Raw genomic sequence first — 144179 nt, forward strand, 5'->3', positions numbered from 1 at the left:
TAAATAATTAGCACTAATTAATTTGGTTCGATAACTACCACAACTCATTTGCACTCAACCTAAGCTTTCGAAAGGTATATGACGATGCATATAGCTCACTAACGCTAACTAATATGGATTGCTAACTAATTCAGAGCATTTGGAGACATCCTAAGCTTTTCAACGGTATATGACTTGATCGTCTAGCTCAAAGTTTGGTTTTATACAAAATTAAATAATTAACGCAGATTAATGAGGATCACTAGCACAGTGCCATTACACTTGGCCTAAGCTTTCCAACGGTATATGACTCGATGCTGCAGCGGAAATTTGGGTTTCAAGTGCGATTTACTAAATATCATTTAATTTCGCCCGTAGTTGGTCAAAATAAGTGTATAATTAACCAATGACCCAAACTCAAGGTTTATCACGTGACATATACTATGCTTAGCCAAGATAGCTTGAAAGTAGCGAAATAAACTAAGCGGCCGCTTTTACTTTCTCTGATCTTAAAGTTCAAAGCACCAGCCTGGGTCGTTCTCTCGTTTTGCGAAGTTTTACCGCGGTGACGGAGTTCACACTAAAAAAAAAAGATAAAAAAACCCAAACACAGCCAGACAGAGGCAGTACTAGACCCTGCAGCGCAGACCTGGCCTAAAAACGCGCGCTTCGATCACTCACTGCTGCCGCCGGACGGCGGGCGCCAGGGAGAAAAAGCGTGTCGTGCGCAGAGCTCGTAGCCGCCGCGCCCCTTAGCCGCGCGAGGAGAATTGAAGAGGAAAGCGCGGCGCGGAGGAGAGTGTCGCTACTTTCAAATTATCAAGGGGTTTTAGCGGATGGATGTTAAGAGCGTCCGCTTTGAAACACAGTGGGGACAGTCGTCACCATGCAGAGTTAGTTGTATTGCAGCGCTACCGTTGATAGATTTGCTATCTGTCTATCTATAAAAACGAGCATCCTGAACAGCGCGCAAACGGGCTCGTTGGAATAGGCGAAAATTTTTCAAAGTAGCCAGAAAGTAGCCAAGTAGCCAACCTAAAATTTTTGTCGCCAGGCGGCTCAGAAAGTAGCCAATTTGGCGTAAAGTAGCCAAATCTGGCAACCCTGATTACGTCTCCCGGAGACGTACAGGGAGCGGCTAAAACTCGCCATGAATAATGCCAGTGTTGCCTGGATTTTTGCTGGACAGCCGCCCTGAATCCCTAGCAATCCCTAGGTCGGATTGTCCCTAGTTGGGGGCACGGCGTGCCGGCGGGCCACCGCTCATCGCCCGCCACCCACCCTGCTTGGGGATGCCGCCGGTGCCGCGGCGGCGGTTTGGTGCCGTGGCTTTTGTTGTAGTAAACGAGACTGTGCCTGTTGCACGGACGGGTGCGATCGAACTGACTGGCGTGCGCGCCATGAACAACCCTGGCACATCTGCTGCGGCTTCGGTACAGAAAGGTTAGTGCCCGGTCTGTGAAAAGATTTTAGTTGTGGACAAAGCATGCCAATGAAGGTGCCGCCATGTTCAAATTTTAGCTGCCCGTTTTGCGTGCAATGTTCGTGGTTATATGCTGTCCGCTTACCGTTCTTATTTGTCACATACTGCAGGGATTTGTGCCAAGGTATGCACTTGCAGCACGCGCCAATTTAGCACTGTTGAAGGCGAGCACTGCACTGTCTTATGATGCTGCTAACTGGCGCTTGATGCTTTGTCTTCTATCAACCAGATACTCACGGCACTCGTCAGTGATTAGCTGCTTAGGGCGACGAAGCTCATTTTATGCTTTTTACGTTCTTGGCCCCGATTCTCCATACGCTGTTCGTTTTGATCACATCCTGGTAAAGTACTTGCCCATGATATCGCTCGAGCATCACTAGCTTGAAACTAGTGATACATATTGAGCACCAAAAGCTCGAAACTAGCACTGAACCTTTCACAGCTAAAAGCGGCAGCTATATGGATGATATTCTGCGTACCCTTGATGAAATTTTGCCTAGTTTGCGTCGGGTACGACAAAAGGATAAGCTCTGTTGAGACAACAGAAATGGTAACGTAAATACCGTTTAGACAACTCCATTGTAGCACGGAGACCACGTAGCGGTGCTTCGAAGTAATGAACTCGCTACTGAGCTCCCCTTTTGTGTGTGTGATTTTTTTTTTCCTGTACCTTTAGTTTCTTACACTCCTCACTAGAGCCCTGCACGGGTTGGATTTTCCAGCCCCTTCCCTGGCCCACGTTTGAAGACCATCCCGGATCCATGGTTCCAAGCCCATCGGCAATGATTACATGGCCCGGACCCGGCCTGCGCTTCCACGACAGGGCCTGTGCCAAACCTGCAAAGTAAGTCTGAACAGACGCCTTAAAAATGTATTGCTTAACTAGCACATAACAGTAAATCAAGATGAGAGACAAACCTTGCAAAATATTCTTGGTAGAGAAGGGCACAGCTAAAGCACCGACAGAAGCAAAGGCATGGTGAAGAATATTTTGACAAGACATTTTATGTAAAGCTATCTAGCACAATGTACATTTAAAAGGTATGGATTACGGGCATTTTAACTATGACTCCTTATAAGCAATTGGCTCTTGGTGCAAGTTCTTTGCTTAATCACCTACAAAAAGACTGCCCCTGGCAACTTTGCCCCAGGAACATGAGTGGGCAAGGGCAGAAAAAACCAAAATTTACATATTCATTGAAGAAATCACAGCCACATTGTCACATCTCTGTGGAGACGAAAAGCGGTAGTGTCTGTTCATCTGTTCATTGTGCATGTATATGTTATTGGATATGTAAAGATTCCTAAAGCAATAAGCTGTTATCCTACAGCATTTATTATAGCGTAGAGACATTCTTTGGGGGGGGGGGGGGGGGGGGGGCAAAGCAGACAGTCAGAATTTTTATGAACAGATGGCTGCCTGCCGAGCAGTCAATTGAAGGTCCTTGTCCAGGGGCTGTTATGAGGCTTCAAATGTCCAGCCGTTAGCGGTAACACAAAGGTTAGAAGCTACCCTCTTGCTCACTGATTGCTGAGAAATCCTAAGCTGATGGTGTTGAGTACTTCAGTAGGCACGTGCTTATGCAAACGGGCTGTGTCATGCATGAAGCGGGAAACGCATGTGAGCGAAAAAGTGAGCGAAGCGACAAGGCGGCGCGGCGTAAGCGATCATGGTTCGCTCCGTCGCCTACTGGGGAAGACACATGCACGCGACAGCGCGAACCGAGCGAAACGGCGACAACGCTCTGTGTAGGTTGTGTGGCTGGCATTTGGCTGGCATAGTGGCTTAGTGCACCATCAAAACTATTGCCAAATCCAACAACGGTCATAACGATTGCAAGAATTAACGTTATTTTGCGACAACATGGCAAAGTAAAATGTATTTACAGCAAACAGTATCGAATGTGTGTAACTTGCACTGCTTGCACTGTAATCGGCACGAATAGTCACGTGACCCCTTGTTTCTATTGTTGTTTCGGTTGCGATTAGACGTTCTTTGAATCCTTGGCTATCCACCATTGTTCGTACAAAGCGAAATGTTTACGCGGTAATGCACAGTCACAATGCAACACAGCAAAATAAAGAAAGCATGCGAAATGAGCGGCAGTGACGTACGCTCACTTCCGGGCGAACGAGCGAAATTTTTATTTCGGCAGATCCGAGCGACGAGCCAAGCGACACATGCATTTCTGTTCGCGCGAAGGCTTCGCGCGACGCGTGCCGCCGTCGCGTTCGCGTGAGTTTTCGCGTGCATGCGATTCAGCCTTGACAGGTTACAGCACTTCATAACACCTCCATTGTAGTACAGTTCGCTATCGAGTTTTGAGCCTTTCCTTTTTAACTTTTTTCACTTGTGTCATTGAATGCAGCCCGGCATGTTCGTACTAAATTACTTGGACAAAACACCGAGTGTCACTGATTAAACTCTGTTTACAAATGAGCTTTCTCTCATTCTCTGTCAACATATGTACTAGTAGTGGTTTATTCATAAACCACCGGAATGATTTTAGTGCTGGAATTCCATCTCCAAAAGAAGCCATACACAGCTTTACCCAGCCTGGCCTCGTTCCGCCACTGCTAGCTGCAAGCCCAGGCCTGCATGTCAAGGCCGAGCCAGGTCCTGACCCATAAAAACGGCAATTTTCCAGCCCGGCCCAAGTTTTTGGGCTGCCCGAATTCATGCTCTGCTCCATACACTGTTGAAATTATTTGCCGAGAATAAGTTCTCAGCAGGCAGTACTTTGGTAATCTTTGTTAGGAAGAAATTACATGCCATAATTTTTTTGCCCTGGAAACTTGCTTACACGACTACCTCAAAAATATCACCCAGACGTGTCCCTTGCCTGCAGTCGCTTGCTGTACAAACAGCATTGCAATTTATTTGCTGACACTATGGCGCATGTAGTACGAAACAAAAGGAGGTCATTATTTGCTAGAAGATGATTGTGAAAGTATGAAAAATTTCAGTCACTGCTATTTTCATGGGAAAATGTCGCATGGCCTTGTATAGCCAATTAGGGCCAATTGATGAGAAATTTTTGCTCAAGATTTCTGCCAGCAGAGTAGGCACTGCTGTCATTTCTAATAGCTATTTCGTTGTTCATTCATTTGCAGCGGCACCAACATGTTCTGTTGTCTGTGTTTTGTGTGCCCATATTCTGTTCGTTGCTTTAAAACATTTCTGGGTAAGTGCAGTCGAGACCGCGAGCATAGTGTTGGGTGAATTCACCAGGCGGCATGACAAAAGGAGGCAGTGTGGTGTAGAGGAATCCACTTGCGCCAAAGACAGAGACTGCAACCATGCCAGACAGGTTGCCAAGACATCGAACGAGAAGCCAGACTAGCCTATTGCCGAGAAGCTTACCAAAAGCGGAATCAAGCCAAGACTGAAGCGGCAGCTACAAATGCGGCACCGGCCGATGGCTAATGCTTTTGACTTGGTTCAAAGAGAGCTGAACCTCTGCAATATTTAATATTTCATAACAAAGGCTTCAAGGATTTGCCTCAAGTGATTCCAGGTAGCCCTGCATGCACAAACCTTTGTCACGGATACACCTGCAAGAAACAAATAGTGGTGCGTAATTGCTCCAAGCGATGTTCTCTTTGTTTTCCTTTTTAACTTGATACCATAAAAAGCACCCTGTGTGGCAGCACCTGCTGACTTGGTCATGTCATGTGGCCTTGTGATGTCACACAACCTGGCGGACAGTCATTGCAGTGCTGCGTCACCTTCCTGCCACTTGCCAGATACATGCCCATAATTTTTCATGGATGCCAGATTTTCTGCAGTATGGGACCCATCACAATATTTTTTGTTGCCAGATTTCAGTAGTGTAGTGTTTCGTGACTTTTTTGTCACTTGTCCGGCAGCAAGACACATTTATTGCCGAGATATTTCGATTTGAAGTTGAAGAGGTCTGTTTTCCTTCCAAGGGATTTAGACTTGGGAAAATGATGCAAACGATGGTGTAAACATAGACTCCGTGATTCTTGATGCATAGCGAGCAGTGCAATCTAGCAGCAGCTGAAATTAAAGCTACAGTTCGCCAAAGCCGTCTATTTGTTTGCACCAGATCCTGAGCTTGACTGCAAAGTTCTCGCAGTGAATCTTGACCTTTGCACCCACAGAGCATGCGGTGCTTTTTAGAGTTGAGGTCACTTGACTAACAGGATAGAATGTACGAATGCCGGCGTGGCGGCAAAGTTTGTAGCTAGCGAAGCTATGGATGCGGCCACTAACATTGCCGAGCTACCATCACGAGTGACGAGTAAAGACTGCTACAGATGGTCTTTTTTGAATAGCAGCAAGGCGTGAACAATGCATTGTGGCAGAAAGTTAAAAGAAAGAAGGGGTACACAGGGCCTGTTTTGCTCAATTTATTTCGTTTCCTTCACTATTGTATTTCTTAATATGAACCAACTTAGCTCCCTTTCGTTCAATGCTTCCTTGGGTGTCTGCACCTTATGTGGTGTACTCTAACGTCGCTGCCCTGCAGATGGCAAACTGATGTGCCAGTAAGGTCTGTGCATGCACGCTGGGACAGCAGAAAATAGAGAAACAGAAATATTACGAGATAGTTTGGCAAACTCCTATGCTTATCATAGATATGAGACATCGGTGACACTATTAACAGCCAGCAAAAGCATTCAGCACACTTGGGATGCAATTGCACTACACAAGTAATGTAATGCGAGAGGTCTCAGCTGTTCGTGTGGCGCAATGGCTAAGACATTCAGTTAAAACTCCAAAGGACTTAGGATTAAATCCTGTTCGAGGCCGTTTTTTTTTTTTTTTTTCGCTTTTTTTTTTTTTTTTTTTTTCCCTTAAGCACCCATGCAATTTAAATCTTACTTTTTCTAGCCTTTCTTTTCTTTCCCAGCTCCACTCGGGTCTGTGCAGGTTTATTCTTCCCAGTAAGTTGTAACTTAATCCTTTGTGCATTTCATACCAGATTTTTCAATAGAGAAGCGCTTACTGAGGCATGAACTTCATCAGAGGAAAACTCTGATGCTCCGCACTTGTAAACCAAAGCATGTATATCAAAAATGAAACCATGTGGTGATGCCAAATGCATAGCTGTGACTTCAAAGAACCAAAACACCAAAACGAAACTGACTGCCTGTGGCACTGCCAAGCGCAAATTTATTTTTGGCTCCCATTATTTAGCCTGTCTTTTTGCCATTTTTGAAACAAAAGTTAACAATTCAAACATGCAACCATAATACATGTTAGGCAGCCTCCGGGATCCCTTACATGTCATTGTGCATGCATTTGTGATTTCTGTATTTCTGCAATGCCTGCATTTCTGTTCTCTTTTTTCTACCTTATAAGAGTTTTGTTTTCAGTGAAAGTGGTGTTTTTGTGATTAGGAGCCAGTATACCATCGCTGCAAGCCTACTTTTTCTTTCAGTGTTCCTTTAGCACTACTTGCAGGTCTACTGCAGGTCTTTCGTATTGCACTCTGAACAATTTTTTACCCATGCTTTTCATTAAGATTTTCGAAGCATGATGGGTTGTAGCGAATGGATTTGATTGCACCTGAAAACTTCAAACACAAATTGAGAGCGTGTAATTTCTCTCTCTTTTTTTTTTTTTTGCTCACTGCGTGTTCTTTGCGAATGATGAATTTGACCACTTGCTTCACGAGGGAGGGCTCGAGGACGTTGAAGCTACTTTGATTGCCCGTCACTAGGCACAGTTATAGCAGTCTCGTAGCTCACTGGGTGCATGAGGTATTTGAGGTTACTACTCCTTATCGCCATAGACACCAGCAGGCTCAGCATATGTATCTAGGCATGCGGCTTCTTGTTGGTTGACCCCTATCATTTATACTGCGCAGTTTGTTGAAAAATGGAAGCGTACAAGTTGACACAGGAAATGAAACGCCATGCAGTCCTCATCGCACTGGCCGTGCACCACAGCGACTTGGAAATTGCCAACTTTCTAAATGTTGCGAAGCCTTTCGTTAACAAAGTGCGGACAGAACTAGTGTGCTGTGACGGTGACGTGGCATCTGTGGCGAAAAGGAAAAAGCACAGTCAGCGGTCAGACGTCGTCAGAACACCTGATTTTCTTCAGAGGCTGCAAGTCATCGTGAGTGACAACCCAGAGAAGTCAATGTGGGACATTGCAAAGGAGCTCGATGTCGTAGAGTCAGCTGCCAGGCTTGCTGTGCACGAGGACGTGAGGTACCATTTCTGTGTCATGAGGAGGCCGCAATTCTTTTCTGGTAAAGCTCGGGAGAATCGTCTGCTCTGGTCCAAGCGCTTGCTAGGCAAGCTGAAGAGCCTGGAATGCTTTTTTTTTTCTTTCAGATGAAAAGAACTTCGATCAAGACCAAAAAGCTAATTGCCATAATGAAAGATGGCTTTACGGAAGCGCTAATGAGGTGCCGACAGCATTGCAGACAAAATTTCTGTCTGTGATGGTGTCAGCAGCCGTCGGCAACAAGGGTGATGTCATGCTGCCACACTGTTTTGCAGAAGGACTCCGCGTTAATGCTGCCGAGTACGCAGAGGTGCTTGCCACCGTTGTGAAGCCCTGGACTGATACTGTTTCGAAAGGAAAACCTTGTGTCTTTCAGCAACATTCGGCTCTCGCCCACACCGTCTGCGTCACCCACGAGTGGCTGGCCAACAACTTCCAATAACCACATCACTCCCAACTTGTGGCCTCCTAGTTGTCCAGATTTGAATACACTCGGCGTCGTTGAGAGAGAAGCCGACAAAAGGCCACATAACACAAAAAACTCTTAAGGTTGCCACTGCGAACTCAATGGGCAGTACCTCTAAGAACCACCTGATCCGTGCATGCAGCCATTTCCGAAGCCGAATTGAATTGGTTATTGCTGCAAGTGGCGAATTCATTGAGTAATGTGAAAATAAACAGTAAGAGAAATATCTCCTAAAGTTTGGTGAAAATATATATTGTAAAGAAGACAAGGAACGGAAAACGCTGCGGCATCGCCATCACCATCGCTTGGCTCCGGCGCCCATCTCTCGTGCTTGAAGCTGTGCCCTGCTGCTGACAATTCGACCCTGCTGTGTCCGAATTACTGGCAGCGCTAGACGTTCAAACGAACTATTAAATCCACATTTCAATATATATTTGCTGGAGATATTCTCTGCCTGAAGCCAACATTGCATCCTCAAATGCCTCGTGCACCCGGTATATTGCAAGATATGTGGCTCGAAAGTTCAGGCACAAATCAAAATGTAGTACTTATTCTGTATCTAATTTTGAGCAAATTATGTGTGCAAAAAAAAAAAAATTCATCTCAAATTTTGACCACCGAGGTCTTCTTTATACGTCTGCAGAGCTTGCAAAGCTCGTAAACACGCTGGAAAATTCGATTTCTTTAAATTATTTATTTCATTTCAATAATTGAGATTAAGACAAGCAGCATTCATAATTTTGCGATGTTTTTGAAAAGCCCAGAGGTTCCCGAGCCTGGACAGAAAAATTGAAAATGACAGAAAAATTACTCTTCGCATAGAGAAGTTCTACGTCCAGATGAGGTTCTGTTTTTATGTGAAGTCACTAAACTAAGAGCAGAGCTCTAAACCAGAGCAGATAATGCACCTGAAGGTGAGGAGATGGAAAAAATTATATTCTAGGGCTCTGTTTAATGACTCTGCCCGCGTCTTGTGTATTATTTTCAAATTTAGCAGCTTAATTCATTCACGTGCTCGTAGTTCAGTGACATTTTCATATAATTCTGTAGTGTTTCTTATGTTGGTACCATATGCTTGAACTATTTATATTCACTTAAAGGGGTCATGACAGCTAAAATTTGAGCATAAACTGATTATTGCATTTCACTCCATTCACGTTAATTATAAATCCTCCAAATTTGAGATTTCAGTGCAGTAGATAGTTTATAATGATTTTTTATTATTAATAGCGAAAGCAGCTTTATGGTTTGGCAACCTTGGGCGCTGACGTCACACGATATCATCCCCATGTTTTCTGCTATTCATGGTGACTGCGGCACTCTTGCATGCATGCCGTGGATTGTGGTCACTGAGAGCCTTTTTCTTTCTTCAGCAAAAATATTTCATTCGCATATTTTTTTTTACTTTGGCAAGCCTTCACTATAGTGCGCAACCTTAGCGATCCTTGGACTTGTTTTGGGCTTCGTCTAGAGATTGTCGAGAAGGCCAAAATAGATGTGCTCATGCTGTATTATTTAAGCATACAATCTGAAGCACATTATTCTTACGTTTTGAGAGTTAGCTTGTTTAGCAACAAGCGCTCCCATATATAAAAAGGTACATGTCCAACGTTTCCTTCCTGGTCTTAAATCTGTAACCAATCAGCAACACAGTTGATATGAATCGAAGTTCGGTTTACATCCGGCTTCTGTTTTGGTGAGCAGTCAAGGTCGACAAGTCTCGTTCTGAATGAGGCCAATTTGGGAAAGCGACCCACGGTTTGCCTTTGCAAGTGTGAACATCGGTCAGTCTGAGCGGTTCCTTAATCGCACACCCTTTGCAATCCTCAATCGTGAATGGGCCTTTAAACTGCACGCTGGTCACATGTTGGTTACAGTCAGTCTGCAGTAAAACATCTTCAGAACACAGCGGGCCTGTTTGTAAGCAGCACAATTTCTGCTGCCAAGAAGGGTAGAAAGGCCTTTATGACTTATTGGAGATTTAATTGACCACATGCTCTGAAGTTTCTTCAAAAAGCCGATATTTCTGCTATAAAACATTAACATTTCTGCCTCCATAGCTGTTTCAGAACGTCTGTCCTGCTTTCTGCTCCATTTAGCTGCTCCAAAAAGCATATTTGCTTGCTCCAAGAGCTGCTCTAAACACCTATTTTGGCCACGCACACATGGTACTGCTTTTCACGAGCCCCTGTCCAAAAGTGCTGGAAGAAGACAATAACGATGCTATTTTGGGGCGTACTTCACGCAACTTCAGCACTCAGACTTCGACTACCTTGAAGGAAAGTCATCCTTGCCACTTAAGAGTGTTCAAACGTGGACTAGCCTCCCTTGCGCTTTATAATGGCGTTCGCACCCTGACCGCCTACTTACTTGTCCCTGTGGGCCTTCTCGATGAAATCCTACAGGCACTTCATGATGAGCCCACAGCTGGGCGTCTAAACTTTATTTTACTCTGAGTCGCATTCAGGTTAAATAATATTGGCCCATATTGGCCTCGTCTATCTGCTAATGTCACGCACTATGTCAGGAGTTACTGCGACTGCTAACGCCACCGAACACTGCTAACAAGACTGCAGGATATACAACCAAACCAATCACTTGTGAGGCCATTTCAACAGATCGGCATGGACTTACTAGGTCATTTCCCGACATTGACATCTAGCAATAAGTGGATAATAGTAGCAACTGACTACCTGACTCGCAACGCCAAAGCAAAGGGCCAAAGGCTTCTTCAGACTAATTATCGTTGTAGAAAGCGAGAAGCACAGCATAATATCTGTCGTGTAAAAAACCCACTTCTCGTTGTCCGTGGCATTGTCCTCCTTGCATGCATTAACAGTCAGTCGGCCTGAAAGTTAAGCCGATGTAACTAGTTTCTCGCTTTAATGTCGGCACAGTAGCCTGCCGCGCTGTTGCTGCCGGCTAGGAGCGGAGAAGCAGGTCAACTCTATTCCACCTTGTGTATGGCAGGGAGCCCGAAAATTCCAAAAGCACTGTGGAATCTACACTGCAGAAGTGCGAAAGGCTGAGCGTTGCTGGTGCACACGGTGCATCCGTTTGCTCTCATTATCATTATCAACTAAATGCACCATTATCATTGCTAATGCCGTCATTGTCATTACCACTAATTGCAGCGTCATTGTCAGCGCTACTATCGTCGCATGTGAGACAACCGCAAGCTTGCCTTGCAGCGCCAGCTGAGCACTTCGCCATAGATGGTCCAGCGAGGTATACAAGTACATCGTACTCAAGTGCTCCAACACCAGATGGATGCTTTGAACGCGAAGGTTGGCATAGGAGTACGGAATTCCACAAGCCGGCCTGTTGGAGATATTCCAGCTTGCGTGGAGAGAGCAGATCCATAACCAGGTTTGAGAAGCAGAAATGAAGAGATGGCACAGCGAAGCACGGGCGAAGTCATCCCTGGCGGTGGACTCCAGCACAAAACACACGATCGCTAATGAGAACATCTATGACAACACACGAGACAGCGGACGGCAACGGGTTACTCTGCGAGGCACGGAGTGGTTTTCTGCGCACAAGTGCTCCGAGTGCGACGCAGCCGATAAAACCATACAGCATGTTGTGATCGAGTGCCCGAAACTGTGGCCCTCCTCCCTACAACTGCGACATCAGCACTGATGGAGACTCTTTCGACAGCACTTGGTCTGCAGTCGATGTCACCACCCAAAGAGCACACCCTGGGTAGGGCAGTAGAGATGACAAAGCACCGCCTTGACTGGTGGCGTAAACGAAAAGTTGAAGGACTCCCCCCTTTTCCTTCCTCATTTCTTTTTTCTGGACTTTTGACCAATGCACAGCAGTTGGTATAGTTTTTGTTCTTTTTCTACTCCTTTATTTATTGGCCCAATGAAGAACTCTGTGATCCCTCGCTACAAAGGGGAGTGGCCGCATTAGCATCACGCAGACAAGGAGAATTATGATGTGTGTTTTAACTCATCCTCATGATAGACAAGGGCCCGCCGGGGTGGTGCAGTGGTTACGGTGCTCGACTACTGTTCCGAAGAATGCGGGATCGAATCCGGGCTTCGGCGGCCGCTTTTCAATGGAGACGAAAGCAAGGCCGCCTGTGTTCTATGCAATGTCAGTGCACGTTAAAGAACCCCAGGTGGTCGAAATTTCCGGAATCCTGCACTACGGCATCTATCATAGCCTGAGTCGTTTGGGATGTTAAACCCCGCAAACCAAACCAAATCACTGTAGACAAGATATATGTGCAGTTCACGATCCCGGGCGTGGCGCAGTTGGTTAAAGCTTAGGCTGGCGATGCGAGGGATGCAGGTTCGATTCCCGGTGGATGCAGGATTTTTACCTTTCCGATGACATTAGTTTCGGTTTCAGGTGATGTAATTTGATTGAAAGCTATATTGTGACCGAACGAACGCCGACAGCATGAGCCATTAAAGCGCAGCTGCATCACTTTTCGAGAATTCTGCGACATTCAAGAATTTGACTCTCCATAAGCTGTCGGTAATGCTTGCAAAGTGTTTGTGTGCTATCTTTAAAACTGATGAAGTAATCAACGATTACAATTCGAGCTTCTCCTCACAGCACTGAAGGACTGCGTAGAAGCTCGATGATGACATCACGGACGGTAATAATTTTTCTTTACGTTACCTTCGCCCACATCATGCGGTGCCTTTTTTGACGCCATCAAACAATGTTTCTGGGCCTTCAATTTTGGTAGCCTTGTTTTTACTTCTCCCAACCAAGCCATTCTATGCGGGAAACATACTGGTGCCGTCAATGACGTCATTATGTGCCCCCCAAGCGTCGCTGTGTGGTGAGGAGAAGCTCGATAGCTGAAGCGGTTTAAATCGCTATTTGCGCCATTGTTTGAAACGCTAGCGCGAAGATATCTTGCATGCTTAACCTGGAACCTGTAATCGTTTGATTCCTTGAAACTCATCAAAATCTACAACTACAAAATCTAGCAGTTTCCCTTTAAAGGCTTTCGCCTTAATACAGTGCTCAATGTCATGCTGATGCCACATGTAACGGAAAAGGAAAGCCTCAGTGTCACTGCCTACCTTCAGCGTGCAGAAGTAGCCCGACGACTCGCCCAGCTGCGCATAAAAAGCCAGCAAGGCACCAATGCCTAACGTAACCTACAATGACAATGAAGATTACAAGCCAGCAGACCGATTTTAGGTTTGGATGCTGAATCACCATCGTGGATTTAATGAAAACCATAAATTTTATGCTGCTGTTTCCGCAAATCAAGTTCACTCATCTAGATGAAATGGGCTATGGAATTGTCCCCAGATGCTGCTGACAGCACCCCAGGGATGATACATGTCCAGAAATTGTATGTTGTGTGCCTAAAGCCCTATTATAACTGATGGGCACTGTGTTTATATTTTGCTTGATGTTTATTTTTGCCTACCTTTCTATTCAATGTAGAGCATTGGGCCGATGCTTCTTTGAAAGGGAAGTCATACCGTAAAGCTTTTCTTTTTTTTTTTCACGCTTTACGCCACCTGGACGCAGCTTTTACTCTTTTTGTTGTACAATGATGATGCACAGATTTACCTCGAATAATTGCCACAACACAACACTGCTTCTACATTGTTCTTGATCATTGTACTTGGCAGGTTTACCTCTGTTTCCTTGCTGCCTTTAAACTGAGCACTGAGCATTCTGTTGTTCAATGACCAGTGCCTTTGTCGTGATTGGCACCTTGTTGCAACGAAATAAACTCTGAAAGTGAATCCAGTGTGCAGATAATGCTGTCAAACAAAGTACTGAGTTCTTTTTGGCTGATAGTAAATGATGGAATAAGAACACAAGGTTGCAAAGAGCATATGTAGGCTCTTGAAGAAGTTACCTGTGCTCCTTCTGCCATTAGCTTGTTAATCGGTGTGATGAACCACTAGTTTAAGAAACACTATCACCAACCAAATTATTCATTAGAACCCAACATTTCGCGACCAACTCGGTCCCTTCCTCAGGGGCGACGAAAGTTCGAGGCCCGCAGTAGCAGGCAGCGGCCTATGCTTGGCCAATCTGAAGAAGAATGTCTATACACGCGCCTTTATTCCAATGTGCTTCCCGCCGTCGAGCTAGCAGGACAAGAGGGTCGGTCAGCACGGAAACGACGAAGCGCCCTCGCATTGTGCTCCCATACGTGGCGGGCATCAGTGATGCGCTTGCACGCATCCTGCGCAAACACGTCTGTGTGTCGCACAAACCTACCTCAACAGTCTGCCGTTTTCTGCCGCTACCACAAGACCGTATTCCCAAAGAAAAATAACCAGGCGTTATTTATAAAATCTCGTGCTCCGAGTGCTCTGCCTCGTATATCGGCGAAACAAAAAATCTGTCGGCGCATATTGCAGCACAAAAATGACGCCCGGCAATTGAACTCGAAAAGCAACCCCCCTCGCCGAGCACTGCGAATGTGCCGACCACAAAATCACCTTTGACGAGGTGAACATACTTGATGTGGAGACCAATCCTTTCAAAAGACGTCGCGTCTTTTTTCGGTTCATCCGGCTGACAGCTGCAGAGTGAACAGGAATCCGGGGACGCTACCCTGGCTCTGCTACACAATTGGACTTCGCCACGTGTGCCTGCTACTGCGGGCCTCAAACTTCAGTCGCCCCTGAGGAAGGGACCAAGTTGGTCCCGAAACGTCGGGTTCTAATAAAAAATTTGGTTGGTGATGGTGTTTCTTAAACTTTTGTTTCAAGTACCCAACCAGGCAGAGTTCCATCGAAGACGTTGTCGTTCAAATCAATGAATCACTAGGAAAAGCTTTAGGCCTTTCCAGTGGCGGCATCGTAAAGAACCGATGAGTGTGGAGGACAAGTCTATTTGCCAAGTCTGAACCTAGTCAGAGCCTCTATAAAGGCACACAAAGGACAACTTCATAAGAAGTTATCTAGCTCATTTTGGATATGTTGACATTCATCCAGCAGTAGTTATGGCTGACTGCATGGCAGTGTAGCCTAGCCTCTGAAATCTGCTTCCAAAAATTGATGTCAACATACGCAGTTTACTTGTGCAATCTGCTGGTGTTGGCAATACCTGTACTTTTTTTTTGTATTTTGTATTTTCCAGTCTACAAGAGTTCTGTTTCTAGCTGTCTTTTTTTGAGACTCACTTTTGACAACTTGGAAAATCTTTCTTTTTGCAGAGTTCAAAACCTGGAAGGACCATATGGAAATCTGTGAAGTGGCTCATTTTGTTAGTGGCAGGAATGGCTCATCTGCATACCATGCAGGTTTTTGCAAATGCACATCTGTTTGTTAGCCGACTCTGAAAAATATGAGGGCTAAGGAACCTGTTCCACGTCATGTTCAAAATAGGCTGTGCTTATATGCCTAAGCTGCTTCTGACATTGCCATGGTGCTTTTGATTTTGTATACAAATGCTATCTGAATAAAAGGTGCCTACGTATTTTGTATGTTTAATGAACTCAAGCATGTGATGGCTCACATGCATGACATTGTTAATGATGGTCCCCAAGATACACAGCATTTAATTGATGCTAATTATATGGAGTTCGCTGCACGTTAACCCTGTAACTGCCAAATTAACTCCCGAAAAACATACTAACATCGCCAGGTTTAGTTGTAATGTTTTTCATACCATTCTAATTCAAAAAAGTTTCCTTCATTAGTAAAGCATGCTGTCACTTCGCCATCTTTTTTTTTTTTTACCAGTGTATGCACATCGCAAACGGGGTCAGAGTAACTGTCAGTTACAATACTAGATTGTCAGCAAAGCTGCTGTCTGAACTACTTTACGAAAGAGCTCTTTTATTTTTTTTGAGGCATCACCGCCACCGGCACTCTTTGTGTGTGGCACTATCATAAAGTGACTTTTGTCATGCCAAAAATGTGTGCTAAAGACTGAAATGTGCATTTTTTTTCCATGGATAACTATGGCTCTGTAGAGTTGAAAATGCAATCAATGTATTTACCAAATCTATTCCTTTTTCATTGGCAGTGCAAGCAATGTAAGAGCAGGTTGGACAAGTGCCACTTGTCACTGGCAATACTGGCACAATTGCCAATGACAAATGAAGCTCCAAGATAAAGGACTAAGCCAGCATATGGTTTTGTGGATGCGGAAAGTTATGTGTAGTTAGTCAAGTTTGTACACAGTCGTCTGAAAGATTCTCAACATTTTTACAATGATTATTGCAGACCTGCAATGAGACACTAGAATATTCACTTTTACATAGAAAAGTGATGCTGCTTCAATAGAGGCAATATGCGAAAATGGCCGTATGATATGCAGCAGTATTAGTAGTGCACAATAAAGGTTCCCAAGAGGCTAAAATTGTGGCCCTCCTACAGCCTGGAAATAAAACCCCATATACTTTGCTGATATGCACAGAAATACTGCCTGTTGATAACTAGACATACGCTGCACCTACCTCCACCATCTGTGCTTGCCTTGGATTGCAATGCCTTATGTAACATGCACAAAGGGATTGTACTTTATTTTGCAATTAATTTTGCATGTACATTTTGGTGAACTGTCTGCAGCCACAGGGCCTGCTTTTGAGCTGCATAGATTGTTTTCTCCTCATGGAAGTTTACAGTTGACAAGTGTTCTGTTCGGTTTATAGGGTTTAATGTCTACAGGCTATGAGGGATGCTGTAGTGGACAGCTCCAGAAAATTCTGACCACCTGGGTTTTTTATGTGCACTGACATCGCAAAGTACAAAGCCGCCTTGCATTTCGCCTCCATCAGCTGCCACTGCAGCTGAGAGTAAACGTGTATCCTTGGGATCAGCAATCAAACTCTCTTATCACTGAGCCACTGCAGCAGGGTACAAGTGAACATGGCTGAAAACAGATCCACGACATGAAAAGTTTTCCCAGCTGGTGTACCTGTAGGCATAAGTTCAGGTGCAGAAACATTTTCTACAAGATTCTGCCTTGCAAACAAGCAACATTTGTGCACAACCTGCAAGGAGGCTGCAGTGACAAAGCTAAGGTAAAGCTTGGCCACAAAGCTGCACATGCAAAAAATGAAATGATGCATTTTGAAAAGCCCAATGCTCAGCTTCATTCAAAGATGTGTACACAGCCAAAATTCCTTTCGCCAAACATGAAATCCATGTTTCCTGCACAGCTGTTGTGCATAAAATGCCCATCTGAAAACCGATAATCAAAAGTTTCGCACCTTGCTTAACTGTGAGGAATCCATTTTTATTGCATGCTTCATGCTTACTCAAGCTGTTGGGCTGTTCCTAATTCGTTAGCATTGTGCAAATTATTGCAGTGCAAGTTTGCCAGCTGGCTAATGTGCATCATTTAAAATGATGCACTCTAGCCCGCAACCAAGCTTGAACAAAACTAGCCAGGGTTCTTCAATAAATTTGCATTTCGGAAACACCCTGGAGCCTGAAAGTTGCAAGGAATGGCGATTGCTAAATGGCTTTTTTCAGCTGCACAGTGCCTTCAATAAGCTCAAGCTTATGACACTATTTGGCAGTAAAGTCTTCTACTGGCCTGATTGGTGCACTATCCACAAAAAAGCATTGGCACACGTGCTGAGCAAGTCTAGATTAGGAAATGTTAAATGGTTCACAGGGCAAAGCACAAGCTGCTTTATTCTAGGTGTAGGAAATTACCAACATTACAAAATAGTTAGAGGGTACGTACACAGGACAGGAAAGGAAATGGCTGACTAAATATTCTCAGCCTGTGGAGTCATCTGCCCGACTGTTGGGTCAAACGCTATGCAACCACTAGATAATTCCATTCTTAAAAGCTTGGGCTCGCCTCATGACAAAGGCATTAATATTTCTCTATTTTGCTGCATTAAATAGCCGTATTGCTGACACAAGTTGCAAGTCTGCGAAGTGTTCACTAGACAAACTGCTTTCAAGCAATGTAAACCGTGAACGCCACTACTTCTACCGTTCCACTAGCACAAGCAGCAAGCATCGGTGCCGGAGAGCTTCTAGCAAAGAACACTCAGAAGCATAAAAGTCGCACAAAAAAGTGCCTCGGTAGTAGTTAAACCGCTTGCGTTTTTCATTCCATAAGGTAAATAAACATGCGGTGCCGTTTCGAATGTCATCAGCAGAGCGAGGGGTGCAGACAAGAGTAGTAGCCAAAGGAGAAATCTTCCCTACCGTGGTGGCATTCTATGCCATCAAGAGCAGCTCCCTCGAATACCGCGCGATGGGCCCTACGTAGCCGCAGTGCTCATCAATGTGCTGGGCGAGGAAAAAAGGTTAATAAATTATATTAAAAGCGATGGAATTCGGGCAAAAACGGCGGTAAGCAGATCGGAATAGAGTTTGGACAGCCAGAGAAAAGCCTACATTTTTTGTCCTGATTCAACCTCCTTAGTCCCGGCGTCAGAAGTGTGCACTTAGGTGCACACTTCTGAACCTAAGCACAAAGATATAACTTTCATAAAGCACAAAACAACCGGCGCAACAAAACGCAACATCTCGTATAGCGGGAACAATCGCGCCGTCGCGAGGACGTGCGGCGGCCCTTTGACGTCTTATGTCCTTACCTGCAAGAAAAAGCAGCACCTTGGATGCGGGACGTGTTATTTATTAGCGAGGACCGTGAAACTTTGTAATGGGTAAACATTCAGGACGAGAAATCTTCAAAAAAGACGGTCACTTATGCGTCTCAGCGCAAAACATGGAGGCAGCCATCTTGAATGTTTTGGTTTTTTTCTCTTTTTGGTGTACATACACAACAGATGGCGCGAGACGCTACAAAAACGATAATGATGATAATGGCCGCGAATTTTGAAAATTTAATTTGCGCAGAAGGATGGCGTTTTTCGCTTAAATTAGGCGCAAATTCGACGAGTTTATAGGCAGACGCCAGGCATGAAAGGGAGATTCAGTTTGGCCACGAAAAAAAATTTACGCCATACATAGCATAAAAACAAATCCCACTAATAGTCATTTTCGACTTGAATTACACTCGGAGACAACTTATGGCAGTGTGGCCAAGGCTAGGCAGAAAATGCAAGATAGGCCAATGTTCCCTAGCCTTGGAAAAGGAGCCAACTCACCCCTAGTGACTTTACACTTTCTCTTCAATTTATCCCTTTCACCCGTCCCCTCGCCTTCCACAAGGCAAGAGGACCATGGCCTGTCCTCTTTCCTTTCCTGTCTGGCCTTGGCCACAGTGAGAGAAAAAAAAAAAAAATGGGGGGGGGGGGTATCCCTTAGTATATACATAAACTATACTGACAATGAAACATGAACTGATCGGGCAGCGCCTAGCTTGTCTGTGCGACCCTCCATAGCAGTTGCAGATCCTGTATGGCCCGAGAACTTGTGTTCCGTCCAAAAAGCAAGGAAAGGCACAAGCTTTCTAAACTGGTTTATTTTATTTCATACATACTGCTAGCCTCCTTTTGGAGGCTGTTGCAGGTTTGGGGCATAATATAGAAACAGCAAATGACAGGAATACTGACAATCCACACTTGTCTAATTTTTATATAGTTCTATATGGCAGTGTGGAACAAGAAATGGAAAAGAAGGATATGATACAATACAATCACGCTGAAGACACATGTTTCACTATATTTGTACAGAGGTCAGGCTACACATATATAGGGTACTCAAGGAACAATTGCCAGCCGTGAACTGAACCCATCTAGTGATGAGCAATTAACCACTTCATCGGCTAAACCATTCCATTCGCGGACCGCCAGGGGAAAGAAGGAGAACATGAACATATCACAGCGTGCTCGATACTCGACTAGATGCTTGGAATGACGCATTCTTTTGTTTCTCTGTGGTGACAGTTTAATAAATTTGGAAGCTGTATGCAATCAAGAACATCCACACCGTGCGTGCTGCATAGCAAACAGCCTTCGGATACTTGCCGTTGAATCAAACTATAATTGGAGTCTCTATAAAAGTCCTGACCATGAACTACAGTACTTTATGTTGCTTTTCACCTCATCTTGGTTTGCAACTTCAGGTTTAGGTTCATTGCACTGGCAAGTTCTGAGTGTAACTATAGGCAGGGGTGTTGGAAGAGGAGGAAAGGCAGGGAGGTTAACCGAAGAAGAAACCGATTTGCTACTCTGCACTGGGGGAAGGGGGTAAGTGGATATAAAAGTGATGTGTAAAAGAAAGTTACAGAAATATGAAGTCAGTACTGTCACATCACAGCCATATCACGTCGCATCGCAGCAAAATCACAGTCTACCGATCAGGCCCGTGGTTTTCATGAAGCAGAGCAGTGCCTGGGAGGTCTTCACCGCAGACGATCGCCGCAGCCAATGGCATATAATCTTGATTTCTGTCAGCGGGTGTCCATATAGACACTCTAGTGCAGGGCAGAGAAATTGTTTTTCCGCATTGTATGTGGTCCACTCGCAAAGAATGTGGCCTATAGTCTTGTCAGACCCACAGGTTGCACATGCAGGGCTATTAGCCATATCTATCACAAACGAATGAGAATTTGTGAACGCTACACCAACCCACAGGCAGCACAGCAAAGTTGCTTCACGTCGGGGTAGGCCGTGTAGAATCCGGAGCTTCAGGTCAGGAGCAGGGGTGCCGAGAGGCCTGTTCTGCTTATGATATAATGACAGCACCACATTTAAGCTGCAGTGAATATGTTTTGTTAAGAATGTTGCAATAAGTGGGTACCGCACGGTTGCTGATTTATCTATACATAGGAGAGTGTCCCCCTTATATGATACAGGGAAAGAAATAACCACATAGCAATCAAAAGGATGGAGGAAGGAGAGACTGATGACAGCATGCTTTCTTGCCACTGAAAAACTGTGGAATAATAGAAATCAGGCTAGTGCCAAGAGACGGTTGGTTGGTATCTGGTTTATGGGGTTTAATGCCCCAAGCATCTCGAGTCGTATGACATCAAGAGAAGTTGTTATGGAAAAACCAAGCACATATAACAGTAGGACAAAAAAAAAAGACATAACAGAACTTGCCCAGACATAACAGATAAACAAATAAACAGACAAGTGTAGCAGTATAACACCAAAGCATTGTGCCTTACAACATATTTACAAATTTGCTTCCATGTGAATGCAGGAACTTGTTATAGCCTTTTCAAGATCATGGAATCAAGCATGTTGCATGCAAGGGCAAAAGTGGCTGTAAGCGTGGGAAGGTAACACAAGCCGCTGACAAGGAGAAAGCTTTGAAACAGTTCACAGGAATAGGGAACGTAAGGCACAATGAGCAGGTACAGGTCTGGACAGTATCAAGGAAGTGACAGTGGCTGCGCACGATTGCATCGCATGAATGTGAAATGTGTAGCCTCTCAAATGACGTCAATGTATCCATATGCATTTGCATTTTAGCGTGCTGTTGCTGTTTGTTTGCTTTTCTTTTTTTAGCGAAGTGGGGGCTTGACTATGGCAGGCCTGAACTGTTTGAGATCAAGTTAAATATTTATCTAAAGCTTTCCCGAGGCCTAAAACTCCATTTGTGTTGTATCTGTGGAAATACGATTTCCCATCATCATTCTGTTGTTCTGTAAACTGATGTCCATTTAAAGCAAGAATAACATCAGGAGAATGTGGCTGCTAATATTTAATTTCGCATCAGATGCTTAAGCTAGGGCAGCGCAAAATGCTGAAGCCAGTCTAGTGCTCAATAATACTGGGTGAGAGAGAGAGAGAGAGATATATTTTAATGGCAACAGGAGATGTCTGCCTGGTGGTAAGCCTAGCATGCTACTCCTGATGAGGGTTGAGGGATGAAGGTGACAGTGTGTGGGAGGGGAAGGGGAAATAAATGAGAAAAAAAGAGAATCGGTGCTGGATGAGGTTAGAGCATTGAAGGATACTGGTTTATATCTACGGCACTCACACGCCATGCACGACTATCCTACGAGGGTGTGAAGGAGCAAGCAGTCGGAGGTTGTAAGCCCAAGCCATGGATGACAATAAGGACAAGTGAGCGGATGTCTATACTATGAGGTAATGCTAATTTAAGCATCTAGATCGTCATCATCATCCTCAGCCTGACTATACCCACTGCAGGGCGAAAACCTCTCCCATATTCCTCCAATTAACCCGGTCCTGTGCGAGCTGCATCCACTTGACCCCTGCAAACTTCTTAATCTCATCCACCCACCTAATTTTCTGCCGCCCCCTGCTACGCTTTCCTCCCCTTGGAATCCAGTTTGTTGCCCTAAGCGACCATCACTTATCCTTTCCTCGCGCTACATGTCCTGCCCATGCCCATTTCTTCTTCTTGATTTCCATTAGAATGTCAGTGACTTGAGTTATTTCTCTGACCCACTCTGCACGCTTCCTATCTCTTAACGTTATCCCTACCATTTTTCTTTCCATAGCCCTCTGCGTTGTCCTCAACTTTAGTAGAACCCTCTTTGTTAGCTTCCATGTTTCAGTCCCATAGGTAAGTACAGGTAAGATGCAACTGTTGTATGCTTTCCTCTTGAGCGATACCGATAAACTGCTAGTCATAATCTGGGAGTACTTGCCAAATGTGCTTCATCCCAGTCTTATTCTCCTTGTTATTTCCCTTTCATGGTCCGGATCTGCTGTTACTACCTGTCCTAAATAGATATATTCGCCTACCACTTCCAGTGCTTCGCTACCTAATGTAAACTGTTTTTCCTTCCCTAGGCTATTAAACATTAGCTTAGTCTTCTGCATATTGATTTTCAAGCCTACTTTTTCACTTTTTCTGTCTAGGTCATCATTCTTTGCAATTCATCCCCTGAGTTACTTAGCAAGGCAATGTCATCAGCAAATCGCAGATTACTGAGGTATTCTCCATCTACTCTTATCTCTAACTGCTCCCATTCTAGATGTCTTCTTTCTTAGATTCTAGCATCTAGATGTCACTGCATAAATTGTTCATGGTTTTTTGTGCACCTATTTCTGCTTACAGCTTTTTCTTTGCTTGCAATGTAAATTATTTGTGTTTATTTGGTGAATCCCCCCTGATGCAATGCCCGCAAAGGCCCTTAGGGTATTTGAAATAAATAAATAAATAAAAAAAATATATGGGTGTGTAGTGCTAACAGTGAGTGCTGGAGTAGCTCGGTGCAGTAAGCAGCCAACAAGTGTGGCAGTTACGAGACGTAGTGTTGGGTTGAGTGCTAGGGTATTATAGCGTGCGTATAAGTGTGTATTGCAACCCAGATTCAATTTCAGTTTGGTGGAATGACTATATTCATTGGGTATAGGGTGTGGCATGTCCAGACGATACCAACGACAATGGCAACAATGTGGCCTCACAGATTGACACTCATATGTTTTAATTGTTGCTATAAATGTTTTTCAGTCACTTAACAAATTGCTATCCATAGCAGAAACGATACTCATGCACTGAAAAATAAAATGAAAATACTGAATATAATGCACATATATATACCTTGGTACATGTACTGTACATGTAGGGAGCCAAGGATGCGAAAGTTGTCCAGAATAAACGAGCGGCTGCGTCTCCAAGACTGCTGAAAGTAAAAACAAAAAATGGCATAGACACATGTAAACACTGAAATGAAGTGAGTGCTCTACCAAGCAGCATTGCATATGAGATATCAGCCCAAGTTTATAGTCTACTAACATGTATACAGCAACAAGGCAGCTGCAAGTGACCTGAAGGAAGTTAAGCAAGCTACCTTCCTGGCCGCATTTTGGCAGCTCGCTGCATTCGTTACTCTGGGCCTCAAGCGAACTACTGTATATTGTGTCATAGTGTATATATATATTTTTTATTTTTACCTACCCTATCCTTTCTCCCTATCGTTCACCTCTTTGATTTCCTCTACCCCTTCCTCGCTATCCACCGCCCCTGTTCAGGTGCTTCAGATATCAGATACCGGGGTTGGCAAACATCTTTTCTTTCCTTTTGTATATGTAATAAAATAACCACTAAAACAACAAATGCTGCTAATACTAATCATCTTAAATTAGAATCAGATAAGCAGCAAGCTGACACAGTATAGTGCCTACGTTGTCGTGTTGCGCTGTCGCAAGCTCCTGATAGAAAAAAAAAAAATGTATTTGCGCAAAGCTTTGTTGGAAACAATTTCATTCCTTCCAAAGTCATTTTTGCTATACTGCTTATATATCGATACATGTTCTGATAAAACACACGAGTTTTGCACCGTCTTCAGATTGCTTTCCGAAGCTAGAAGGTGGCATCCATGCCACAGAGATATAAGTAATTGACAAATTGCACGCTAATTTCGATCTGTCATATCTGCAAGCTCAAAAACAATTAAGTACCGGGTTGCAGTTTACCTTAATTCACTGCTGAATGACACCTCTCGCATTGATTTCGCGGACAAAAATGGACACGACACCCACCTACCGCTGCACTCAGCGCACAATGTCAAAAAACAACAGCAATGACAATGGCTTACGTGAGAAGCGACGGCCGATGTCGTCAATCCAAAAGCTCTGGCGCCGTCGGCGACAACGAGGAAAGGGCCGAAAAGCCCGCCAGCCCGCCAAGAATCTGGGGACAAATTCAGACTCAACTAGGCACATAATAGTCAGCATTTAGGTACTTTGTAAAAACATGGCGTTCAATGCGTTTGGGGAAATCTAGGGACAAAGTTTTAGCCGAAAAAACCCTATTCATGGCGGGTTTTAGTCTCGCCCGACGTACAGACGTAGACGTATCGAACGCCTACTGCGCATGCGTGAAAATTGATGTAGACGTATTCGGCTGACACCGGGCAAAACACGTTTTAGCTGTACGTATCGCCCATACGTAAGACGTATCGCTAGACGTACATGCAGATGATGATGATGGTTATCCAATAAAAAAAAAAGATAGAAGTTATTTGTAATAAATACTTCAAATAATGTCACAAAAATGTCACATGCAGATCCCCCGAAGTCATCATGTTGACGTGTTAGCTGTGTTTTGAATAATTATTAATTTGAGCTCACTTTTAACCACTTTGCCACCTGCAGCAAGCCTGAACAATCCAAGCCTAGTTGCATTAAATCCGTTTGTTTTGGTGCTCACATGGAGGAAGGAAACAACTGCTCGTGTTTGCTGGTGTTCGGTCGTGTGCTAGAATTTGCTCCTGCTATCGGTGCAACCTGCCCACGTTACGTTACATCATGCCGACAGCATCCTTCACCCTTCACGACAGGCAGCTTTTAAGCACCCTATCATGGGATGAAATTGAAGACATGCATAGATTTCAACGGGAGCGCGATATTCCAAAGCCTCGAAGGAACTTACGTGAGCGTGGTACCCTTCAACATCGGCGCCAACAACAACACAGTGTTCAACGGGATTTTTAGATTCTAGAAAGAGAGTCTCTGGCTCCGAGGCACCTTGGCACAGCTCGACTTTTACTTCGGTCATCTACTCTACGGTATGACAAGTGGCTTGATCTGCAAGCTCTTCAGCGATTCTCCGAGGTAAGTAGCGCATGGTGTGGTGGCTGTGGTGGCTTGACGGTTACAAGCCAAATTATTGATAGCAGTGCTTTCTGTGTCAAATAAATATGCCCGCCGAAACATGTAAAGCAAAGCTGACTGGCTGTGGCGTTTCAGTAGTCATCTTTGAATGCGAATTAGCGCTAATCCTGAGGTTCAGAGCTTATCAAAACAGTCTAACACTTGTGCGACCGCTTTCAAGCGGAATTAAAGAGATAAATTCCTTGTGAGAAGCGGGGCGGGATGTCGTATCATCCCGCGTGCACACTGCTACGCACTCTCGCGCTACTCATTGCACATCATCCCCATCAGCTTCCATGTGTGCATGAACGCTACCGAGCCTTCTACTCGATATAACTACGTCAAAACCCTATCATTTTGTAGTCGAAAGGCACCAGCGCTCATGCTCCTAGGGATGATTGCATGGGGCCAATGCTCTCTGGCGCGTAACGGCGTTGTGTCGTTTCTAGCAGGCGAGCAGTTTTGGCTACTGTAAAACATCAGTCACCGAACGTCTGCTGTAATCATTCATTTTTTTTTTTTTTTTTTTTACGTCAATTAACTTGGGCACACTTGTGCAAAGGCATATATATATATATATACCCCTGCTCTCCAACTCGGTTGTAGAGCTTCGGGAAGGTGCTCTCTTGTCGACATCAAATTTAGTGAAACTGTTTAACGTCCCGAATGCAACCAGTGCTATGCTGCTTTTCTATCTTGCCTACTAGCACAGCATAAGGTCATCAACATAAACACTAGCACACTTACAAGTCAATATTTTTTTTTGATTAAATTAGGGAAGTCCACGGAAACAAAAACTGAGAAATACGCAAAAGGTTTTTACCAGCACAAGTTATTTTTTAATTTGCTTCATGTATTAGAAATACTCAACACAGAAATTTCATAAAATTTTATGCAATAATTTAAACAATGTAAGCAATTTTGGATTTGGCCCTTATCGATATGAAAATCTATATTTGACCCTACTTTGAATGAAATTTGTTTCAGAGTCGTTTCTGGTCTCTTTGTGAAAATAATACCTGTAAATGATCATATTGTGAATACAGCTGATGAAGAGTTGTAGTATTCATTGTCACACAATCAGCAGCACTGATTTGCTCTAAAGTGAGCAAATAACTGCTTAGTGGGCTTCTGCTTCAAGCAAAGATGTGAGGCTATTTTCTATTGGTAGAAATTAGTTGGAATGTGTTTAATGAAGAGCTATTTTAATTCGGTGCACCATTGTATTGCCGGGGAATGGTAGATGCACATAGGATGCAAAGCGACAAGACAGCGGCAAATATTGTCGTTTCTTGCCAGTTTCGGCTATTTGCTTATGTTGCTAAATGCAGAAAGCCGCTGCCAACAGGCTAAACTAAATGCAGTCTTTTATAAGTTATTTTGCGAGCTTTATGCACAAACTGCTTCGTCTGCTGCAGGCCTATGTTCCCAGTGTTTTTATCTTCTGGCTTCAGATTTTCCTGTGATCTCTTCATATCCTAGACAGTGATAAGGAAGTAGCTATGGAGAAGCAATAATTGAATTTACACTTGCAGTAGTCCACCCTATCATGCTAAAGCTGAGAAAGAAAGCTGTCAAGAATAAAATAGATTTGGCTCATTTCCATCTGCACATCAGTAGAATCTGGCTCATTTTTGATTTGGCACATGATTTCTGTGAAATTCCTGGTCTTTATTTATATCCTTACTGTGTCAAACCGTTTGCAAAAGTGAGATGTATATATGGTCTTTCAATTACAAAAAAAAAAAAAAAAAAAAAAAAAAGAAGAAGAAGAAGAAAATAACTAGTGTAGGTTTCTGAATTTCGCTTGCTTTGAAAAAAAAAAAAATAATAATAATCAAGTGTCGATGATAGTGTTGAAAAAATCCGGGAGCACTGCGGAATCTACACTGCAGAAATGTGAAAATCTAAGCGTTGCTGGTGCACACAATGCATCACGTTTGCTCTCATCATTATGAATTAAATGCACAGTCATTATCATTGCTAATGTCATCACTGCTAATTCCAACTTCATTGTCATCGCTACTGTAGACAAGGAGAATTTTGATGTGTGTTTCACGATCCCGAGCGTTGCACAGTTGGCTAAAGCGCTCGGATGGGGATGCGAGGGATAGAGGTTCGGCTCCCAGCGGAAACAGGATTTAAATTTTTTCTGATGGCATCATCATGACGTCATTTGATTGACAGCTATAGTGTGACCAAACAAACGAATGCCGACAGTATGAGCCATTAAAGATTTTCACCTTAAAATTGATGGGCCTGTACGAGGTAACGCTAGTGAACTCTTCCAAAAGCAATGCAATAAGTATTATGCTACGGCACAGTAAAGAAGGTGCACACTGAAAGATTATTTTCTCATGACCACTTTATAGGGACTCTATAAGCGATCGTTGCTTGCAGCCGCTTCAATTTTTCCTCCTCAGGCGGTGCATGCAAAGGAAGGCCCCCGTGCTCAACTGCTGGGGCTTCATCATGGCACAGCAAGGCAAATTTGTCGACTGTCTGTGGCTCAGAAGGAGGACTTCTCTGGGCACAAGTGGAGCCTGTGCAGAAATATCAGGCACTAATGTGTACCAATGCCATAGTCTGCCAGTGGGCCATTTAAAGGCAGGCGTCACGATGCAGGTAAGCCTGTTCAGTCATGTCTTCATTGCAGTAACTAGCTGTAATATGTTTTTCATATTCAGGGGAGTCCATTTCCAAATTAAAGCCTAACATCTCTGCTGCGAAAATTCCACAAGTACTTTTATATTTTTTGAGTTGGTTTTTGGGAAAGGGTACTCAATGACCCACCTCATGAAAAACAGCTTTTCATCTGTAAAGAAACGTGGCACTTAAGTATGTGATGCAAGATTGTGTTAGCATGTGGCATTTTATAAATTTGTAGGAAAAAATTGTATCTAAAAACTGGCAACTGTAATTACATCTCATTATACAAAAAGAACAGAGGCACCTGTGTAGACCCGCATTGGTTATATTTTTAATTCTTGCTATCTTTTAGGGATCTTCAAGGAGACGGTGCACTTTGAGAACCTGCAGAAGATCACCATGGGTCATAAATATGTGATCTATAGTGATGCAGCCTACCCCCGATGGCCTCTACTCTACAAGCTGTTTGGAGGTGCCGTACTGCAGCCTCATCATGTTGCCTTCAACAAGGCAATGAGCAGTGTTAGGAAAGCTGTAGAGGAAGGGTTTGGCAGCATAGCACGGGATTTTGCTTTTATTGACTATTTCAAGAACCAAACTTTGAGATGGTAACAGGTAGGGCGCATGTATAAAGTTGCGCAATGAACTGCCGAACATCTTTGTACAGTTGTCATGTGCCTATGTACTTTGTCTTGTGTCTGCCTCAGTTAGTCAGTACCTTGTGCCTTTTCAGACATAAGTGTCGGCCTACGTCCTGCGGTCAAAAAATTTGGAACATTTTTTTTTTTTTTAGGCTTACTTTCTCAGTAAAATATAGACAAGCATGGCAAGCAGTGACCTTCATAGTTGAGGCATTTGTCAACAGTCACAGAATTCATCTCTGTATTCCTTACAGCAATAATTGCAGCATGCAGTGGTGCATATCTTGTAAATAGGGTAAATGCACTAGGAAACTTGGACATCAGAAACAAGTGGACAGGAGGCTTGCAGACTCACAACTGGATTTACTAAGTAAAGATGACACATATAAAGTGCACAAAACCGCATGCTCAACGCTATACTTTTGCTTGCTGTATATATGTCCTCTTTCGGTTAGTAAAATACAGTTGTGAGCCTATGTGCGTCCATGTCCACTTCTGTTTCTGTTGTCCGTGTTTTCTAGAACAGTTACTCCATTTCCGAGATGAGCATCACTGCATGCAACAATGCTACCCAAAGATTTATGCTGTTCATTTGTTGATGCTGTTATGCCGAGATGCAGCTTTATGAATTTTTTTTTTTATGCGAGATGCTGCAATATTTATCTCGATTGATTGCAGCAGTGCATGACTACTTTCTCGTTGTTCTCGTCTCACAGTGTTCAACATGACATGGTGTGTGCGTGGTGGCGTTTAGGGTGGCGTGTGATAGTGTTCGTGTTCAAATGCAGGGGTTTTTGCCTGAGTGTGCAGCGATATGACAGCTTCAGTTTGCCATCTCGCTACTTGGCGAACTGAAAGGACGCGATGACTTTGGTTCGGCGTTGTCTCCCATGCTCCTTTGACTGCGTGACCGTCTACCGGTGAACACCCGACAGCTGCGCTCCGGACCAACGGCTTCACTTGTTCCCAACGCTAACTTCGAATTGTTAGTGGCACGAGATGCTTGTGACTGCAAATATGCACTAGACCACCAGTCTGAACGCTGTACTTGAGTTGTGCTGCGTGGGCCGTCTCTAGTGTTTCACCCAAACGGTTGTGTGTGCATTTGTGTATTGTCTAGATTAAGGAAAGGTGGCATCTGAGTTATAAAAGTGTCTGTATGTGTGAAGTGCCATCTGCTTTGGCGAACCACCACAGCTTGTCTTTGTCAGGCCGTCTGACGGCTTCAGCGAGAACCTGTGCTACCAGATGCAAAAAGTGATGATGCCATTTTATGGTTTTTCACTTCATGCCGCTAATTTACAGCTCATATATTCATTGATCGCATGTGCTGGTAGAGTCATTATTCAGAGTTTTCTGTACACTACTGAGTTAATTGTACTCTCATTGAGCTGTCATGTTGTCGTCATGCCCGAGACGCTTTGCATTGTAGCCCCATCCAGTAGTGTAGCCAGAGCTCGAGTTTTACCAACGTTGGCATCAACGAATGCCGCAGATGCCCTCTCCCTCTGTTTCTGCACTCTTTTTTTTTTTTTCATAAACTAAAGTCACCTTTGGATCTCCTAGATTTTAACCCTGCAAAACTGTGTCTAGTCAGGCCAAAGCTATCACGCATATTCTTCTTTTCTTTTTTTTGCAGCTGTGGGTTTCGTGGACCCTGAAAATCACTTCGTGAGCCCTTATTTGAGAAACACTGACCTATGATATGCTTTTAGCAATTACCACTATGTGACAGGACATTTTGAATTTCTTTTGGTGAAGTGGTGACCACAGGCCACTAACAGTGTTTTCAACGTTGTAGCTGAGGCTCACTTGAGAGAGCACATATATTTTTTTTTTCGAGTCATTGCATATGTTTACAATTCTAACAGTGCAAATATTTCTTAAAATATGCAATTTAAAATTAGTGTAATGCCCTTTGCAGATAATTTTGGACCTGTATTTGCAAAACTGTAGCCTTAGCTACTTATGCACCATAAAATGCAAGAACAGAAACACACCGACAGCATTTGTGTTGCAAAAATGTATTTGGGATTTATTTGGCAAAGTGAACATGGTCGAGAGAGTTTTGGACAAAATAAACTGGTGCTATCTGCAATGTGATATAGTGCCAACATAAATAACTTTCATTCTTTCATCAGCGCAATCAGCATCTTGTCAACTGATTGCCAAGATTTCACCAGCTGATCTTCACATGTCCATCTTCACACGGGGCAGTGTTCTTCACCATGTGCTGCATAAAAAATCTGTGTTGTATTCTTCTGCCTTCCTGGAATGAAAAGGTGCAGTGTTCACAGAAATTACTGTAAAATTAAAGCTGTTATGAGAAAGCTGGAGGTTGTTTAATATTGCTCTCCAGCTGGTATTGCAGTGAATAACTACGCACATGATTATTCATGAAATGTCTGGGCATATGGCATACCCCTATATCATGGCACAGAAGTGCAGCAGTCTCCTCTTGTGAATGCACCTATCGGGGGTGGAATTGCCGCTCCATTTGCTCCATTCTGCTCCCAAACTGCTTTTCCTGCTCTATCCTGCTCCAAAATGCAATATTGCTCCAAAACTGCTCCAAACTGGCTGTTTTAATGTTCTACCATCAAATTTAGTGCAACACGCAAACAATGTCTTTGCACCAGTGGCAAAGATATAACGCATCTAGCACTGGCCTTAATACAAACGAAATTTTTGTAAGGGGAGGAAGCATGTGGCATAATAAATATTTGTTTGCAAGTAAATTTAATATGAGTCACTGGCGATCGGAGATAATTGCAAAAAAAATGCACTGTGCATGTGCCGTAGCACCTCCTCTCAGCTTTTTGAATCGCCGGTGGAGGGAGAAGCAAGAGCAGCAAGCGAAGCAGATAGGCGCAAACTACTGTGAGTTGTTCGGAAGGAAACTTGTCCGACTGGAAAAACCACATGAGTTATTCTAATGGTTGTGGTCTAAGAACAAGCAGGCACTTATCGAGCCTTTTTTTCAGTAACAAGCTTGTCGGGCCTACGGCAGACAAAATCATACTTGAATCGTTATGGGTTGGTACACCAAAGATGTCACTCACTAGGAAGCGTCTCAAGAGTGTTGGAAAGCCATACAGGGCCTATTGCCAAGATTTAAAAAATGAGCCCCAGCATTGCTCAAGCAAATGATAAAACTATTGGAAGGAGGTAGTGAAGTAAAAATGCTAAGGCTACCCTTCAGTGCTATCTACATTTCCTGAAGGCACTACTGACCACTGCTCAGGAATTTATCAGCACAGGCATAGGATCAAAACGGGATATGCACAAGATAGAGAGCAGAAATGTCATGCCCATTAATCTGAGCTCCAAATTAGTGGCATTGCTTGAGTGCATTGAAGTGGTAAACTCGACATTTGAATCTGTCAGGTCAGAATAGGCAACTGCGTTAGGTCACAAGGTCACACTAGGTGTTCAGTTATAAAGCACACCAGCAAGCATTTTGTTTGCTGCTAGTCTGTTCCAAGTTGTTGGCCGTTGTCTTGTCAGAAATGAGTGCGAAGTTGGAGAGGCATTGAACTTGCATAAAAAAGAAGAGCTCATCTTTTTCTGTCAGAAAGAGAAAAACAATTACTACAATCATCAGAGGCATTGGACCTTAGGAACCTGCTTCAAAACATAATTCAAATGCTCCAAAACTCTTGTCTCATTGCTCCAAAGCTGCTCCAAAGCTTTTGTCTCGCTGCTCCTAAAGCTGCTTCAAAATGCTTGAGCCTGCTTCCACCCCTGACCTATGTATCAGACCCATTGATGACTGTCTTTAGTGGTAATGGCACATACCCACGGCGGGTAAAAAGGCCATGGTATATAGCAAGTACAAAAGGTTCATGGACAAGCAATTGAGTATTTTGATAATTACGAATCTTAAACTAGAATTTCATGAAAAAAAAAAAAGAAAGGAAAAGAAAAGGCAGTGAATTCTCATTGTAGCAATCTACCTGGTGTGATTATATAGTTGTGAACAGAATTGCACACAGGTTGTAGGGTATATCCCTTGGCACTTGCCCCGAAGGAGAGGAGAATAAACACAAATAGCATGCCTGAGTAATCACCATTTGAACGATCTAACAGTCACTAACAGTGTTTCACAAGGATGCCTGCTTTGGCCACTGTTGTTGAAAGTGTTCATCAAAGACATTGCCCACATCAACATATCCATTAAATTTGTCGTACATATATAGGGTGGATCTGGTACATATGATATGGGCGTGTTCAGAAATCTAAAATATAAATCGAGAGACAAAAAATAATTTTGGGAAACTACTGTCGAGCTCACGCCCTGAAACTCTGCTAGGTCTAATCCGACTAGCTGACGTCGCCCATGTCCAAGGACTCCAGGCCGACATCTTTGCAGATAAGTTGACACCTATCTTGCGCCTGTTGGATATTTATTAGTTTTGCCACCACCACATGCAGATAACTGTTCTATTATGACCGGCACAGATGCAGACACGTTGACAAAGCAAAGCAAAGCCTTCCTGTTAACATTATTGTTGTGGCTTCAATCAAACAAACTTAATATAAATTGTTCAAAGACAACGCTAGTTATTTTCCCAGAAAGAAATTTTCTTTTTAATCGTGCTGTCAGCAATGAGAGCCGGAACATTACAATTGTAGGCTCGCAGAGAATACTAAGTGTCACATTAAACAGCAATCTGTACTAGGACTTGCCTGTTGCTGGCATATGCAAAAGATTTTCCATGGTATTTGATGTTATTTTATGTCAGTGAACGCTCCTTCTGATGCACATTGAAAACAAATTGAATCATTTTTTCACATCAACCAATGCATTAAGACCACAGTGGAGGGTGGAGTAAACAATATAATTTTGCCATCCTTTTCTTGAGGATAAATAAAATTCACCAAATGGGTAATTGCAGTAGAAATGTCTCTATAAAATATTACTTCTGAGCTTTTGCATTGATTATGCACATTATGCTCTTAGGTCATGGTGCAATGACCTAAGAGCTGGAAATGCATCACACGTCCAGGCAAACATCACACAAAAGTGTGAAGCCGCAAAAAGAAAAAGCATGTGGGAACTTCCCACGCTTTGCCCGATGATGAATACATTCTGGAGAGGGGTGCCTGAGGGCACACCACACAGGAAGATACGGTGGCTGTTTGGGAGAAGGGACATGGCCATAAAACCATTACACTGATCCATTAGTTGAGTTCTACAGATGCTGTTTTGATCCGCTGTATGTGACATCAGACATGCCCTGTGTTTTTCTGGCAGACAGACTCCTTGTTCGACTATTGCAATGCTATCGAAGTGAAAAAGGAAGTTTCTATGTCTCCTCGCCTGTTCCCAAGGTATGACTGCAAGAACATTGCTTACCAATACTGTTTGATTGACTGGCTGATTGACCCAGAGAGATGTGCCGTGTTTTATTGGCCAAAGTTCTGTGAGAGGGCTGGATTGATTGTTTAAAGGCTTCTTGTGGAGTAAAAAAATACTGGCCCTGGGCTAGAGGCTCAATAGTCTATCATTGCTATGAACTTGCTTTTGACCTTTTGCTGTTAAGACCTTTGAAGTATGTACATAAGTCTGGAGAAGTGCAATCAAATTTTATTGTTTTTGTTCTCTCATCTTCGAAATGTCATTCTTCTCTCAAACCGAAGACTCAGTCATGCCACCAAATGGAGTGTAGGTTCAAAACAGTCTGAGACAAGCATAACAATACACAAAGCATTGCGATGGTCTCGTGAGTGTGCACCATGAACATGAAAATTTGTGAATAATTTGTTTTCCTACTAATTTATTTCATTTATCGCTGCTTTCATAGACCATTGCATTTTGTATAATGCACTGTTGCTGCTGCTGGTCCGTGCATAGATTTGGCATGAATGCAAAAGCTAACAACTAGGTTCTAGTGCAGTTGTACTAAGCAGTTTTGAGTTTTAAACTACAGTAAGTTGCTAAGGCATTGAGATAAATAAAACTTTTTACAAATTGGTGCTGCTCAAAATAACGTAAATATGTCCTCACCCCTCAGGGGCACTGACTGCAGGCTTGGTGTTGACAGCAGCGGCTCCACACTGTGCAGACTTGTGGCTGTGCCATGGAAGCAAGCAAACAAATGAAAGAAATAATTATTTCTGCAGCCATGAGATCTTGGGCTGTTTTCCGGTGCATAACAACATGCACGAACTTACTTTAGCACTCTGGCTAGACCTTGTACACAGCAGTAAGAGAATCAAGACTGAGCATTGCAGTGCTTTGTAAATAGCTGTAACATGTTCAACAAGAACATTGAAGAAAGTAATATAAGAAGTGTTGTCGCTGACTATTCTGGGAGTTGTAATGATTGCTTTCATCATCATGAGTCTCTCTGGGCACCATGTCATTCAGGCACTTGCAGGCTCATTTTCATCTGAAAGGGAATAACCATATGAGACACAGATGATTGGTAATTAACTTGCCAACATAATACAGGATGTAATTGTGCAGCTGAAAGTTGCGCCAGGACACTAGAAAAGTGCCACGACGCAGACACTGTTGCCTTCATTCAATGCAATGGTCCTTAACAAGGATCCTTTTTTAAGTTTCAGGTGTTTTTATAACACAATGAGCAAACCAGTTCAGCCTCTGCGACTTGTAAATGCTAATAGGACTTCCAGTGCCTGAATGTTTTGTCCAACAGCATAAAATATTGGCGCACTTCATTTCACGTGCTGACACAGGGACACAAGTTCATAAGCTTGGGGCAAAAAAAAAATAATAATAAAATAAATGACCTCTTGCAGTATTTGGCTTTGGCACTGCATTCAGCATGTGCTGTTAGTTAATGGTGCCAGACAATTGTCTGAGAAGATAAATTAAATCATCTTGCAAACAATTTTCATTTATTGTGGCTCCTGGTGGCTGTGCACATTTACATGCACATGTAAACAAAAGCAGCTACACGACGTGTATTATATTATGCAACTCGAGCCATGCTTAGCAAAAATGCTGAAATATCAGGTATCTAATTCGCACAACGTAAGTGGCTTTTTACTTTGCGCTGCTATTCCCCAGCAATCGACTAGGCGGTGTTCAGACGGGCGGGCCGTATGTATCGTGGGAAAGCATCATCCACCATCACTCCTACTCGGAGCGCACGCGATCGGCAGGCGCCGAGTCACTGCCATTCCGAGCTACTCGAAAGTGCCGTTTTCGTCACATATGATAACTAATTGTTCCGCTCGGACAGTCCGCTGTCCAGTCCGATCGTCTGAACAGAGAAGGTAGTGAGTAGTGACTTACCAGAATCTTTTTTTTTTTTTTTTTTCTGACGCTGGATGGCTTGCAAAGGCCTTTGCGAACGCCCTTATTGCGCAGCGGAGCGAGCGCTCGTTCGCCGTCGGCGGATCCCTAGAAATCGTTGCAACTTCTTTCGACGGCGCCTTCTCCCTGCGCTGTACAGTGTACAGGATGGTGGCGATCTCGAGCTACTTGCTGGTCGTCCGCCGCACTGAAACGCTTGCGCATGATGTTTTCTTGGCACGGCCGGGGCAAGGGTATTACAGCATTTGATGACGCCAATGTGAAAACGGGAGAACTATGTGGCCCGTTGCGCACAGCAGCACTCTACAAGCACTCGTAGCACCACCCCATCGGCGCTTGGCTTGGCTGCTGAAATCTCGTGAGATCTCGCGAGATTACGGCAAGCTGGACGTCACGCGGCATACGTCTCCGGAGTACGTCTCCAGCGCCTGTACGTATCGGTAGTTTTCACGCATGCGCAGTAGGCGTCCGATACGTCTACGTCTGTACGTCTCCGGTAAGCTAAATCTCTCTGATATCTCCTGTTCTATACGGGCAAACGAGTACATTGTTGATAAAGACGCTCGTATACGCAACGCGCACTCCGGTATCGACGAGCAGCATCCGTCAAGTGACACCGCCATAACCTAACCACGGTTAGTGACGTAACCATGATTTGGTCTACCGTGTAATAGGGCTAACTTCGATTAGGCATTGCACACTGCGGACGAGATCAACGCCCGACGGCATTGTCGTCCGCACAGCGCCATAATACGCGATGATCACTCCACTAATCCTCAAATATAAGTTCAACCCAAGATAAATGCGATTGCAACCAACTTACAGACTGTCGAACTCAGCGACGTCTACTCAGCGAGCATAGAAAAGAGTACGAGTGCTCTAGAAAACAACAATCGTGAAATGAAACCCATTGTGAGCAGAGAATAGCATGCTTAAAGTATTATGAGTCGTGGGTCTCCTCCACCTTAACTGCTTATCTAAATTTGCAATAGTGCTACAGAGAGCACAGTAATATTTAAAAGCCCTCTCTGATCTTCCGTTTTTCTCGGGTTGCCGTCACTTCATTTGGCCCGAGCGGGTGCAGACCGTTTCTTCGGTTTTCCGCTGGATGGCATCGACGGTTGAGAGCGCGTTTTTTAAATTCTTGTTTGGCTAATGCTACACGTTTACGCTTGGCTGCAATATTTCTCGGGGAAAGATTCCAATGCCAAATGATTTCTTGGCTCATGGGTAGCGTATACAGAGCCCGTGAAAGAGTGTGGTGTCAGGCCGTAACGTGGAAAGGTTCCGTACGAACTTTGAGGAACGCCGCTGCCTTCTTTCCATATTCGTAGATGGCTTGTTCCGATTTCAGCCTTCCGCCGATTTTTTATCTGCTAGTGCGCTCTGGTGCCCATGCCAACACGATGCCCCGAAGCTCCGTGCGTCGGCTAGCTTTGCCAAGCTGCCTCTATTGCCCCGGCGCAGCTTAATTACTCCGGCGTTTGAGCACCATTTCATCACGGCGGTAAGCTGTTTCTAGACCTGTACGTGCTAGACATAGCGATTTGTTTAGAGCTCGAACCAAGCCTCGAGGCTTGGTTCGCACCGTTACTCGAGAAAAGTGAATTATTCGTCTGCACTGCGCGTGTCGGTGGGGAGGGGGCGAGGATGTGCTGCGAAGACGGTTGCTCGCCTCGGGCTGGGCAAAATGCTCCTTTCGGGGCCCGTGCCCCAAAGTAAGAAGGATAAGAAGCGAACCAAAGTTTGGTTGGATTGCATCGGTAAAAAAGATTTCTTTCCAAAACCCTTTTATTTCAATATTACAATGGGATGATCATATAAACAGTCTAATAAGTAAATTGAGTTGCATAACGGGAATTTTAAATCGCAACCGCTATACTCTACCGAAAAAAGTTAAACTCATGGTGTACAATGGTCTCTCCTACTACCTAAACTACTCTCATTTATTTTGGGGAACTGAACAAAAACAAACCTACTGCAGTTACAAAGGCTACAGAAAAAGATATTACGAATCATTGCAGGTGTGGAATAGACAGCACCAACTTCTCATATCATTTCATCGCTTAATGTGCTAAACATAAACTTACATGAGTATAAGTTATGCCGGCAGTACCGTTTGTGTATCCAGCGAAAGAGTTCGACATTGAAAGAATATCCAGAACTATGCCCTATTACAATTTACAAAACTTGAATTCCTGAACGATATGAAATATTCCAAACTGCCACACAGCCTATGAACAACAAATGCTCCGTAACACACTTCCGCGATTATTGAACGCTGTAGAAAAGGATGGCAGGGATTATATAATAACACTGGTGCATGCAAGATGCAATTGCAATAATGCCACTCCACGACTTTTTCTGCTGACAATAGAAGGGGATTTAAGTTGCAGTAGAGAAAAGCAATTAAGGAGCGGGGTATAAACCCCTCTCTCTGAAGTTCTCTTCGCAATGCATTTTGCTTTTTTTGTTTCATCAAAATTACAAATTCAGTTTTCCTGTGAAAAATTTGTCACCTCTATTATTTGGCACTCATTTGGTGCATGAGAAAATTGCACTCTGAAAAGGACTGCAGTGCAGCAGTTACAAACTCTGGCGGTTCTGTTGACTTGTTTTCGAACTGTGCATTCACCTGTTACTGTCGTGTTAGCCCAGGGGGGGGGGGGGGGGGGGGGGGGCGCCGCTGCACCCGCGCCGGAACGCCGAGAAAGCAGTCCAGACACCGCGCTCCCAAGCGACGAAAATGACCCCCGTTTATTATCGCACTCCGCTTTTATACACTTGCGCCACAGATCCACTATCGCAGTCTCAGCTGCCAGCCAAGCCAAGCCAAGCCAAACCAAAACAGATGATAACAGCACATCCCCCTTTTCAAGCACTGTTAACTTTACATGCATACACTTCAAAATAACATTGGAACACACCCAAGAAAACAAGACAGAACACAGTCACTCCAAGCATCAGTCGTCCACGCCCAGCCTTATGGGTTTGCGAACAACTCTGCCAAATCTGGTCGTAGTTACAACTTGAAAATTGCCACCGTCAGTCTCCGTCTGAGTTAGAGGCACCAAAGCTTCCGGAGCTTCGTCAAATTGGTTGTCTACTCCAGTTACCAATCCGGCCCTGCTGGGCTGTTCCTGACTATCCGGAGACTCGTAGTTCCCGCTATCTACCCGGTCTTTTGGGAGACGGTTAAGCATTCTCCTGTTTCGACGGACTTCAAACCCGTTTTCCATTTGAACACGGTATGAACGCGGCTGTGGTGCTGCTCCGAGCACTGTACCTTTGGTACGGAGATCAGTCACCCACACCACATCACCTGCTTCCAGCTTTGGGAGATTTTTAGACCAGTGACGTTGGTCGAAGTGGCGGCTTTGCTCCTTTCTGACTTCACGGTCCTTGGCTGCCGCTTCTTGCAGCCAGCATTGTCCCGGATTGCGGTGCGAAGGCAGCATTGGGACTCTCGTCCTAAGCCTTCTACCCATCAGTATCTCCGCTGGGCTGACGTTCAAAACACCAGGCGTGGCCCTATAAGCCAGCAAGGCTAAGTAAGGGTCGTCCGATTTTAGAATGAGATTCTTAACAGTCTTTACCATACGTTCGACTTCCCCGTTTCCCTGGGGGTGCCTCGGACTCGAGGCGACATGACGGAAGCCATACAGTTTTGCAAATTTCTCGAACTCGGCACTGACAAATTGGGGACCATTGTCGGTCACCACACACTCGGGAATGCCATGTCTCGCAAAAATGCTTTTCATTCGGCTTATCACGGTAACAGACTTTGTTGACGGAAGAATGGCGATCTCTGGGTATCGCGAAAGATAGTCTACTACGACAAGATATTGCCGTACCTGAATTTGAAACAGATCGATCCCTACTCTCTCCCAAGGAAAAGAGAGCGTTGGCGATGCAATCATCAGTTCGATCTGTTCTGGCGCATGCATCGCGCAAACGCTGCACTGTTTCACGAATGATGCTATCTCAGTGCTAAGTCCCGGCCACCAGACAGAACCTTTAGCCACACTGCGGCATCGCGAGATGCCTTGGTGACCGTCATGCAGTTTGCTTAGCGCTTCCTTGCGAAGGGTCTGAGGAATGATAAGCCTCATACCTTTGAGCAGAAACCCGTTCACCAATGTAATGCATGCACGTTCCTGCCAGTATGGCAGAAGATAACATGGGACATTTTGTTTCCTGGGCCACCCTTTTTTGCACACTGTGCGCAAGCTTCGACACACTTCGTCTTTTGCTTGACCTTCTATTACTCTTTCCAAGAAATCGTCGCCTGTTTCTAAACCCAGTAAACAAGCTTTCGAGTAAGCGGTTACCTCTGAGACAGTTAAACCGCTTTCCACTTTCGTACGAGCTAACGGCGAACGTGAAAGAGTATCAGAAGTGGTTAGCGATTTGTCTGGTACATATAATACAGAAAAACTGTATCGCATCAGGCGCAGACGAAAACGTTGAATTCTTGGCGGCATAGCGTCGATTGCCATGTGACCCAACAGCGACACCAAGGGCTTGTGGTCAGTTTCAAAAACAACTTCCAGACCACGTATATACTCATCAAACCTTTCCGCTGCCCACGTCAACGCCAGCGCTTCCTTTTCGATCTGGGAGTACCGTTGCTCGGTTTTGGTGAGCGAACGAGAAGCGAATGCAACTGGTCTACGTTGCCCGTCCTTTTGCTTTTGAAACAAAACTGCTCCCGGACCGAAAGACGATGCGTCAGCTGAAAGAGTGGTTTGTAGCGAAGCGTCGTACAAAGCGATGCATTGCGCTGAACAAATGAGCTCTTTGAGTTCTTGGAACGCTTTTTCCTGATTGCTGTCCCAGACCCAGTCCCTATCCTTGTGCAAAAGAACACGCATGGGAGCAGTCACTTGGGCTAAATGTGGCAGGAAGCGGCCCAAATGATTCGCCATGCCCAAAATGCTTCTAAGCTCAGTAACGTTTCTCGGTGCTCTCAAATCTTTTATAGCACTGACTTTCGCTGGATCAGGATGAATACCTTCCTCATTCAGAATGTGACCCAAAAAACGCACTTGCCTAACCCCGAATAAGCATTTCTCTTTGTTTAATGTCACATTTGCCCTTGCTAGGCGTGTGATCACGTTACTTAAGCGCTCATCGTGTTGAGCTTTGCTTTCGCCAAACACTAGGACATCGTCCATGAGATTAACGACCCCCGGCAGGCCACCTAGTATCTCAGACATTCTCTTTTGGAAGTACTCCGGAGCGGAGGTAATTCCAAATGGTAGTCGCGTGAAACAGTATCTACCGAAGGGTGTTAAGAACGTGGTTAGCTCTTCCGAGTCTTTACTGAGTCGCACCTGGTGGAAGCCTGAGTTGGCATCGAGCTTTGAAAACCATTTCGCTCCCGACAGTGACCCTAGAGCTTGATCCACAGTTGGTAACGTAAATCGCTCTCGAACTACGCATTTGTTCAATTTAGTGAGGTCTACGCAAACTCTCAGGTCTCCTGAGGGCTTCACTACCGGAACTATTCCGGCGCACCATTCGGTGGATAGCGCCAGCTTGTAGCCTGATGGTGTACTGCCCTGGCATAGTACCTAGACCGCGGAACATTTCTGGAAAACGCGTCTCGTACTGCAGGTTTCCCGACTCGATCGCGTCTGCAAATTTCACGATACCCGAGACCTCAAGTGCAGGTAATCCTAGAAGGACGTCGCGTAACGGACTGACAACGTAGCATGTTTGATACACTGTTTTCTCTTTCCATGCGATCTCTGCTACGAATTTGCCTAGTACGTTAAGCTTACTGCCTCCTGCACCTTGCAAGATTTCATCGGTTTTTACCAGTCGGGACGGTAATCCCGGAAACGTTGATGGTAATACTGACACTTCAGCACCTGAGTCAACCTTTGCAAAAATGGGCACATAATTTATGCGCACCTGAACAAATCGCGCTTTTCTGCATGCATCTATATTGATCCCACGAAAGTCTCTCCAGTTTCCTGGTTGACCGCTGAAACGCGTACCTTTCGTTGAGCGGAAGCCGTTGCTTTCTTCAAGCAGGCCTTTGCGAAATGTCCCTTCTTGCCACAGTGGAGACACTTGGCAGCTCTGGCTGGGCACATTGTCCTGGGGTGGGCGTCGCCACTGCAGAAAGGACACCGCACCTCCGGCGTTCGTTGCCCATGCAGACGTCCCTTGTGCCTCTGTTGAACCACCGCGTCCACATTGGGGTCCTGGTCACGAATTTCCGATGACTGATGGCTGTGTTGTCCTCGTAGAGTACTTTGCTGCTGTTGGACGCTTTCCTTTAAGCGAGCCTTCGACAGCGCCGAAGCCAGCGTGAGCTGAGAATCCATTTGCAAAGCTTCCGAGAGCTTTGCGTCGCGGAGCCCGACAACCAGTCTGTCTCGGATCATCCGTTCTTTTAGTTCACCGTAGTCGCAACGTTCCGCCAAGCCGTGTAGCGCCGTGACGAACTGGTCTACCGACTCTCCTGGCATTTGTACGCGTCTGTGAAAACAGGCGCTTTCGTACACGATGTTCCTCTCTTTTACAAAGTGCCCGTCGAACTTTTTCTTTACGGTTTCATAGTTCTTGGCGTCTTCGTCAGATAGTGAAAACGTCCTGAATATGTCACGAGCTTGCCTCCCCATTGTCTACAACAGCGTTCGTATCTGAGCCTCCCCGGAGCATTCGTTGAGTCCCGTTGCATATCGAAAGTCGTCGAAATGTTCGATCCACGCCGGCCACTCTGACGTGCGGTCAAAGTCCAGCGGTGGCGGTTGCTGCAGTCCATGCAGCCGCATTGAAGGCGTCTTCGACATCGTGGATGGAAGGTGCCTGGCTCAGTGGGAAGATTCTTGACCATCTGACATCATGTCGTCGACGGCCACTTCTGACACCATGTCGTGTTAGCCCAGGCAGGGGGGGGGGGGGGGGGGCGCCGCTGCACCCGCGCCGGAACGCTGCCCGAGAAAGCAGTCCAGACACCGCGCTCCCAAGCAACGAAAATGACCCCCGTTTATTATCGCACTCCGCTTTTATACACTTGCGCCACAGATCCACTATCGCAGTCGCAGCTGCCAGCCAAGCCAAGCCAAATCAAAACAGATAACAGCACAGTTACCTATCTGGGAAAAACCAAGTGTTTGCTTAATTTTCCAGGACCATTTTATAATAATTCAATTTGATCTTCTGATCCTACAGAAGCATGGCATAAAGAAGCTCAAGCCTACTGCTCTGCCTTCCTTCTTTTGCCACCAGCTCCTCAAAACAGGAATAAAGTCACCAGCTTCATGAAATGGTACGACTGGTGCATTATAGTTTGTGTTCTTCCTTCTTATATATAACTTAAGACATGTTGTGAAACCTTAAGTTCAGATGAAAACAAATTACAAATGAGGGATCGAGCTTGCCCTATATTTTAGTAAGCAAAAGTTGTCACTACAGAACGTGCAAATGGCTTTCCAAACAATTTGCTCCTCAGCAACCCTCCCTTTTCATCTCATTCACAAGAGTGGATCCGCTGGCAACCATTTGCTCTTCTGGCTACATCATATGTGCAAAACACTTGAGCATTTGCTAGAAAGGATAAACAAACGAATCCACCTTTTGCTGCCAACATTGAAGTACAAAGTGGTGGCAGCCATAATCGAAAGTAGTAGGGGAAACTTAAGCATGGTTCACTCGTAATGTGTGGTAAGCTATGTGCTCCGTGTCTCATGAAACAGTATAGAACTATATTTGCCCGTTCAGTTAACCTTAGTGTTGTGTGCATATATATTAAATATATTTAGGATCTGTTTTCTTCATATCATTTGATACTACTGAGGTCCACCATGATGCTTAGTGACTATAGGATCTGAGCCACTACAGTGAAGCACTGCTCAGGCAGTGCATTTCGATGGTTTCTAGGTGTATATGGGAGCAAAACGTTGTTTAGTAGGCAGATGATGGTGCAGGAATGATAAATGCATTTACTATTGACTGCAAAGGTTTATGTAACTATGTATTTGGAAAAAAATATAGTTGCAGGTCTCCCTCGTAATCTACTCACATGGTAATGCTGATAGACCATGCACATGCCACAATCATATTCACATATAATTCAGGCGACTGCAATACGCTGCCAAAGCAGATTATTTTCCAAACACTTGCAGCACATAAAGTTTTACTGGAGTGCACAGAATGGCTAAGATTAATACGTATGATATGTACAGAATTGAAGCCAAAGTTTAACTTTTATAACTTTTCATGCGCACCCATGTGAAGATTTTGCTATTTTACGTTTGCCTGTGCGAAAATTTACATTTTCATTTGCTTAAAAAGAGGTCAAGTGTGACACCTCTACTTGAGAAGAAGCAGAAGTGTGAAGAGACAAATGTATATTGTATGCTCACAGTCGCAACAGTGTCATTTAAACTTACAATGTCTAATTTTTACTCAAGAATTTGATGACTGTTATGTGTGCACAGCTTTCAGGGGGCAGATTCCTGAGCAGGGCTGTCGGCCATTGAATGCTGAAGGCAGCGTCAAGACATCTTCGGCATTCGTTCGCATCAAAGACAACCCCCACTGGTAGGCAATTGTTCATAACCGGGCAATGTGTATCTCAGTTTCCACTTCTGCAAAGTAGTATTATGCATTGTAGATGTAACAATCTGACTTTATTTGCATAGAGGAACTGTTCCAAATGCATGCTTGTTAGTAGCAGCTTCAACAAGTCAAAATGTGTGAACTTATATAGTATATCATTTGTCAAAGCCTAAAGCACAGGGGGTTCAATTCTAGGCCAAGTCATCAGGCTGCCTAATAATTTGAGTGGTTGTCATTGCGCGGCACTGGGCGCGCAGTAGCCTCGCTCATGCGCCCCATGGAGACCACGACGCCTCTCCCTACGGATCCACCGAAACGCTGTCGCCAGCGGTCGGGACGAACTCGGCACCTCCGACCCTCCGACACGGTAGTGTGGCATACTACGGAGGCATCTAGTTTGCAGTCGTGAAGTTATACCCTCTTTACAGGGCTGGCTTAACCACGGTTATGCTTAACCGAGGTTACCGAACTTAACCACGGTTAACCCAACCCCGCTTCGCGGGACCTGTTTTTTTTTTACGTAGTTAGTCCAAGGTATATGGTTAGCCAATGGGCGAAGCTTGACGTGAGCTGATATCATAAAACAAAGAATTACAGCAAACATTTCAAGCTTAAGTAATTTTATCTGCGTTTATTTCTTTTTTTTTTGTTTATAGTTTTAGGTTTTTTAATATGCCTCTATTTGTTAAATATCTTTACTATTTGGAATTGAAGGTTGGCTAACGCGTTGGAAGCGTCGGCCGAGCTAGCCGAGCAGAGCGATGTAAATAATCAATGATATGAGTTTTTCATTTTTGATAGCATGCACTAAGGGGGGGGGGGGGGCATTAGCTGCATTTACAGTGTTATAAATATTAAGCTGCAATATTGTAACAAGTTCCCTGTGCTCATCCAGCAGCTGTTGACAGTAGCTTCTGCATGAAAAGGCCCGGGCATACTCACCAATCTGTGGGCTGTGCGTACGATTTCGTAGCTGGTATTTCCTAGAGCCTTGAGACTGTAGGGCATTGCTCTTGAGTCGTGGCAGCCTGAACGGTCTGAATCTGTTGTGATCTCATCTTGCAGGGTAATTAATATATGTTCAACGCGTCAAGAGGGTTGCGATGCATCGATGCATATATAACTGTGAAGGAAACGTGGGTTACGCTTGTAGCAGTAATACACCAAGATATCTCATTCACATTATATATGGGCAAACGGAATATGGGTTAAGGGAAGCGTCAATGCAGTGTGCGAGTCAGAAATGAACAGATAGTGTGCCGTGCATGAATTCCGAAGTTTTGCATATCACACTACAGCGGCAGGTATAGCTTTCGTGAGTGGGCATGTGCGTGGGCGTGTGCCTGCCCTTGGCGATGATCGCTCGGTGTTGATTTGCAGCATCCCTCTGGTGTAATGAGCATTTCATATGCTTGCATATCACGAAGTCTGGGCTCTTTGCATTCGATTAGTTTATCCGGGGAGACTCACCGGACTTAAATCCTCCGCGCACTCGCCTCCGATTGGTTTCGTAGCCATGTGGAGTATGTCGTCCCGTTTATCACAGCCCCTGCTTCCTCTGACAATGTTTAGCACCTGCAGCAAGCTTTGTCCTTAACGAAGCATTTTTGTGGACATGCAGTCTGGAACGTTAACATGGTGACCATTGGGCTAGTTGGTGCGAATCTCATATCATCTTCTTGTGTTTATATCTTCGCTGGTTCAGTGTGTTAGTCTGGAGTGTGTATAGGCTCAAAACGTATTGGCAGGCTAGTCGGCGAAACATCGTGAAAAACAGCAAGTGTATGTCGTTCTTCTTGGTGTCTGTGTTTGCGCTGTATATTTTGACATGAAATAAATGAATTTGCCATTTTCGCCGCCTTTCTCGGCTGCGGAAAAGTTTGAGTACCGAGCCTGACCACGCCTGCGACTCACCCGCTCATCTGTCGTCTCAACACGAGCCAAGGTGGATTCACACGACGGACCGAAGCGATCGGTCACGTGACCTCTGATCCGGTGTCCGTTCGTCCGCGGCGAGCATTAGAGGGCCTGGTGCGACAAGCGTTTAGGGGTAGATCGGCTGGAAACGCTGATTGGTCAAAAAGTGTGACGTCACGCATGACGTCACGTGTAACGTCACAAGTCACGTGACATTTTGTGACGTCATGTCCTGTTGGGGACACACGTGTTTTCCCCAGATTGTCTCTAGAGTCCCTGGATTCCCCGTGCTTTTGAGAGCGCGCGCGGGAGGTTAAAAGAAGCATGCGCTCCTGTCGGAATGGCTGCAGGGATTTCCAACCAGGGTGAAAGCGATCCTCGGCACGCTGACCGTGATTCCAATCACGATGATCGTCAGCTACATGATCGGCACTGTGACATCTGCAACAAAGTCTTCACTGCGCGCAAGAACATGTTACAGCATAAGAGAAATGTTCACAAGTTGGAGGCAAAGGAGCTGTCCTGAAGTGTGATGAGTGCAACTGCGCGGGCTCTCGACGCTGGAAAACTTGACTCGTCACTATAGCGACGTACACCAGTTCCCAGCCGAACATCGGCAACTGTCCTTCGCGAACGACAAAGGTAAGTAATTATATACATACTTCGTTTTTATTTTTTATTTTTTTCTGTCTCGTTCTTCGATCAGCACATGTGTGATTCCATATATATATATATTCGGTTTTGCGATGTGAGCATTCGCGGCTTGAACTTTTGGTACAGGCGAATTCGCATGCGCAATACATGTAAGCATAATTTATTTTTTTCCATGTTCTCGGCGATATGCGCTGTTTATATAATCCGCTGCCTTTCAAAATTTCGCAGGGCATTCTGCGATTCGTTTAGCTTGATGAGGCGTTTTCTGGAAGCTGTATTTAAGATGTACTCGATCATTAGATATATAAATGTTAGACTAATGTCAGACTGGAGCTGTATTGCCGCGTCTCATATTTTTTTTTTTTTTTTTTAGTTCTTGTTCTTTAGGAAGCGTGAATACTTCCATATATTCGCAATAGACCGTTTTTCTGAGAGCTTGATTAATTCTCATGTCTCGTTTTTATTATATAGCTGTGTACATATAGTGTTCATGTCCGCGCTGCACTGTTCTTGCCTGTATTTGTGGTCGGTTTTGTATAGGAAGCATAATTTCGATTATTTGATATTTTTCTTTATTTCTTTATTTTCATTTGTTTTTTGTTCGCTTGTTGCCATGTCAGACGCTTCGAGAAGCTTGGAATTCAACCCCATCATATACGTATATTTATACGAGTTGGGAAAAAAAAATGCGTTATTTCGGCTCAGCCGCTGACCACAGGTACCTTTTGAAAGGCTACGTTTTTACATTACTAATTTCACTTTACTATGCATGCTGCATTTTCTCCGAAATCGAGGAAAACCTATCATTTGCGGCAAAAGCTTAGTGAAGACAATAAACCGAAGCAGAAGAGGGCAAATACGGTCTGGTTGGCACATGCTTAAGAATCGAGTAAAGCGCTAGGAGAGACGAAACACGTGAACGACAGAGCATGCATCTGTCTGTCGTTCACGTGTTTCGTCTCCCCTAGCGCTGTTTTACTCGATTCTTCAACCGAAGCAGCCGATTTTACAGGCTGCGCTACCTGGCGAACTATGACGCAATACAGTTTGGGGGCTGGTCTCGTAGTTCGTCAGGTGGAGCAGCCTGTCGAATCAAGTTCTCCGCTCGCCACGGTGAAAAATTCTGCTGTAGCAGACTGCCAATTTTCGCCGATTCCGGAAAACTAAGGCAAGCACAGATGTTAAATTATATCAAGAAACTTAGAACAATGGTCTACGCTTTTCGATCGGCACTTCAGTGAAATTGCCGGTTTTGTTTAGTGCACCGGTTTTCAGCCATGTGGAAAGGTGGTGCGGAACCTTAATCAATTGCGACCGGTATTGAGACTATAAGGTAGAGGGCAGGGCGAATCTTGTATTCGTGCTGCGATCTTTTGCGTACTAGAAGCACGTTGTGTAATTGGGATTGAATCGATCGGTTAAACAACGCGCATTTGATGCCAGCGCGCGGCTACAATAAGGGATTCGACTCCTCCACATATCATGCCGCTCGCCACGCATTGCAGGCCCGTCTATCAGCTAGTTTCAGTGGTGCCGGTATCAACAATCGCACGATCATCTCTCGATCCCTATCTCCTTCTTTCGCGCGCGCTCTTGCGCTTAGAGAAGTTAACATTGACATTGAACCTACGTGGACCCCGCAAGACCAGAGTAGAGTGAACTAGTTCACTCTAACCAGAGCAAAAGCCGGAGAGCTATCGCGCGACCTTTCATTTCTTTTATCGTGGGCGTGGGTTTCGCACACCCACCTCCATTTGAGAAACGCATTGGTGTAAGGCATATATGTAAGCAACTATTTAGATCAAGCATGTATTTCAACCATATATATATATATATATATATATATATATATGGTTGAAATTCAAAGGAGCGAACAGTCTATGAGTCCAAGGGGAACATTTTCAATACCAACAACAAAACATTAAAAAAATATATGTCCAAATGTTCGCCTTGGGCTCGTAGACTATTCTCTCCTTTCAATTATATATAGCGAGCCCCTCGGTTCTCAGTTCCCCTTCAATTCTTTTCTATATATATATACATAATATAAATACGAATCCCAGGTCAAAAGTCCTCACAAAGGTGAATGTTCTGCGTTTGTGAAAAAAATAAGGGGGCTATATGTATATGCTGTAATAATTAATGGTCCTCAGGTGTGGCAGCACTCGGTACTATAACTGTCACAATGTTCGGTACACAAATTCGCATCTGTCTGGTGCAGTGTTCTCTAGTATTTATGGGTCCAGCCAGCGGCACAACAGTCAAATTTAATTGGTCCTGTGAATCTGCAATTTTACAGATAAAAAGGTTCTTCCACAGTCGACTGCGGTTTCTGCCACTTGAAAAAAATGCGGGCAAATCCCAATGTTAAAATACTGTGGGGAAAAATGTGGACTAGCAAAGCTACCTTTGTGGTTGGCATTTTAGCCGAATTATAGTCTGGTAGTTTGAACAGAATATTTTACAGCCCAAGATTGATAAATATGCAGAATAATTAGTTGCAACAACTAAACCTTCATGGTAGAATTTCCCTGAACATTGCAAGATACTCAGCAATACTGGAAAAAAAAAAACTATTCCACACATGCAGTTTTAGGAATGTGGACTACATTATACTGTAAGTAATAGTATGTGTTGTGCACAACGTTTTTCAAACAGTCATGCTTGATGAGTGTAGAAATTACTTTGTCAGTGATACAGAGCCCTGCTTTTTTTTTTTTTTTTTTTTTTTTTTCAATTTACAGAGTTCCAGGAATGGAAAACGAGAGAGGAGGTGAATGAGGACTGCAAATTCATAGCACCTCAAGGCGAAAAAAGGCTCGCTGGTGGAAGTACAAGGGTGTACTATAAATGCCACAGGTCAGGAGTGGCTAGGCCAAGCCGAGGGAACAAGGTACGGGCAATGAAGAGCCAGGGAAGCTGCAAGAGTGGTAAGACATGCCTTTCTTTTATGATTGTTACTAGAGAAAAGAATGAAGTCAAGGTGATGTACCAAAGGACACATTATGGGCATGATGCAGATATTGCACACCTCACCATGACCACCCAGGAAAGAGCAATCATTGCAAGTGACCTTTCAAAAGGAGTGCCCATGAAGACTATAATGAAGAAAATAAGGGCATCAATAACAGTCAAGCTGACTCCTCTTCATTTGACCGATCGCTTAACCTTACACAACATCAAACGGCAGTATAATCTCAATGTGCCTGAAAGATGTCATGACAGTGATGCTGTCAGTGTTAGCACATGGGTGCAAATCACGAGGAACAAGAACCGACCTGTTGTTCGCTTGTACAAGGAGCAGGGGGCTGTTGACTCAACAAATACGTTCAGCACGAAGGATTTTGCTCTTGCTCTAATGACAGAGCCACAGGAAGACCTTCTGAAGGTTTTGGGCTCAGGAACAGTCTGTGTTGATTCCACACATGGAACAACAGGATACCAGTTTGAATTAGTGACTGTTCTGGTGCTGGATGAATTTGGAGCAGGACTGCCTATGGCATACTTTATCTCCAGCACAGTAAATGAAAAAACTTTAACAGCCTTCTTTGAATCTGTGAAGTCTTCCACAGGAGCATTATCAACTAAGATTTTTATGTCAGATGATGCATCTGAGTTCTTCAAGGCTTGGTCAACTGTCATGGGTCCACCTCAGCACCGACTGCTCTGCTCATGGCATGTGGACAAAAACTGGAGGCGAAGGATTATGGAGAAAGTCAAAGGAAGAGAACTTGGAGCTGAGATTTACCGGACAGTTCGCACACTGCTAGAATCCCTTGACAAGAATGAGTTGACTGAGCTTCTTGAGCCATTTTTGGCCAACAACGACCCCAGGCTGCAGGAGTTCATGCAGTATTTTAAAGCAAACTATGCTTACCGCCCAGAAATGTGGGCCTACAGTTTTCGAACTGGCCTCGGGTTCAATACAAACATGCATCTTGAAAGAATGCACAGGACTTTAAAGCATAATTTTCTGGAAGGCAAGAAGAATCACCGTGTCGACAAGCTCATCTCGGCACTGATGGACATGGCATACCATTTTTTTATGAAGAGGATAGGCCACATCACAAAAGAAAAGAGAACCTGCAAGATGAGTCGAATTGAGAAGAGCCATCGAACTGCCATGGCAAGCCCAGCATCTATAGAGAGGAATGAAGATCGAACATGGACTGTGCAATCCCAGTCCACAAAAGGCCTCGCATACAAAGTCTCAAAGGTGAAAGATGGTGCTTGCTGCCCTCTTGCATGCAGTGTGTGCATGGTGTGTGTGCATAGCTATGCATGCACTTGCTATGATCATCTGATGTCCATAATAGTTTGCAAACACATTCATGGTGTGGTCATAGCTAGCACACCAGAAATAGCAGCTGTGAAAATCCCTGAAACTGCTCTAGGAGTGTTGTCAACTTCGAAGATAAGTGAGGCTTTCCACATCTTGGAAAGTGTTCAGGCAGCAGAAGCCTCAACAAGCGTGGCAAACTCAGAGTTGGTTGTGGCCAAGATGCAAGTAATCAAGGAATATACAGTGAAAGAAGAAATTTCTCAAGAAGTGCACAACAAAGCGTGCAAGCTTTTGGACCCTGTGCTGAAGATCTACGAAGAAACTAACAAGCAACAAAAGTCCCACAACTCAAGGGAGCCAGCCAACAAGAAAGCTGGGCATCAACTGAGGTTTCATACTACTAAGAAACCTAGGTTGTCCAGCTTAGGTTTTTCTAAGCCAACTGAGCTTCAGAAAGAGAGTATCAAAAGGCAAATCCTCGACAGCACCACCGAAGATACTCTTATAATTACATCTTCAGGACATGAATATCTTTGAAAAGTGGAATGGAACCCCTATGCCACTCTTCTGCACAGATCTATGAAGATAATGTGAAGCAGGAAATGCACAAGCAAGCATGAAAATTTAACTTCAAATTACATTTTTTTTTAACCCAGAAAACTAGCATGTACTTGGAATAAGTGTGAATTCCTACTTCTGAGAAGAGCACTGCCTTAGACTGACTGAGCCTTTCATCTCTGCCGAAATCACCGCCACTACATTTGTAAAGGTCCTTGTGCTTCCTGTATGATCTTACCTAGCTGTAGGTGAAGTTTGCAGCTGTATGGTACCAGTTGGTTGGTGTGTGCGTTAGAGCGCGAGAAACACCTCCAAGCTGGCCATATATGCTGCAGGTAAGTACTTTTCCTTCCAGCCCATCATTGTGCACCACTAACACGCTGGTCATGTGTGCTGCAGGTAAGTATACTTTTTCTTTCAGCGCAGCATCTCGCACATCGTGCGCTGCATCTGGCAGAGCCAGACAACATTTTTTCTCTCGGCAGAGCCTGACTGCTAGAGAGCGCGTCTCCCAGGTGGCGGATAGGGAGGCTCTAACCAAGCACCTGAGCTATGAGCTAACAAAAAACAGAATTGCTTCAATCAAAGGAAGGAGTGCTCAGACACGAGGTGTTTTATAATGCCATGGTGCTTCGTAAGAGTGGTGCTTGCACCCACGGACCAACAGAGCTTTTACCTGAATGCCTTGTCATGTTTCTCACTTGTATGTTTTATTTTCACCCAGGTCCATGGCTGCATGCTACTGGCAATTAAAAAATTGCTGTTAGAGTGGAGCTTGCATACAAACATGTTCTAGACAAATTTTCTGGCTGACAGCATTGTGCACTATCACAAGACAGGTAAATGTATGCATACCGAAATAAACAGAACTTTCCATGCTAATTAATCCCACTGTAATGCATTTCAGAGGACAAACAGGCAAAGAGACATGGACACCATTGCTGCCTTTCACAATTGCATTCAAGAATCCATTCAGTTAATGGGGATATCTGGTTGTAATTCGCATCCTGCACCTCATGTTGGAATTTGCTTGTCCTAGCACTTCAATAAAAATATTTATTGATTTTGATCTTGCAAAAGTGTTGTCTTCTCACTTGTTTCTACATGCATGCTTCCAGGGATTTCGATATATAAGCAACACTGCCTGCAGTGCACTGAACACAAAGAAAACTACAACACTTGGTGGTGATATGTGTTCACACCACTGCAATGAATCACAATCATTTATCCTAATAATGACATGTTTCAGGCATCAGACATTGCTGAACCACATTCTTCAGCACTTGTATGAATGGCAGCAAAATACTGTTGTAATAGCCAAGGGTATTGGTTGCACAGTGAATTAGATATAGTTATGTAAGCACACAAATTTGCAAAATTAACTTAACACGTAACACTTGTCTGTGTCTAGCAGCTGTTTGTCCAAACCAGTTTTTATCATGTTCTTGTGATCTTGGCTGGTGCCTCTCTCGCCAGATGTTGCATACTCGTTCAAGACTAGAAGAAAAGCTGCAATAGTGGCAAACAGAAATGATGAAATATGAATATTTGTTAACTTAATTGCACTATCTTACTGAAGAACTATTGCTAAATGAAGTTCAAGCAATATGTGCAGAAACAAGACAGCATTTTGCTAAGTGAATAGGTATAAGGCACATTCATAATGGCAGCACAACTCTTCATTATGACATTGAAGAAGAACATTTCAAACTTATACAAATAAGTGTTAGATCACCACTGAAAGTGTAATAGGTATTTGTATTCTAACTTCAATATTTAATTAGAGGCCGCAGAATGCAACAAATTCTAGGATAAGGTGAGCGATGTGGGACCATTTGTTTGGTTTCCCTAATAGGACTGTGCAGAAACAAAATTCCATTGAAACTAGGTGCTGCATGCATGTTTCAGTGAAGACAAACTTTTCCAGTGACTGAATCACAGCTACCCCACACATTGTCAATAGAGATGGGAGGGCTCGCTAAAACAAACAAAAGCTTTAAGTATGATGCCCTTAAAAAAAGCTTGAAAATTTGTACTAATAGATGGCTGCTTCTAAATACAAAAGAACACTGGAAAGGGTGCAGAAAAATATTTTTTTGCTGTTATTTAGGTTTGCTTGCACAATTTAGGCTTGCCTGAGAAGCTTCGTGATCAATGCCTAATCTACTGGAAAAATTTAGTATGCTGAAATGCTGCATTTTTGTTTTTCCCACTTCCACTAGCTGAGTGTCAAAGCATTAACATAATGAAATGTAGTCTCGTTTCGCTTATTTGTATTTCAAATGAAGTGCGAAGAGAAGCTAGTCAGGTCGTAGTTTCATGCAGATGTCGAGCGTCGTTGAGCCGTTGATAGTCTGTCACGTTACTAAGATGTGATGTCACTAGCATTCACTGATACCCTTCTGTGTTTCATGTGTCATTAATTATGGTGCTAACGACGAGTCTCAGTTGGGAGAAAGATTTAACAGCTCATTGGAGATGAATAAAATATATGATAAAAGTTTGTTGCGCCCAGAACTTGGCCTTGCATGACCTTACATAAGGCAGAAACCCGTAATATGTTTGTATAGCCTTAAAATTTGGTGTCCCAACCAGTTTAAAGACATGATCGAATTTGAATGGAAGAAAAAAAAAAAAAACTCAAAATGAACAGCGAACACAAAAACATCGTCGATACTAGAGTGCCTTGCCATGTCAATGATTTAGTAAAAATTGTGGTGAAATTTAAACTAAGAAACATCGCAGGAAAATGTACAGAACTGACATTTCAGGTTTCTGTTTTGTATTGACTGTAAAGAAACAGGGCAGAATTTTATTTGTTACATATGGCTTCTTGTACTACTGAAAATTGTGGTCAACTTTAATGTACCATGATTACACAATGAAAAAAAGGCACCGTTCTGATTAAATGATTAGAATATTGCTTACAATGTAGAAGTGTGGTCGATACTTATTATTCCGCATGGCTTATTTAGGGACAAATGGGGTAATCTTTCAACTGCACCTTAGCGTTCCCTTAAAAACATAAAAGCACTAGCAAGAGTAAGCATACATCGGAACACAGGAGGAACATACACAATAGTTGCCTGTAGATTTGATCATGCGTTTGACATAAGGGAAATGAGATAAACCTCAAACAGTACAAGATAACTCACAGGAATGTAAAATGACGAGAATACCAGGAAGAAAAAAAAACCGCAGAAACATTGTCAGACCTTATTGCCACATGATTTACTGCAAAAAAAAAGAAGACGTAGATTGAACTACACATAAGATTTCATTAAAAGAAGCTAATCACAAGCGAAAATGTATGAGGTGAAAAAAACGCACTAGGGAAAAGAGGCACGGAAACAAACCCAGGACTTCGTCTACCCGCAATACTCCGAATCACTGCTGCTCTCATTTCTGGTGCCGCTCTCAAACTAGATGCTTTAAGCTTTACGTTAGAATGAATGAACACAGCTTCTGCACTCTATCCCATGAACCTGCTCCTGCCCTTGGTATGCACAAAGCCAAACTTTGACCACTTCTTCTCATTGCAGTAGTGGAAGCTGTAAATTAAATAAGACAGGATAATCTTCTAGAACCATCAGAGGTGTCATTTATGTCTTTTATAACCATCTAAATGTGGCGCAACATTTTCATGAGCAACAAACTGCTAGGAGAAAAGACTGTTTGCTGTTTTAATGCAAGTATATGCATTTCTTCATGAATGAAAATATTCAATATTTTTCCAAATTTTTCAATATGGTTTTTCTCAGCCTTTAAATTTTCCAGGAATTTGACATCCCTATTGCCACTGGCAAGGTGGAAGTAAGCAATAAAAAATATTTGTATACAGTGATTCTGTGCAAGAAGGGCACTCCCTGATGTCTTCCATGCACCTTTGCAAAAAAATAAAGAGAAGCAGTGCCTCATGTAGAGATGACTCCATGACGCATTGCGTATACAGCTTAGACCTAGTCATGGAGATGTACTTACGGGAGTGTATGGTGGCATATTTGTGCTTGAGTGGAAGGAAGGTCAGAAAAGGCTTTCACAACTAATGCTGTCTGCTGTTATTACCAGTGTGTAGATATGCTTTATAATATATTACAGGTACTCTGCTGGTATTAAAAAATGTTCTTATAGCTGCTGTTGGTTTCTAAACTTTGTTATTACATAGCCCATTAAGGTCTGTCCGAAAGAGAGTCCACTGTACATCAACCATTTCATGGTATTCCTTTCAGACTGCTAAGAAATTTGTGATGTAATATTTTTTTCGTCACTATTTTGGCTCATGTTTCAACAGCCGAACATGGTAGAATGTGTCTCAGACCACTAACCAATTCAAAAAACAGTATAAAATTTGGAAACCCTACAAGTTTCTCATTCAAGAACCGGCCGTCTAAACCTTTAAGTAGCTTTGACAGGTCAACATAATGATTTTGCATAAGCACGATGAAGATTCCCCTTTGTTTGGCATTGACTGTATCAGAGATTGCGAGCACAGTTGTGCTGATAGACTTCTATTGGTAGCAATGATTATCATGTCATCCCAAGCAGTTTCATGCCCTTATTTCTGCATGTATTCTACCAAAGCATTTGGTATGCTGTCAGGTTTCTAGTGGCCTCGGGGCTCTTTTATCACACTTGTCAAATTTCTCATCTCCTCTATGTAGACAGAGTCTAAGATGATCATCACATGGTATCTTATGTATGATACCTGGCATCTTTGAATGGGGCAAAGCCTCTTTAAAATTCAAAAGAGCCCCTCGCAGTTTACTGGATGGCATGTGGCCAGTATGCACATTTGCTTCTTGAAGACCCATGCCTTTGCCTAATTATGCCCAGAATGTACAAAAGCATGCCTTTTGGTCGAGATGATGACGTTGCATTTTGTGTAGGCATCGGCTGCAAATGCTTGTCGATCTGATGTCTGGACACACATTCAATAAGCTTTTTTGGGTATCCGTTCTTTTCCAAGTTTTGTAATTATTTCGTCATGCCCGATTCCGCGACCTGCTCTCGGAACTGTGGTTGCAGTTCACACCACATTGACCTCCCCTCGGTCTCAATTAAGAGATCGAGGAGCACTGCATTATACAGTGAATGAAAGAAAAAAAAAAGGGGGGGGGAGGGAGACAGCTATATTATTTCTAATGAGGTGCAAAGAAACAGTATAATCATTAATAATAATTGCTGCACTGAGCATGCATGCATACAAACCCTATTTGTAAGAAAATCCTTACTGGTTCAACAGGTTTAATTAAGGAACTATTCTTCCCACCAATTCTTCCCACTTAATTTTTTATGTCCCTGGGTCAGTTATATTTTTATCTGATACTGATCTTTAAAATGAGATATTTCACAGATGTATACACATACGTGCGCGTGCAGGGTTATGAATTAAAGGAAGTCCCCCCCCCCATCCCTAGCTATTACGACCAAAACACCTCGCAAAGGCAAACGATGGCTATAAGACATCTGTTTCGATGCAATGGAATTTCAACATTAATAAAATATTGACAAAACTTATATCTGGGCTAGATATGCATATTGCACATATATACTGCTTAAGGGAAAAACAAGGGAAAAACAGATATACAGAAGAAAGAGAATAAAGGAACAAGAAGTAACTCCCATGAGAGTTAATTGTTTACAGTATATGTTTTAAGTGTGGGACAAAAGGAACAGAGTAGACTGGAGAAGGCGCTCTAACAACTCAGGTTTTATTGAAAGACCACTTGCTTAACTACTGTATTTGCTCTTATGAACGAAATGAAAGCAAGCACACACGGACAATTACTGCTCACAAGGAGACCTGTATCAAAGAAGCTTGGCCTATTGCTGAGCAAGAAAGTTTAATTCCTTTTTGAAAGCCCAGTCGAACACACACATTATCCGAACACACAATCAAATTTTTCAATCTCATCTGCTTCTATAATCTCCCGGCCTAGTTGAGTCCTGCACCTGTGCAACACTGTGGTGTTTCTCATCTCGGGAGTGCAGTTACGGCTTTTCCGAATGTGTTAAGTCATTTTGCTGCCTGATTTGTCTATAACATTTTTTTGGTATACTCCCTCAGCCTCTCATTAAGGTATCTCCCTGTCTGGCCAACATATCGTTTACCACGGGTGAGTGGTACTGAATACACTGCGCTCCTGGAACACTTCACGAAGCGCTGCTGGTGATGCATTTTACAAGCGACAGACTTGTCCTGTGCGATTAACCCTCCTGCATATCCTGAGAGTTTATCTGGTGCAGAACAAGCCACTTTTATGCCAGCCCTCGCAACCGATTGTGCGCGAACCCATGTATATATGGAATAACCGTAACTTTACTTTGATCCAATTGATCAGGCTTGATAGCTGTTTTTTAGCTTATCTTCAGCGACTGATGCCATCAGTGAAGGCTGGTAGCCTGCACTTGAAAGGCGCTGCACCTGGTCGAAAAACCTGTGTCCCACCAAGCGCCTTGTCCTGTCTACACATACTTGTCATAAAGCATACTTTAAGAAATGCATCAACTTCAGTTCAGTCGTTCAGTCGTGTCCGACTCTTCGTGACCCTATGGACCATATCACGCCACGCTTTCTGGTCTCTCACTATCTTCCTAACATAACATAACTTCATCTGCAATGCCCCGAGGATGCCATCTAACCATCGCGTTCGCTGCCTACCCCTTCTCTGGTGACCCTCAACCTTTCCCAACATCAAATCTTTCTCCAGCGACTCCCCTCTTCTCATCAGATGACCAAAGTAGCTGAGATTTAACTTTAGAATTTGACCCTCCAATGAGCAGTCAGTGTTTATGGTCGACAATATCGACTGATTTGATCTTCTGGCCGTCCAAGGAACTCTCAAGATTCTCCGCCAGCACCACAATTCAAACGCGTCAATTCTTCGGCGGTCAGCCTTCTTCACAGTACAACTCTCGCATCCATACATCACAACTGGAAATACCATAGCACGAGTTATACGGATCTTGGTTGGCAGACTAATGTCTCTGCTCTTTACTAGGTGGTCAAGGCTAGCCATGGCTCTTTCCCAGAAGTAGGCGTCTCCTAATTTCATGGCTGCAGTCTCCTTCCGGGATTATCTTGGAGCCCAAGAAGAGAAAATCTGTCACAGCTTCCACTTCTTGTCCCTTGATGCTCCAGGTCTTGATGGGGCAAGACGCTATGATCTTTGTCTTTTTAATGCCCAGTTTAAGTCCAAACTTCTCACTCTCTTCTTGTATGCGCATCAGAAGTCTCTTGAGTTCCACTTCACTTACTGCCATTAAAGTGGTACCATCCGCATATCTAAGGTTGTTGATACGTTTCCCAGCAATCTTCACTCCAGCTGAAGACTCGTCCAGACCAGCTTTCCTCATGATGCACTCAGCATATAGGTTAAATAGGCAGGGCGACAGTATGCAGCCTTGTATCACTCCTTTCTCAATCGGAAACCAATCAGTAAGACCATGCTATGACTGTGGCCTCTTGCCCTTCATACAGGTTCCTGAGGAGATAGATGAGGCGATTTTGAACTACCATCTCTTAGAGAGTTTGCCACAATCTGCTGTGATCTACGCAGTCAAACGCTTTCGCATAATCAATAAAGCAGAAGTAGATGGGTTTTTGGAACTCTCTTGCTTTTTCCATGATCCAGCGAAGGTTGGCAATCTGGTCTCTAGTTCCTCTGCCCTTGAAACCCAGCTTGGACGTCCGGAAGCTCCCGATCCACATAGTGCTACAGCCTACCTAGGAGGATTTTCAACATCACCTTGCTAGCATGCGAAATAAGCGCGATCGTGCGGTAGTTGGAACAATCTTTGGCACTGCCTTTCTTTGGAATAGGGATGTAAACTGACCTCCTCCAATCCTGTGGCCACTCCAGGGTTGTCCAAATTTGCTGACATAATGTATACAGATTGTTAACAGCGTCGTCATGGTTGAGGTTTTGATGCAACTCAGCTAGAATGCCATCAATTCCGCTAGCTTTGTTCTTAGCAAGGCTGGATAAGGCCCATTCAACTTCTCTCTTCAGGATGCCCGGCTCGAGATCAGTAATCACAGCCGTCTTATGTTGGGTTTGCACATCCGGGTCCTTCTTGTACAGTTCTGTGTATTCCTGCCACCTCTTCTTTATCTCTGAGGCTTCCGTGAGGTCCCTGCCTCGTTTGTTCTTTATCACGCCCAGCTTAGCACAGAAGCTTCCTTTGATATCTTTGATTGTCTTATACAGAGCTCTTGTGTTCCTTAATTGGCTGTTGTCCACAACTGCTAGGCACTGTATGTTCAGGATGGCATTCTTATCTCTCCTTGCGATTTTCTGAAAATCCGCATTGAGAGCCTTGTATCTTTCTTTTTTCCCCATAACTTTTGCCATCCTCCTTTCCCCAGCTATTTGCAAAGCCTATTCAGATAACCAGTTTGCTTTCTTGCATTTCTTTTGCTTTGGAACTACCTAACAACTTCTTGCATTATATCACGCACATCAGTCCACATCTCTTCAGGCTCTCTGTTTTCTAGATCTAATTCTTGAAATCGATTCCTCACTTTAACAGCATATTTGATCCAGATCATACCTGAAAGGCCTTTTAGTTTTCTGCGTTTTCCTCAATCGAAGCTTAAATTTGGCAACAAGAAGCTGATGATCGGTGCCACAATCGGTCCCAGGCCTTGCTTTTACTGCTTGTATAGCGCTTCTCCATCTCTGCCGGCAAAGAATATAATCAATCTGATTCCTGTACAGACCATCCGGTGAAGTCTATGTGTACAGGCGCCTCTTGTGCTGTTGAAAATGAGTATTCGCTATGGTCAGGTTATTTTCTTGACAAAACTCTACTAGCCTCTGCCCAGCTTCATTTGCCTCATCGAGACCGAACTTGCCTGTAATTCCGGATATTTCTTCACTCCCCACCTTAGCATTCCAGTCTCCATTAAAAAAAAGGACGTCTGATGAGGGAGTGCGGTCTAAAAGACATTGCAGGTCAGCATAAAATTTCTCAACGTCAGCTTCTTCAGCAGTAGTGGTTGGTGCGTAGACTTGGATAACTGTAACTTGAAAGGTTGACCTTGGATCCGAAGTGAAATCATTCGGTCGTTTTTGGGGTTGTACCCTAGCACTGCTTCGCCCATTCTTCTGTTGACTATGAGAGCGACCCCATTCCTTCTCCTGGATTCGTGCCCACTATAAAAGACATAATGGTCACTGGAATTAAATTCTCCCATTCTGGTCCACTTGAGCTTGCTGATACCCAAGATATCAATGTTCAATCTGTCCATTTCTCGCTTGACGATATCCAGTTTACCTTGCGTCATAGATCTTACATTCCATGTTGCTATGTGATATATATGTCCTTGCAACATCGGACCTTCCGGTCGCTTCCCGACACATCCACAACTGAGCGTCCTTTTGGCTTTAGCCCAGCCGTTTCATTCGCCCTGGAGCTACTAGGAATCGCCCTTTAACATGTGGGACGCCTTCCCCCCCCCCCCCTCTAGTAACATGTGGGACGCCTTCCAACCTGGGGGGCTCATCTTCCGGCGCCATATCATTAATGCTATTGTGACTGGCCATAGGGTTTTCTTGGCAGGAAATACTGGAGTGGGTTGCCATTACCTTCTCCAGTGAATCACATTTTGTCAGAACTCTCTGCCGTAACTTGCCTATCTTGGGTGGCCCTACACAGCAGAGCTCACGACTTCATCGAGTTTCGCAAGCCCCTCCGCCACGACAAGGCAGTGATCCATGAAGGGGATGCATCAACTAGCCTGCAATAATGTCCTTGCAAGAGTTAATTGTCCTGTCGTTTTCTTTGTCTTATGGGTTTTTCAGTGCACTTGTTTTGTTTTATTTCAGTACAAAATGTTGTGCACTATAAAAAGAAATCAAGCTTCGCCATGAATGCAAAATTGAAAATGACATGACGATGTGCTTCTCACAATGGTTCATTCTGCCCCTGGTTTTGCAGTTTGTGCAAAACAACATCACAAGTGGCTGCCAGTATTTACCTTCGAAAACCTGCATGACCATAATTGTGCACGTTTAGAAATGATGGCACAAGTGCAACAAAGTAAAAGTACGGGCTGACTTAGTGCCCCTGAGACAATTCGGGAGGACAGCCGCCCTCCATGCGCATGCCTATGTATATATTTCACTTTGCAGGAATTGTCATTACACAAACATGACTAGAGGAGGCTGATCGGAATGCCTTGAGGATGAAGTGATAGGTGATACAAGCTGATACAAGCTGCATGTAATTGTATGAAGAAGAGTCAAAAGTGCTAGCTAGAAGTGGACATGCTAGGTCATTCAACAATTAGTAAAAAACGGAGCAAGAAAATGTAACTGCCACAATGCATAGTACTTTCATGACGGTAAGTCACTGCAACAAGTGTAAGAGAGAGCATATATAAGCAGTTACTGTTCCAAGCAAATAAATAAAGCACTTAAAATGCAAGAAAACATGAATTGAAAAGCTTTTCCTCAGGAACTGTGAGGGTAAAATAGGTTCATTCTTTTTTACTCACTGGTGGAGACAACACTAAACTGAGAGATGATTTGAACATTTTTATAGTGAGATGACAGAAAAACGACCTGTCAGTTTCCTGCTGAATTTATATAAATTTTCACCGGATCACAGAATGTGGTACAGCTAGGTTAATGCATATGCTTAACGAAAGAAATTGAAATAACTTCTTTTGTGACTGAAAAAATAAGTACACATAACTTTTCATTCAGCTGTAGTGATAAATGAAGAATATGCAGTGGATATATCACGAGTAAAGAATGCATGCTGATCAGCGGCTGAAATAACAATTGTAAAGCCTTCAAAGATGCATGCATGATGAACATGTGTACTTTATATTTTGCATCATGGGGATATACAATAGCAATGTTACACTGTTCAAAATAGCAGCTAAAGAGGGGAAAATTTGTGGCGCTAGAAAATTTTAGGCAAATTTTATTGCCGCAGAGATGCTGAAATAAGTTTTAGAGGTAGGAAACTTAGCTGCAGAGCAAGCTTCAAAAGCTTAGTAAAGTCAGTGCTCCAAGAAAGGTTACAGTCATTCAGATTGATAAAAAATATCAGTAACTATTAACTAAAACTAGCGGTATTTGTCTGACTTCACTGTTGTCAGAGTAATAGTGTATTAATTGTGCGTGTGTCACTGTGCATGAACACATGTACAACATTGTTGATACTTTGTCTTCAAAAATGCAGGTAGAAACATTTTATTTGGGAAAACATTTCATCTGAAGAAGCATAGATTGTCATCTCTTGGCATAAGATATATGTGAAAGGCTTCTGGTTTAGTCCTCACAACTCAGCTTACAGTTGTGTTGCACTCGTTGCAGATGAGGTTTAGTAACACACTTTATGTGTTGAGGACAATGGAAAGCCAAGATTGCTTCCTTGTTTCTCGTTGCTTTATCCCCAATACACTATGGGGGTGGCTGACTGTCGCTGCATTCTCTGGGTCCAGCCTGCTCATGAAATACAAGCGCATAGTTCTTCACAAATGATTTGTCCCATGCACTGCAAAAAAAAATGTACTGGTTTTTCAATTTTTGCCTTCTCTGCAAGTCATGTCTTTGCGTGAATGACCTTCGCTTAATTGTTAGCCTCACCCTTCCATCAAGGCACTGCGAAGAAGATACCACAATGGGTGGGTGCTGCTGCTTTCAGTTCATGCATTCTGCTCCTGGGCTCAGCCCTATGTTGAAACATGCACATTTGAATGCTTAAACGAGCCATTTGATCATATATTTTTTTTTAATTTAGAATTTAATATCTGGAAATTGTGTTATCTGGAACATACATATTAAACAGGAAAGGAACAGTGCAGCTGTATGGCAGATATTTACTTCCTGCAACTCTGAACGTATGAACGAGGAATGTGTCGAGGCTCTACTGTAATTTGTAACAGGTTATTCTGTCATAAGGCAACGATGGTTTGCAGAATGCTTTAAAGATATATTTGTATAAGATGACAACTGTGGTGTCAGTTGCATGAAAAGAAATGGCATTGTATGTTTTTGTAAATGTTAGTGTATGTTTGCTGTCAATTGAGATCCATAAGGTTCATGTCTTGTATTAAGTTTGTGTTAGTTCTAATGCAACATATGGTTCATTTGAGTTCGGCCATATGTTTTTGTATGTCCAATATTTATTTATTGAAACAAACCTAATGTCTTGCGCGTTTCCTTCATGGCAACACGTTTTGCATTCATAACATGGCATATATGTCAAGCTATAGTTTAGTGGACCTGTAGCCTAAAACAGACTGCATACTTAGCCACCCCAAATTTTTTTTGTACTCAATTTTCTTTTCAAATTAGAATTACATTGCATCATCTGTGTGTGTGTGCACTTGCTATGGAACTGAAGCTAGCTATAGATTGCAGAGTATACTCCTTAGCTGTGCTTTAATTCCTGGGAAAAATAAAAACCTAAAAATTAGACTTTCAAATAAAATTTGCAATTAGAAATTGTGCGACAAATTTCAAAGTCCAAATTGGAGTCAATAGATTTCAATCTTATTCAGTTCTTTATTTATCAGCATATTGGACAGTCTCCAGGGATAAATAATGTTGCATCCAACAACTTCCCTGGGTGCACTCCGGAGCCATTTAGAAGGGAGCAGTAGCCGACGTTGAGTTGGGTAAGAAAAAGAAAAATTATCTGGGGTTTACTGTTAGTTAAACCCGGTAGGTTGCATATAAACAAAGCCGACGTAGCTTCTCTTTCTGTTCTTTCTCTTGTCTTCTGCGGTACGGCGTGGCTATCGACAGAGTTTACCCGACAGCTTGACTGTCAGGCCGGGTTTATGTGACAGGCTGAAACCTGGCGTAGTATTGCTTACGTAATAAAAAAAAAAATAAACACACTATACAGGAGGTACCAAAAATTATAGATACCTACTGAAAGATTTATTGTGACAATCAATATTTGTGCATTTGAAATCCTGAAAAATGCAAACATTTTATTAAATGCAGCTAGCTAACAAGAGTGAACTCAAACACGGCATCCCTTCACTTTATGCACGGTTACAATACAAAAGCACACTGCACAATTGAACCTTGCATAGTGAGGCCTTGTACATCAAATACATTTATTTGAAAAAAAAAAAAAAATGGCGCCGTCCACGGGAAGACACGTACTTTTCCGGTGTTGTCGAAGGGATATTCTTGGCCAGCAGACAGTGATAACCACGTCGCTGACCCTCGAAATGTCCTGCAGTCATCAAAAAAAGAAGACAGACCAAAACCGCACTAACTATACTGAAATATTCCTGTCGCGAGGCCTATGTGATCGTCGCGGACATTTCCATTTTTTTTTTCTTATAGATGCATGCATATTTCGAAGCATCTCGTTGCGGTGCTGTCCGAAAATCGTTTCGACAGCATGGGAAATGTAGGCAGCATATTTACTACACGTACAGCGTCGTCGCTTCGACGTGCTGGGCCATAAAGTATCGCGCTAGGCCTCTTTTTTTTTTTTTTTTTATCTCTCCCTTTAAGAGGAATTCGTCGAGTGACAGTAAGTAAAGTTATATATTTCATACAACATGTGCATAATACTGCTGTACCGCTTATAGCTGCTTCCCTCGTGCATTATTTTAAGTCCCTGAGGACAGGAATCGCAAAACACGTGTAGAGTAGCTGCCGGAGCGAACGCTAGGCCTCTTTTTTTTTTTTTTCTCTCCCTTTAAGAGGAATTCGTCGAGTGACGGTAAGTAAAGTTATATATTTCATACAACATGTGCATAATACTGCTGTATTATGCACATGTCGCGGTGCTGTACACAGCACCGCGACGAGATGCTTCGAAATATGCATGGGATTTATGAGAGAAAAAAAAAACAAACACGGCAGAAAACCTCACTGTGTGCACAATACTCCTGTCGCGAGGCCTATACATGTGATCGTCGGAGCAGCGTTGAAATGAAAGACGCGGGCGGCATGATGCTGCAGATGTCCCACGAGGTAAGCGGCAATTATTTAGGCTGTACAGAATCCATATTTCAGACGATTGTGCCGTTGTTATAGTAAATGGTGCTCACATTAAAAAAAAAAAACGACGTAACAAAGCCGTAATGAGCGCAGCCCTGTTGCAATAAGGCCTAGCGTTCGCTGCGGCAGCTACGCTTACACGTGTTTTGTGATTCCTGTCCTAGGGTCTTAAATAATGCACGAGGGAAGCAGCTATAAGCGGTACAGCAGTATTATGCGCATGCTATACGAAATATATAATTTCGCTGCGGCAGCTACGCTTTAAGTACAACGATATACTACGTGCAACATATCTAAAGAGAGGGAACTGGATCACGGGACTGCAAGCCTGCGGTCTGCCAGGAAACAATGGGGTGGCCCTGAAAAGGGCCGTTTGTATGCGCAGCGTTCCATCGGTGACTTGCAGTGGCATGGCAGCGTGGTCAGCAAAAGCGTGGTCAGCAAAACGAGCTGCACTCTCCCGTCTCGTGGCCCTTCGCCCTGCATCGCCGACAGTGGTGGACAACGTACACCGCTCCTGGTTCTGCCCTTGACGCTGCAGCGATGTCGGAGCCGTACACTTTGACCAGGGCCGCGACGATGATCTTCGAGAGCTGATCGATGCCGCGACCCCTTGCCACGTGGTAACTGTCGGCCGCGTACAGACAACGCCTCGGCCGCTTCGCAGCATCCAGGAAACGGTGCTGCAAGAGTGTCGAAAAAGTTGCGTTATGAACTCAACAATTTGATAAATGAGTAACAAACGAGAAAACAAAGCATTCTTACCTCAGGGTTCAGAATGCACACGTCAGGCATGCGCCGCAGCGCAGCAGTCAGGCGCCGGTTCAGCTGCCGACGACGGGCGTTTTCATGAAGCGCTTCGCTCTCGTTTTTGAAATACCGCGGCAGTATTTTAAAAACCAACACCATCCGTGCGACGTGCTGCTGCAGCTGCCGCACGAGGTCCTGGAAGCACGTGGGGCAAGATGAACGGCACAGCACTTTTAAAGCAAATTGTGAGACGATTTTACGTAATTTATACGTACCTTGATGTTGGCGGCGATTTCCCGCGGGCCATGACCATTAGCGAGGTCATTGCCCCCTACATACAAAATAACAAAATCGGCGTGCAAACGCATCTGCGCGACCTTAAATGACAGTGAGGTGGCATCATAACCGCCAAAACTGAAAGTGCACGTCTCAACATGCGGCGAAAGCCGCAGGCGAGACCTGCACAAGAATTTCATTTGGCTATCGCCGATTATGACACCACGCAGGACCGCCATCATAGGAATTACGCGCCGCAACGAGACCCACGAGCCGAATACGCGCCGCAGCGAGAACCACGAACCGAATGCCGGCATATCGCGCGCGCCGCCGGAGCGGCCGGTACCTAGGGATTCCCTAGATGGGTTAGGGACGAAAAAAACAAGCAAACCCAGTTTTCATTGACGTCACATCCGGTTAAGCATCGAGCGTGACGCGAAAAACGTCACGCCAGGCCGCTGCGTGTCCACCAATCAGCGTTTCCAGCCGATCTACCCGCAAACGCTTCTCTGGTACGCTGCAGCTTTGGCCGTACATGTGGCGCCATCTGGGAGGCGCCGTCGAGAAAGGCGGCTGTCTGGATCCGCAGCCGTGGGTAGCACTTACGCTGTGTTCCGATTTGTTCCTGGTTCCCCGTAAGAATAAAAAAAAAAAAAAAATAAACGCCGACTGAAACAAGAGCCTCTACTTACTGTTGTCTTTATGGTCCAACCTGATATCGCACCCATTGCTTTTCGTTTCGGCTGCGCATTTCCCATGTTTTTTTTTTTTTTTCTTTTTTTTTTTTTAGGACTGCACGCTAGGTTTCTTTCATGCATGCGCACGACTGATCGCTTGGTTGTATCGAGCGCGCGGCATGCGAAAAAAACAACAACAACAAAAAAAAGGAGGTAGTGCTTTTTTCTTTTTTTTCTGGACTCAGCTGAAGCCCTAAGAGTTTTACTATGCGTGCATGCTTGGAACCAGTGCTCGGCACGTCTCCGGACACGGCCTGTGTGTTGTAGAGAGCGCGCAGTCTTCCTGCCCAGCAGGATGTGTGTGTTTTTTTTTTTTAATGACTTCGTAATGGTAGTTTCCAGCTGTTTTTGGCGCTCGTTTTTGGGAAGACTAGCCTGAAGAAGTACGACATCGAGAGCGAAGCACATTGCAGGAGTGCTCGCTCTTGCCACGCGTTCATGGCTCTCCGCAAAGAGAAAACCTCCTTTAAGACTTACAGCTCGATTTACTGCTGTGTTAATGGGTGCCTTAATAGTTATGAAACAACCGCCGGGAAGCAACCGAAAATCAAAGTGTTTTCGGTCTCCTTGGAAATCATACGAGAGCGAATGCGACTAATCGTTAACAGTGACCTCCGACCTTGCAGATGCAACTGGCCTCAGTGATATTGCATGGGTTAATTCGTCAAAAACTACATTAAAAAAAAAAACGAATTATACATGTGGTAAAGAGACGCCGAAAGGGCCGAATAAAACTAACCTCCAAGCTGACGTCGTAGAAGGCGCGTATTTTCCGAAGATATCCGAGGGCCCCTCAGCACTGTGAAGTTCCTCGCGCACTACATAGACGTGCTGGATTCGTACAGTTTCAGACCGCGCACCAAGCAGTTATTCTTAAAATTAAGTCTCAACATTCTAGGATTGCCACCTCAGAACAGAACGCGCTGCGGAGCTTGCTCAGCTATGCCTGTTTTTCTTCGCACTGCACTGTCACAAGTCTCGTTTCGACGCACCGAGTAGAAAATAAAAACTACGGCAGAACTGCCAAGTGGCGAAAAAGCACGTGCATACATGGCCCGGCGCCTTAGGGCACATCTCCAGATACAACCTGGGCTCTTCCTGTCCCATTGACTGACGGTGCCCAGCTGTACTCGGCTCTCGGTTCTGGGGGTCGAACATATGCCGTCTACACATGCACTGCCACCGATTGGAGGGAAAAGCCAGTGGTGCGCATTGCACACTGGCTTAGTTTTTGTTTTATTTATCTACTTACTTTCAAACTGCCAAATTGCGCTGATTCCAAATTCCTACTTCAAAAAGAAGAAAAAAAAAAATAAAAAAAAACGAAGAGCCGCCGGCAGAAGCGCTCGCGCGCCGACGATGCGCTGCGCCCCAAGCGCGGACGGCCTTCTACCAGATGACATGAACGCGTAGCGGCTTTCTTTGCTTTGCTTTTGATTTATTTTTCAACACAAACACATGGCACACATGTCTCTTACGTGCGCATGTGGCACGAGGCAGGAAATGGCCGAAGAAAGTTTCGTTCTAACAAGTTTGCTGTCGAGAAGCGTAGACTTCGCGTTCACTCCGCCGCCTCTCTCTGACGAGCAGACGTACCACATACGGGTGCGCCGGGGCGCCGGCGGGAGGTGGCGCCACTTGTTCCGGAGCAGTGGCGCCTCCATACTAGCGCACTAGGCCCTACCGGACGGGAGGGTATTTTTGCCGATCGTGAACGCGCAATCACGTGACACAAAAGTGACGTAGAGCTACTACGTCACTTCTGCGTGTCCTGTCGACGTTTTTTTCTTCCTTTTTTTTATTATTCTACTAGGGCAGTGAGAAAAGCGCTTGGTCGTCGGAGCGCGGCTTCGAGCTGCCGGAGGGAGAGCATCTAGCCGTCCGCAGGCTTTCTTCTGTACTTTTTTTTCCCCATTAGTAGGGAGAGGTTGAAAGGAGGGGCGGGTAAAGCCCCCCAGTAAAGGGGTGGGCAGGCTAGCCAACGTAGACAGCGTGGTTTCAAACGACTGACGGCTTGAAGCTGCCCTCGGTAAAGCAATGCACGCTTGCTTCCTTTCTTCTTTTTCGCTAGCTGTGAGGTATGGACTGGTTTGGCTTGAGAGGCAGCGGAGGCAGTGCTGAAGATTTGCTGTCGTTTACATGGCTCAATCATCCACTTTAGCACCTTAAAAGTTCCGCCTCAATTATGTACATAAAACAACTATATATATATATATATGAAGGAAAGAAGCCAACAGTCGGCGAGGCCAAGGAAAGCGTTAGGGATGGTGCTTTATGTCTTTTTCTTAATGTTTACTTGGATATTCGCAGAAATTATTAATGTAATCTGTTTTAGGGGAAATATAATTAAACACAAAGTAGAAGAAAAAACAACGTGCCGATGGTGGGAACCGAACCCACGACCTCCGAATAACGCGTCCGGTGCTCTTCCAACTGAGCTACATCGGCCGCTGTCCCCCCTGCTACTTTCTTGGGTATTTAGCACCGGACGCGTTATTCGGAGGTCGTGGGTTCAGTTCCCACCATCGGCACGTTGTTTTTTCTTCTACTTTGTGTTTAATTATATTTCCCCTAAAACAGATTACATTAATAATTTCTGCGAATATCCAAGTAAACATTAAGAAAAAGACATAAAGTACCATCCCCAACGCTTTCCTTGGCCTCGCCGACTGTTGGCTTCTTTCCTTCATTATTATAACGAGCACCCTCATTTCCCCTTAATTGATCTGCTTATATATATATATATATATGTAGTGACGCATCCAAGTAACATCTTGTATAATTTCACAGCTTAATTCCAAACATCAACGTTTACGCGCCGCAAGATGCTGTAAAGTTATTTGCTTTTTGCCACTGAAAAACTGCATGTGTGTGGGCGCGCGTGTGTGCAAATAACTCATGCGCAGGTACACAATATATTTGAGGCCCCGCATCATAAGGTCAGTACTCTTGTACGTTTTCATTGTAGTGAGGAAGCAATCACAATCCCTGCAGCGCGACTCGCGACTCGAAGTCCCTGCGTCGCTTCGAATACCAACTCTAACCCCGCCAGACCACCGTAAGAAAGAGAACGAAAGCAAAAGACTGCGAACGCACAAAATCTGCGCTCACTCATTCCCCCGGGGGAGGAAAATTCTGTTTACTGCTTGGAGCCATGGGGGAGGGGAGAAGACTGTATTGGAGGAGGGGCCATGGCGTGGACAACACTGCCGCGAGCGCTTCCTCTTACAAGGAAAAAAAAAAAAGAAAAAGAAAGAAAGACTCCGCGAGATACGCGTACGTGACGTGTAGGCTACGTCACCTGTGTGTCACGTGATTGCGCATCGTCGATCTGCAAAAACATCCTCCCCTACCGGACAGCTGAACGGGTGGCACCGCCTCTCGGCGCATTGGAGCGTACTGTTTGTCGTTGGTTTGAGTGGAAATTGGAAAGCCTAAGGTTTAGATGATGTTGTGCGTGAATATAGCCTCAAGAGAACAGAAAGTTGGGCTAGTTGTGTGAATATGTCCAGTGAAATGAAGTCTGGCGAAACGCGGTGCATTGTTGGCTCCACTGGCAGCTACGCAAACTCGTCGGACGTTTTTAAGTCGATTCATTTCTACGGGTTTCCACAGAAGCATGAGTGGCGGGTGACCTAAGCATGGTGCTTTGAAAGGCAAAGGCACGAATCTACGTATTTGGTTACTGTGTGGTCATGGAGAGTGCCGAATTTTTAAAATTCCGCTTGCTACCGGATGCTCTGTACCTTCTGTTTCCCAGGAGTGACAGCACAAGAGTCTCGGAGTTGAAGCAGTTGAAGCCGCACTCCTTCATCTATAGTCACTTTACTGACAATTGGAAATCGAAGTAACCCAACAGCGTAAGTTACAACGCTAGCATTTTCCCGCCTGTGTACAAGAAAACCCCAGCACGGAAAAAGAAAAGGCAGCTCCACCATCGTCGTTCGGGCTGCGTTACGATCTTCAGTGATGGGCAGAGACAATGTTTGTGCAGATACTTTCGCTGACATAGTCAAAGATAACTTACTTTTTTCTCTTGACAGAAAGAGCAGATAGGAGACATGAACAATTCCTATTACCATGATCTTGTCATTTTTCCTCTTTTCGTTTGTCAACCAATGAAAATGCGCTGAGAGCTCTGCGTTGATACGTTGATACTCTTAGAATTTGTTAACATTTGTTTGTGGCATGTACATTTTGCCTAATAAAATCACTCATTTCACAGCTCAATCAATACCGCATGGTCACAAAATCTGCTATCGGCTTCATATAAAAGTCGAACAAGAAAAAAAAAATACAATTTAATTTGTGGAAACGAGCATAAACGTAGCATTTTTTTTTTTTAATTTCGAAGGCCGTGTAGCAGTTTTTTTTTTTTTCGCATTCACGTTGCACCTGACACGGCTTTACATATTTTCTCAGAAGTGTCCATTTCCTGGCCCGCCAAAATACATGCGTTTCTCATCGGCGTTTTAGTGACTGTGAGATTTCCTGATCGTGGCGTAGTATGACAAGACCGTTTTACCTCTCTCAGAAATTGCTTCTATGGCCAATGTAAACAGATTTAGCAGTAGTCCGGCAAGCTGCAGTGACAAAGTTGTAAAAAGAATGGCTTTCAGTTATCCGGATTCCTTTACGTGCAAATAGAAAACTACATACATGGTCATGTCCCCTCACACTCATCAGGTATCGAGGTCAGCTAGGTATCGGCCCCGCAAGTTCGTGGTACGCTGAGAAACTAGACCACCTTAGCGAACGATCCATCAGAGGGATTCATTTAACAATAGAACGCTCTCAATTAGTTGTCGGTGGCTTATCTTACAACACATCACACTGTGTGTGTTTTTTTTTCGATTGTATTTAACAGTTTGACAGTATTGGACTATTGCTTGCCTTCAGATGTTCAAGGCAGGTGCGGTCAATCGCATTGAACTTTCTGCGCTGAGAGCATGCTAGCAGGAAATTTTTTTTTTTTCTTTTCACAACCTCCGCAGCATGTCGGGAGAAAGGCATGCATAGTATAATATTTTCTAAGCCAATTATATTGTCACGAAGACAGGGGTTAATGAGTATCGGCAACAGGGGCAGATACACACAGTCAGGACAGAGGTTCCCGGGGAATGGTAACACGAAGACACAAGCTCAAGAGTCCACAGTCCTAGCTAGCCGAAGCACGCGAGAGTCTCCAACTTCTTCGTCGTTCAAGCGCTACCTCGAACCGTCAGGTGGCAATATGTAGCAGCTAGCTCCGACGTGTTCAACAAGAGCATTGCCGTATATGTAAAAATGATGCTGAGGTGGTATTACTCATCTGGCTTATATTATGATTAAGTTTGATGGTCTCAAGGCCGGGTTCAGTGAGCTATTGTAGCGTAATTGTGCAGGAAGTACTGGAAGTATATCTGTGTTTGCTATTACAACCATAAATAGGATCCTACTTTTGTCTTCCTTGTTTATTTTTCTCCTTTTACAGCTCTCGTTGCAAGGTTGAAACTGGAATGTCATTTGCTATTATTCTGCTCTGAATCGTACGTTTGAGCCTAGCTATAATCAAAAAGACAGGTGCAGCATCTTTTTCATTTTACATGAACGCTGACCATTACAACTACCACTACTACACGGCTACACGGCTCGGCGGTATTTGATCTTCAGGCAGATTCAGACTAGACCTAATATAAGATAGACGCGCAGTGCAGGCGCAATTCCCGTCTTTGAAGTCGCCTTAAGTGCCTAACGAAGGTGTTCCTAGCGCATGGTGAAATCACGCGCGTGGCATTTTCGAGTATATAACAGAAATACCATGCGCCGGGCGGTTTAAAAACAAACAAAAAAAAAAAAAAAACACGCACGCCCTGCCGAGAACGGCCCTTTTCTTTTTCAAGATTTCCCCGTCAAAAAATACTCCTTGCGATTACTCAAAGCAGCTCAAAGCTCTCAAAGCCACACCGCAAAACGACGGGTAGGGGCAGGCTCAAAAACGCCTCGCAGAACGGAAACGACTGCACCGCTCAGCTGCCTCGCCATTCCGCTGTTTCGGCACTCCGCCGCGGGCGGCGCTGTTCCACCGAGGCGACGGTGGCGCCATACAACTGGCGCCCGGTCCCTATAAGCATGCTAACTTCTACACATCCTTTGGATATTTGTGATTTTACCACGCAGCTGAAAGTACACGGCTGTAAATAATTTACTAAAGCAATAGTTATGAAAGGTAGATGAGCATTTTTTATTATGTGATGCTAAAGCTCCAAAATGTTTTCATTGCTCTATCAATAAATTAAACTGGTGAGACAGATGCAGTGTACTCGCTTTGATGGTTTGTTTGCAGGCACTGAGGAGGCTATGGCACTGTTCACACTTATAAGGCACCGTGCAGGAGTAACTCGGGGTGCGACGCGCGCGCCCCTCGCGGCTGGAAGAACAGTTTGGTAGGGAGACGTGCGCCCGGCTATAGTGCTCTAGAATATTGGGCAGTGTGACGACCGGCGCCGAAGAGCGGGCCGCTTTTGCGATGACAAGAACAGACTCCCGCGAGAGGGCGCGACGTGCAACAGGGGTGCCACGTTCGCCGCTCGGCGCGTAGCGGCCGCGGGATAGCGGGGGTACAGAGGAGGGTTGCGGTTTTCTTTGGAGCGATTTTCAGACGATACGCAATTAGTGTGATAATTAATAAAGAGGCTACTTATTCCAGGTGCTTAAACTGATCCCTGCCATTATTTTACGTCTATCGTGCACGCTTGGGTAGTCCTTCGAAGCAGCGCGCGATGTTTGAATCGCTATCTGAAACTCTCAACATTTCTTCCTGCGGACAGTTACAAATCGTCCAGATGAGCAATTTGTACTTAATGTTTGCAATGAAGCGTGGTGTTTTGCATTCGTAAATCCCGTAAGGAAATAAAGGCTGCTGCCCAGCAGTGCTAATAACACGCGGAGAAAAACAGTGTACATGCGAATCAAAGCTTGTGCTTCGTAAGGCCTCTTTAGGGACACCTATTTTTTACAAACCTTATTTACGAACACCTGCTTACATTTTGCAGCTTGCACTTATTAATACATAACAACGTTTATCTTAAATCTTCAGTAATCTGTAATATATCTCTTTAATAGGTGTTCTTTATGTGCCCTAATCACCGCTTATAGAAATTAATTATACAGTGTGCGAGCAAAACACATTTATTCACTACCGTACTAATTTAAAGTACTGTGGTATTTACCGGCAAAAAAAAAATAAAATAAACAAGGTATACGCGACTCAAGCATTTACTCTTTCTTCGTGATTAACAATTACGTATATCGCGGACATTTCTTTGCGTGCCACTAACCAAAGGGTGAACCAGCTGCTTAGATGAAAAAAAAAAAGACAAAAAGTCAAGTACAGCTAGGGCATTACTTCAAATAAAATATGAAAAATTAAACCCGTCACATACGTAATACGTTCATATTGGGCACTTGAGTGCGGACGCTTTACTGGCATCAAATGGTACAGAGCAAACAAACAAAAATAAAAGCACTGATAATTGCGCGTCGAATTGGCAGGTATGATGCAGTTCTTGGCGCGCACCGAGAGAAAGCGGAAAAATGCGAAAAAGATGACGAGCACCTAATACGCAAGCAATTAATATAATGCCGAAATCAAATGCGGACATAATGCGTGTTTATTCTTTAAGTGTGTGGTATGAAATATGAGTAATCGACTGGATATACTTGCAACTACTGCTTACCGGACTATAAATAATCGGGCTACTTGCCGCGGGTGCTATTTGCAGTACTAACCAGACTATAATTGTTAACAAGGTTAATATTACACGTGAAATACTTCCAAGGCAATTTAATTATTTTTCATTTGGGAACTCTTGTCGTGATTCGCTTACTTCGCAAAGAGCGAAGCCGTAAAAACCCATCAAATTTCATTGCTTCAAGTGGGAGCTTTTCTGGTGCTCCAAGTAGGTAAACTTTTTGAACCTTCACATTTTACACGAAGTTTGCAAAATCTGAAGTGCAAAGCAGTCGAAAAGGACCATGCATCCGAGCCAAATTTTTGAGTAAATTGCGACCTAACTTCGAACCTATGGCGCTATTTTTGTTCGTGGTGAGAAACCGTGCCGACCTCACAACCTCTCTTTCGCAGAAGGATGATCTAGCGGAAGCGAATTAAGCGTACCCTATAGCCTTCGCGTCCTCTATTTTCCGTCATTTCTTTTTCAAAGCTATTCTTCTTTTTTTTTTTGCATGTATACATAAAACAGGACTAGAGCGATCTTCTGGAGGCAATGACTTGCATATTACCGGTGGCTTGCGCACCCTAGAATGGAAACATTTTCTGGAACAATTAGGTCATTGTTAACTATAACGCATTGAGATTAAATGTTTTAAGTATAGCGCAAATCTCTGGGTATTTATAAAACTACCCGTTACAACAATGTTTCAACTTATGGAGAGAAAAGTAAATGGTGTGTTCTTAGATTAGTGTACAGTTTCACAAATTGTTGTCTCTTAAATTTCGACGCTTATATCTTTATACGCGTCCGATTGCAGCCTGTTTGTGCACTGCTTTCCTCTTCCCGGGCCTTCATTTGGTTCTTATGCTCGGTTGTTTCCTCTCTTTTTATTGTTTTTAATATATCTCCATTTTTCTTCCTCTTTAGCTGCCTGCTTTCTTCGTCGTGCGTTTGCCGTGCCGCACGAAAATTCTGAACCTTTATTCACATTCGCGGTCGCTCTTTTCACGGCGCTGCGTGCCTTCCACCAACCCCTTTCTCCCTCCTTGGTAGGCGACACGTTTCTTTTTATTTTCCTGTGAAACCTTTACCTCCCACTTCTTCCACCTTTCCTGACCCACTGTGTTCCGTTATTCAGTAGCCAGTTGGCGTGATATGTCTTTCGTTTTTCATGTCCTTACTTTACTATATCTCTACCTCCATGCGGAGTAGTCCACATTTAATTCATATCCAAGTGAATGCTGACTTCTCTTGTGGCTTCAGTGACGTACTGTAGTCGGCATAGTTGGCGTGAAAAACAATGGAATATACCATTTTGGACTGTTTTGATAGTGGGGTTACTGTGACCAGTTTTAGTTAGCGCTCGAACGCACGTGTTGTATGTTTCACTTCTTCATACATCCTGCCTCCACACAGCCCTCTTTTCAAAACGACTACATTTCTGGACGTGAATTAGGTGCTTTAGGAATGCTAAAGCAAGCTGTACGGCGAGTGAAGCGTGCTGTGCGAGTCGTACGCCGGCCCTCTCCAAGCTGTTTTCGTCGGAGCCAACTCCTGTCATGTTACTTCCCCGAAGTGTTGCCGACGGCCAAAATGGAAAATAAATTAGGTGATTGCTAACAGTACTGAGCACCGTTAACCGGCATATTTGTAAAATCTTGTCGCGAACAGCTCGAGACGATGCACAAGCAAACAAGAACGTACAATCCGCGCGGTATCCGCCCCGCCGCACAGCGCGCATACGCGGGCGCCCGGACGGCTGACACACCAGTTGCTGGTGGCGCCCTCTGCGCTGCGGCGCCTCCGTCATCGCAAAAGCGGCCCCCCGCTCCCATGCATTGCGCGGCGCGGTCGACACACCAGCGGAGACGCGGCGGACCTGCTGTGCGTGGGGCGCATTCGCCGTTCGTTCTTTCGATTCGCGGCATTTTATGGTCACAAATGAATTGCTAGGTTGCAGTCCTTGAATTGCTGCTGTTGCACACATTTTCACTGGCCTGATAAAATATTTTTCGCGTCACTGAATAAGCTTTACGAAGCGAAGCCAATGGCGAAGCGACGCTAAGTGCGAATCGCCGCCTTCCACCGAGCAGTGAGCTGGTAATCATGCCCGGGTATTGCCGCGTCCAGATTTACCGCGAAGCATTTTTCCCGAAAGAGGACACACTGTACCTTTACCTGCATTAGCATCCTTTCCCAACCCGCAAAAAAAAAATAATATTAAAAAAATTGGGCAACTTATTGGCATCAGCGTTAGTAGGACCGCCGTGCGCGCCCAGTGGGCCGCGCTCGTGGATGCAGTTGTTCATTGCATAATTTTTATTTATGCTGTCCTGTGGTCTATATTCCCTGTCTACGATAGCTTGCATAAGCACTAGTACAATGCAGACAGTAATCATTAGGAATGGAGCGTTTTAATGGCTCATTTACTATGTTTTGCGCATTAGTTTCGCGAAATTACCTTGGCAACTTTTCTTTTGCTTGCTTGCTTGCTTTAATTATTTTTTTCCTTCCTCTCAGCTCGTTCCTTTTTTTCTTTCCGCACCCTTTCCTTCCACGCTTATGTCGCTACATTCCTTCTCCTCTTGGGCGGCTTCCTTTGTCCGTCCGCCAGCCTGACGTTATTTTTATTTTCCTCGCCATCCTTCACTGTCCGCTTCGCCCTCCTCTGTAGATGTGATTCATAAAGCCCCTGTCTGCCATTCCATACGCTTTATTCATTTAGTTGTGCTTATGACATGTCGATGTCTACTGAGCTATTGAACCTCGAATGATAATTAAGCTGTTTCTCATGCAATACTGCTCAATTGAGACTATAGTAAAAAATAAGCAAAAGAAATCAATGTTATTTTCTTTTTTTACTTATTCGTGGACGCTCTGAACAGATCTTGCATTCAATACATGCCATCCTGCTCCAAAAAAATTTGTCGAGCGGCTGGCTGCCACCTAGCTGTTACCTTCCCCTGTCAAAACTTAACTTTGTGGCAGAGGACTTGAAAGTACCGTTAAAAAGGCATTAAGGATCGTTAAAAAAAAAAAAAAAAAAAAAAACGAAAGAAAACTAGCATTCAAGTCCGGATGAGGCAGGACGTTCTTTCAACGAAAAAGAAAATTAAGCATGCTACAATTCTGACATGTGACAGTGAGAAGACATGCATGTGTATTAAACTGTAGATAGCTTGAGCAGTACTATAAGGGAGTTTCCATTCTCATAGCTGAGTCACTGTATCAGCGACCGCGTGCCATCTGCCATCTTTTCCTTTATCGTCGAGAAAAGTGGCAACCGCTTCACCAGAAAACAGCTAAAGCTCTCCAAATTCTGTCGGCATAATGTGACTGCAACATTTTCAGGCTCCGGCAATCGTGTTCTCAAGTTTTCAGGCTTGTCACTTCTTTTTAGGCTTTTTTCTCTTTTTCGGCTGCGTCTATTCCTATTTTTCTCCCACACTCGTTCCATCCTTCTCGGCCGCTCGATTCCCTGCAGCTTTCTTCTTCTTCTTCTTCTTCTTTTTTTTTTTTTTCTCTACCACTCCAGCTTGGGGCGTTCGAGCTGGCCTTTGTGAAACTGTACCACACTTGGGAGGAGGGGCGTTCGCCACAAAAGTTTTTGCATGTTCTACATTTTTACCGCGTCTTTTACGCCCCTCACCCTTCCACCCTCTTTTTGCTCGGCCTTTTCCAACTGCGCGTGCTTCTCCTGTCGTCTTCCGTTTCGCGTGTTTCCAGCCTAGAAATAAACGCCCAGCGGGCGGCCAGGGCTCGTCCCTGTCTCTTCGCCTTGTGTCGTGTGGCTCTCGCATTGTTTGTGCTTTTCTACGCCACTCGACCAGGCTGGAACTGCTACCATTTCGCTGCGCAAGCCGCCTTTTTCAAGCGCGCGCCCAGGCCAGGCGGCCGCGCCGGCCGCGCGTCTCCCCGTCTCCCTATCAAACTGTTCCGGCGTTCACTCGTGGCGCTGCCTGTTCGCCGCGAGAGGGGCTTTAGCCGCGAGTGCTGCCCTCTGGGTTTCTGCACGGTGCCCGCGACCGTTTTGGTCGAAAAGCGACAGTCGCAAATGGTCGTACCGGTCGAAAAGCGACTGCCGCGGGCCAATCTGGCACTGCTCGAATTTCTAGTCGCGCGACTACTAGTCTCAAACCATTTCACCAATCAGCGAGGTCCCGGAGCACTCGATCGAGCACCTTCTCAATGCAATTAAAGAATACCCTTACATTTTCAACTAAACGGCACCCGGAATTCAAAGGCAGGGAGAAGGATATATGGCCTAGCTGGGAGGAGATTGGAAAGATATTCGGACTATCCGGTAAGTACCATCAACTTTTGAGAAATGGGTTTTTCACGCAGGCGAAACATTTTATATTGACACCGTCTATTCGTCGTCAGCGTTCCCGCCTGAAAAAGCTGAAGTGTCTGGCAAGCGGCTGCTACCGACGTTCGCTGTCATCGCCCTGCAGCTCTCCTACTCCAAACTCGTTTTTCGAGAAGGCGACAGTCGCAAGTGTGAACATCGGTAGTGGCGGGCTGCCGGGTTGTTGTATTCAGAGTGTATGCTGTGTGCTTAAAAAAATTTGTAATAAAGAAAAAAAAAAGCCGGGGTGGCGCAGTGGTTACGGCGCTCGACTAGCTGTTCCCAAGGATGCGGGATCGAATCCCGGCCTCGGCGGCCGTTTTTCGATGGAGGCGAAAAGCAAGGCGCCCGTGTGCTGTGCGATGTCAGTGCACGTGAAAGAACCCCAGGTGGTCGCAATTTCCGGAGTCCTCCACTACGGCGTCTCTCATAGCCTGAGTCGCTTTGGGACGTTAAACCCCACAAACCAAACCAAACCATCCTCTCCTCTGGTCGCGCGACCTCTCGCAAGTGGAATGAAGAAGCATTCAAGATTCTTCTTGCCAACTTTTTTGAATGGGGTAACCTACAAGAAAATCAAAATAAGGGCTTGAAAAAAATTCTTGCACTACTTCCAACTATAGGGTTTTGAATATTTGGGGGCTGGGATTTAAAACATTCCTGTGCAAAATCTACTACACCATTCGAGCTGAAATAATGTTCACAAAGTAGCAAAATATCGTCTACGTTATCTGACAAGTGATTCAACATCGGTACTTGCCTAGATTTCCCGAAATCGAGAAAAAACTGCTCTCGGCGGCGTGCACAATTTTCGCAGAAGAAAGTCGAAAAGCTATTTTAACATGGTGCGTCATCTGTCGGGCAGCGAGGCAAGCGCGCCAATGGCCGGGATGGAGCTTGTCTCACTGCTCGACAGATGACGCATCATGTTAAAATAGCTTTTCGACTCTCTTCTGCGAAAATTGCGCACGCCGCCGAGAGCAGTTTTTTCTCGATTTCGAGAAATCTAGGCAAGTACCGATGTTGAATCACTTATCAGATAACGTAGACTATATTTTGCTACTTTGTGAACGTTATTTCAGCTCGAATGGGTTAGTAGATTTTGCATAGGAATTTTTTTAATCCCAGCCCCCAAATATTCAAGACCCGATATATTACTCACAGCGACCAGAAATGTGTGCAAGTTGCTACTGAAAACTTGCTAGTATCAACACCAACATGCGCCTCGAGGCGCTGCATAAAGTAATAAATAGTTATTTTCATGGAAAAAAACAACAGAAGGATGGACAAAGTAATTTCAGTGAAGTCGAAATTGACCAGAAACAAAATTTTTGACAGATGGGTAAAATTTGTTAAAAATTCGGCAACCGAATTTGAAAAAAGAAACATCAGAAAGGCACAATGTCGGCATACACATCTGTAAAGAACACATAAGCCCACGGGCTTTCAGGAATTAAACGTACAGTCGCAGTTACATCCGTGGACAATTTACACAGTGAAAGCATGCGCCAAAATTCATGTAATTTTTCTTGCCTTACCTGCAAAGTGTGTGTACACACATTCACAGACAATGAATTGCTCAGAAACCTGTGCAAACGCATTCATGCTGTATTTGCAAATTTGGCTATTGTTCCCTCTGAAGAGACTATAAACAATGATGAAGACTTCATGGCCACAGAACTGACAGGAGAGGTAAACACACAGATTCACTGTTTATAAGCTGAGATATTTGGGGCGCCCATGATACACTGATTAGGCTAAATAAGCTTGGTTGGTGCCATTCAATACATGTTAACAATCTAAATGGTCCATTCCTAAACATAACCTAGGCCCACATTCACAGCTGTGTAACCGATTGTAAGCATATAACTTATTTTTTCATTTTCACGTCGGGCAAGGTTATTCAGAGGCCTTCATGCAACTGAGTACAAAGTATAATCCAGTTTTGCATTTTACTGCTCCTAGCAAAAAAAAAAAAAAAAAAAAAAAAAAAAAGAAAGGCAGCTTTTACATGATGCACTTCAAAATTTTGACTGTAAAATATAATTGTTTATCTTTTCAAAAAATCAGAAATGTAGGTAGAAGAACTCCCTTTCCAAGCAGTTACAAAACAAGCAGGTAATTCATGCAAGACTGTCAAAGAAAAAATAACTTGATAAAGTTTTGGCGATGAGCACAAAATTTTAGAAAATGATAGCAATCTATTCTACAAGCAAGTATGACAAAGAAGTGTAAATATAGCATTTACATTTGTGCAGCAGGAAGTCTCTGCACACTCAAATTTTGCAAATGAGATTATGCATATTTCATGTTTAACATTGCATTTTTCATACCAAAACATGCCCCTCTGATACTTATCGAAAACCGTGAGGCTTGTCTGGCTGTGGAAGCATGAAACCTTGTCTTGAGATCACTCATGACAGCACAGTGTATGACTTGCATACCATATATTTATTTATTGCTTTTTACAGGGCACCAGTGACACAGAAAAAACGAATGAAATGGAAGCCGACACAGTGGAGATGATAAATGTAATTCAAAGCCTCGATGGTCAAGGATCAATGACCGCAAGCCACGGGGATTGCACAGCAATGCTGCAAGCCATATCCGGGTATCTACAAAATCCGGCAGTAGCGAAAGAGCCTGCCCATTGGCTCATGCCAGTGTTAGAAACAGTGCTCGAAAAGCTTCAGAAAACGCTTGCAATTGCGAACAAGTTTCTTATACCTTCCTTCCATATCGGTGAACAAAAATATTGATAAACAGGTTCGTTTCAGTTCCAAGAAACGTAAATCTGCTTGCCGAAGGTGCTCACGAACAACAAAGCCTAATGTCATTGAGCAGAAAGCTATACACCATATTCTATCAGCTGCCAGTGGTTCAGGCCAGCACACTACATTTGACCACATTTATTGTAACAGCAGTGCCACTAGCGAATAATGCACAAAGAAAGGAAAGCCTTAGCAGCCTTAACCTTAATCATACGTCATTAGGAAGAATACTGCAGGTCATAACTGCTTTGTCTCTACAATGAGTACTGGCACACTTTAAACAATATAACAATGTAAAAGAATGGCATGACAGATCAGTTAACTTACTAATATGGCAAGCTATGGTAAATGCAATTTAAAGACCCAAAGCAACATGTGCTATGAGGAATGTTGTAGTGGAGGGCCCAATTAAATTTGACTGCCTCTAGTTCTTTAATGTGCATCGATAGTGCACAGTAAATGTGCGCCTGGCACTTTGACTCCATGAAAAGCAGCCACTGTGGCCAGCATTGAATCTACATTCTTTAGGCCACAGTAGTAACAAGGTAGCCACTGAGCCACAGTAGTGGGATGGTTAATTTAGCAAGTGCTGAGTTGCATTTATACAACTATATGCTCAACTTTATAGGCAGCTTAAAAGTGTGCTATCAGACCATAAGCATTTTGAAGTGACCTTTTGCCAAACAATATATATAGGTTTGGTTTGGTTCACTAATAGGGTTTAACCCCTACAGATGCCGTAGTGGATGGCTCCAGAAATTTTGAACACCTAGCATTTTTTTTAATGCACACTAACATCGCCTGCATGCTTATTATTTCACCCCAAGTTATGTAATGGTTGCAGATGTAAATATATAAATATGTGCATGTGTGGTGCATAGCTGTGGACAATGTATTGTGTGTGTTTTCTTTTGTACGCTCACTATCACCTTGTACAAGAGGGCTGTGGGCTCTTGTCAAGCTGTGGCGTTTTCAGGCAGCTTTTAACAATAGCTCCTCCCATCTCTTTGATGGAAAATAAACTGCTTGCTATTATAATTTTTTTTTTGTTTAATGCACACTAACATCGCCACAAAACAGGTTTGGGGTGCGACCTGATGCCGGTGAACACCTCCGGCAACGCACTCCCTCACTAGAACAGGAGTTGGCCACCCTGGTGCAGTAATTGGCCGCAACCTCCTATGATAAGCTCCATAAAACCCTGACCCTCAGTCACCAGCGGCTGCGGAACAACTGACCACGGCGGTGGTCAGACCTGTGACGCAGCAGGGGGTGCTAAGAAATCCTGGCTATGCTGGACAGGCCGCTATTGGAAACTGACCCTGGCAACGTTTAATGCTAGAACCCTAGCTAGTGAAGCTAGTTTAGCAGTGCTGTTAGAGGAACTAGAGGGCATGAAATGGGATGTCATAGGGCTTAGTGAGGTTAGGAGGCCGAATGAGGCGTATACTGTACTGAAGGATGGGCATGTACTGTGTTATCGAGGTTTACCAGAGAGGCGACAACTAGGAGTAGGTTTCCTTGTCAATAAGTATATAGCGGGTAATATAGATGAATTCTATAGTATTAATGAGAGGGTTGCAGGCATCGTAATTAGGCTTAATACGCGGTATAAACTGAAGGTTGTACAGGCCTATGCACCTACATGTAGTCATGAAGACCAGGCAGTTGAAAGCTTCTATGAAGATGTAGAATCGGCAATGCGAAAAGTAAAGACGCAGTATACTGTACTAATGGGCGACTTCAATGCCAAGGCAGGGAAAAAGCAGGAAGGAGACAAGGCAGTAGGTGACTATGGCATTGGTTCTAGGAATAGCAGGGGGGAGTTACTAGTTGAGTTTGCAGAGCGCAATAACTTACGAATCATGAATACCTTCTTCAGCAAACGGAAGAACCGGAAATGGACGTGGAAAAGTCCTAACGGAAAGACTAAAGATGAAATCGACTTCATAATGTATTCAACCCCCGCCATTATGCAAGATGTAGAGGTAATCGGGAAAGTGCGATGCAGTGACCACAGGATGGTGAGGTCCCGAATTAGCCTAAACCTGAAGAAAGAATGCAACAGATTAGTAAGAAATAAACCGATCAACGAATTAGCAGTGAGGGGGAGGGCAAAAGAGTTCAGGATCTCACTACAGAATGGATATTCAGCTCTAACTGAGGATGGCGACATTACCCTAGAGGCAAGGAACAATAATTTCAGAGATATCATTACTGAGTGTGCGGTAGAAGTAGGTGGTAGGATAGTTAGAGAGTATACCGGTAAGCTGTCTAAGGAGACGAAAGATTTGATTAAGAAACTCCAGAGTATGAAAGCTTCCAATCCAACAGACCAGATCGAATTGGCCGAGATATCAAAGCTAATCAATAAGCGCAAGGTGGCCGATATAAGGAAGTATACCATGGAGAAAATTGAGCATGCTGTAAAGAACGGGGAAAGCCTTAAAGTGGTAAAGAAATTGGGCATAGGCAAAAACCAGATGTATGCGATAAGGGACAAGGCAGGCAACGTCATCACTGATATGGACAAAACAAATGTTGGGGAGGCTTATCAAGGTTAAGCCCAGTGGATGCAAAGCATGTTAAGCAGCTGCCTCAGTGTGGATGGGGCCAAGTAACGGAGACGTGGTTTTAGGTTAATCGTCGTACTTTATTCTTTGCAGCCCGACAAACACACTCTTATGGTCCGTAAATGCATGACTCTTGGTTTGCACGTCACTTACGCATACACGCCCGGCGCAAAGACGCTGGCGTGGTTGCGGGCACAGAGACTGACGCGACGGCGGGCGCGCGCCGCTTCATCCCTGGCGTGACGTCACATATCACGTGATGCAGCGATGGTGGCGCCGTCGCCGCGTCGCGCGCGACGGCGCGAACCGAAGTGTGGAGGCTAGTGTTCCTGTATATGCTCCCGGGAGCATATACAGGAAGACTAGTGGAGGCCTCCGCCGGGTGCCGCCCGACGGAGGAGACGTCCGATATGAGGCCCCATCTGCAGCCGGTGTGACGTCATCACGTGACGTCACATCATGTGATCTCACTTCAAGGTCAATGGTGGCCACCGCCTGGAGGCGACCAACGGCGCGATATGAGGCGCCATCTGCAGCCGGTGTGACGTCATCACGTGACGTCACGTCACGTGACCCCACTTCAGGGTCAATGGTGGCCACTGCCGGGCGTCGCGCGAAGGCCCGAAACCTACGTTCATATGCTTCGCATAATACTCAAAGTAGCCGAGGAGTTCTATACAGATCTCTACAGTAGCCAAAGTAGTCAGGACCGTAATGAGATTGGCGGTAGGGAAAAACAGTCAGACATTCCACCAGTGACGAAGGACGAGGTCAAGAAAGCACTAGAAACTATGAAAAGAGGGAAATCAGCTGGAGAGGATCAGATAACTACAGATTTGCTGAAGGACAGGGGAGTTATCGTGCTAGAAAAACTGGCCACCGTGTATACGCAGTGCCTGGTGTCATCGACGGTACCGAAACCATGGAAGAATGCAAACATTATCCTCATTCACAAGACAGGGGACTCTAAGGACCTTAAAAATTACAGACCAATCAGCTTACTGTCTGTTACGTATAAGGTATTTACTAAGGTAATCGCTAATAGAATCAGGCCAACCTTAGACTGCAATCAAGCAAAGGGTCAAGCAGGGTTTCGGAAACGGTACTCTATTATCGATCATATCCATACCATCAATCAGGTGATAGAAAAATGCTTGGAATATAACCAGCCCATATACATAGCATTCATTGATTATGAAAAAGGCATTTGACTCGGTTGAAACCTCGGCAGTAATGCAGGCATTGCGAAATCAGGGGGTAGACGAGCCGCACGTGAAAGTGCTGGAAGATATATATAGTGGCTGCACAGCAACCATAGTTCTGCATAAAGATAGTAACAAAATTACCATAAATAAAGGTGTTAGGCAAGGAAACGCAATCTCCCCAGTACTATTCACAGCTTCTTTAGAGGAAGTATTCAGAGACGTGGAATGGGAGCAGTTAGGGATAAGGGTAGATGGAGAATACCTCAGTAATCTGCGATTTGCTGATGACATTGCCTTGCTAAGCAACTCGGGGGATGAACTGCAAATAATGATTGATGACCTAGACAGGAAAAGTAGAAAGGTAGGCTTGAAAATCAATATGCAGAAGACTAAGGTAATGTTGAACAGCCTCGGGAAGGAGCAGCAGTTTACATTAGGTAGCGAAATACTGGAAGTAGTAGGCGAATATGTCTACTTAGGACAGGTAGTAACCGCAGATCCGGACCATGAAAAGGAAATAACAAGAAGAATAAGATTGGGATGGAGCACATTTGGCAAGCACTCGCAGATTATGACTAGCAGCTTACCAGTATCGCTCAAGAGGAAAGTATACAACAGTTGCATCTTGCCTGTACTCACCTATGGGGCTGAAACGTGGAGGCTAACCAAGAGAATTCTACTTGTTGAGGACAACCCAGAAGGCTATGGAACGAAAAATGGCAGGTGTAACGTTAAGAGATAGGAAGCGTACAGAGTAGGTCAGAGAAATAACTCGAGTTAATTACATTTAGTTGAAATCAAGAAGAAGAAGTGGGCATGGGCAGGACATGTAGTGCGAAAAGAGGATAACCGATGGTCACTGACGGTAACAAACTGGATTCCAAGGGAAGGAAAGCGTAGCAGGGGGCGGCAAAAAGTTAGGTGGGCGGATGAGATTAAGAAGCTCGCAGGGGTCAAGTGGATGCAGTTAGCACAGAACCGGGTTAAGTGAAGAAATATGGGAGAGGCCTTCGCCCTACAGTGGGTATAATCAGGCTGATGATGATTATTATTATTATTATTATAATTAACAATAGCAGTACTAAATTTCATTGCTCTTATCTCATTATGTTCTGTTTTCACCACTCTCTCAATTTTCTTCTGTGACGTACAGCTGCCCAGACGGCCATAGACGTCCGACGGTCGACCGACGGACGTCCGTTTTCGGACCTTCGGACATCCGACGGAAGTCCGGTTATGTTCGATATACGTACAGCGGATGTCCGTCGGACTATCGTTCGTGGATCCGGATCGCGTCCCACGGACGTCCGACGGGCAGCCGGAGGCGGACATTCGGACGTTTCCCGGAACATGCTTGCAGGGCCCGCTATTGGTGTAAAAACTTGCAAATAACATTCGTGTAAAGCTCAGCAAGCATGTGCCATGGAAATTTCAGTCACATACTAGTGATCAATGCCTTTGTCGTGAGAGTAAAGCAGACAATAGAATATGAAACAGGTTCAAGTTTCCTGTTGTCTGCTTTACTTTCACACACAAAGCACTGAACAGTAGTGTGCAATTAAAACTTCCATCAAAGAGGCACATATGCTAGCTGAGCTTTACACAAATGCACCATTCCTGAAAACATGCTAAGTGCATAGGCATACCAGCATACGAGGTTGTAAAGCATTTTTTTTTTGCTTTATTGCAAAAACTGCATGCATAAATAGTCTACACTAAAAAAATATCGATGTTAAGGAATGGCATGGTAAAATGCAGGCCAACTGGAGTATTAAGAATCTACTTGAATAATTTTTTTTAATTATCCTTGGCCGTGACAGCTCTTCCCTTGGGGAGGTGGTGGAGGAAAAGGTATTTATTGAAACCTAATATTTCGGAATTAGCGAGGATCGAGTTCTCTGTGGGCGGCCTCCGCAGGCCGGGATTCCAGGAGCAGTTACTATCCTGTGCATTTTCTCGATCAGCTGTTGCTGGTCTTTCAGGCCTAAGATGGAAAGAGCAGGCTGGGCTCCTCCTGCAATAGAAGGGAAAATGAAATTCAAGTTATCTGTGCTGAACTTTGATTACACATCTCCAAGGGCACCTGCCAGTTTCTCTCAATTGCTTTTTCCAGATGGCACTGTACGCATGCATCTCCATTCAGAACTGTCACATACTATATAGAAAGGTCATATAACTGCAGCAAAACCCATGCAGAATAACAAAAGATACAAACGTAGTTTGACCAGAACCTGGCATTCAGTATTTTAATGTTTTTATGTCGTCTTTTTGAACATGCCACCCTGACCAAACATGGCACGTTATGCTTGCTGCTATGCGCCCTCAGCAATGCCCAAGACATGGAGTGCACATGCAGAGAAACTAAGCATAAAGGATGCTGTATATGAACATAAAGCACAGCCAGAGCATTGCAGTATTACACAGGTACGCATTGGCGGCAGAAACCTGCATTTTGGGCGGTTTAACAGGCAGATTTCTAAAGTCATTGTTCCTGCTCTGAAAAGAAGTGATCAATAATAACATCATTTAAAATTGTTACCTTTTTGTTCTGTAAACTGCACATTTCGCTGGTTTCCATGTACCCTCTACCGAAGACATTCCCTGGACGTGTCGGGGGTATATCGACATCAACATCTAGGCTACAAGCGTCTAGAAAGCGTCTCCTTAGAGCAGCTGCGACGAAGCAACTTATCTGATAACATGCAAGCTGCTGCAGCAGAATAAAGATACACATTTGACATGTGGCTAAAGCCCAATGTGGAAGCATAGCCCGCCGCAGTGATTGCGCAGTGTTCGTGCTTCTACAAGAGTAAAAGTAAAGTTATTTGTTTACCCACAGCGCTATATGTGACATTACAATAGCAAGGCTTATAGTTACACAAAACACAAAAAGCTGACAACCACAAGCTCTTGATGTATTACCGGCAGCATGCAGCATGGATGTTAGTTACTGAAATATGGTTGCAGAATTCTGGCAACCAGCTGTGCATGTATGTCATGGATTTCTCAACTACGCACAACAAATTACAAAAAAAATAATGGTATTTATAAATGCAGCCAGCTGCTCACAAGAAACACTGTAGCTTTTTTATGGGGAAGGTAGTGGGCGCCAAAGAAACTGCCCCTGTAAAGGCGCCTAATTTGCCCCTATGTAATATCGGAGACAAGTGTGTGGACTACACAAACTGCAATCAAAGCACATAACTTTCACATCGACCAGGAAACTCGGACCATACTTGTCGATGTGAAAGTTGAACGTTAGTTCTTTCATGTGTGCAAGAGAAATAAGGTCACAATTCGTTTACATCGCGATTCTAGTCCAAAATCTAGACATACTGTCCAGAGACTTTCGCCCCCGCAGTATAAGCCACCACTTGGGTAAGAGATTAGTAAAAGAAGTGTATAAAAGACATTAGTGCTGTTGGACAGCCATAGCTATAAAAATGGTATTGACATTGGAGTACTGCCTTAAGGCGGAGCCTAGGGCATTACAAAAGCAAGAGTTAGTGTCCGCTGGTCCTCATTTGAACGAACAAAAAGAGGGGGGGGGAAGAAATCTACCTCAACTACATGTTTTGAGTGACACCAAGCCGCAGTTAGTATTAAAGATATCACACAGTTTTGTGGAAAATTTGGGAGCGCTTTGCTGCTTTCTTACAGGATTGGACAAAAGAGCTCACCATCTTCAGAAAGGCACGTTATATAGAAATGAAAATAGTGAATTTACTGCATCTGGCCACAACAACTTGCACACGAAGAGGAAGATGAACTGAAAATTTTATACATGAATGTACGTATTTACAACAGGTGAAACAATGACCATGATCTATGCCGAAGAGGAAAGAGATCAAAATCTAGCTCAGAACAAGTTCTCCAGGTCGCGGGGCCGTTTCATTAACTTCGGGACTCCGCCCACATTTCTCATCCCCAATGACAACGAACTCACACATGACTGGCTAACAAACATTTTGGCATGTCTTTCCACTTTCATAAGTTCTTCACCCTCTCCCTAATACAAGCAATGCAAAAGGGACAACAAATTCGTTTCACAAGAAACAGAATTCAGAGAATGGACCTCGAAATGATTGGCTCACTAGGTCACATGCCAAACTCTCTCCCCTAGGAAAAAAAAAAATTAGAACCCATCAAAACGGTGTCCCACGTGCACAACCATTGCCCAAAGCTTGCATCCTTGGCGGCTCCTTTTACAGGGCAATTATTGCAATTATTGGCGTCCGAGTCAGCACCATTGCGGACCACATCAGAAGAGCCAACCCACATCCTCCCGCTCCACATCATACCGTCACTGTTACACACTTGCCCTTTTTCAACGCCGCCATCTCCCACCATTGTTGACATCCAGGGTTGGAATCCTCAACGAGACCCCACTCAGCGCGCCTGCACTGAATAATTGTCACTTTTATGGGCTCCCAAACAAGGAAGAGGGCCTTACACCCTTCAACCTGACAGTGTTTTTTCTTTGAACGATAAGCAGTTCTTCCAAAAGAGGTGCTCGTTTCAAAGCTGTGCTGCCTCCGGGTGATGGGTCCAGTCAGCGTACTAAGGACCCCTTAGTTGTATACTGTTCGTAAAGCTCCTTAAATAAAAATGAGCCCCCTACATGACACAGCAACGAGAACAAACCGCCTGTCCCCGCGTCTTCGAGTGCGACAGCAAAGTCCTCGGAAGAGGGGACTTCTTTCCCTCTCTGCCTACGTTTCCGTTAAGCACTGTAGCTGCTGTAGCTGCCTCTCTGTGCGCGTCTCTCCGCCTCCTGTCCGAGGGCAAGTGGGAGACGACCGCAGCTGGGCATTGAACAGGTGACCCAAAAAGAGCAGACTAATAATGGTGCCTAGCATACCCACCGATCCCTTACAGAAATCATTAAAGAAATGAAAGCAACACATCAGATAATGCTACAATGTTTCTAAGTGCAAAGTCGACAACTCCAAGTCATATAAATATATGTACATCTCCACACATTAACTAGACAGAAACAGTGCAGAGTAAACTAATAATTCAGTGTCTAGCAACACTATTAAAAGGGGATAAAGGCCACAGGGGGCTGCGATTATTAGTACAGTTTTGCCTTTAAACTACAATAACATACTTGTTGCAAGCTTAAAATCAAAGATTCACACCTGTCCCACCCACAGCAATGGAACACACATCTGACTCAAGTCTGCAGAGAAAGAGCAAGCTAGACTATTGCAGACGCACCCTTGGTTATTTTTCTGGCATTTCTGAGGGTGAAGAATCTGACTTGTCAGTAGCATGTATATGAATAAGAATATTATGACAGTAAATGCATCAGATTTTCTGGAGTGGCTTTTCTTTGCTGACCACATATGAGGTGAGCTATAATTTATCCAACTTGGCCTAGGTTTATTCTATGAATAACAAAGCTATAGCAGGTACACAGTCGTTCACTCAGGCTGAACATGCGAGTGCATGGCATGCACTTTTTGAGATGCCACTGCATCCATTGCAGCTGCACACCGTAGCGAAGAGGCAGACAGCGTGAAGTACCAGCCTCTAGTCCCTCTACCACCACTGGGGTCCCTAACTAGGGACCCCTTGTTTTTGTCAGGGCAGGCCCCCTCAGGGTCAGCTAGTGAGTAACCTCCTGTATTTTTTATCTGATGGCAATGTTTTCCACCACCACCCACAATATGCAGCTGCGCATCGTAGCAGATGTGAAGCAACAGCTCCTGGTCCTTCTATGCATAAGCCACTTTGCCTTGATGCATGCCTGCGCACCATAGTAAAGAGGCAGACGACATGACACAGCAGCTCATGGTACCTTTACACATGAGCCCCCCCACTGTACTTCGATACGCACCATAGCAAATATACAGACTATGTCACACAGCAGCTCCTGGTCCCTCTATGCATAAGCCATTTTGCCTCAATACGCACCTGCGTACCTGAGCGAAGAGGCAGACGTGAAGCTGCAGCTCCTGGGCCCTCCATGCACAAGCCACTTAGCATCAATGCATAGCTGTGCACTGTAGTAAAGAGGCGAAGGATGTTAAGCAGCAGCTCCTGGTCCCTCTACACATCACCCATTTTGCCTCGATGCGCATCTGCACACCGTAACAAACAGCCAGATGTGACAAAGAAGCTCCTGGTTTCTCTACACATAAACCACTTTGCCTCAATGTACGTCTGCACACCGGAGCAAAGAGGCAGATGACGTTGAAGCTGGAGCGGCTGGTCCCTCTATGCACCAGCCACTTAGCCTTGATGCATGGCTGTGACGGATGCATTGCTATTTTGCAAACTGCATGCCACACATTCCCATTCAAGCTAAGAGTGGACGACTGTGTAAACGTAAAATACTGGTTATTTACTTCAATGGACAATGACAAAAAGTAACATGGTGGACAATGTAAAAAGAATTTGCTGCATAAAGTATGTTGAAACCAGTTCTACATCCTACATGTAAACAAGCTAAAACCTTAATGTCGAAGGGATGTCCTGTGTGTTTAAAATCATCACGCTCAAACAACTTCAACACTGACAATCATGATTCAATATTAATAATATAGATAATAATACAATACTCACTTTTAGCCATACCAAAGAAATGAGAATGCAAAGGGATGTTGCTGTTTTTCCCCCGTGGATGACAGTTTTCCATGTTCAAAGTGCTGCTTCCTGTTGGCCTACGAAATCGGCTACAGCAAATGGCATCTGAAAAATTTTTGGAAGCCTCATGCTAGTCTTCAATGAGAAAAGCATTGCCATACAGAAGCAGAACACAAATACTTTTACAACACACTAAAAGCCCCAACTGCAGTGCTGTTTTTAGGATGACTTGGTAGAGGTTTTGCTGTAGCAAGCCAAATGTTAGCCTTCAATAAGGAAAGCATTCCCATACAGAAACAGAACACAAAAACTTCTACAACACATTAAAAGCATCAATTGCACAAATGCTTGTAAGATGACCAGGTACAGGTTTCCGCTATAGCCCACATCATGTGACCAGCGGTTATCAGAAGCCTTGTATGTGAGCATGATGCCCTAGATTCAATTTATGGCTATCACTGTATTAACAAGCATGGGTTTAAAGCTACTTTAATATGATAATCTAAGAACATGGTAAGAGCTTTCAGTGCGAGACATAAGCTCAGTATCATGCACTATAAGGTGCTGCATGGCTCTAGTGTAGCTTTGGCATTATCTCGCTGTCAATAATGCAGTGAAGTTTTGAGGAGCCTTTGAATATCTGTAAGGACAAAGCAACAACAATTTTGTTTTCATCGCACTTTTGCTCAACTCGTTTTTTTTTTTTTTTTCTTTTTCTTTTTTTTTTTTTGAGCCCGCGGCTTGCATGGCCTCCCAGTATGCCTGTTTTGCATAAAAGAAGGCGTTGCAGGCACCAGAGCTTACAGCCCAACTGTATCGCGGCGGCGGTATGTCAAATTCGTGCCAGAACAGCGCAGAACAACGGGTCAAGAAAGACAAGTGCTGGCTTTTTTTTTTTTCTCTCTCATCTCCTTGTTCTGCGCGGTTCGGTCCCACATGCATAACCAACATGCGCAAGGTGCTGTCCTGGTTTGTCAAAGCTGAAGGAGAGTACTAATCCTTTAGTTTAGCAGCTACAGCCGTTCCTTCTAGAAACTGTAGTTGCCGTAAAGCTCAAGAGAGAAAGATCAGCGGCTGTCCATTAAAAAAAAAAAAAAAAAGAAAAAAAAAAAGCTCGCGACGTTTTCACAAGTGTAGGCATGTCGCACGATAGGCTCGAGTGCAAAAGTTTTCTCGTATAGTTTTTACAACTCAGCACGTTGCGCATGGTTAACAAATTAACTCCTTTAAAGCTCGGGCAGGCACTCCTTTATCAGAGACAGAGAAGTTGCGCGGCTTACTGGCGCAGCGTCCAGTAATGCCGAGAAAGATGGCCCTCAGACTTGAGGCTGCCCTTTAGTTAGTCGGCGCGGAGCCATCCTGTCAGTCTCGCCTAAAACACTCGACCGTTCGGCTGCTGTACAGAGCTGTTTCCTTACCCAAAAGCTCACCACTATCGGTGCATCGAAAAGTTCCACTAAAGAAACAAAAGTTCGGTGAAATACTTACTTTGGAATCGGCGGGTGAACAAAGTGTGCCAGCCGCACCAAGCCACAGCAAAAACAATGCTAGCAGTGCATTACAGCCGTAGGTATTTGTAACTGCGCAGAAAATGCAGAACACGGAAACGTGAAGCCATCTTCCATGACTAAACTTCAACTTGTCAGGTGGATTGGATTGGCTCATTTCAAATTTTTTAGAGGATAGGTTCGGTTTCGTTCTTTTTGAGCTTGCTACTTGCTGCGTCTATTCAGCCACTGATTAAAATTTCACCGAAGCATCATGATAGAAAAATGTTTAATGGTCATTTACCTTTTATTTAAAAATTTTTGATGGAAGAATTCAATGATGAAACATGCGGAAAATAAAAAAAACTGTTTAATGGAAACGCTTTCTATCGCATCGATTCGCTCTGGCATCATATAATGCAGACTTGACGGCATTACTGATTTATACGCAGTTCAGACGAGCACGACGACTACAAACTATATCATAGCTGTGTAAAAGCAAATCCAGTGGCGGACGTACGGCGGCTGTCCGCTGGGCGAACGGATTCGACCATCCGCTTTCGTACGTACGCCGGAATTCCGGCGGACGTCCGAAATCGGCCGCCGAGTTGCAGCCGAGTTTGGTTGTCCGTCGGACGTCAGTGGCCGTCTGGGTGGTAATGAATACCCTTGTGACATGCATGCTAGAAATACTGCCCTTTTCAGTTAAACCAATTTTCAAAAATCTGGCATTCTTTTATCACTGTGTTTCAGTTTAAGCCAAAAGTAACTAATACTTAATTATGATGAACAATGCTTGATGAACAAATACTACAGCCACTGGAAGCCGAATTAGAACTCTTGGCAGTCCTTGCCAACATGCTTGCAAGTTGTGTTGTGGAAATGTTGCAGTGTGTGTTGATGTATGATAAATGGTGTTCTCATGCAACTTTGTCCTCTGGAAACATGTGGCATTTTTGCATACCCCAGTGCTAGCAGCAGATGCCAATGCTATGCATGTTCACTATTTCTCTGTCTGTCGTCAATCATGATCATCTATTCCATCCCAAGCAATACATGGCATGAGGGATGCTGTAGTTAAGGGCTGCAGATTAATTGTAACTGCTGCGGTTTCTTCGAATTGCAACTGACATAGCATAGTACACACAGGTGTGTTGTGCACCACTTCTATAAAAATGCAGCTGCTACAGCCAAAAGTGAACCGATGTCCTTAGAGTCACAGCCAAATCTGGAACCACTTCGTCACTGAGGTTCACCATAAGGATATGGGTATTTGCAAATGCAGTGCAGGGTTCACAGATGTTTTAAAGGAAACAAAAATTTAGAAAAATAGAAATTTCAAGGACTCATTGAGTACATTGGACAGATAATAATGCCCTTAACAACATAATTCCAGATTTTTATTGAAAAGGAAAAAGCATGAAATGCAGAGGAAATTTTTAAAAATCTTTTTAATCACCTGCTGTTGACAAGAATTATTATTTTAAGAATTTATGGGAATAAATGTAAATACTAAATACAAACTAGATGGAAAGCAACACAAAGGTGGTGGGCTCCGAATCTACAACCTCCAAATTTCACATTTCGTGCTCTCGCCCAGTGAGCTACAGTGACAGCTATTCAATCTCCTACTTTCCTGGATATTTGGTTTGGTCTTGGGATTTAATGTCCCAAAGCGACTCAGCTAGGCTATGAGAGACCCCGTAGTGGAGAGCTCAGGAAATTTCTACCACCTGGGGTTTTTTACCGTGCACTGACAACGCACAGCACACGGGCGCCTAGCTTTTCTACGCCATCGAAAAGCGGCTGCTGAGGCCGGAATTCGATCCCGCGTCCTTGGGCACAGTAGTCGAGTGCCCTACCCACTGTGCCACCCCGGCGGGGTTCACCCGTATCAAGTGGCACGAAGTCTCATAAGCTGCCGCTTCATTGAAAGGCCACCTCATGTAGATACCTTAACCAAGCTGTACGAACGTGCTTGCGCGGCCTAGTAGAGAATCTGGTCTGACTTGAGGTCACAGCCAGCCCCGGAGATTCCCATCTCATCATCTCAGAGGAGCTGCCCAAGTCACCAGTGTGTGTGTGTATCCCTCATTTTGTCCTTGTCTTCTTTGCGTTACGTTTCCTAAAATGCAAACGCACCAACTCGCCCAATTCAGCATTCTTGTGCATGTCACCAGACTCTGTCATGATATGCAGCGTAGTGACGTCACACAATCCATCGAACAATGAGTGCCTAAGCAGGCCAATGGCTTTTCGCTCAACGCAGAATTTTATACATAACGGCACTCTCAACGCTATTGCGCCCAAACGTATGGCAAGGAGACGTGTAGCGTGCTCTCTGTGAGAACTTCTTTATATCGTAGAGCAGGAGGCTCCTTTCTCAACGCTGATTGCGGTCACCAAAGCGGGTCACACTTGAAATAATGAAACTAGGAGCCAGCGTCGCGGTCGTGCTCAGCAGCGCAAGATGGCCGCAAAGCACTCAGCACTAGACCAAGGTCTTCACACCTCCACCACGGGCAAACAATAGGCAATGCTCCAAATACAAGCCCAACACTGAGGAGGAGAGTTCTGTTTCCCCCCTCCGCACAAGAACCTGTCACTAATTTTAATCCCATACTACTACACCATTTCTACCGTGCACAACACCGGGGCTCGAGTTGACACTGCTCTGTGTTCCCACCTTATACCATGTAAGCGTGGGCCCGCCAATGCCAACCGAACCGTTTCACCCATTCCCTTACTGGAGACCTGGGAAGCTGCGCTGCTGAACTTGCAAGGCTGCGGCACTCAGAACAGCTGCAATAATAAGACTAGGAAACTTTTCTGCGTGCATTTATAAACAAAGCGAGGCTTTTCTTGGATATTAATGTTGCTTGTAACTTGTCAAGATGCAATATAGCCAGATGACCAGCTTAAGCCATTAAGCATAGCTGAGTGTAAAATTCAACTTTCAAATACTACCATATTTTGAAGGATTTCAAGGACAGCTACAAATCCTGGCAGTGTCTTCACTACCTTCCGGCAGTATGCCAAACCACAGCCGGACTTGAGCAGCGGCGGTGCACGCTTTGAATGGTCTGCGCACTGAGGGCGTTTTCTGTCTGCCGGCCCTGGGGCCCAGATCGTGGCACGGCCGCTCCACCCCTCCTCTGCTGGTGGAATGGCTGCTAGCATGCGACACGCGTCAGGAGGAGGAGGCCTGACTATTTCAAAGGAGACCCTAGACCGACACAGGAGCTGCGAGCCGCTAAAGGATCGATCGTGTTGAGACGACAGACGAGCGGGTGGCTTCGCCGTTTAGTCAGAGGCGTGGTCAGGCTCGGTACTCAACCTTTCCGCAGCCGTGAAAGGCGGCGAAAATGGCAAATTCATTGCTGTCACGTCAAAGTATACACGTATACATTGCAAACACAGACACCAAGAAGAACGACATACACTTGTTGTTTTTCCCGATGTGATTCGCACCAAATAGCCCAATGGTCATCATGTTAACGTTCCAGAGTGCATGCCCACAAATATGCCTTTTTAAGAACAAAGCTTGCTACAGGTGCTAAACATCGTCAGAAGAAGGGCTGTGATAAACGGGACGATCGTACTCCACATGGCTACGAAACCAATCGGAGGCGAGTACGCGGAGAATTTAAGTCCGGTGAGTCTCCACGGGTAAACTAATCGAATGCAACGAGCTGTCCAGTCTTCGGGATATGCAAGCATATGAAATGCTCATTACACCAGAGGCACGTCGCAAAACACCGAGCGATCGTCGCCAAGGGCAGGCATCCAAAACGCCCGCCTCACCCAAGTATGCCGTCGACAATCAGCAGTATACAGGGGCGAAGTTCACGGAGCACACCCGCATTCTAGCGAATGGAAATGCACTCTGCCATAGCCTCCTTTATGACTCGCAGCGACGCCATCGCGACAACGAAAGAAGTCCGACCGGCTACCAAGCGGCGACAAACCATCGACGACTACTTGGTGAGCGGCGATCACTACAAGCGGCGACAAGGCAGCGAGAGAATCGCACAACGCTTACAAACAAAAACATTGATTGATTGATTGAGTAAAACTTTAATTTCAACCGATTTAGGAGGCCCCCTACTCCCCGCTCCTGGCACGCAGGCCTGAGGAACGGGGGCTGGAACCGTCGCGGCCTCAGCCGCCAGGCGGGCGGCTTTCTGCTGGTCAGCGGGGACGTCGATCGCTTCGCAGCAGGGTTACCCAGGCTTCTCTACTTTTAATGTTGTCCCTAGCGCCCGGAGACTTAGGGCATTCCCAAAGTATATGGTCGAGGGTCCCCCTCGCTTCGCGGCTTTACATTTATCATTATTTCTCTCACCTATCTGGGTGTGAACCAGACAGGGTTCGGGAAATTTTGTAGATGCTGCCGGAGGGGCAAGCCCCTTTATGGTTGCAGCGGTAACGAATGGGTCGGGTAGACCGATCACCGCGGTCACTCTGAAAACTAGATCTCCTGAGGCAGCTGAGGAAGTGGCTGTAGCTCTAGCCTGCGCCCAGACAAAGACGCGTTTCGTGATCTGCGACAGACTGCCATACGAAATTACAGTCGTGGGTTGATTGCTCCCCAGGCAATTCGAATATTACAGCAATCGCCAATCTCGCGAACTATACAGCTGATTTGGACTCCAGCGCACACTGGCGTTCCCGGCAACGAATCCGCCCATGCCATGGCTCGAGGGCTCTACCACCGAGCCGGCGGAAGAGGGGGGGGGGCTTGGAGCGGGGAGCATAGAGTGTGCCAAATCTTACACAGAAATTCTGCAGCATTATAGACTCAGTAGACGGGTGGCTGCTGCGCCAGCCCCTACCCTAAACTGCAGGCAGGCCGTCGCCTGGCGTCGCCTTCAGACTGGGACATTCTCACACCCGCTCCTGGTGAGCCATATGCTCCCAGGAAAAAGATCTGATTTCTGTGCAAACTGTGACACGAAAGGGACCCTCGAACACATCCTCTGGGACTGTCCCTTTTCTCCCGGGAGGGGTCTAAATCTGACGCCGCAACTCTGGGAGACCATGCTGCGCTGCTCGGACCCTGGGGTCCAGCTAGTCGCCATCCAGCTGGCCTGGGACGCCGCCGGCCAACAACGTCTGCCGGCCTGCGTCTGAGGCGGGGCACCCGCCATCCATCCCAAGCGACAGAGGGCCAGAGCCTCTTCATCCGCTGGAATAAATAAAAAGTTCTGCTCTCTCTCTCTCTCTCTCGGGAAATTTCCGGCTTGTAATCGCCGCCAGGCTATGGCCTCTTTATTATTTAAGCTAGGATCCGGTGGCGGCATCAAACAAAAACATACACCAAAGTTTTCGTCACAGCTGTGAGTTTTTTCTCCTCTCTGCTGGCTTGCTCGGCCGAGCGGACACCATGGAGGGAGCGCGCCCAGCCTCCGCAAGCCAACCTCCTCTGACTCCACTCCCTTCTCTCTCTTGCACGCAATGATTCTTGGGAATTTAGCCAACGTAGTTGCCCATGTAGTTGCCAGACTCAAAAGCAACAGGGTACATGGTATTTTTTAGTGACTGGATGTCCCCGCGGAAAGCCTACCGGAGTGGTCTGCCGAAAGTTGTGCGTCTCGTCGTAACACATAAGTTACTTTGTTTACAATTGTTGCATTGCACTCCGTATTTATAGGCACACTAGTGAGAACTGCAGGTGGCCTTTTCATCTTTGGTTTCGTCAGGGAGACTACGAATTCGACATAACATTGCATGCCTGGGGAACTGGCTTCAGCGTCACAATGTGTATTTGAGGTCTGCATTTCCTAAATGAATTTCTCGAGGAGTGCGCATAACAAGATACTCGCCGTTGGAGCGACAGCCCCGAGAGGTATATCCGTGTATTTCTTGCGTCCCGGCACGCAGCATTTCATATGACAGTACTTTTTGTTGGGCTAGTTGGTTTGATTGCATGCTTGCGGGACTCGGCGCACAAAGACAGAGCACAAGAACACAACGGACGACAAGATAAAGCGATGATCTGGCTTCGTTCCCTCGTCCTTCTTGTTCTTGCGTGCATCGTCTTTATGCGCCGAGCCCAAGCATTCCATATGGCGCAGCTAAGGGGACCCAGCCATACTTCGCGAAATACAGGCGTGCATTGCGCGGAGGCGGCAGCCCCCACGGGATCAGCCCGTCTAAAAGTCCAAAGTTCCATTCATCGCCTGCTCGCAGCGCGCGCCTCAGGTTTCTAGCGCAGGCGTCGTGTAGCGAAGGCCACGCTTCAGAGCGAAGCGTGCGAAACCGAAACCAGCTACCGGCTACCGCTTGCCGTATCACGTGACTGCTAATTTCCCATGATTCTTTCCATTATATTTTTTATGACTAGGCTTCACTTTTCCGCCGCGGCGTTCCCTCCTAGTTTTTTTTTTGGCCGAGGCTGGAGACACGCCCGTGGCAGCAGCCGACCCCACACACGTTTTTCCTGCTGCCACGCACGGAAATGCGTCACACTCAAGTGACCCGCGCATGATGACGTCAGTGGATGCGCGCTTCCGTTTAAAATGGCGCTCTGCAAGTGTTCAGCCGAGTAGCGTTTCATCTGTGTGATAGTTGCTCGTCATAGCTTTAAATGTGTTCATTTTGTTGCGGCGGTGTTAATTATTGCTATTGGTACGCATGAGCTATTTTGTGTTGTGAGTTGTGCGGTAAAGGCGAAGTGTTGTACGCGCGCAGCGAGAAGAACAGTCAATTGCTGCGTTCCTGTCTCGTGTAAGATACTACATATTTTGGCGACGAGGATGTTAGCTTAAACCAGGACCTCGGCGTGGACTGCTGGCCGTCTATCATGAGCTTTTCAGGTCTTCAGCCGCCTCCGCCCTTCCGTGGGAGTAATGGTGGCTGGCGTTCCACAACTACATGCTGGCGTCTGGTGCCTCCACTAGATACCTCCACACTTCTGCTAACCGGAGAGGGCTATCCTGCCAGCGAATTTTCTACACATTGTCGCCGTCGTCCACTTCAGCGCCTACCGCTGCTGCCTCACACTCCGGTGACGATGCTATCGTTATACTGGCGACGCATTACAAATCTTCCGTAAATGTGATCGCCGCACGCCACCGTTTTCACTGCCGAGTACAAACTGCCGGAGAGATAGCATACGAGTACATCGCTGCCCTTCGCAGCCTTGTCGGCGACTGCGGTTTTGGGAGCTTCGCGGACATCATCAGGGACCAGCTGGTGAAGACCATTAGTCACTATTTCAGTAACCGCCATCTCCTTCTTGACTCTGTCGCGCTAGACAGTGCCAGCAAGCTTCCTGTGAAGCAAAGGAGCTGTCAGAAGAGGTCGCTCCAGTAGAGCGCGTGGAATGCGAGTGCACATCAGAACGGGTCCTTCAGGTCCCTTGCATCAAATGCAGTTGCCACGTATGTAAATCTTCATCTGCACTTCCGGAGTGTTCGTGCTATCGCTGCGGTTCTCCTGCCCACTTGGCGAACGACTCCACATGGCAAGCTCGCAAACGAAAGTGTCGTCGGTGCGGCGAAGTGGGCTATTTGGAATCTGTCTGCAAGTCATCTGATCGTTCCAGTGAAGTGCAGAAAGTTGAAGATGATTCTTCCAGCAGTGCTGCTATTTATTGTTCAGGTCTCTACTGTTCCTCTGCAACCTGTTGCTTTGCCAGGCAAGCTTTGGGATAAGCCTGCTATTGACATCGTGGGCCGTTTCGACCAAGCTCCTAGTAACTGTCGCTTTGCAATAACACTCATTGACTATTACAGTAAATGGCCGGAGGCTTCTTTCACAACTGCCACAGTTCAAGAATTGCTTCTAGGTACATTTGTTCACGAGGATTACCCTGAAGAAATAGTGTCGGATCACGGACCACAATTTTCATCCTCGGGGTATACGTAACTGCTACTCCTCAGTTTATGACCCTTAAGCCAATGGACTTGTAGGACAGTTTAATAGGGTTTTCAGGGCATATGCTCAGATGGCCCTTTGCGAGCGACGTGACCTACGTACCGCTATTATAACTGTGTCTACCACTGTGCGCCACATTCCACGACAGGAATCGCACTAGCCATCCTAGTTCATGGCCAGATGCCTCGCATAAGACTTAACGTTGTGTGCCTGTCCGGATCAGTGCTTCTCGACTGATCGTACAAGAGCGCTGAAGCTCTATTGCCAGTGGCTAGAGCAGAAGCAAGCCAAATATAAGCTTTATGCAGACCAGCGGAGTGGAACCAAGCACTATGACTTTCAGATTGGCGACTATGTGCGAGTTTGCAAGCCGATTGTGTGAGGCAAGCTGGCTGCTCGGTTTCAGAGCCTCGAAGAGTTGTTGAGCGAATTGGACCAGTTTCACACCTGCTGGATGATGGGCGAGTGTGGCACTCGTCCAAATTATGAGCTGTTAGAAAAGCAGTTGTCAGCGCCAACCTCCGCCCTCAGCTCTGATGGCTCTCCCCGCTAACATTTTGTTGCCCACTGACTGCACCCGAGTGTCGACCAGTCCACTACCAGAAACGCAGACCAGAGTCCAACCTCGCATAACCCCAATAACGCAGATGTTAGCCCGGGAACTTCCTCATTCCTGGCTTTGCCCGACACAGAACCGACAGACCCCCCTCAACCAAAGTGTGCCTCAACAGCAGCAACTACTACTCCTTCTCCCCGCAGAAGTAAATGTGAAAAGAAGCTTCCCGCAAGGTTTAAAAGACTGTGATGTATTAGAGGATATTTAGCCATTTGCCAGCAAGGTTTTTTTGCTTATTTAAGTGCGGTGGAAATGTGATGAAGACGGTGTTGTTGCACATGTGTACGCAAGAAAACTAGGAAGTGAAATACAGAACGGCTGGAGAGTAGTCAATTGCTGCATTGCTGTCTTGTCTACGCTACAAGTTGCATTATGTTTCTTTGGTTCGAACCCGGGTGCTTCAGAACAGTAGTTGGTTATGTAAAGTGTTGCTCAATTCAGGTATAGGCATTTGGTAGGAATGAGCTAGTCTTTTGCATATATTACATAGCCCTTCTGGCCTTTTGTGCATATTGTCACGCGCAAGATAAAGGGATGTTCCTTACTTTTGCTAACCTTCAAATAGTGTGTCGTGTGGTGGCTGCATGGTGACTAGGACAGTGAATTACGTTGACCAATATTTTTCATCATGTCGCAGTCACGATTTTGTACGAGCACACAGAAATAGCTAAAGATGTTTGCACAGGGCAAATGACATCTATGTTCTCATTTACCAATTCACTTGACCAGTTAGCTTACGGCATTGTCGAGAGCAAGCCTTTGGCGTAAATCGCTTTCTTTGCCATTCTCCTGTGAGACCAGAACAAGTACACAGCTAATGTAAGCCAGACCACTCAACTTCTACACACAAACGATCGTTATAGGCAGGCACTGCATTGTGTATCCAAGGTGGTGAGGGAACCATATCTGGTAGACTACCAGTAGGCCTGTTCCTTGGCTGGAGTTGCAGAGGCGCTCTATTCAGCGCACCTACTGGAGGAATAGTCGAGTCTCCCCATTTTGGGCCGGAACTGACCTGCGACGCTATTTATTAGGACTACTTTCCACCAACAAGGTTATCTGCTTTTACTTCAGGTTTCCATGAAAATAATTAAATAGTGCTCCTTTGTTAAGGCGCTACACTGATCAGCTCCCTTTTTAACAGTGATCGGACGTTCCAAGAGCATAAATGGGGAATGTTGCATACACATGCAGTTAAATTACTTAGCATTTAGTAAACATGTTTATTCAGTCATATTTTTTGACCTACTATGTCTAAATATTAAAACATCCTTGCAGCCAGTGGAATTACGTTTTTTAATCAATAGCTTTATGGGTTGAATTCATGATCGAACCGGACGAAAAGCACAACAGCTGTATACATTCCAGACCAACTTGGGCTATGAGCGACACTGTAGGGGAGGGCTCTGGATCATTTCGATCACCTTTAACTTCTTTAACAGGTACTGACTGTGCACAGTACACGGGTGCTATGCTTTCTGCATCAATTTAAACACGGCTGCCACGGCTCAAACCACTGTACCCTGGTTCAGTGGGTGAGCATCTTGACCACCGAGCCACTGTGGCGGGGTAAAAGTAAAAAAATAGGTATATAAGCCTTGACTTTTTTCTTTGCACACACCATAGTTTATTTCATCCATGTCTCTGCTGTAACACCCTAAGTTTACTTCACTTGACAATAATGAATCAAAAGCCAAGACATTTGTGATAGCCACAGTTGCTTATGCGCCATAAAACCCCATATAGAATTCTGCGTATGGAGCCGCAACTTTAAACCCAAGCTCTAAGGCCATCTTGGCCCATGCAGTGCTGAGGGCACTGCTGTCACCCAGTCAAGTGATCTTGCAACTTTGGTGACAGGTTGCAAAACTTAAACAGTTACTGTGCACTCCTAATGCACTGTATGCAATGACTATGGCGAAGGAAGGCGAGAGACGGTGGCAGGCGGGCACCATCTACAAAGCTATCCGATAGCCCCTTTCGGGCCCTGACAGAAAGAACACTTTCATATATTGCCTCCTTCCTGGTAAGCATGTGAAGCTCTCATTGTTACAATTGTTTTTTTTTTTTTTCTTTTGAATTATGTTTATGAAGAGCAGTACTCTCCCCCATTTTTTTCTTTGTGCCACCCCACCGAGAGTACCATAATAGCAGACCCTGATTCTCTGCAAGAACAAAGAGTAGAGTTGCCTGGCACTTCCTATGATTTTGTTACTCTTCAGAAATGCTTGCTTTTGTCGCAATGCCCCGTCTACTTACTCCCTTGGCTTTGGTATCTGTGACAGCACCTTTTGCATGGCAGTGTGGCCTATAAGGTTTGACAGCAGTAGTCAGTAGCCAAGCACAGATTCCTCGTGAACTTTTACTAAAGCTTTCGTAGCACACTTGTTGCATGCAGGTTACCTGCATGGTTGGTCAAAGGACCCCATGCCTTGGGGTGTGCAGTTAAGCTGAACAATGGGGAACTTGTGAAGCTGCCAAAGTTTCTCAGGGAAGCAGACAAGACCATCCTCACCTTACATACATCTTGAGCTTTGGGCTATTTGTGCCTCATAAAAGAGTCAAAAGATTGTGACCTATTATATACATTCTGCTTCATAAAGTGCTTTTAAATGGCACCTTCGTTTCTTAACAAAGGTAGGACTTTTCAATAACCAAGATAAAGCAAAAAAATTATGCCGAATTCAAATTTACTGCAAAAGCATGGGGTAAATAAAGATGTGAGGTATGTCTGATGCCGTGGCCTTTGTCTTCAACTATTTGAGGATGCCTCTTGCAGTTGGCAGGTGACATGAACAGGTGACTCCTGTGACGTCACAAGACCACACGTCACGGTGGAATCGGCAAGTGCTGCTAACTTTAGCTTCGCCATTGAGATGGGAGGGTGAGATCAGAATCGCCTTTTGAGTCCCAGGCTAGACATGCTACCCTAGGTCACACAAGCACATTCATACGGCTTGGTTAAAGTTGGGCTTTATATCTATGTCACTCCCGGCAGCTTGAGCAGCACACATTACGGCCCACCTCACAGCATGCCTCTGGCTGGCCACTTTTCGGCTGTTTCTGTGACATCATCTGTCTTAAATTTACCTGCCTTTGTGTTTGCTTACATTAAATGTGCGTGTGACATGTAAACCATGTAAACTGTCCTGATCTTCAATCTGCTTTAAAATAGCAGGCCTGGTCCTTTGTGGCAGTTGTCAAATGCCGAGAAACTTGCGCTAAGCGATACAAGGAACAGCAGGCAAGAAGATACAAAGTCATCTACTTACACCTTATATCACGTATATCAAAATAAACTACGCCAAACTAGTGTTCTTGCTTGCTTTATTAAATTTCCCACATTAAAAATTTTTTTCAGGTGTATATAACAACAAAAGAGCAGCATTTCTTCGTTACAGTACAGATATAAGTATGATCATTTTTGCATTAACTACACTTACATTGAATACTTGGGCTCACAAAAAGACTGAGGTAGACCCTAAGTTCCATGCCGCGGCGACCCCTTTTGTGATGGGTAAACCAAGGCGCCCTTGGGTTGTGCGATGTCAGTGCACGTTATAAAACCCAGGTGGTTGAAATTTCTGGACTATTCTACTATGCTTTGAGACGTTAAACCCATTAACTAAAGTAAACCCCAAGTGATCTTTCTTTACCCACACAGGAGTAGCACATTATACGGCTGAAAAGAAAGTTAACTGAATCACAGAAAATGTGAGCGCATACAGCTGTAGGTATAATAATCTACTGGTAGTAAATTTACTGCCAGCTGGTTCTTAAAAGGACATGCATGTGTACACATACTGCTATGACAGGAAGCACACTTCTAAGCAGTAATAATTTTTTTTTTAGTGCCTAAACCTTTGAATAAACATGTGCATGTCTTTTGAGTGTCCTGCATACGCTGACGAGCGTGCATACTACGAACATAGCATAGAAAAGCTCTCCCCAGTGCCTTTAACAATGGGCATTGTTTTAGGTCTCTCAGCCTGCCCTAGGCAACAGTGACTCGCAACAAACTTTTTATTTACGTATTTGAAAGACATTGGAATTTTAGACAAACTAAGTTCACCTTGAATGTCACACTGTGGCATTTTTCACGCTGTGAACTCTATAAGCACATTTATCGGACTATGGATTTATTTCATCATTTCATTTTATACCATGACTCCACGATGCACCTTAGAACGCACTTAATGGCTGCATTTTATCTCCCTTTTCATTTCTTTTAATCTCCTCAGGATTCTTTTTCCATCGTTACCTCCCGAATTCCCCTTCCTACACAGAGTAGCATGTCAGAGAAATTTAAACGGCTAAAATCTCTGTTCTTCATTAAAGGGCCTCTCTCTCTCTGTGCATGTCTTTTGACCTTGTGGCCAGCAGGCACCACCACAACACTTTGAACTCGCACATAGAACATACTTTTGTCAGCATAAAGGAATTTTTCAAGCTCACAAAACTTTTAGAATAAAAACAACCAAAGTAATATACATGTCTCTTTGTGTGCATTCTTGTGACAACGTACCAGGCACATGGACTCTTGTGAAATTGCTGCACCTACTGTCCACTGCTGTACATTTAAACACCCAGCACACCAATCCTGTTTTGATCTGTATTTTTTCGTGTTTTCGAAATAGCACAAGTGCACTGGTCCACAGACAAGAGATGTGTAAAAATGCCCTTCCCGGTTGAATTGAGGCCTTTTGTAGTTACAGAGTCAGCACCTGTGACTCAAGTCCCAACATCAACTACAGTTGATGTCATGACACATAAGCCAAGGTGGGGCTCATTTCTAGGAGAGTCAGTATTTTAGTCCACATGGGCATGCCTGCTACGAGCAATGATGAATATGTTTTGAAAATGCCCAAATATTGCAGACAAGAAAAGCATGCTCTGCGAAGTCTGCATTAACCGTGCCCATGATATGGACGAGCAGGGTCATGTTTTTCTAGTGAAAGTAGCAAAGGACAATTAAGCTCGGCTCAGTGACTACTTTTATTTCTTGAAGTACTGGGGAAGGTGGAGAGGTTCTGGGTGAAAACAGAACATATATGAGGCAACACAAGCAGAAGTGCTTTTAAACTGATGAAGAAAGTATACTGAAGTTCTTTTGGACAGCAAAAGAAAATGAATTGACTGGTTCTGTTCAGAATTTGTGGTATTAGCACAGCACAAAAGGGTAAACAAGGATCAATATATTTTTAGCATCATCCTGACATTTCAACAACTCATTTGGCATCCTTGACAGTATGACGAAATATTTACAGCTATATGAGAAAAGTTAACCTTTGTTTATATTTTACGAATTAACAGTTAATTAACAGCATGTACAACAAGGCAGTACATGAAGTCCCGGCAGCCCATGACATGAACTAAAATACAGTGATGATCATCTTCCATGGTGCTTCTCTGCAGTGCACAGGTACAGAGGGGCGAAGCATACACAACAAACGGTGTGCTAGCATACAGGCAGGCTGTGCCTAAAACAGCTGAAAGCAACAACGATGCACTTACATATGAGGGCCAGTTCTCGGGAAAGCAACATAAAAAAAAAAAGAAATACTGCAACAGCGAGTCGCTATACGGGTAGCTTCCGCACCAAATTAACATGTACTACGTACTACTTTAAGTACAGCACTGCACACTTGGAGAAGACGTGACCGAAGGGGCTGTAAGCAACTCGCACTGTACACAAACCTCGCAAGTACACACACTGTCCCGCTTGTATCCCAACGACGTGAAGGAACCGGGAGCACAAATGATTAAAGTATCTACGCGCAAATTTTACGATAAATGACTGATGCAATAAATCCACTGTGAATTCTTTTCATATAACTTTCAGTAATGCTAAGAGAGCCTTACCAAAACAGTCAATGCGGGAAGTGTTCTCAATGTGGTAATGGTCCCTGGAAAGAGACATGCACATTTGACTAGCCTTCCTCTATAACTACAGTGCGCCGCCATTTGTAATACGTCCCGCAGTGAAAGTAGCTTGCAGCAGTGCCGCACTGTACCATTTGCTGACAAAAAACGAAAAAGAAAGCAATCGCAAATGAAAATATTGCACTTAAAAATTAAATTTCAGGCTCTATAAAGGTCCGCATAGATGGTGTGTTTTAGTTTTCGCCTGCCGATTCTGTTATACCATCCATGGCTGCAGCTGAGATGGCAGACGACGCGGCCTGGGAGACACGAGAACACCATACACGAGATAGTATACAACTTCGAGTGTCTCAGAGAATTGCAGTGAACAGGACATCCGACCAAACGACGCCGAAGCGTAGCTATATATTATCCGTAGAGCTTCCGTGTAAGCAATTCTAGGTGATATGAAATGCGAATCACACTAGGGTCGCGGTAGTGCGCGCGGCCTGTTATATCATATGTGCCACATATACAGGGTGTTGCACAATTAGACCCGCGCTGTAGAATGCTTCTCCCAGCTAAACCGCGGAATCCTTGCAGTTCAGATTTCGCACAGAAATCACATTTTGTCGCTAGTATTTGTTAATACTAAATTTGTTTGTGGTACTTGCCTGATTCGATCAGAAGAAGTAAAATATTCCCATCGCCTGCGGCGGCGGCGACGCCAGACGAACCGCTGCCCCAGTGATGGGACTGGTGGCGCCACCTCATGCTGCTAACAACAACTCAAACCTTCTGCCAGAAACGCTCGCCCCCTCTTTTCCTGCTACAGAGTTGTTGTAGCAGCATTCTACAGCGCGGGTCTAATTGTGCAACACCCTGTATTACAAGTGAGACAATGTACCACAGAAAGAACAGGGTGCTCGCATTTGGGCGTAACAGCTGGTTAAATATATTACAAAACGAGCTGTGGTGATCATGCAAAATAATAATAAAAAGCTAAAATCTTTATTCAATGCATGCGGGTTGCACTATAGTCACGTGGCACATATTATATCTGCCGAATTTTTCAGCGCTGGAAAATATTTACTTACTGCCCCATCTCAATGATTTTCCAGGTACGCTGTTTTTGAAAGAGAAAAGAAAAAGGAACACTGTAGAATGATGGAATGTAAGGACGTCTTCAGTATACAAACAGGGGGCTTCTCTGCATATCAACTTATGTTGCTGTAAAGCCCACCCATTATGATATTTTTTTACAAAAAAGTACCCGATATCCTCTTCACTGGCTGTCATGCTGCATCGTGGGCGGAAGCCGGCAAAGCAGTGATAGGAATTGGTTAATGTAATAAAAAAGATCCATGTTGAAAATTTATAACTTTTGCTACAAATATATTCTACAATTTAGCTCAAAGGACGGGATTGCTGCACATATATTGGTCATGTTAATGTAAAGTGCTTGCTCCGCAGAGTGAACCGCATGCAAAGGTGATGACAAGACCTGTTTCCGCTCATAGATACATGTTTCATCTATGCCAATAAACAATGAACAAGAAGCAAATCAGCAATTGCCAAATAATTCTTCAGCTGGTAGCAACATTAGAATAATAAAACTATTGTGTAAGTATTATTGTTTGTGTTACATAAGTAATTATCTGATCTTTTCAATGTTATAATTATTATGTTGTTATAAATTATCAAAGAATATCATTATGTTGTATTATAAACATTATTTAACATTACAAAGCAAAATCCCTTTGATATAGTCTTCTCTACATCGTTATGCACTTTTTCAATAATAACTGTAAAACAACATAATAAAAATATACTTGAAGCAGTGGGTTGCAGAATTTTCTCCCTGTCTCTTACCGCGAAGACATTTTTAACTAACAGTACTTTGCAACTAAATCTCTTAAATTCTGCCTGCAACAGAGCGCATGCACAGATATAGCATTTTGTTAGAAAGGTTTGCTTACTACCCATTCATCACAACCCTGTGGGGCACCCTTTTTTTTTCTATTTACATAAACAATAAAGCAGAGGGCTCTGGCTACTCATTTTCACCCACTCATATGAATCACCTGGTCTGACATTAAGCATTACGTTAACATATCCACATAATATCACACAAACACAGTCAGTACACTAGCATATAAAACCAAGTACTATATAGCACCTCTTAATTATGGCCTAGTTATTGTATGCTTGGCTCCATGCATGGTATCGACGCGAGTGCACCGAGTTGTATATGTTGTTTAGTGTTGTGCAGGATCATATATATGTCATATATGACTTGTTGGAGTCACTCTAGCTAAAAATTGTTTAGCTGTTTGACTGGAGATGTAAATTTTCCATCTGGAAACAAAAATACTTTTCAGATGGATAGGTAGTTCAATAATCCAGCCTGAAAACTGTCATTCTGGCAGGAATATATATGGTTTCCAGCTGGAAAGAAGTGATTTCCCGTTCAAAAGCCCAGCTGTAATTCAAATTATTTTAATTCAATTCATCTAATTTATGCTGAACATTTCATTTATGAACTCTCGGACAAAAAACTGCAGAGACAGTTTAGGACGAGGTAAGGGAAGCTGCAGTGACAGAATTATCAAAAGTTCAAACAAGAAGTTTAATGAAGAAATTCAGCCTTTTCTGAGTGCATGCATTAAATGAAAGATGAACCAAAGTACCGACAATATGCAACATTACTATTCCTAAAATAACATAGCAAAATGCACACGAAATTCACATTTATAGGTTCAGTGAACAAGGTACCATGCAATGCACAGTAAAATAGAAAACACAGGCCCCTCTAGAAATATTAAACACAAAACTTTGTCACTCACAAGGTTGATATTGGAAAAATACAGTTTATTTAGTAGAACCAGCACTGTACAAGTTAAAAGACTGAAGGAGGTAATTAGTTTGGCAATGCCAAATCATCCCTTTTTCACAGGTACAAAATATTAAAACAATGTTGCCCCTGATTGGGTTATTAAATTGCTGACATTTTTCATCATCAAAGTGCAAATGATAAAAAGATGGTAATAATAAATTATAAAGAAATAATATAGATAGACAATTTGATGCTGAATGGTTAGCTCTGTTGAAGCTTGACAGTAATTGTTTATGAAACAAACGGCTTTTTTTTTTTTCTAGAGGCAGAAGTGCACTGATGTCTTTTTTTTTAGTAGTTGCCTTCCATACCAGCATGCAATAGTTAAGGTGGGAATAGAATATGACATGGTAAACTTGATTCTGGGTCTGAAAGAGGGCATACCTACAACAAGTTTTTTGGATATCTGCTCAATATGACTATCCCATGTCAGCTGACTTGAGAATATACACCTAGGATTTTATGCTGTATCACAACGTTTATTTCATGACTTCTTAATTTTAAATTAAGGCTTGGGGAAACATGTTTGTTCTTAGAAGCAAATAAAATTCCTTCGATTTTAGTTTCATCAATTTTTAGGCTGTTTATTTGGTAGTTGAATCTTGTGTTATATAATGCATCTGTGAAACTGTACAGTATTGCATTTCTTATGCGAGACGTATGCTTGCCTGTACTCCTTGATATCCATCAAGCATGTTTCCATGCAAATTGTAAGTCAGTCTACCTGTTGTCCCATTCGGTATGTTCCGTTGGGCCCATTGTATGCAATGAATGTGACCCATTGTATATACGTACCATTGGCACATCCCGTTGGACCCACTGAGTGCAATTGGTCTCACCTATTGGCTCCAATGGGTTAAGTGTCAAAAAACACCATTGGTTCCAGTTGGAAAATTAAATGGTTACAGTTGAAAATATTCAATTGGTCTTTTTTGACTGAGCTCGTATAATGCAGGCCCTGAAAGCATTAATTCAGGTTGAATAAGTACTAGTAAAACCCCTTTATAGTAAAGTCACTCGGACCAGCAAATTTCTTTACTATATCTGCTTATCAGAGCTGCTGAGCCTAGTGGTAAAGAGTTTAAAAAACTTTGCTTTTTGCTTTTGCGTTTCTATAGGTATATTTTAATTCATGGGAAGTATGTCGGCGCGGCCAGACGCACTTTAAATTTTTGTCAAAAATGTATTTACTATAAAAGTGAAAAAATTACAGTCGTCTGCAGAAGACGAACTGGGACTTGAGTTTTCATTAAATGTAACCATGAGCTGTTTGCTGTAGCAAGTTCTATGCTCAATTCAGTTCAATTGGCTAGCCATTTGGTCTGTACATCAGATGTCAGTTTATTTTCAAGGTGAAGTTAGCAAGCAGGAGATATATATGGCTTGTTTCTCTTCATTGGTACTTGAAGCAACCACAGTCCCAACAGTCTTATATTTTAAATAATAATTTCCAAGTGCTGTACTGGAAGCTTCACTTTCATTTTCCAAGTGCTGTACTGGAAGCTTCACTTTCAGAAGACTGCAAATATAAATAAAGGAATTGCAGTACTCAAAAGCAGTAGATTACTGCTTCATGTCTCCTTATCCATAAAATGAATGAATGAACATTATATATTTTACACTTGACCACAGCAGCTTGCAGTTGGTAATGTTCACGCCATAAACATTTCCACCTGTCTCTCCTCCCCCTCCCCCCCTTTTCGCCCGTGACGGCAAGTGTAAGGCACCACTGTGCCTATAGCTGACACAACAGTGAGTGCTGCTGAGCACTTTCAACTAGTTTTGAATTTCAACCACCTTGCACCATCTGTCCCTTCGACGGACCCTCGACGCCACACGTACCTTAAATTCTGCTCGGAGAATGGTTGTGACTCAGCGACCGCAGACGAAAAAGCTACCACTCTGTAGCTTGAGAGTGACCCAGTGCAAAAGCAACATAAACAACGAAATGGCATACAAGGGAGCTTGCAAACAAAGCTAACGAATTACACGGCAATATGTGTATATATATATATAATGGAATAATAATGTTGGTGTACATCAACCATACTCACGACAAAATGCAACTTCAGTGCCCTCAGAGATGGGGAAAAGAAATCATATACCCTGGAAGTATATTTATTTACCAATTAAATGAGGCAATGAGAACTACTTTAGTGCCTGCAGTGTCTTGCATAATTTATTCTTAAGGGTGGCAGAACCAATTTATCAGTGCATCGGGTGAAGATATATTTCTCTTTTGGTTTTAATTTAGCGAGGGACACAAGAAAAGCAGCTGCTGTGGGAGAAGAGAACCTCAGATAATATACTAGTTGGTATTTAGAGAGGACATTAATGCAAATAATCTTATATTTAAGAAAACAAATCTGCTGTTATGAGCTGTATAACTGTCCCCGACAATTAATCTAATTACTTTCTTTTGAAGCATTAGTAACTTATTAATGTTAGTGCTTGATGTAGTGGCCCAGACCAAATGGCAATAGTTAAGATAAGATTCAAATATTGTGTTGTAGATTATCAACTTTAGATTTGGAGAAAATTCTGAGACATCTGCAAAGGACACCAACAGACTGTGGCACTCTTTTTGCAATATATGTAATCTGTTCTGTTCCTTCTGTATGTGCATCAAAAATGACGCCCAGCGATTTAAAGCTGTAGATAATTTCTATTCTGTTATTAATTTTTAAGGTAAATACAATGGGCATTGATAAAGTTGCTTTAAAGTTTAAAAGTCAAAAGAGATGTCTTACTATTGACAATTTTAACAAGTCCATTTGATCTTAACCGTGACTGAAGAACAATGTTTCCTCTTTTTAATAGGTTACTTATATATGGACGAATTAGCAAGAAAAAGCTTTTATCATCAGCATACAGAACATATAAAACGCTGCAAAACTACACACGCTGCACCTTCACTTCTTGCCACCGCTGCCTCATGCTTTATGCTGCACAGTGCTGGGAATGTTCGCCCATTTCTTCCCCTTAACTATTTCATGGTACACTTTTACTCTCCTTTACTCTCTGAACGGACCGCGCCGCTTCCTTTCCATGTTTGTAGACAGCTTTTTCCTTTTTTATCCTACGCGCTGCGTGCTTTCCCTCACGGCTCCAAGGCCTTTGTAAAGTAGGCTTCTTCTGAATACTGCTAAGTCTGGTAGTAAAGCCACTTGAAAGGACACTCGGTGTTATTTTTGTCTTGAAATACAAATAAATAAATAAATAAATATATATATATATATATATATATATATATATATATATATATATATATATATATATATATATATATATATATATATATATCTTTTCCCCGTGATTTTAGGTAGTACGCGGGCGGCGATGTCATATCTTGGGAGTCGTCGCCGCGGCCAGGCCCACTTTACTATAACCGATTTTTACCAAAATTATCTTCACATACAGGGGGGAAAAAGTACAGCTGTCTATGGAAGATGGACTGGGACTTCAGTTTCACTTTACTATATCCGAGTTTATTACAACGGGGTTCTACTGCAGTTATATGCTGCATCAAGTGGTGAACAAAGCTCAGTGTTTCTAAATGCATCCATGAGTTACCAATTAATACTATCGATATTATCATATACATTATGTCAGAATCAGTAAAACTGTATGCTGCAGAACATGCATGGTACAGCTAGTGAAGTGAAACTGCAGTTCCATTTTGCCGCCTATAGATAACTTCAGTTTTTTTTTTTTCATTTGATGTGCGTATGTCTATATACAATCCACATGGTAAGTATAAGTATTTAAATAGCGCTCCAACCTGATGGCTCAGTGATTGGGTGCTCGACTGCTCTATTGAAGAATATGGGATCGATTCACGGCTGTGGAGACTGCTTGGAGGTGCCCATGTGCTATGGGATGTCAGTGCACAAGTGGTAAAAATTTATGAAGCCCTCCACTACAGCATGTCGCATAGCTTGAGCCGCTCTAGGATGTTAAAGCTCATCCCAGACGAAAAAAAAACACTCATTTCCTGCTGGATTATGGAACCGTGTACCGAAATTATCCAACTGGAAAACTGCGATTTCCGGCTGGGAAAAAGCATTTCCAGCTGGAATGACATCTATTTCCTGCTAGATTATGGAACCAGAAATCATGCATGCCCAGCTGGAATTTTGAGATTTCCAGCTGGAAAATTTACACCTCCAGTCAAGCCTCTATCTGGAATATCATTTTTTTTCCAGCTGGAAAATATGGCCGTCCAGCTAGAAATTCAGCTGGAAATGTGCTTTTCCAGCTGAAATGGGTACGTTTGAACAAAGTCTACTAGGTGTCTATTTTCATGGGGGATAACCGACCTAAACCTAGTTACTAAGGGCAATTTTAGTACACTCAAATTAATGTGCTTGATATGTGCGCCATCTTAAATGTGTGTCAAATTCAGCTGCCTATGAAAACAGCTTGTATTAAATATATGACGGTACAATGCAGATGTTTTAAACATTAAATATCTCAGTTTCTCTTAGGCATGAAAATGTTCAACACACATGCCTCTCCAGGGCATGTAAGTTTCAAGTTACATATCATTAGCATAATCGCATTCACTATACAGCTAGGACAAAGGCATCTATAGTTTTTCTGCAACTAACCCTCTCCAGTGTAAACTGCTTTATCCCTACAAGCTATCTACTTCACCAGCCCACCTGGCTATCTGGGTCCCCTTGTTACATATATCTTTTCCTGGAATTCATTTCTTTACAACTAACTGTTGGATATCTTGCCTTTGAGCTCCTGCTGGTTCACTAATCCACTAGGCTCTCTTCCTACCTTTGCTGCTGTCTTAGATTCAATTTCAAGCCTTTTTGAAGTTTCTATCTCATCAATGGTCACAAGCAAGGTATCATATAGGTATCATATACTCTTGGAGGCATATCGATTACCAGCTGCTAGCCCTGATTTCAGTGGGAATATACTTGCCAGATGCACTACACTAGCATTACAATAAAGGTGCAATTCACAATAGCCCACATTATTATTTTAGATACATGAAAAGATTATCACTTAAAGTCAGGGGGGTGTCATTGTGTCTGAGAACCCTCATCAGTTTTTACGAGAGGTCTGAGACCCCCCGCACTTGAAAATATCCGGTGTCCAGCACTGCACGAATATGAAGCAGGTGCATCCGTTTGGCAAAGGCCTTTATATTGCCTCATCGTTGTCATCAGCCAAAGTATCACACTTTTGCGGCAGCTCTGATCGGTCGAAACAGGATGACGTCATGGAGGTCTCCACCAATCGCAGAGCACCACCACAGTATGCGCGAATGCGTGGCTTATATGGCCATATGGCAATCAATGGCTGTTTACTATAATCAATTAATGGCTAACTGCAAATAAATGACTTATTTATTTCATTACTAATTACACATTAATGCCTAATTCATTCATAATTACTAATTAATGCCACACACCTGGTAAAATCAACCACACAACAGTAAATGTAGAACAACTGCAAAGATACAAGGAGCGCGATCTTGTCACTGCGCTGCCATGCAGAATGCACTGAATAAATGCACTTGCAGAATGTGAAAGAGTAGTCACTCGCTTTACTTGTAGCAGCACTCATCGCTACATGCGCAACAGTCGCGTAGCAGAATGAAGCACTCAGGCTTTCGCCTTTCATCACTTTAGTCGCCAAAGTGTCCTCGAATTTTATTCTTTTCAGTGGCAATCAGAGAATACTTATGATTGTTAGAAAATTTTGCAGCAAGTTTTTGTAAGAATTATTACTTAATTTTAGTAAGAATTAGAATTTTCTAAAACCTGTGATGAAGAAAACAAAAGTTAGTTCTTTACACAGAGGCTGGAACTAATTAAGGTATTTTCACATGCCATCTCTTCGGTTTTGCCGGTTCGCACTGTGTTTTGGTACTAGCTGAGCAAATTGTCAATATGCTCACGCAATATTATTCAGATGATGTACTTGTCACCAGACAAACCAAGCTGGTAGCTCTTACAATATTTTTTGCTAATTTTCATTGCGCTCACTTGAAGTGTAAAAATTATAGCATATATATTGTTTACTTAGTTGATTTTACATTTAATGTGCAATTAAGATTGTACTTTCTATATAAAGTGCTTTAAAGAAATATTGCATATGTTACAAGTGCTGACACTTTGTTGTTTCACTATAAGCTGCTTTACATCACAGATCATCGATCATGCTGGCAGAGTGCAGGGATCACTTTTTCAGGTGCATGTCATAAAATGATCACAAAAACCTCCTTAATATATATATATATATATATATATATATATATATATATATATATATATATATATATATATATATATATATATATATATAATTAAATAGAAACATGTGCAAAGGCCGCCAGCCCTTTCTCTCACCCTCTTAGTTCCTCCTCAACAATTGCGCTCAAATTTCTAGAGTCTCTCTGATAGAGCCAGACTTTAAGCACTGAAAGTAAAGTCATTCATTTCAAAATTATTTTTACTAAAGTGACTCACTGCTGTTTCTATACTTCATACTATGTACTCCCGGTACGATGCCAAGAAAACAGTAATGACATGCAGCAAGCCTGTCCCACAGTGATGGATAAGCAAAAAAAGACAGAATTGAGTAGAACTACATGTTCAAGGCCTCAGACCTGCCCTGTGTCTCCGGATCACAACCATTCTCTAAGCAGAAGGTATACATGTAAGGCGTTGAGGGCCCATCGAAGTGACAGATGGTGCAAAATGGTAGAAGGTCAAAACTAGTTGAAAGTGCGCAGTAGCACTCACTGTTGCATACTGGCTATAGGCACAGTGGCGCCTGGTTACACTTGCCATCACGGGCAAACAAGGGGTTTGGGGGAAGAGACAGGCGGAAATGTTCACGGCGTGTTTGACCACGATTGTTTTTGTTGCCATTGTCTTATATTTTTAATAGCCTGTTCTGTAGGAAAAGCGGAGGGAATAGTCTTACTGGATAGAATTTGGCAGGAAGATGAAAGAATGTGCTCTAGTGTTTGGAGAGGTTTTGTTCACAAGCTTTACTTAGTTTATATACAGATGAAATCCAGACAGTAATTAATGAGAAGGAATTTGCTCTGCAGAAGTAATTGTAATGTTATTACTTTTTGGGAGCAGTATTTAGCAATTTCATTATATTTTTAAGGCTTAGCAAGTAATTGGTAATGTAATTTAATTGCTTTTGAACAGTAACTTTGCCAAGTGTGCTGCCAATTTACCCCAGGATAAAAGACACCAAGTGTCTATTAAGAATGAAATAGATTAAGACATGCCAGCTAGATTTGTGAATGTAATCAGGTAGCTCAAATGGTTTATCTACTTCTGATTGGCACTTACTTCGGAACATTCAATTGAAAGGCCCTGTTGAACATTCAATAAAAAAATGTTACAACTTAAACTGCTGTGTAGTTTGCATAATTTCTATAACCACATAAGTTGTGATTAAACGAAGGAACTCTGACTCCTGAAGATCTGCCACTGAATGCAAGAGGAGGGTCCAATGTGCGAGGCTAAGCCCCAACAAAGAAAAGATCGTGTCAACTCTTCGGGCATATATAGTGTTCCTATGGTCTATGTGTCATATGAATGCATGCTTGCCTGTCGCCCGCTTGAAGCTGCCATTTCAGGTCAGTGCCAGCAAAATAAGCATCAAAACTGGAAGCCTTAGCTGAACTGCCTAATTGGAATGTTCAATTTATTCAAACTGGTGCTTCGAGTCTGTGCCAAAAGCATATTTAGAAATTTTGCAACTGCAAACCTCAATTGAAAAGCATAATTTTTTTTCTTGACTGGGCCAGTGTCTCGATGAAGAACATACCATACTGCCCATATCGCAACTTTCACATAATAACAAGTCAAAAGACGATGCCACTGCACTGACTTGAACAAATCTCTGAAAGATGGAAACTATAGAAGTATGGGCGGGGAGGCTCCACGAAAACTGCTGAGTTAATTCAGATACAGGGCACACTCAGTACAACTGAACCTTCCAAAAACAGGAGTTTGCATTATGTACCGTTTTTTCTGACTTACAGATTGATCAGCCACACTGCTGAGCCATAATGCAAACCCAGTTCGCGGTCATACATATATAGTTTCATATAAGTACCAAAGGCAACCAAAGCAACCTCGAATATTCACCAGCTGTTGCTGCCTGCAGTTTCTTTCTGACAAGCGATATTAACCGGCCATACAGCCTGTATTTCCTGTCTCTATCAGATACATTAAACACTGAATTATTAATTGCGAACGCTTAGCCTAGCTGACCGCAAAAAGGAATTCGGAGGTAAATAAATGCAGTGCCATAATGTACAGCCTTAGAGCTATGGAACAGAACACTACACCAACTGCGTATTTGAAGGCGGAATACATTCGGCAGAACAACGAGATAAGCAGCCCACGGGGAGCCTAATTCCCTTGCGTCGAATGAAGCGCACAATGCACAGCCGAACCCGAAGCCCAGAGCGAAGCTAGAAATTGCACTACACGAGAAAAACTTCGTCTGCAACTGTACGTCACAATCAAGCGCGTCCAAACTCCGCGCTTGATTGTAGCAACCAAGCGCGGATTTCTCTAATCCTCCTTGCTAATCCAGAGATTAGCAAGGACTATTTGATATATGAGTACGCGAAACGCCTCGAGTGAAATAGGCATGGAAATAAGACATGAGTACAAGTGCGCGACCAACGCCATGACCAACGCGCCAACGCCATGCCAACGCCGCCGATACACATAAGTTAAAATTATTAAGAAAATGAACAATAACTTATTTTAAGCCACAATTTTAAGTTATAAATTAGTATTATAAAGGTTTGACTTGCTGTTGCGCACATTTTTTTCTTTTGCTTAGTTTATGATGACGTAGGGTGACGTATTTTGTGCGTGGCAGCAGCGCTTTCCTGATGCCACGGTGCGTGTCATCAGTCTCCGCCTTTTTTTTTAAGGCTGAAAGTGACGTAGTCCCTACGTCACTTTTCTGTCACGTGATATCCTCCCAACCGCAAGCCAACTGTCCCATTACAGTGCAGCGCAGGGTGTCTCATTTGCGTGATTTCGCGCGCGCTGTTACCTTTGGCTGCGACAAGAAACTGTGGCTATTTACAAACGTTCCTGAGGGGTAATTAAAGTTAGAGCCAATATACCACTGTCGCCACAATCCAAAGCAGTGCTGCTACATTGTCACGAGGGGGCCAGACGTTGCTGGCGGATTTTTTGTAACCGGTCCTTCGAAGAGTCCGTTGGCGCCGTTGAAGCTCATGGCTGTGCGTAGCCATGGCTGAATTCCGACCAGCGGAGGTTGACGCCAAAAGCGGAGTCGAAGTGATCACGATATCCGACGACGAGGAGCTGCCGCAACTAATGGTTTGTCACATTTTATGCTCTGAGTATTTGTATGTCGCTTTTAGAAGTCAAGAGACGAACGTGCCTGAGTTCTTGCGAGCCTTGGCAGCCGGCGTACTAGTTCAGAACATGGCTTCTCATTTAGCGCTTGCTCCGCGATTCGCAAGTGTTTATAGACCTGGTCTATTCACACTTGCGAGTCGCGAAGGGCGCGCACGTGAATGCGTACAGTAACGTCCCGTCGCGCTGAATACGTTGCAGTCGTTATCTTGGTTTGGTTCGTAGGGTTTAACGTCCCAAAGCGACTTCCCGTTCACACTTGCGACTAGCAGCGGTCGCGCGACCGTTTTGGTCGAAAAGCGACAGTCGCAAATGGTCGCATCGGTCGAAAAGCGACTGCCGCGGGCCAATCGGGCACTGCTCGAATTTCTAGTCGCGCGACTACTAGTCTCAAACCATTTCACCAATCAGCGAGGTCCCGGAGCACTCGATCGAGCACCTTCACAATGCAATTAAAGAATACCTTTTCAACAAACGGCACCCGGAATTCAAAGGCAAGAAGAAGGATATGGCCTGGGAGGAGATTGGAAAGATATTCGGACTATCCGGTAAGTACTATGAACTTTTGAGAAATGGTTTTTTCACGCAGGCGCAACATTTTATAGTGACGCCGTCTATTCGTCGTCGGCGTTCTCGCCTGAAAAAGCTGAAGTGTCTGGCAAGCGGCTGTTACCGACGTTCGCTGTCATCGCCCTGCAGCTCTCCTACTCCCAACTCGTTTTTCGAGAAGGCAACAGTCGCAAGTGTGAACACGGTAGTGGCGAGCTCCTCTCCTCTGGTCGCAAGTGTGAATAGTCCTTGTTTGAACGTTCCCAACTCACGTGCTACCGTCGTTCTCATTTGTGTGCTCGCTTTTTTTGTTCTTAATCCGTCCGATTGAAGTTTGCTATTATTTCATGCTTTGAGTAGTGATCAGCTATCGTAAGACGATCATGTTTTTGTTGCAGCGTTCGCGTGCTGTGAGCGGTAGTCTACGTTAGCAACAAATATTTGGTTCAGGACCATTTCTTTGTCATGCGCCGCTTGTTTGGTGACATCGCTATCCATCGCTTTGGGCAGACATGATTTCAGTGACCAGACGCGTCTTATAACTATTTGCGAATGCAACAACAGTGATAACCAGAGGTGGGCAAATGCCCTCATTTTGGCCTTTCCTCCCTCACCCTCAATTTCCAATCGGCAGCCCTCCCTCACCCTCACTTAAAAAAAATTTATTCGCCCTCCCTCGCCCTCATCCTCACTTAAAAAATATTGCTGGTCCTCACTCACCCTCACCCTCATCTCATTTGCCCTCCCTCACTCTCAACCTCGTGCCCAGCAGTTTGAATATTTTAGTTTTTTTTTTTCATTACTTTCGATCTGTGACAACGTTACAGCGAGTCTAAGTAGGCGCAAACTGTTCTTATCTACGTCTGTTTTCGGCATGTGTCAAGCCGCGTTGATCACTTAGCAATCCGAATTTCTCGAAGCTAACAATGGACTTATGACGGGGCTGCATTCATGCTGTAGCGTATCACTGGCGAGAGCCATCTGGTACTTGTTCCGACAGTTGCTGAGAATAAGATATGCACTGCACATGGAAACCAGACTATGAAAAGTGCAAAGAACAATTCTGTCAGTGCTCTAAGCATGCCAATCAAAGGCGAAACTTCGAGGAGGAAGGAAAATAACCACTGTCATAGTTACCAGGCAAACCTGTCCACCGGTTTACACGCCATGTGTTTAAAGGAGATAGAGTGATGAAATACGTTTACACAGCGCCTAAGGAAGGAGGAGGTTCTAACTTCTAACCAGCCGCAGACGGAAGGCATGAGGCATATACGGCATATTAGACAACAGAACAATGTAATCTAATTCAAGTAACAAAAAAAACGCTATCACACATGAAGCGTAAATTTCGAGGGAGCCAGGGGATCATGACCCTCGATCGCTTCGCAGAGGGGGTTGGAATGGGGGAACATAGCATGCGAGCCTGGGGCCGTGCGCGACAATTTCCGACATGTACCGTCTTTGCCAAAAGTAACCAGGCTGCTGCGAAGGCTGGCGGAGCAAGCGCGTGGCCGTGTGGCGGCGTTGCGCTCCCTGTGGCTTATCGGTGCTCGTCAGCTCCGAGGGTACAACAGCTGACGTAACTTCGCACCCTCACTCTCGCTCGTTGGATGATAAAAACTAGGCGCGTATGATGTGCGCGCTGCGGCTTCACACGTGCAAAGCCTGGTTTTGCCCAGCGAGGGCGCTCAGTATAGCGACAGGGCTATTCGCTCTTCTCGGCAACTGCGAAAAACAGAATAGCAGGTGATAGCAGACACGGTGAGCTCTTGTTGTTCGTCTAGGACGAATATGTGCTAGGTTTGCCAGACAGTGTCGCCCTGAAATAAGGGTTCCGCGAGCGAGAAAGCAATCATGTGCATATAATATGGCTAAGCGTGAGGAAGGTTTCATTTTAGTTCTTTACTCAAACCAAAACTTACCTACAAGCAAATGCAAAAATTTGTTAGAATCAATCATTGCACAGATTTTTAAACAGCCACCCCAAGGGGCTAACACAATTTTGCAAGTCTAAAAGAGAGATAGGTGGCTCGAAAGGGTTCACAAGCTTTCCCATATCTTTGTATCGGAGTTACGACCCATAATGTGGCGCTACTTAAGGCAGCTTGAAGGAAGCATGTTGAAGTTTTGAAGTGCGTTATCATCCTTCAATGCACAAGCGCATCAAACACGTAGGAAAGCGCAATTCTGCTAGTGCGTTTCAGCAGCGGATTACAGAACACAAGCACGTATAATTATACAGCGAGAAACGTGACATGTCTGCTTCAGGCAGTTGCCGAGAAGAGCGAATAGCCCTGTCGCTATACTGAGCGCCCTCGCTGGGCACAACCAAGCTTCGCACACGTGAAATCGCAGCCGGCACATCATACGCGCCTAGTTTTTATCATCCAACAGGCGAGAGTGAGGGTGCGACGTTACGTCAGCTGTTTTACCCTCGGAGCTGACGAACACCGAAAAGCCACAGCGAGCGAAACGCCGCCACACGGCCGCGCGCTTGCTCCGCCACCCTTCGCAGCAGCCTGGTTACTTTTGGCAAAGACGGTACATGTAGTGTCATTTGGGAAACGTCGCGTAAAAATGCGGTTGTTAGGACACGGCACCGTAAATGCCACCGACGATGTGCCCCGATCGCATCCCGCCTTCCTCCAAGAACAAACCGAAAATGCAAAGTGAAACACGTAACTCTGTTGCGCTTCTGATTTGGCGATGGCGATGGCGATGGCGATATGGTCGTACCCTTTTGAACGGGCGATCACCCAGTGGGATCTGACCAGAAAAAAAAAAAAGAAAAAAAAAAACACACACACACAAAAAAAAAAGGAAAAAGGAGAGTCCAGATGTTAGTTCACTCCACGTCTTTACGCCGCTCTGGCCGCACTGCTCCTCGTGTCCACCAGAACTCCAGGCGTCTCTTCGTACATTCCACGACTGCACCAAGGGATAACACTCCGCTCCCCTCTTCATGTGACGCCGCGGCCCCGTCGGTGCTTTTTTTCACGAACGCCGCCTCAGTGTTGCGTAAAATCGTTTTTTTTTTTTTTTTTTTTTTTCAAATTCTATTAAAGTTATAAGAGAACGGGACGAGACAGCGCCTAACTAGAGCAGTACGATGTGCAAAGTGAACAGGCCAGCATTTCATGTATAAGGTTTGATTATGCTCCCTGACTAGTGTGCTTAAATCTAGGATCACTTATGAAAAAAAAACAGCGCTTACAGAACGGGTGCAAAAGAGCAACACATATGCGTCAACTGGCCGAAATCAGCACTCTGCATTAATTCGCCTAAGTTCACATCTCCATAGCTGATCTGCTTCATTCCGGACAAACCCGCATATGCAAAAGCCGGAAAACGGATTGTCTGCACTGTGAAGGCAAGAGCGGCAAAAAAATGAAACTCACCCGGAACCTGCATGACGTCCTACACACCTTTCACAATTGGACCGCGCAAGAACACTGCCACAATGGAAACTTATTCGCGCACATAGTACACGGACGTCCTTGAGCATATAGAATTTGCAACAGCGCACCAAAGTGTTGTTTAAACAAGCGTCAACAACTTGAGTGATCCGATCGAAAGGACACAGCAACACAAACTGAAGGGCTTCCCCATTCCTGCCGTTCGCTGTTTTCTTTTTTTTTTTTTTTTGGGGGGGGGGGGAGGGGGGAAGGAAGACCCTTTCTTTGGACAGAGAGCGGGAAAGGAACGCACGGTGATCGACGCGTGTGTATCCTTCCGAGAGCAATGCTGTCACGTCCATCCATGTCTTCACCCGGTGCCTCAGGGAGATCTGATAAGATCAGCCACAGCCGCCTTTTGAGCCCAGCTGTGGACCAGCATGCGTGGTCTGCCCACCGCTGGGATATTTTTTTTTCTTTTTTTTTAAACAGCTTTCCTAATGACAGCTGCCCTCGCTATGGGAGGGGGAGGGGGGGGGGGGGCGTCAAGCGCCTGTCGTCGGCGCATTGCCACAGGGTGCAGAGCTAGGCGCACACTGTTTTGCGCGTTATCTGTCGCCCTCCCAAGTGATCTTCAAACGAAGCGCCGCTAACCAAAGCTCTCGGGTGTGCAAGCTGAAGTGCACCCCGGCTAACAATGTTCCGGCTTACAACCTTGTAGAACACTGTAGCCCGCCGAATGGAACATCTTCCCGCGGCCTAGTACGAGTAGAGGCGTTCGTTGCTTCGTTTTTAGTTTGCAACACACAGATGGTGTATGCGTGTGTTTGGCACGAGACAGAAAAAGTAGCAGGCATCTCGCTGATCATTCCACTGCTTTACACGAGAAGCGACCAACAGCTTGCACAACAACATGGGAAATCCGCGGAAGAGAGGAGGCCTCTTTCCTTCCACAGAAATGGCTAAGCACAGTCAGGTGCACAAAAACCAGGCCTGTCATAGTTTCAACTTGCCAGCTTGAGATCCTAGGACATACCATAACTACGCGGAATCGGGCTTACTTTTATCTCAGCTGTCTGGTTTATTAATATTGAGTCAGTCTTAGAGTGAATGTGGGGCGCTGAAGCTGGGAGGTAGTGTTGAGCGTTCGAGAGCAGGTATCACGCAAACCCTTGAAGCCTTCTTCCCTAAAGTCTTCCTCTTCTTCAGACCTGGTAGACGTTTTAACAGTACGCGAGACAGGGGCTCTCTGGTGCGACTTTAGCCTTAGCGGCATGTATCCCAGCTGGTCATCTTTATGTTAAGAAAATGTAGGGATACTTATTAAAACGTTCTCATAAAGTCCGAAGCTTTGGCTTTGAGGCAGTGGGCCTTACTCGAAGTCTAAGCGTCCTGGAGGGCTGGACTTCGACATCACCCTCCCATCTCATAGGTGAAAAGCACTCAGTGCGGACCTTTATAACCAAATGTGAGTTGATGTTTTGTAGCTTCTCTCGAATCTAAAACCCTGCTTTACGTCAGTTAAAAATTCCAGTTTAGCGGTAGCCTTATTCTGCAGCATTGAGCCTACATCACTTTTTCGCTTTATATCGTGACGTACCAAGCACAGTAAACCATGCTTCGAATAAGAAGTTGTTGAAAGCCGACATAAACGTGGTCCACCCCTAGAGTGAAGCTGATCTTGGCAAATTAAGTAATGGCAAAATAAGAACACTAGCCCGTTGCCGTACGTGCGACTCCTTAAGTTATCGGATAAGGCGACGGAGGCTTCAATTGCTAACACAAGTGGTGAATTCCATCTTAATATAGTATGCTTCATATACTTTTCTGCTTGTTTCGAACGCAAACTTCTTCAAGATTGTCGTTTCGCAGAATCGAGGAGCACGTTTTTGGAACAGAACCACGACACTGACGACATAGACGGCCAGTTCCCCACCACCCCGCCAGTGCGTCTACTCCTGCGTGGAGCTCTGAAGTGCAACGTTTCTGCAACATCCAATTTGTTCTGTGTAGCTTCTGACACGGGAGATCTGTATATGGTAAATGACGGCACTCTCCCTCGGCACGAACCTAAGTGTTTGATACTGCATCCTTAGCTGCTTGTGCTTTCCTTGCACCATATTGCACAAGCTAGTCAGTTTTTCGGGTACAGTGATGACTACCAATACGTCACCCTTCTGAGCCATATTTTTTAAGCGGTGGGAAATTTGATAGTTATATGGAATGACAACGTATCTTGTACCTTGCGCTTCTTCAGCGCAGCGGTGCTGCTCTACATCCCTAATATCCCTGGCAAGGTCCTCTAAAACAAAGGTGACCACCTCAGAGGCAAATCCTGCACTGGTCAGTGTTTGCAGCCAGATATCCACGCTATGTGTGTCATTTAATGTAGGCAAGATTTGTCAAGAGCGGCATGCAGGTAGTTTTTAGCAATGCTCTTCTTAAGAACCTTTGAATGAGCTAACTGTGGTGGCTTAAAATGCCTTCTTTTTTTATAGCGAGGCTGATACCTCCAGCATGCTTTGATTTTGCGAACAGCAACACATGTATCTAAGAACTGCAAGCACCCTTGCGCACCCAATCCGAAAGCACATTCGGCAAAGAATTAAACCCGGTACAGTATTGTCATACCTTCCTCATGCGTGAGTCTATGACAGCATTCGGCCTTACGACCGTCGGGCATTTCGATGCATTAAACTTATTCTGAATACAGAACAGATGCTAAAATCAAAGAACATTAAAGAACCTTACTCCGGTGCAGGACTTCAACAGGTTAACACGAAATGAGAACACTCTATAGACTTTGGATACTGGAAATGAAACAACTCTTTCGCGAAATTGTGCTCAATGCTTACACGCTGTAGTTATTAATTTCAAATCGATGCTATGTTAACACTCATCTCAAGGAAACTGTCTTAGGAAAATAGAAAAAGTAAAACTTAATGATATAGAAATTGCAGAAAAAACAATGCGCTGTAATTACGAGCCGCACATATTAATGCACGATTTGACAATTTTGGTTATTCACAACAGAGAAAAATGATAAAATAAATAAGAAAATACGTCTTGTTTCTGCAAACACATGACAAAGGTTGCAACAGATATTGAACTGCGGTTTATTTTATTGCAGCTATTATCAGCACAAATTATTTCCATTGGTTTTGTTGTGAATTGTAATTTACACAACTTATGAAAGTTTTATGTAAAACCTTGCTAACCAAACAGTCAAGTAACACTGTGAAGAAACATTTCGCATGCGTCTGCTACTCATGCAAGCTATCTGGACGAGAGAAAAACGAACATGTGGCAGGGTCCCAGCAGATAAGATCACCCCACCTCGGTCTTTTGTGTTCAACTTTCTCTACGCGTCCCCTCTACTTTAGACGCGCTTTTTTTTTTGTTCTGGTCATGTTTTTTCCTAAATGGCAAAGAAACGTTAGCAGTTAGAAACGGGGGTCCTGTGTATTTTTCCGGTCCTGTCGTGTTCTGTGAAGCTGGAAACAGCGACATCGTTCTCGGTGACTTCCTGCAGCTTCCTAGGGTCGTTTTTAGACTTTTCTTTACCACGAGCGCCGGGGCAATTTTGTGGCTTTCGTTCCTGCTTCTTCTATAGCTGCAGCGCCCGTGTCCCGTTCCATTACATCTGTTTTCTATACAACACATGCCCAGTGGAGGAGAAAGCGTGTTGTCACCCATGCCTTTCGGGTTGCCGCGTGTTTTTTCTTACTGCAGAAACTACACCTTTCGTGGAGCATTTGCCCTCGCCCCTCATACTCTTTATCTTTCCCTCCCTCACCCTCCCCTCATCGCCTCTGCCCTCCCTCACCCTCGTCCTCACGAATTTTTCAGCGCCGATCCTCCCTCGCCCTCACCTCACCGAGTCAGATCCTCACGAGGTGAGGGTGAGGACGCCCTCATGAGGGTTCACCCTCGTGAGGATGCCCATGTCTGGTGATAACAGTTGTAAGAACTGATGTATTTTTTGACATGCAAAAAAAAAAAAAATTCTAGGGGGCACTTTGGATCACTAATGCGATGAGGCGAAATCCCCTATCGCGCAGTGGTCCGAAGCCCTCCACTACGGCATCTCTTTCTCTTTTAACTCCCACCTTCTCAATGACGCGCTAGCGTAAGCTACCTGCCCCACTTTAACCAACCCTTATGAACGTGCCTGCGTGACCTGGGGATAACGTGAATGCAAAGTTCTTTGCAGACTGATTCTGATATCACCCTACCATATCAGAGGCCCGAGTTGGCAGCTCCTGCCAAACGTAATGTCAGAAAGCCCTAGGTTCAGTTATTGCTTGGCCATGCCAGCTACCGCCTCTCACATAACGAAAGCGTTACGGACGGACATGATCCACGAGCATGAGCCATTAAAGGCTATCGCCTTAATAAAATACATTTACAACTTGCGAGGGTAGATAGTATTTCAGACTGGAGGAAAGGCGCAGTATCTGTCACACTACTCCGCCAACGAAAACGGATAGAAATGACGAGTCTCGAAGTATAATTACAGATAACTTAATCGAACCCGCAAACAGTATCGCTGTCATAGACTTGCACGAGGGAGTAATCTGCACAAATTTTTGGTTGCGATTATACGCTTGTTGAATCCTTGGCCGTTTGCCATTGTTTGTACAAAACGCAATATTTACGCGGCAATTGCACAATCACAGCGCAAATTTTACAGAAAAAAAAAAGCCCCGCCTGAAATGAGCGGCAGTGATGTATGCTGAGCGCTCATGCTATTGGCTGATCGCGCGTGCACTTCCAGGCGAAGTGCGGAATTTTCCACTAGGGCATGTCTTTCTCTCTCCACTTTCACTCCCACCTTCCTCCCATCCTTTATGGCGCAGTTGAGGTGGCCACGAAGAATGTAAAGAGGGGTACTATGCACAAAGACACTGTCAAGAGAGGAACACAACAGGCACAGCGTTGCGTTCCCTTTTCGTCCGTTACACCCTTTTATTCACGACAAAAATCCGAGCAACGAACCAAGGGACACGTGCATTTTTGTTCGGGCGAAGGGTTAGCGCGCCACTTGCCACCGTCACGTTCGTTAGTTTTTGCGTACATCCGTTGAGTACTTAGAGCTCAAATTTCACAAAGAAATGGCACAGAAATATACCAGAATTATTTGGGGTACTTGCCTGATTCAATCAGAAGTCGGATATTCGCATTTTCTGCGGTGACAGTGAAGGAAAACAAGCCAGTGTCACAGCGATAACCCCGGGCTCGTATTCAGAATGTACGCTTTTCCAGTAGCGCACTCTCTCGGCCTTTTGTTTGGCGCATGGTGGCATTACTTTTTCTTAGCAATGGGGGGCAAATGTAGGGAGCCGGAGCGTCTTTAAAAGTGTCACTCCGCCTTGTAGTTCGACCACGCAGCTTTCGGTCTGTATAGATGTTGCAGATCATTTCCTTCGTTTGCTTCGATAGCCAGCCACTCTTGAACTTGACTCGAATCTTGTCTGGTGAAAACGCTTCCAACCCTTGCGGAGTGGACGAACCAGAACAACCGGAACGACCCGAACATGCGTCTGTCGCCATCTTGTCTGGAAAGTCGTGGCGTCTCGAAAACCCGCGACAGACATCAGACGAGAAAATCCAGTGGAACCAAGAAAAGTGTTTTAGGTAAAACAGCTTCATTTCGGAAAATCGGTTCCGTGATAAAAAATATACCATAAATAACTAGCGTTATGATTACAATTTGTTTTTGCAGAAATTGCTCATGAAACTAAGGACTGTATTTAGCTGCATAGGAAGATGCGTTTCGGCTCCGCAGCTTTGGCTCCATTGCCAAGAAAAAGTGTCCCCGAGGCCTTAAAAATCAACACAGCACAACAACGCAAACAGTAGCGCACTCCTCTTGAGGCCGCAAGGTGAAGTATGTTTGACGGGACGGGTTAAAAACCAAGTCTCTTTCGATAATTACCTCATATGTTCCATGACAGTGTGGGGTGGGGTTATTTTCCAAGGAGTAGAGTGCAATGCTGGGCCCTTATTTAGAGTTAGCGTCGTTATCGTAGTGTCGCTATCTCACGTGACCTCTAGTCATCTGATTAGTCGAAACGCCGGAACTGGGTGTTGCCACTGCGGAACTGGAAGAGGGGGCAACATCATTTTCCAGCGTTTCCACCAATCAGGTGACTCGAAGATTGGGGAGATAGCGACACTCACAATAACGATGCAAACTCGAACTAGCATATGCAGTTATCGGTAGACACGTCATGACACGCATTCCCCGTACTTTATGAGAACAGGACGCTGGCGAATGCCGTGTCTTCTTACTTTTGGCGAGGCAGGCGAGGATGATACAATGCGTGCATTTCTGAGGGCCTAGAAGATGCTAGCACTGCGTGTAATTGTTGTGCAGCAGTTCGTCGCGCTGGTGAAGCGAGGGATGTCGTTTCGTGTAGTTTCGTGGGAAAGCACGTGCAGCGAACTCTCCTCATTTTTGCTTGGCGGCTTGGCATTCCTACAAAAATGGCGGCCGAGGAGGGCTCGCTCATGTGCAGGACGGTACCGAAAAAAAAAAAAAAAGAGTAAATTTGCATTGTTTCTGCCCTCAACCGATTGGTGGAAACGCCGGAAGTGGAGTAAATTTTGACACCAGTTTTCGGTGTTTTCATTGGTCAGGACATAGTTTCCTACTCTTGCTTAAAGGGAAAACTGGGGGCGCTGCACTTCAGCCACCATAACCACTATGAGCGCGCTAAGAGTCATGGGCCGGTGTGCTACTTGGTGCTCGACAGTCCCATTTTTTTTCAGGAACACAGATTGGCATTGCATCATCATCCTGAGGCGGGAACGTAGAGTGCAAAAGCCATAGTAGCAAAGGCTCAAAAGCAGACGTCAATAAAAGGTTTCTGTTTTCACAAATGCCACTAAAAAATATTTTAAAGTTATTGAGCAACCATATATATTTTAAAACCATTTTTTTTTTCTTTTTTAAAGTATGCCTGTTAGGTGTGAAATATTGGTTTCGGTGCTGCTCAATACATAGCCAATAGGAGAGAGCCATCGCTTATTTTACATTCAACACATGCTGTTTCGCTCACTTTTGCAATTTATGCTCACAATATCGATTACAGGGGTGAAAGCTCTGCTCCATTCAGCTCCAGATTGCTTTCCCTGCTCCATCCATTTCCAGAATGCAATATTGCTCCAAAACTGCTCCAAACCTTAATGCTTTGCCATCAGATTTAGCAGAACCTGGTTTTACTGTTCAGTGGACCTAGGAAACACTTCTGTCTGCAACAAATTATATGAGTTCTAATGATTCTGCTTTGAAAACAAGCACATACTTCACCAATGAGCCTCTGTGTTGAGAGTAAATGTGCCAAACCTACATGAGGCAACAGTATACTTGAAGCTGGAGATGCCACAAAGGTGCAAATCACTATAAATGTTCGCAAGAGTGTTGGAAAGCCATACAGGACATATCGTTAACATGTCAAACTTAAGGTAGCCTCAGCAAAGTTTAAGCAAAAATATGAGGAGCCACTGGCAGAGCCTTATGAAGTAAATAATCTGAAGTGTAGAAAAGGCTGCCCTTGAGTGCTGTCAGTCCTCACTTGCAGACAGTAGTGACCAGTGTTCAGGAATTTATCGACACAAGCATAGGATCTAAAAGGATGTGTACAAGATAGAGGGCATAAATGGACTGCTCATTGATGTGAACTCCGAACTAGGGGTGATGCTTAGATGCATCAAAAGTACTTTGGTAAACTGCATGTTTGAATCTATCAAGTTGTCAAAAGCTATTAATCAGAATGTGAAGTTTAGAAAAAAGCATTCAGTTTGCTAGTGTTGTTCCAATTGTTGCTCAAGTCAGCTGTGATATTATAAATTTATGCATCTGTACATGTTTGTCTTGCCTTGTCAGAGATGCATGCACAGTCGGCCGAGCATTGAACTTAAAAATAAGAAGGAATCAAAATGGATTTCTATATGTCAGGAAGAGAAAATAGCAATTATTAAAAGCGTTTGACCTAGAAACATGCTTCAATACAAGTTTTGTATGCTCTAAGACTCATTTTGCTGCTCCGAAGCTGCTCCAAAATGCTCAAGCCTGCTTCCAACCCTGATTGAACTATGAGACATTTTTTATTTGTAGAACAATTTTTATTTTTGTATTATTTTTGGCCAAAAGTTGTAGTTCAGCACATGTTAGTTCTACGCCCCATGTTTGGGCACCCATGGTGGCTGAACTGGTTGTCAGGAAGCTCCATGCAAACTCCCATAGATGGCAGTACACCTTTCCCTATAGGTAAGGGTAACAAACTCTATGGGTCAGGAGTCTTGGAGTAAGTGAAAAAAATGATGCAAACTTGGAATATGGGCCCCGGTTATAGTACCTAGAATATCCTGGCTAGTGTGACGAGTGCCTGCGCTGTACTATGGGTGTGTGTGGCTCCGTTTGCTATAGAAGCCAGTGGGTGGCGGCAGTGGGCGCTACTTCTCGGAAGTGCTGCCGGTGCAGATGACGCAGCTTTCTCGCTTCAAAAGCTGGCAATTAAGCTGTTGGTCTTGTGTGTGCATGTTAAACCTGCTTTTGTGCCTCTTTTTCATTCACCGAGGTGTTGCATTTGTTGTTCTCTGTAGATGCTTGCACGTTGGAGCCATTCCATGCTTCTAGCAGTTCTGTGGTGATTGAGTCGGTTCTTCCACGCATTGTGTGCGTGCGTTCTGTGTGCGCCTCTATCCATTGTTTTTTCACCATGTCACCAGTCATGAAGTGAGTTCTGATTGTTATTTTTCTAGTGCCTGTCTCTAAACTGCAAAAGAAAAGATGTCAAAGCAAAAGTGGCAGTGCAAAGAGAAGACTTGCTTTATGCCGCTGCGCAAAAGTGGTTACTGCAAACAAGGAGCATATTTCCATGTTTACTGCGCCATCTGATGTTATGCAGCTTGCATAATGGGAGTGAAACATCGAAAGAGAAGAGTGAGGTTAATGCCGACAGCTGGAGTTTGTGAGAAACATTTTGAGGCAAGTTATAGTATTGGGCACATGTTAAGTGTATATCACTGTAAGTGGCGTTACTAACGAGTTTCTCCGTGACAAGCCAGCCGTGTCTGAAACCCATGCCTATGATACTCACGGATGATTCTGAGCGCCTTGTGCCAGCAAAGAGGAAAGAAAAATAGAAACCTGCAAGAGCCTCCAGCAAAGTGTCGGGCTGACTGCAGCTGTGATCGGTAGTCTCTGCTCTGTGCTCAGCCGCTGAGAATGCCGAATCGTTGAGCCTGGAATGATCTGGGGGCAACAGTGGGGCTGTCATGATTAAAATCTTCACCACGCGTTGTGGTCCCAAAGAGCAAGAGGCTGGTGGATTGAAAAATGATGGTGCACACAGACTATACCCGAGCCTCCACCCAATGTACTACATCTCTATTTCAGTGACATATATGGATGAAAGTGTCATCTGTGCTTGTAATTTATTGCCCTATGCCTATTGTGAACGTGATAAAAACCTCGCCAACAAAAGATGGTGGTGTTGGAAAGGCTGCTGGGCAACCAGAGGCCACGGTGTAGCTGCACCGCTGTAAGGAAATGTTCGCTTCATTTGTGGTCTGCTCGACTTCATGCAAACCTGTCATGTGCCTGCATTTGTTATTACATACAAATAAAACGAGCGTTCTGCGACTTTGTTTCCTGCGTTCACATTACAATGTACAAATAAAACTGCATCTGTTGTTTTACTTGTCAACAAATGTAGAGTGCACAGAAAAAGCCCATAAATACAATCCAATACAACTGAAGCATTCACTTTGTTAGAAAAAGTTACAAAACTACATTATATCAGTTAATAAAAAGCCTATGCTGTAATCGTCGCTCTGTGCTCCCATTTTGAGCATGGGATATTCAAAACTCTATCTTGCGCTAACATCATAGAAGCTTAATTTTGCAAGCGGCAACCATTTAGCATTTACGTTGTCTCTAATCCAAGACTCGAAACAAAACCGGAAACTCGTAGTTCGCTTCCTCAGTGATAGCTGTAGTTTGTTATGACTTAATGAAAGCAAAAAATTAGCAGTCCTGTTGGCGATGTTGCGAGAGTGCGGTAGGCTAAGGGCTGTATGGCCAGCATCCAGCCGGTTTGAAGCGCCCCATGCTGCAGCTGCCGACATTCGTCACTCATGTTGCCACCCAGAATGCTGCGGTTGGCACACTAGCCATTATATTCTAGGCACTGCATACATCGGTGGGGCCATCTCATTGCATTCCAAGCTCAAAAAGATTTATTTTGACACAGCTTTCAATTTAGAGCAGTTTTGGCCAAACTAAGCCTTTGCGATTATTATTATTATTGGTAAGGAAGTTGATAGAGCTCTTCAAATCTTGAAACCTTTTGCAAAACAACTCCCACCCGCCTGTCTTCCTTCGGCGAATAGCTGTGACAGTGTTACTATAAAGCAAACGAGGTGACACCAACAGTGTCATTGTGGGACAGTGGCTTGTTTAGCTTTGCTGTTACCACAGACAATGCGAATAGCTGTCCTCTGATCGAATCAGGCAAGTACCAAAACAAATTTGGTATAAAATACTGCCTACGAAATGCCATTTTAGTGCATAATTTGAGCTCTAAGGATTCAATGATTTAGCTGGGAGAAGCATTATACAGGATGCTTATAATTGCATAACATGCTGTAGTTAGGTCAAGTTTGAGAATTTAGTGTGCATTTTAGAATCTCACTTCAGCATGTGTATGGACATGTCGCACAGAAGCTTTTCGTTTAGTGTGCGTGTGAACAGATGTCCTCGTCGTGCAAAATCTATTTGTTAAATTGTGATCTCGCATCAGTGTGTAAGAGTAAACTAAAAAAGAAAAAGGCTATCACTGCCTTGTTTTACAGCGTTGCGTTCCTCGGTGCATGTGTGAGACTCGTCGTTCTTATTGTGCACATTTTTTTCTTGCACTTGTGTACGATTTCACCAGTACATGCTGACGACAATATACATTTAAGATACATCATGTAAAAAGTATTCTTTATCAATGTAATTGCCCTGAAATTGGTTTTAAGAGCAGGTTGAAACTTTTTAGTGATTACTGTCAGTGGCTGGCTGCGAGCTCCTGCAGAATCCTACAGCCTTATTTTGAAATATTGAAAATTGTACTTGACAATGTTTTTGTGACTTGGAAGTGCCCTAGGAAGGTTATATGAGGTATTTTTAAACTTTTGAGAGCGCATGTTTGTGAACGCTCAGTGGTTTGCATCATGTGTTTGTTATTCCTGAGTACTGTATAGCCGTTTGTTATGAACAGTGTACAAAGTGTAAGTTGACATGGTGCATTCTTTAATCTGTAGAGGGATGAAAATACATAAGAGGGATACATAATACATAAGATGGATGATAAATACATACGCTGCCAACAGGTGTATAAGGCTTTTTGGCAGGCCAGGGGAGCTTCTAGGCTGGCTCATGGAACGAAATCCTGTGCACGAGATTTGTGTGTAAGATTTGTCAACGCCTATCTTATTAGGAGGCGTTGGACCTGTGTGCGAGATATGTTCTCCTTGTCTAGCGTTCCTGCCATCTGCAATCCCGCACTTGAACGCGCGCCTAGGAACGCCAGGCGACGAAAGCAGGGGTGTACCATCTAAACTCACACTTGCCAGAGAAAGTGTGATAGATAATGTGCCTCTCCTTTCCTATATACCAATTATAGTTATATGTAGCACTGCAACAAACGCCGATGAGGCAAACGATGAGAGGCAAATGATAGAGGAAGGGTAGGTTTTCCCCATTCTCCTCTTAAGAGACATCTAAGAGACCCTCTAATTTTTTCAAGTTGTGGCTGGCAGCTTTTTGCTCTTTGTTGTTCGTTGTAATATTAAGCTAGTTAAATAAAATACTTTGATTCCATTTCATTTTTGCTAGGTCCTCATCAAGGGACCTAGCAATAATGGAAAAAAAGAGTGAGGGTGTGCATTCTAATCTATTCCTGTGGTGGCTCTGATGCCTACCTTGTCTCTATGCTCTTACTTTGATCTTGAACTGATGTGATATCCTATATAAAATACCCTCGCTACTTCATTGTATACCCATCCCCGGCATCCTTGTCCCTTCATTGAACCAGACTGCAGTGAAAGAGCGAGCCCTAAATCGGGCACTGTCACTAGATATACATGCAGTCCAGAGCAAATTTGAGTGTTCTTGACAAAACACGTCAGGCTTGCTTTTAAGCCTTCTTTTGAGTGACATGTTCAGTCACAGCTGTTTAAAATCTGTACAAAAAGCTTTGCTGAGGATGTGTATATCATTGCTGTGTTACACTATGTAATTATGCAACTTAGGCCATGTTTACTGTCTTTTGGTGCCTTAGCATGTCCCTTGATAATATAGGAAACAGTTTGGAATTAATAACTGGATACTGCGCATTTTGAAATTCACTTTATAATGGAAACTTTAAAAGTGATCAAAACTGGCAATGGTGTACTGTGAGCTTTACTCAAAGATTGAAAATTTTCTCATAGGCAGTGCTGCAGAGTGTGCCATATAGCAAAGGTGATATGGTTCATTGACTTGTATTCTGATTATCCTTGAAAAACACTTTGTAACTTGTGGTAATGATGCCTCTTGTTCACAGTTGTCACTTGCATTGTCTTTACATTTGGTTCACTAGCTTTCTTTTATGGGTATCAAATAGTTACATATTATTCTATTTAAGTGGTTTGATAGCCTGAATGTGAGACATACTCCTCCTGCTGAGCTGGTCACATTGGCTTAATGCCGGGTCCTTGACAGTGGCTTCGTCATCAGAGTGCGTTCATCATGTGCTTGCAAACACGTTCATTTCTTGCTGGCCAGCATTTGGTTGCATGCTATTTCTGGGAACCTTGTCAAAACACAGTAGAGTGGTAATGGAAGAAAAAACAAGGGAGGATTGAATAAATTCATAGATGCGAAATGTGGTTTCAAGGCCCCATATGGGATTTTTAATTTATCTTTATTTATGAATTTATTGTGGAAATAAGTTGACTTGGGCTTGGGTTAAATTTACTGGCACCTGGGTCTTTGTGTCAGTTATTTAAAAAAAAAAACTAAAGAAGTGCGGTCAAATTAAAGCTTTTCTTGCTTTGTAAATGTGCTAAACGTTGCTGTATCTTTCAGGAATGGGATGAACCCATCAAGAGCCGTTTGGAGGAATTTAAAACGGTAAGTGAACAGCCCTCGGTGACAAAGGGACCTCTCAAGCTCCATCTTAAATTTGAGCAGTGTTGTTGAAAGTGAGATATATGGCCTTCTAAATGCCAACCCATGCTGCCCGCAACAAACCAGCACCAGTTTCAAGCTGCTTTGCAACAGTGATTTCTTTGCTTTATAGCAGCTCATGCATGCAGGTATTTCTGCATTCTTGGCATATACCGTGCCTCTTACATGAGAAATTTTGACAACTGAGGCATATAGGCGACTAGCAACAGGGGAGAAACGCTGTCGTTTTTAGCATCCTTAATTTGGCTGGTGTGTCCGTTAGGACTGCTGAAGACAGTTTGCTGGGCCAGCGTTTGCCTTGCAGCATTGTGTTCAGTGTGCACAGTGGGCACCTAGCTGTGCTCGGGAGTGCATATGTGCACTTGTGGGTCATAATATTTTCTTACTTGCTTATTATTTTACAAAAATGAAATGCATAATGTGACAGAGATGTATTCCCAACTCCCTTTCTCTATTAGATCGAGAACCGGTCTGTGCGTTGACTGTGGAGAAATATGAAAGAAATCAATGGAACAGGGCAGTTGTACTTCATGCACCTTTTAACATCCGAATAAAGAAGTTAAAGGTATATTCGGGCAGTGCTGCTTCACGGGAGTTTAAGACAGTGATTAATGAATAAGCAACCTCCTCCGCTAGTATCCATATGCCATTGATGAGGAAGCCCATAGATGGAGTAGTACAGTAGTCTGGTGCTAATGCACATTACAAGTATAGGCTTCTCTCCACAGGCTTCACATCTTTGAAAGGTAGTTTGGTCATTTTTGGAGAGAGGGATTGGCTCACCGTATGAAATATGTGGCCGTTCTTGGCTTCTTCTCTTGTTAAAAGCATTATTGGAATAATTTGTGGTTTTTGTTATGATTCCATTCGTGGTCATGTGTCCTTAACATAACTTGTGTTGGCACTAGTTGCAGAGGTTGATAGGAATGAAATGGAGAGCTGTTACTTACTCATCACAAATTTGTGACCGCCAAGGTATGTACTTTATGCATGGTTGTCCGCATCTCCGTAGAAAATAAGTAATTGTGGTTAATGCTGTTAAACATGCTTTTTTTTTTTTTTTTTGACCAGAGCATTTGAGGGAAAAAAATTATTCGGAATGTAAATGGCAAGCAGTGCCTGCGAGGGTTACATCTGTTCCAAATGCAACTAAGGAAAGAAAAAAAAATGGCCATTGCAAATTCGTGATATGGGTCATGTGTACCGGTTTTTCTGCTTTTGCAACTGATGGCTCTTAGCCTTCTTTTATGGCAGGCTTGGAGATCGTGTGGCCACACCTGCACATCCCTTTGAGGGAAAAAAATTATTCAGAATAGAAATGGCAAGCAGTGCCTGCGAGGGTTATGTCTGTTCCAAATGCAACTAAGGAAAGAAAAAAAAATGGCCATTGCAAATTCGGGATATGGGTCATGTGTACCGGTTTTTATTCTGCTTTTGCAACTGATGGCTCTTAGCCTTCTTTTATGGCGGGCTTGGAGCGGACTTCTATAAAAAATACTTGGATGGGCAAGATAACTTTTTCATCGCTTGCACCTCTTCATGCTTGTGAGTCTTAGCTGCATGTTTACATGAGGGGTCGTCCTTCGCCCAAGTATCTGCACAACATTGTACCTGCGTGCGACTGACGCAAGCTTCGCCCGCACACGGCAAACGACAAGCAGCAAAATGTCAACGCTCCGTGCTTCATTGTCACCTTCTGTGTTGAGGCTGAATGATTTTCTTTGGGTGACCTACTGTCTGCATATGCAGTGTGCCCTCTGCTTGCCTTCTCTTACTCCCTCTTGTACTGTGGCAGGCATATTGGCAAATTGTGACTGCTACTACTCCTCACATTTGGCACTAGTAGCAGTAATTGTGTTTGGTAACTGCAAGGTGTGCTCCAGGCCTGTCTTGTGCTACACTGTCACGTATGGTTTCTGCGGTAGCCAAAGGTGTGCCGCCATCTCTGGAAGAGTGCCCCTCTGGGGCTTGCGCATACAGCCTGTAGCCCTCTCCCATTGTGAGAGGCCTGTCACTGTACACTCGCAGTTTCTCCAAAAATCTCCAGTGGCTCCAATAAGGTAGTAGACACAAATTCAGCTCACCCGCATTGCTGCGGCAGCACAACTCCCCGGTGCAGAAAGAGGAAAAATTTGGATAATGGGCACCCCCCGAAATTGGATGGTTTGACTACGCCAACCAATGCAGTAGCGTGCGAAAGCATTCAAATCCATCACTGTCCATCTACATCTTAATACTTTTCGACCTAATTTTGGTTGTGGGGCACCCAAATTTAGAGGTAGACAAAGTCTGCTTTGAATGAGGGTCAACTGAGATTTTAAATTTTGTTTTTTGAAGTGCGCAAAGTCATATTTGGAGGCTGACCACTGAAATTTTTGGTGTTGGGCCAAGTCCTTAATCTGTATCTCACCTTTAGCGCATTGTGACAGCAGTGTGTTTGGATGTATTGTGCACGGATGGAAATTGATAAAAGACGTGCAATGCACAGTGCGAGGGAGTGCCATAAAACATGCAGCGTGATCGCCTGCAGGGACCATAAGAAATGCCTGGGCTCGCGTCTGCTCTGCTCTGACGTGTTTTTGTTTTCTGTCGACTGTCGGTGTACTGCTGCTATGCTAGCTAGGCTGACATGGTCACTTCAACGACCAATAATGCACAACCCTTAGTTCGAATTCAGGACCTCGTGGCCTTCTATTGTGACAGAAAGTAAGCAAGGTCGCTCTCTGGAGCTGTTGCTTTTGCTGTCCAGAGTGGTTTAGCGACTTGCGAAATTAAAAAATCAGACTTAGTGTACACATGTCGAAACCGGTATTCTTCATTTTAATGCAATTACGTTATGTTTATATATATCTCTACCCACATTTCACAATAACGCTTCACAAAGTTGAAGCACATATAAAATAGCTAGCAGAGCCTTATCTAGTACTTAAGGATTTTAATGTGCACTTCTCCTTCTTAGGGAGTGAACAAATGGACAATAGAGGTCGTATTTTACAAAATTTTGTTGTGTGCATATCTGCCTTCCCAGTATAGGCAAGCACACATTCTGCCCTTCAAGCTTGGTAAAATGTGTATAAATTGGTCCTTTAGTTCACCATGTTTTTACTCTTTTTGAATTGGATGTTCTTGACAACCTCTGTGGTGATTGCCTTCCTGTGGTAATCTACTTATTTTTCCACGCCGTCAATCATACCAAGCAAACCATACCATTGGAAGCTCCACATAGCCATGGCCACTGCATTAAGAAAGTGTCAACCCTGCAGGTGAAGCATTTTTCAGTTACATATGTCAGTGTCGATCACCTCGATAAAGATGAAGTGTTCATGACCTGTACCGTTGCTGCTGAGTGCCTAGCTATTCCTCTCAGTCTTCAAGAGTGTTGAAACAAACTTGTTAGGCTAGCTGTTGTGGAAGGTTGGGAAAGTTAGTGACAGGTAATTCTTGACATAGTGCTAACTAAACAAACATGTACGCATTATGGCAAGAAAACACACGCATGAGTGCTGTGTGTAGATTTCTTTTCTTTCTGTTTGTGTCCAGTTAGCATTGTGTCAAGAATGATTTAAGGTGCAGTATACTGAAAAACGCAGAGAAGCAATATAAAAAAAAGGGGGGGGGGGTCATAAATTTCTAAAATGTGAGAGCTAAAGCTATTCATCATATATACAATTTGTTGACATGAAGGGAAAGGCGCAGTATCTGTCACACTTGTGCTGTGCACACCTGAGCCACATTGCCATAAGGGAAGGGAGGGAGGTAGGAGTGAAAGTGGAAAGAGAGAAAGGGGAGTTGGTAGTGCAGGGCTACGGAGTAATTTCGGCCACCTGGGGATCTTTAACGTGCGCTGACATTGCACAGCACACGGACCCCACTTCATTTCGCCTCCATCTAAACACAGCCGCCGCGGTGGGGAGCGAACCCGGAAACTCCGACACAGTAGTCGGGTGTCTTACCACTGCACCGCCGCGGCGGGGCCACATTCATCATAGCGCTGAGAAAACTTCCTGCCAAAGCTGTGTGTTGATGGACAGTTTAGTCACATGTAAAAATATGGGAGAGCTAGTTCATAAACTTAGTGGCTGCTTCTTCCCCTTCAGAATTCCTTTTTTTGTATTCGGAAACAAATGTTGACAAACTGTCAGGCATGCCACGTGAACATTTCTGTAGTGGTTATAGTTCTTTATACTACACACACACACAGGAAAAAGTCCTAATTTTGGTTGGCTATGGCAAGGTCAGCGCATAGTTTGCATTGTTTCAGCCATGTAAATTTTGCTATCTTGAGTTCTAGGCATTAGTCTCTTCCTCAGACTGTGAATGTTGGCAGTTGCAGAGGCCAGCTTCTGCAAGAATGCAAGACCAGGGCACAATGATGGTGCCCTTGGGGGGGGGGGGGCCTTTGGCAATTACTGAATCATACTTATCCATTTCGAGAAAATTACACACACACAAGGGAGCATGAAAACTAACATATGCAGGAAAAGTGCACACTGACAACTACAGTTTATTCATAACAGGGTTACATTTAAGGGGTACACCCCTCTTAGAACCATTTTTTTATTTATGGGCGGATTTTCACCACTTGTGCATTTTCTCGTGTTCATTCCAAAACTGTAAATTGTTTTTTTTTAATATAATAAGGAAAACTGATCTTTTGTTTGGAGGAAGCATGGCTTGTAAACCTCAGATCTTGATCCTTAAATAATCTAGAATCACAAAGAACTGCAATCAAGCATAAATGAGTATTCTAGGATGGTTTGGAGGAAAGCTCTTTTTGGTGACTGGGACAAAGGATTTATTTTGATAATTTTGGCAAACAAACAGTGGTTGAAAGGCAGTGTTATTGCATAACTTATGGTCTTATCTTTCTGGCAAAAAAAAAATATATATTATAGCGATAGCTGCTATAGAAGCCGAGATATCGCTCCACCAAAATGGTGACTTTGTCCAAAATTCAATTTTGAGAAATCGTCGAAAAATGTTTTTGGCATATTTTTCAATTAGCAAGGCCAATAGCAACTCGATAAAACGAGTTATGAATGGATTTTGGTGTGAATGCGCTGTTTCTCATCGAGATAATTGCCCCCTGCAACTCGGAAGGAAACTTATATCGACAAGGTTTGCGATTCCGCATGCGCGGCATGCGGAATCGCAAGTGCTCGATTTGTCACGCCCATGAAAACTGCTCAAGTATCACATTTTCATCTGCATCATCATGCTTACGATACTCGTACACAAGGAAATTGTTCGCTGTCCTATCTGTTGTGTCGAGCACCACCGGCTACGCCCTTCAGCCCACTACGGACCGTCAGTGCTTCATCGTTGATTGTGGATAACAGGATGCCACGTTGCCGTGTCACCGGCGCGCCTCAGATCTCTAGCTTTCTTCGTTGTTTAGGCCAGTATGATGCTCGAACTACTCAAACCCAATATTTATGCGTTTAACCAGTGCTATAGTCAGTGCCTCCTGGAGAGCAGTGCCTGCAGCGTCTTGCCTGTCTCCATAGTATTGAAATTGGCAGTCTGTGTCGCTGAGGGACTTTGTGGTGGCGCTAGCGTTACATGCAGGCACGCTTTTGCATTCGTAGCCCTTTTTTTGATTTTCTGTTGGTTTGAAACACCTTCAAGACCATTAAAATTCGTGGAAGTTTCCTGCAAGTGGCTGCTCCGCTGGCATGAGAAGCTTCTGCTAGCATGGCCTCCGAATCTCGGAGGCCATGTTGCTAGAGAATAATTTTGTGACCTGGCTGCGAGGCGGAGCCAGAAAGGGAGGGGAGATTAAGGGGAGAGGGTTTGGCGGGCGGCAA

General features: G+C 44.2%; 5 protein-coding genes and 4 long non-coding RNA genes across 27 annotated transcripts in view; 5 read left to right on the forward strand and 4 right to left on the reverse strand.

Moving 5' to 3' along the window:
• Positions 1–1159: 1159 nt before the first annotated feature.
• LOC146187619 (uncharacterized) lies at positions 1160–15558 on the forward strand. 3 transcript variants are annotated; one of them, XM_084603468.1, is made up of 3 exons: positions 1160–1422; positions 2159–2306; positions 15296–15558. In XM_084603468.1, exons 1-3 carry the CDS (start codon positions 1272–1274, stop codon positions 15330–15332), a joined length of 336 nt encoding a protein of 111 aa, XP_084459594.1. In that variant the 5' UTR covers positions 1160–1271; the 3' UTR covers positions 15333–15558. The 3 variants fall into 3 exon arrangements, 1 of the variants encoding a protein (XP_084459594.1); XR_014707363.1 differs by having other exon boundaries at positions 1170–1422; positions 2139–2306; XR_014707362.1 differs by having other exon boundaries at positions 1201–1422; positions 2185–2306.
• A 4892-nt stretch (positions 15559–20450) lies between these two features.
• Positions 20451–24707, reverse strand: LOC146187620 (uncharacterized). Of its 3 annotated transcripts, none has more exons than XR_014707364.1 (2): positions 24487–24707; positions 20451–23568 (listed from the first exon to the last, which is right to left on the reverse strand). It is a non-coding gene; the product is annotated as an uncharacterized LOC146187620 (long non-coding RNA). The 3 variants fall into 3 exon arrangements; XR_014707365.1 differs by having other exon boundaries at positions 20451–23571; XR_014707366.1 differs by lacking the exon at positions 24487–24707 and adding an exon at positions 24365–24467.
• A 200-nt stretch (positions 24708–24907) lies between these two features.
• LOC146187621 (uncharacterized) lies at positions 24908–30936 on the forward strand. The gene is made up of 3 exons (XM_084603470.1): positions 24908–25504; positions 27967–28168; positions 28545–30936. The coding sequence occupies exons 1-3, from the start codon at positions 25461–25463 to the stop codon at positions 28608–28610; spliced, it is 312 nt and encodes a 103-aa protein (XP_084459596.1). The 5' UTR covers positions 24908–25460; the 3' UTR covers positions 28611–30936.
• A 28-nt stretch (positions 30937–30964) lies between these two features.
• On the reverse strand, positions 30965–36239 carry LOC146187622 (uncharacterized). 3 transcript variants are annotated; one of them, XR_014707376.1, is made up of 4 exons: positions 36101–36239; positions 35143–35228; positions 34844–34909; positions 30965–31102 (listed from the first exon to the last, which is right to left on the reverse strand). It is a non-coding gene; the product is annotated as an uncharacterized LOC146187622 (long non-coding RNA). The 3 variants fall into 3 exon arrangements; XR_014707374.1 differs by having other exon boundaries at positions 30966–31098; XR_014707375.1 differs by lacking the exon at positions 36101–36239 and having other exon boundaries at positions 30966–31098; positions 35143–36090.
• Positions 36240–36537: 298 nt separating this feature from the next.
• On the forward strand, positions 36538–99006 carry LOC146187623 (uncharacterized). The gene is made up of 4 exons (XR_014707377.1): positions 36538–36617; positions 43310–43406; positions 44578–44680; positions 98465–99006. It is a non-coding gene; the product is annotated as an uncharacterized LOC146187623 (long non-coding RNA).
• On the forward strand, positions 46947–53576 carry LOC146187624 (uncharacterized). Of its 6 annotated transcripts, none has more exons than XR_014707368.1 (4): positions 46947–47257; positions 50014–50199; positions 52834–52948; positions 53017–53202. XR_014707368.1 is itself a non-coding variant. In XM_084603469.1 (2 exons), exon 1 carries the CDS (start codon positions 50220–50222, stop codon positions 52086–52088), a length of 1869 nt encoding a protein of 622 aa, XP_084459595.1. In that variant the 5' UTR covers positions 50206–50219; the 3' UTR covers positions 52089–52948; positions 53017–53576. The 6 variants fall into 6 exon arrangements, 1 of the variants encoding a protein (XP_084459595.1); XR_014707371.1 differs by lacking the exon at positions 46947–47257 and adding an exon at positions 48287–48437 and having other exon boundaries at positions 50014–50162; positions 53017–53203; XR_014707367.1 differs by lacking the exon at positions 46947–47257 and adding an exon at positions 48300–48437 and having other exon boundaries at positions 53017–53201.
• Positions 65981–67582, reverse strand: LOC146187625 (uncharacterized). The gene is made up of 3 exons (XM_084603037.1): positions 67123–67582; positions 66863–67042; positions 65981–66780 (listed from the first exon to the last, which is right to left on the reverse strand). The coding sequence occupies exons 1-3, from the start codon at positions 67438–67440 to the stop codon at positions 66535–66537; spliced, it is 744 nt and encodes a 247-aa protein (XP_084459163.1). The 5' UTR covers positions 67441–67582; the 3' UTR covers positions 65981–66534.
• Positions 88313–94719, reverse strand: LOC146187626 (uncharacterized). Of its 2 annotated transcripts, XR_014707373.1 has the most exons (3): positions 94552–94701; positions 93043–93168; positions 88313–88486 (listed from the first exon to the last, which is right to left on the reverse strand). It is a non-coding gene; the product is annotated as an uncharacterized LOC146187626 (long non-coding RNA). The 2 variants fall into 2 exon arrangements; XR_014707372.1 differs by having other exon boundaries at positions 93043–94719.
• A 21779-nt stretch (positions 99007–120785) lies between the features above and the next one.
• Positions 120786–144179, forward strand: part of LOC146187627 (death domain-associated protein 6-like) — an 87997-nt gene continuing 64603 nt past the window's right edge. For 2 of the 7 annotated variants that reach the window (XM_084603472.1, XM_084603474.1), the window contains exons 1-2: positions 120788–121164; positions 138271–138315. In XM_084603472.1, coding sequence (XP_084459598.1) covers positions 121075–121164; positions 138271–138315 — 135 coding nt within the window. In that variant the 5' untranslated portion in view covers positions 120788–121074. Of the gene's footprint in view, positions 121165–127019; positions 127187–138270; positions 138316–141569; positions 141636–144179 lie in introns of all 7 variants that reach the window. The other 5 variants (XM_084603473.1, XM_084603477.1, XM_084603471.1 and 2 more) reach the window with 5 other exon arrangements.

The sequence above is a fragment of the Amblyomma maculatum genome, chromosome 5 (assembly GCF_055883805.1).
Source record: "Amblyomma maculatum isolate TAMU_Amacu chromosome 5, ASM5588380v1, whole genome shotgun sequence".
Lineage (NCBI taxonomy): Eukaryota > Metazoa > Arthropoda > Arachnida > Ixodida > Ixodidae > Amblyomma > Amblyomma maculatum.

Excerpts from the sequence above, each read along its gene's own strand:
- LOC146187619 (XM_084603468.1), top strand. The coding sequence starts at position 1,272 with ATGCCGCCGGTGCCGCGGCGGCGGTTTGGTGCCGTGGCTTTTGTTGTA. Across the intron at positions 1,423-2,158 it reads TGCGGCTTCGGTACAGAAAG|AGCCCTGCACGGGTTGGATT; the intron begins GTTAGTGCCCGG and ends ACTCCTCACTAG. Across the intron at positions 2,307-15,295 it reads GCCTGTGCCAAACCTGCAAA|AGTTCAAAACCTGGAAGGAC; the intron begins GTAAGTCTGAAC and ends TTCTTTTTGCAG.
- LOC146187621 (XM_084603470.1), top strand. The coding sequence starts at position 25,461 with ATGACAAGTGGCTTGATCTGCAAGCTCTTCAGCGATTCTCCGAG. Across the intron at positions 25,505-27,966 it reads CTCTTCAGCGATTCTCCGAG|GCGGTGCATGCAAAGGAAGG; the intron begins GTAAGTAGCGCA and ends TTTCCTCCTCAG. Across the intron at positions 28,169-28,544 it reads AGGCAGGCGTCACGATGCAG|GGATCTTCAAGGAGACGGTG; the intron begins GTAAGCCTGTTC and ends GCTATCTTTTAG.
- LOC146187625 (XM_084603037.1), bottom strand. The coding sequence starts at position 67,440 with ATGCCGGCATTCGGTTCGTGGTTCTCGCTGCGGCGCGTATTCGGCTCG. Across the intron at positions 67,043-67,122 it reads AAATCGCCGCCAACATCAAG|GACCTCGTGCGGCAGCTGCA; the intron begins GTACGTATAAAT and ends ACGTGCTTCCAG. Across the intron at positions 66,781-66,862 it reads TGTGCATTCTGAACCCTGAG|CACCGTTTCCTGGATGCTGC; the intron begins GTAAGAATGCTT and ends ACACTCTTGCAG.
- LOC146187624 (XM_084603469.1), top strand. The coding sequence starts at position 50,220 with ATGATTGTTACTAGAGAAAAGAATGAAGTCAAGGTGATGTACCAAAGG.